A 144,179-nucleotide genomic window follows, 5' to 3' on the forward strand; every position below is an offset into this window, starting at 1 on the left:
GAGACAAAAGGATCTCTGAGTTTGAGACCAGCCTGGTCTATAGAATGAGTTTCAGGATAGCAGGGGCTACACAGAGAAATCCTTTCTTGACAAAACAAAACAAAAATAAAAGCAGGCTGAGTAAGCCACTAAGGGCAAGCCAGCGTCTGCTTCAGTTCCTGCCTCCAAGTTCTTGGCTGACCTGACTTCCTTCAGTGATGGAGAGTGATGTGGAAATGTAAGCTGAAATTGACTTGATTCTCCCATGTTGCTTTTGGCCATAGTGTATCATAGTTACAGAAAGCAAACAAAGACAAGAGAGCTATCCATTCCATCTGATATAGTTACAGTGCCACAGCCTGATAAGACAGTGCAAGCGAGGGACTATATTAAATTCCACTATAGTGAGATAAATCCCATGTGATTACTATCAAGATCAACAAGGTCTAGGAAGAACAGCAGGTGACAACTCCACAGGGTTAATGATGAGAATAGAGAGATAGTTTAAAAAATAACAATCATCAGGGCCCCCCACATTAAGAGAATAGAGGATAAACTTTATCTCACCAGGCGCTGAAGAAGCTTTTGATAGAAGTTAAGTCCATTCCATTCACTTAGAAAACACAAGCTAATGAATTGCTCTTATCTTGATCGAAAGTATTTACCAGCAAATGGATGGCACATCTTACTTATCAGAGGAACACTTGTTCTGATTTCTCCCTCTGTCTCAGCTCAGCCCTATGAAGGTGCCCACTCTGTATAACCCAGGACTGTGGTGCTAAGGATTTGTCTTAGTCAGGGTTTCTATTTCTGCACAAACATCATGACCAAGAAACAAGTTGGGAAGGAATGGGTTTATTCAGTTTATACTTCCATGTTGCTGTTGATCACCAAAGGAAGTCAGGACTGGAACTCAAACAGGTCAAGAAACAGGAGCAGATGCAGAGACCATGGAGGGATATTTCTTATTGGCTTGCTTCCCCTGGGTTGCTCAGCCAGCTTTCTTAAAGAACCCAAGACTACAAGCCCAGAGATGGTACCACCCTCAATGGGTTCTACCTCCTTGATCATTAATTGAGAAAATGCCCCACAGGTGGGTCTCATGGAGGCATTTCTCCAACTGATGCTTCTTTTTCTGTGATAACTCCATGATGTGTCAAGTTGACACACAAAATCAGCCAGTACAACTGATGCCTTGTTAACTTGATACACAAACACATCACTATTAAGCCTCAACCCTTACTTTCTTATTCATCGCCAAGATCTAAATAACTTTAAAATCCTAAAGATCACCATTTTTACATATTAAAAGTTCAATTCCTTTAAAATATCTACTATCTTTTAAAATTCAAAGTCTTTTAAAAATTCAAAGTCTCTTAACTGTGGGATCCACTAAAATACTTTCTTCCTTTAAGAGGGAAAAAATATCAGGACACAGTCACAATCAAAAGCAAAACTCAAACTCCAATGGTCCAATGTCTGGGATCCAACTCATGATTTTCCAGGCTCCTCCAAGGACTGTCTTCTAGATTCCAGCTGCCTGTACTCCACTGCTTCTGCTGTTCTTGGTGGTCATCTCATGGCACTGGCATCTCCAAAACACTACTGTCTTCAGCTGTAACTAGGCTTCACCAATAGCCTCTCATAGGCTCTTTTCGGTAGGCCATCTTTTGATAAACACTTCTGCTAACCATTCAAACAAGCTTCTGACACCATTTTTAACTGTGTGAGATTCTATATTAAATCTAGAATCTCCACTCAGAGGGCTCATGTCAATAAACTTGTATCTCCCAGCCTGCAGACTAGGTGAGCCATTCAATTCTGGATTGTAGTTCATTCCAGATATAGTCAAGTTGACAACCAGGAATAGCCACTACAGGACTCTAAACAATGGGCAAAGAAAAAGAAACGCACAAGCCATGGCCAATATGGTACTACTTACATGATCATTCTCTTTCTAATAAAAATGCAAGAGTGTGAACTGATGACAGAGAACTGGGCAGCTAAGTTCAGTTACTAAGCAAAATCATCCACCCACGAAAAGTAATGGCGGTTCCTTAAGTAGTAACACCCAAACAGAAAATGTAGCATGAAAAAAAATTCCATTCACAGCGTAACTAATGCCAAGAAAAATCTCTAGATTCGTTGTATTCAACCCGCCTAATGCTCCGACCCTTTAAGGGTCATTCAACCCCTCATTCAAACCCCTTAGGGGGTTGCAACCTACAGGTTGAGAACCATGCTGTTCCATATCATGTTTGTCTATTGAAAGAGCAAGCATTGACTTGACTTAAGAAGCCTGCCTTTGACCACGGCAGGCCAAGCCAATGTGCCATTCAGAGTACCCCATGGGTTTACACAAGCTAAATGACTTTCTACTGGGCCATGCAGGGCACTTGCTCCTTCTGTCTGTGGTTATATATCTCTGTGGCTTTGGATTCCTAGAAAGTCTGTGCTTGAAAGTGGGAAAGCTGGAGAGGGATACAGCTAAGGATGACAGGAGGTTGCAGGCTGGGATGGTTCTGCTGTGTCACTTCATTTGGAACTGAGCCACCTGGTGGCCCCAAGGAGAAGGAAGGTGGGAGTCATTGTCCTGTGTCCAGGAGGAAGGGCATGGCTGGAAGCTCTGACCTCTTTTCCTTAGAGGTGATTGTGATGCATGTGTGCTCCCAGGAAGCTCTGACCTCTTGTCTCAGAGGTCATTGTGATGCATGTGTGCTCCCATACCAACAAAATAAATAAATGAATAAAAGTGTAATAAAAATTAATTTTTAAAGACACAAGGAAAAATCCATTCATAGTGTATTCTCTGTTCTTAGCCATGCTGAGAGTCCTTCCAGAGTCAGGAAATCTCTTTGGAGTCTTTGGTTTAGGGGCCACAGCCCTCTGAGGCTGGTCCAATATAAGGAGTCACTATTGAGCAGAATGTGAGTCATTATATAGCACAGTGTGACTCAGACAGAGGTTTCCACAGCTGAACCCTTCTCTTAAGTATTGAGTGGTCTATCAGGAGGCAAATTCAAATGTGTATGAACTGCACAAACAAAGCCCCGCCCGTTCTTGTTAAACCTCGTTGCTGTAGCAGACATGATGGATCCATGAGAATGCTGGGATATTTCACAGATCATGGGCAGAGTGAATGGTTCAGATGATGTAATGTCGGGGATGGGGTAAGCTGTTTGCATGTAGAAGAGGCCAGGTGCTAGGCACAGCAGTGAAAATTGGAGCAAGTCTTTTGACCCTTTTAACTATGTCCACAAAGAGTTTCAATGGTTTTGTTTTATCCACTCAGTAGCTGTGGTGACCTTAACTGAGTAGAGGGATTGAAGACATTATCTTATATCACAATCATAGACGCACGGTATAAACTGTAACAGGTGCAGACTGGTAACATGCATAACCAAGCTTCTGTGAAACAAAGGGGACTCCTCGGGGACAGGATTAAATAGTCCCAAACAAACACAGCTGGCCGACAGCTCTAGCAAGCCCATGTCTCCCAGGAGGTATCTTCTACTTTATAAAGTGAAATCCTTTTGTGAGACAAAATGATGTCTTTGGAACCATGCAGGAGACAGAGATGTAACAGTGACTCCTATCAGGAACTTGAAAGACAACAAGTCTGGGGATGTGCACTAGAAATGAAAATACAGTTGCCAACACAGACGAAAACGTGACTATCCAAACCAGGACTCCAGGCACAATAAGAAACGCATAATAGGAACCATTGACTCTTCTGGATCTGGAATTAAAGTGGTGCTTACTGACTAGCCCAGAAATCTCCAACAGATGTAATAGCTGTGAGGTACACCTGGCCTTGAAGTTTCCAAGCCTGAGGGACTGTGGCAGACACAAGCATCCAGTGTATACTAGTTCCCTCAGGTCCCCACAGGAGCATCCACCATGAGCCATTTAAAACTTAACCTACTATCGTGAGCAATAAACTCCAGATTCAATATGGCAAGGGCAAGTAATAGGCTTGCCAGTATAATGAGGTCTGATATGCACAGACACACGTTGTACAGGCTGACACTGTTTGTATGTCAACTTGACACAAGCTGGAGTTATCATAGAGAAAGGAGTTTCAGGTGAGGAAATGCTTCCATGAGATCCAGCTGTGAGGCATTTTCTCAATTAGTGATCAATTGAGTGGTGGGTGGTGCCATCCCTGGGCTGGTAGTCTTGGGTTCTATAAGAGAGCAGGCTGAGCAAGCCAGGGGAAGCAAGCCAGTAAGAAACATCCCTCCATGGTCTCTGTATCCACTCCTACTTCCTGACCTGCTTGAGTTCCAGTCCTGGCTTCCTTTGGTGATGCAAAGCAAGATGGAAGTATAAGCTGAATAAAACCTTTCCTTCCCAACTTGCTTCTTGGTCATGATGTTTGTGCAGGAATAGGAACCCTGACTAAGACACATGTGTATGTCAAGGCACAGTGAAACTTAAAAGATAACCCTGAAAACATAACAATGCAAGACTGTGAAAAATGCTAGGGAGGGCGTGATGGTTTGTATATGCTTGGCCCAGGGAGTGACACTATTAGAAGGTAGGGCCTTGTTGGAGTAGGTGTGTAACTGTGGCAGTGGGCTTAAGACCCTTACTATAGCTACCTGGAAGTTAGTATTCTACTAGCATACTTCAGATGAAGATGTAGAACTATCAGCTTCTCCTGCCTGCTTGGATGATGCCATGCTCCTGCGTTGATGATATAAGACTGAACCTCTGAACCTGTAAGCCAGCCCCAATTAGATGTTGTTTTTATAAGAGTTGCCTTGGTCATGGTGTCTGTTCACAGCAGTAAAACCCTAACTAAGACAGAGGGCTAGGAGAGTTGCCCAAACATACATTTTAAAGAAATGGTACATCTCATTAATAAAATTAAGAGTGCATGCTATGCTAAGAACAGAGCTTGGTATATCTAAAGAAAAACTCACTGAATGGAATGATAACCTGGAGAAATCCTCATGGAGCCCCTAAACAGGAGAACATGAGACACATAACCGAGAAGTTTAAGAATGGCTTAAGGAAAAAAGGTTTATCATCAGCTAATTGGGGTTCTGATACTAGAGAGAGTGGGTGACATCTAAATCCTCAGATGTGCCAATTGATAAAACTGGTGACCTCTGTTTGTCTCAGACTGCATAACTCTAAGCAAATATTGGCTGTGTCAGATAATATCTTCACAAACTCATTTCTAAGATTAAAACTGTGTGACCAGGTCAAAAGTAACACCCTCTTTGAAAGTAAAGATGGAATGGAGCCACTGTAAAGTCTTTCTCATTTCACAGGAGGCAACATTATGGAATCTGAGACTTGATTAAGTATGCATTCATTAAACATCAATTTTTAAATATTAAAAACAAATCTGTGGGGAGCCAGTGAGATGGCTCAGCAGGTAAAGGCACTTGCCATTGAGCTCGATGACTGGAGTTCAAATCCCCAGAACCCACGTAGTGGAGGGAGACAAGAGCTTTCCTGGTGCCTGACTTGTATACAATGACACATGCAAACTCACATCAGGGCGGTGGTGACGCATGCCTTTAATCTCAGCACTCCCGTGTCAAAGGCAGGCAGATCTTTATGAGTTTGAGGTCAGCATGGTCTACAGGAAGAGAGTTCCAGGACAGTCACGGCTCTGTGGAGGAATCCTGTCTCAAAAAATCAAACACAACCCACGTCGATACTCAATAAACAGATCAGTGAAAAAAAAATAGTGTCAAATAAAAATGTTGACCCAGCAGAAAGTGTTGTAACAAAAACCAACCATATAACATTAGGAAGTAAAACCAACTTCATCAATCATGAGAACAAAAGCAAATGGATTAGACAAACATTGCCACTAGTAAGGCTGCAATTCTATTAGGATTGTCTAGTGGGATCATATCTGTAAGTTACACCCTTAAACACATATGTGCTTTAAAGATACAGTAATAACACCGAGTCTATAGGACTAAGAGGAGCACTGTGTGTCACAGTGCTGTCATCCATTTCTCAAATGGTGGGCCACCGCAAAAATGCTTCACAAATTTCCAAAGATTGACACTGATATTAGTTATTTGAACAGAGTGTAATTTATCCAAGAATCAATTAGTTGGGAAATGTAACAGCTGAGGGATTGAACAATACATTTCTAAACAATCTGTCAGTCAAAACGTCAAAGCAAAAGCCACGGAATGTTCTGGTGAGAGAAAAACAGCTCAGAGCAGAGCTAGGGAGGCACTGAGAGGGGAGTCAAAGTATTGATGTGTTCCTTTATTTATTTTCATTTCAGAAGTGGCACAGTTGGGAGGTATGGCCTTGTTGGAGTAGGTGTGGCCTTGTGATGTGGGCTTTAATTAATAACTTTGTCCTAGCTGACTGGGAGTCAGTCTTCTCCTAGCATCCATCATATAAAGATATAGAACTCTCAGGCCCTCCTACACCATGCCTGCCTGGATGCTGCCATGTTCTCACCTTGGTGATAATGGACTCTTAACCTTTGAGCCTGTAAACCAGCCCCAATGAAATGTTATCCTTTATAAGACTTGCCTTGGTCATGGTGTCTGTTCATGGGAGCAAAACCCTAACTAAGACACATATACACAGTCAAAAATATTTATATGTATAAAATAAAAACAAATACAGAGGTTTTAAAGATCAAGGGTAATTTTAAACCAATGAGATTGAAAAGAAGTCTGAAGGAAAGACCCTGTAGGAGAGAAAAAAGTGGAAACAGATGACTTCAATCAAATTTAAACAAATAAAAATGTATAGGCAAGGATGATTTCTCCAAAGTACATAGCTTGCCACAGATTTTAAAAAGTGAAAGAAGCAATAACTACTCCCGTAAGCGTGGCAGCCCTGAGTCCGCAGTTAAAAATCCAACTTGCCAGTCATCTCTACCTCTGGTAAGACAGAAGCTCCATTCCCAGGTCACTGGGCTGAAGAGCAGGAACAAATGAACCTCAGCCTCTGTTGTAATCCTGAGGTCCAGGGAAAGGGGCATGTTGCCGCCAACAGACACGGATTTTCTCCCTCCAACAGTCCTCTCCTCAAGGTGTCTGGGCACGGCTGAACCCTCAGACAAAGTCTTTCAGATCCAACTGTGGCAAGATAAAGAGACACCAACATTGGTGGCAGCATCTGGGTCAACCATAAGTTAAACCTAGCCCTTCGTAGGTAGGACCCAGAGCCAACTCAAGCTGACTCTGTGAGGCATGAGGCTCATCTGTGTGCACCCCAGCTGCATACATCTTGGGATGGCTCCTACCCCAGGAAGCCGATATGGACCCAAAGTGTGAAGACAAAGCAACCTCCTCACCTCTCGTCTCCAGCCCTCTTGCTCGTTGGCTGAGATGCAGTAGTTCTAGGCTTTCTAATAGCTTTGCGGGCAAACAGCACACAGAAGCAGGGTGAAATGTCTGACTTCTCATGATGAATGGGTAAGTCCATTAAAGGAACTCCTGTAAATGCCTAACAGAGTGAAGGGAAATATGGGCACTAAAGGGATAGAGTCCTTGTGGAGAACAAAGATGGTAATTTTGGGGAAAGAACAAAGTGGAAGCCCAGGAAGAAAAAGACTGCGTCTCAGATTCAAACAGAAAGTAATAACATGGGCTTTGAAGCCGATTAGAGACTTAAGGAGATAGGGCAGTGGCAGTGAAGGCAGAGCTCCTGGCTAAGCAAAGAAAAACAAAGCAAAAACAAAACAAGAAGCCAGAACAGTGTACCCGAAACACAGGTGTGAGGAGATGTGTTTTCTGTGGTTGAGGCTGCAGGAGGAGGGAGGAGAGGAGCCTGGAGCGGATGCCATGGTGCTCCCTCCACTTGATGAATGGGAAAGTCATCCACAGACACAGGAAGCTCAGTGTGTCCCGGTGATGACAGTCCTTTACCCATCAATTTGGATGATGATGAAAAAGGAGGAGGAGGAGGAAGAGAAAGAGGAGGAAAAGGAGGAAGAAGAGGAGAAGGAGAAGATAAGAGAAGAGGAGAAGGAGGAGGAGGAGGGAATAGGAAGCAAGGACTAAAAAAGCAGACACTAGAGATGGAGGGTCTGTCACGTGGCTCTGAACCACAGTGTAACTGATCGTTCATTAGGAACAAAGCTTGCGAGGGAGGAGCCACAGGATCACCTTCTCAGGACTCAACCCAGACGACCAGAGAGACCTTCCATTGGGTGCCCAGGAAAACTTCCAGTCAAAGTGTCATGAGTCATACACTATGGAATAATTCAGAGTGTGGCTAGGACACACAGCGAGCACACACATTTCAGATGCTCTCTGCTAAAGAGAGCAATGGGATTAATTACTCCACGCTGTGTTCATAAATCCCATGGCCTTCTGTATGGCCATAGAACAGAGGACAGTAACTTGTCCACTTGTAATGAAGACTTTTGAGAGCGTACAGCAAGAAGGATCTGACAACAAGAGAAGGGTGAGCTGGGGGAAGCTGCAGTGCACACGACCAGGAAGAAGTACAGCCGAGGAAGCAAGGCCAGAGGCAGGTCAGAGCCATGAATGCACTGAAGACTGCATGTCTCACTCCCCTGTCTCAAATACTTAAAAGACAATGGCTTGAAGCAAAGCTAGCACAAATGATCTATGGTGGGACTTAAGACACCCAGGAAAATAAGGAGCATAGAACAGGCAGCACAGACAGCAGAGCACACCCTGTGTAAGGTGTTCATGCTACAGGGAGTCTGCCTCATTAACTTGAGGTGTAACCCAGTAAATATATAGTTTAACTATATACAGTTTAAATATATATAGCATAACTATATATAACTACAACTATATATACCGTTAAAAAAATAGGAGATCAGATGAAATAGGAAGCTGTGGGAAAAGAAAACAGGTTCAGTGCATAAAGGGCCCACCATGCAAGCACGAGGACCTGCATTCAGTCCCCAGAACCCACATAAACAACTTGACACAGCAGTACACACCTGTGATCCTAGCGCTGGGGAAGGAGAGACAAGAGGATCCTTGGGGCTTGCTGGCTTGAAAATAGGGTGAAGAATAGTTAAAGGAGGCACCTGATGTTGACCTCTGGCTTCCACAAGTAAGTATAAACACACACACACACACACACACACACACACACACACACACACACACACACCACTCACTCAAAAATAAAAATTCAAGTTAAATTCAATGCAAGCTGAAGCAGGTAGATTCACCCAGCTGTGTGGATGGCACCCAGACTCTGAAAGCTCTGGTATCTTCCATCCGTCCTCCTTGGAGGGATCACTAGGGTAACATCCATTCTACTACAAGAACCAAAGAGACTGGAGAACATGGCAGAACAACTGTTCAGCAGCCCCTGAAAGAAGCACAGATGCACTAGTGAGCAAGAGAGACACACCCTGGAGCACGGGCTTCTCCCTGGACACAGCTTCTAGACCTTTTCAAACCTGGCCCCATCAAAGAGGCAGAACCAGTACCACTTAAAGTCAGGGTGTGGGGGTTTTCAGCCCACAGCACAAGGGAGCAAGGAACTTATCGGGGCAGGGGCCCCAGAGCTCTGCACAGTTTCTAGAGGTCAGAGGGAAGGGTGGGAAAATGTGCTTGCTATAATTATGCTGTGATAAACACCATAATTATAGCAAGGTGTGGAGGAAGGGGCTTATTTCAGCTAATAGTAGATCACAGTTCCTTACCCAGGGAAGCTAGGGTAGGAATCGAAGGTAGAAACGTGGAGTCAGTAACGGAAATGAAGCCTGTGGAGGAATGCTCTTCATTGGCTTGCTCTCCAATGGCTTGCTCAGTTTGATTTTTTTAATGCCTTCTAGGACCACCTTCCCAGGATGCGATACCCACAGGACATGAGGCTCTCTCACATCAATCATTAATTAAGACACGCGCCACAGACTTTCCTACAGGGCAATCTGACGGAGGCATTTTTGTCCGTTGAGGTTCCTCTTCCTCAGGTTTGTCTAAGTTTATGTCAGGTTGACAAGAACGATCACAGAAAGAAAGCTAAGATACTGAGGAGTCCAAAGCAAAGAAGAAAGATCTCACAGAACGTGAGACAATGGAGAGGGTTACAGAGAGAAGTACAGAAAAGTATAACATATCCCAAGATAAGAAGGAGATTAAAAGAGTCAATCGCGATTTTGTGTGCTGGAAAGAGTAACAATAAAAATATCAATTATGGAAACAACAAAAGCTACAAGATTCTTAGGAAGAAATTAAGCAGAAGCATTGAAAGCCTGATGAATAAAATGTGTAAATCTTCATTTGAAGACACTAAGAAAGCGTTATAAAGGATGTGATCTCTCCACACACCAGCAGACAGGGTTGCTGTTATAAACACCGCCCCTTCTCCCAACTAATACAAGGGGTCAGACTCAGTCCAGCCAACGAGGAGGGACTTTTTAAGGGTATGTAGATTAGTCTCAGTCTAGCCAATGACGAGGAACCTCTTTAGAGAGTATGCAGATTAGACTCATCCTAGCCAATGAGGAGAGACTTCTTTAGGAACTATGTAGATCAGACTCGGTCCATCCAATGAGGAGGGACTTATTTAGGAAATGCTTAGATTTGGATTGAATTTTGTGTAGAACAGAAAAGGTTCAAAACCACAAGGGGAAGTTCCTCATTGAGGATTTTCTTTGAAAATTAACTTCAGGTGGCAAGATGACTCAGCGGTTAATGCATTTGCCACACAAACGTGAGAACCAGAGTTTAGATCACTCAGAATGTATATGAACACTGGGTGGGCATGCAGTCTTCTTGTAATTCCAGCCTAGGAACACAGAGATGCGGGGAGGAGCTGGGGAGAGTGGTCCTCAGAGCACACTGGCTAGCAAGATTAGCCATACGAGTGAGCTCCAGCTTGAGAGACCTTGACACAACGAAGAAGGTGAAATAGTGCTCAGGAATGATTCCTTATATCAGCCTCGGCCCTCCACGTGCAGATGCTTACCCACGCCGGCAAAAAGATACATATGCACGCCTTCACACCCAGGAATGGAAAAGGGGAAAACGAGGAACTACGGGTGCTGTTGGCACGCGGAGACTGCATAAAGCATAGATACACAGGAAAATCCCTGACATTAGAGTGATAATCTGGGCTGGAGAGATTTGCTCCGTGGGTAAGAGCACATACTGCTCTTGCTGAGGACCTGACTTTACCTGTAATTCTAGCTCAAGGGGATCTGATGCCCTCTCCTGGCCTGAGGGCACCCACATGAATGTGCGTAACCATCCAGACAGATACAATAAAGACAAGAAATCAAAATCTTTTGTTTTTGAAAGATTTTTTTTTATTTCATGTATGTGGGTGTTTTGCCTGCATGTGTACGTGTGCATTGTGTATGTGTGAAGAGGCCAGAAAGAAGGTGTCATATCCTTTGGGGCTGGTGTTATAGATGTTGTGAGCTGATATGTGGGTGCTGGGCATAGAACCCAGGTCCTTGGCAAGAACAGCAAGTGCTCTTAACCACTGCACCATCTCTTCAACCTCCAACCTTCATCTTTTAAAAATGGCATATATAAAAGATATTCTATTTTTTTCTTTTTCCCCCATTCTTTGCTTGTTTGCTTGGTTTGTTTTGCTTTTCTTGAGATGCAGTGTGTTTCTGTGATGATTGCGCTAGTCTCAAATGCATTAGCTCAAGCAATCCTCCTGCCTCAATGACTAAGCCTATGGGTCTACAGACATGTACCTCTGTACACATGCAGCAGACCCGGAACCTTGGAGATGATATCAACAGGGCATATAATTGATACTTGAATTTGAATTTGAATCCAAAACACAGAGCAATGATGTTAAAAAAAAATCTCAGTAAAAACATCATTACTGTCAAAAAACTAAAACAGGATTTTGAATGTACATAGGAAAAAGCACCCAAACTCATTAACAGAGAGAGATGATAGGTCTGAAGATACTGCCCCAGAGGACGTGACACAGTGGGACCCAAGTCCTCAACCCCTGACACCTAGAGCACCTGGGAAATGTGTGCCCCACAGTCCCGGAATCTCACCCCTACCTTTGTAAACAACCTTTAGACAGTAAGAAGAAATGCACGTAACGTTGGACTTCTCTGTTCAAATTAGTTTGACATAAGGAAACCCTGGAAAACAGCAGAAATCCATCACGAGGAAAATGGATAAACAAATTGCAGTATATTCACATAACAGCACGCCGTGTGGAGCAGACAGATGAACTGGGGTTTTGTGCGGAGACACACATAACTCTCAATGCTGGGAGGGTACGCCGGCTTCGGGAAGATTCATACATTTTAATTTCATGTAGACAGTTTTATAAATAGAGAAATAAAATGCCGCGCACAGGAAGGCAGCAGGCATGAGAACATATGATGGGTGCAAGGGCTCAGATAAGCTGTGATTTCTGAAGGAGTCGCCATGCAGGGGATGTGACCCAGGTTCAGCGGTGGGCACGTGGTGCAGCGCGGCGCCACGCCTTCGCAGGGCACTTCGTGTTCTGACTGAGTCATGGACCCTGTTAAATCCCATTATCTGTGTCTTCACTGCTTTGTGGTATGCCCAGCCTGACACTGCCCATGATCTACCAAGCTGGGGACTCATCACTCTTTAGCCTCTTCTGGCCCTGGGCCTCTGTGTACTTCCGGCATGTTCACGGAGAAGCCCCTTCCTTCACATCCCAGCCATGCCTTCTATCTGTTTACTAGTCAGGCAAGGGCCCTCCCTCCTTCCCTCCAGCCCTCCCTCTTTTCTTCTGTCTATCCCTTCCTCCTCTTTGCTCCTTTATTCTTTCTACCCCTCCTCCCTCTCTCCCTTCCCTCCCACTTCCTCCCCTTCCCCCTCCTCCCTCTCTTTCCCTCCCTCTCATGTTCCCTCCTTGTTCCCCTCCCCCTCTCATTCTTTCTTCCCCTACTTTTCCATCTTCCTTAACACTCCTGCCTGCCAGGCCCGGGCACAGAAGGGACAGAGGTCACATTGGGAAGCAGATGTCTTCGTGAAGCCTCATCCATCCCAACATAAGGAAAGACATTGCTATTCAATGTGTTGCTATCAAGAGATAAGTCTTACCATGAATAAAAACAGGAGTCTGATGGCATACGATGACAGCTATAAACAAGGCCAGCCTTGAGCTAGGGACCCACAGGAGGTGAGGGAAAAGTGGAATGACTATCCCTACTTGTGGGATTCTGCATCAGCATCTTCCAGAGGTGGAGGAGGGAGTGCAGGAAAGGATAACAGGCAGGATCTAGATCACACTAGGAGCCAGGAACCCTTGGGCTGTGAGCAGAAGTGACGGTATCATACATAGAGAAGACTGTTAGAGGTGAGGCTGGGTGTGTGTGGACACTGGGTGTGAGTGGACACCAAGTGTGGGTGGACTCTTGGTGTAAGCAGACACAGGGTGTGAGTGGACACCGAGTGTAGGTAGATACCAAGTGTGAGTGGACACTGGGTATGAGTGGACACCAGGTGTGGGTGAGTACCAAGTGTGAGTAGACACTGGGTATGTTGTAAGAACTTTCAGAAAAGGCCTGGAAATGGAAGTCTAAAGGACACTCTTGGGAGTGTGGCATCAAACTCTAATATTTGGCAGACCCCTGAGTACCTGGTAGGACAAGAATCAGTGACAGTCCACAGGAAGACTCTAGCTGTCAAGAAGAACCCCTCTTAGCTCTGTGTCTGTTGCACAAAACTTCTGAGTCAAATAGCCTCCGCCTTCAGGAGTGCAGCTGTGTGCGCTTGTCAAAGATCGGCTTGCTTACGGTTGGCATTCCCTCACAAGAGGAGGGGTGAGAAGGGTCACTGGATGCTCACTTGAGTATCTAATCCCTCCCTTAGTTATTTTTATACCATTCTTCTCTAACTGTGCACGGTGCCTTCCATAGGGAGGGGCTAGGACATATAGACTGAGGAAGACAGGGGAAAGGGGGCTCCATCTATGTTGCTAAGGGGAAGCCTCCATTTCTGTTGGGTGAAGGCTTTCCAATGTGTCCATTTTAAGTTCACTCCAAGCTCTGTCGGTAACCTCTAACCCATGCTTGGCAAGTCAGCTTGGTTACCTCACTGGTTCCCTAGGGGAGGCTTTTAGTTTGTCCTTGAGTTATCAGAGTGAGAGGGGTGGATATCACTTGACTCCCCTCAGGAAGAACATTCTTGTAACTTCATCCCAGGGCTCATGTCCCTGGGCAGTGCCCTTTTTCAACAAATCCTTAGAGTTCAGGGACTTCAAACTAGGTCCTTCAGGACATTTCCATCCAGTGAGTTCACGTGTTTGGGTGGTGGTTCTATGGAATGTTGGCCAATGAGCCCTGTGCACCTCAGAAAACCGAATGAGACTCACTTTGAAAAGGACTCGATACCAGAGGTGGCTGTGTGGGTAACTCCTGGAGATCCTTCCCCTATGCAGGACTGAAGCCTAGCAAACATCTGTCTGCAGCCATAATGGACACCCTGTCCCAAGCTGCCAGCAGACTTGCCCCAACCATGGAATCGTTGCACAAGATAATGGCTCTCCCTTGCCCCCAAATACTGGAGTATTTAGCTATACAGCTTGACATGACTATAGCTGACACTGGGCATGGAGGCTGGTACATGGTCTGTTGTTCAACCGGAGTATCTGTCGCCTTTGTTGCAGAAGGGCAGTGACATTTTCTGACAGTTGACGGACATCCTTGGAGAAGGTTGATCCCCTCTAGACTCAAGCCACAGGTGGCAATGGGCAGACACTATCAACCATTCCTCTGTAGTGAGCTCTGCAGTCAGGCAAGAGAAGTCAGCTGCCTGCATGATCATTCCATCCTCGGGGCCATACGGCGAAGCCTAGGAGGACAAAGTGAGATACCTCAGCTTATAGAATCAGGACTTTAGATGCCCTTTTTTGGCTCTATCCTGGCTGTGTCTCTTATCCCTTCCTCTGTTATTTGCAGTGTTTCTTCTCTGAGACATGCCTGTTCTTGATGTCTCTGGTTCTGAGCACTCACTACCAGCATGGGCTTTGGGTGGAGGAGGGGAAAGGGTTTATCCCTTTTACATATGGAGCCTGAACGAGGCTCCCACCCGAATAGAATGATGTGCACAGTGCCCCAGTGAGATGAAGCACCATTTCTCCACTCTGCCTGCTAAGAAGGCCTGGATTTCCATATGTAAGTAGATAAACACAGTAGGGGGAGGCAGACAGGCAAAGTCTGAAAGAATCTACCAATCATTAACTTCTCCACACTCTGATAGAATCACAGTAGACTAAGTCAAATCTCCACTTTGGTACCCCATCACAAAGCCTGTCTGAGCTTATACCATGGTAATTCTGGCTGCACCAGAAGCTGTCTGATATTCCCCTAAGGAAAAGGATTTCATCTAGGAGCCTGAGCTATATGACAGGGGGTAGGGGCCCACATGCCCTGCCTGAGCAAAATGTCGGTACGTTCTGTGGTATATACTAGCACATGTCGGTAGTGGGTTGTATCTCTGCACTTGAGCCATTACGTAGGAGATTCAGTTCCCAGAGTGGGGGTCCTAGAGGCTGGTCAACTGATGAAGCTTCCCCATATGCACCCAACACTGCAAGCATCCAGCATTTCACAACACTGTAGGAGGAATCAGCCTGGCAGGAGAGGATCAATAGATGCTATCTTTCAAAAGAATGTGGAGTAGGCACAAATGTGGGGATTAAGGATACAGCGTGGAAGCAGGCAGCCGTGAGCTCAAATATGGTAGGACAGAAAGAACAGTCAGGCCAAGTGACCATCTCTGTTCAGTGATACTGGACAGAGGGCCATACACCAACAGCCATGAAAGTGAGCCTCATGTCAGCATAGATGAATTAGGGAGTTGTCTCCATCTGATGGCACACCTGTGAGGCATTTTCTTAGAAGTTAATTGATGGAGAAGGGGGTGTGGTGAGCACACTGTGAGTGGTGTTATTTCTAGGCAGGGCGGGCTTGGGCTGCATAAGAGAGGTAGCTAAACAGGCCAAGGGGCGCAAGCAAGTAAACAGTACTTCTCTATGGCCTCTGTTTCTGTTCCTGCCTCTAGATTCTTTCCCTGACTTCCAGCAGTGATAGCCTGTGACCTGAATGAATAAGCTGAAATAAACTCTTAAAGGAACACTGTTCACTGACTTGCTCCCAGGCTCATATTCAGCTATCTTTCTTATAGAGCCAAGTCCCACCTGCCTAGGGAATGTACTGCCCATAGTGGGCATTGCCCTTCCACATAAACTGTTAAACAAGACAACCTCTCACAAATATGGCCATAGTGCTATCTGGTAGGGGAAATTCTTCTACCAAGGCCCCCTCTTTCTTAGTATATCAAGGCAACAGACAAGAGCCATCACGAAGACCATCATCCAGGGCTTGGAGCCATTCCATTAGATGCCATCATATGGGTTTAGGATCTCATAGTATGGAGAGGTCACTTCCCTTGGAACACCTAGTTGAGGATACCCAAAACCTAAACCTAAGCAGTAACCCTGTCGGTGGCCTTTTCTAGTACAATGGAAGCCAGCCCAGGATGAGAGAAGCTTAAGATATTTTTGAAGAAGTCTAATACTGTTTATCCATAAACAGAGAGGTTCCCAGAGAAACCTTGGACCCTAGCCTGGGGCATGGTGCATCTAGCCGTGTATGCTGATGCATGGAAGCCAGAGTTGGGAGAAGTTGTATTTCAGCCTTCCTAGTGAGATACTCATCTTTGGACTCAGGGTCTTCAGGAACCTCAGGTTTGTAGGCTGTTCATCAGAAAACAGAATGTTTTTCTTTCAGAAAAAAATAAAATAGTTGGACAATATCTAAACAAATATTCTTCAGAATATTACTGATAAAAGCTTTGGGCAGAAGATCTTGGGTAAGCCCTCAACAAAGTGGTTCTGAGAAGAGCTGCTGCTAAGGAATTGTCTAAACACCCATTGGCTGGAATCTATTACATCTTTAGGGATCTGTGGTTTAGGAGTCAGGGCCTGGTTTAGCTGGCTGCTCCTGCCTCAAATTCTTTCACTTCAAAGGCAAAGCCTTGATTTGAGTCTTATCTGAAGGCTGGCCCAGGGGAGGGCCTGGCAGATTCCACTCTTCCAGTGCTGGTTTTCGTTCCTCACTGGCTACTATCCAGTATCCTCCTCTCCAGTCAGTCCCCACACACTTTCTCTAGCTCCGAGTGAGAGGGGGGAAGGGAGAACAAGCACATCTGTCTGTAACCTCATCTTGGAAGGTCACTTGGGCCAAGTCCTGTTTTGAGAGGCAAGCTGGGGGTGGTGGTGCTATCTTTACTTAGGAAGGGCACCACACAGGTGAACTCCAAGAGGCAAGTACCATCCACAGGGACCACTTCAGATGCATCACTTCCAGTTAATTCCCAGGTCTCAAGGAATAACACACACACACACACACACACACACACACACACACACCACATATACCCACATATACACTAAAATACGATAAAGTATGCCCCCTACTTCACAGCAGGGTCTATCTGTGTAGCCCTGGCTATCCTGGATCTTGCTCTGTAGACCAGGTTGGACTTGGACTCACAGAGATCCACCTGCCTCTGCCTCTTCCTCTCTAGTGCTGGGATTAAAGGCCTGCGCCACCACTGCCTGGCTAATAAGTCATGTTTGTTCTTTACTAAGGCCACTTAATACATGCAGCCTCAGCTCTTGGCGAAGAGCTTGTTTTTAAAGGTGAGAGCAAAATGCCCTGAGCTGCTTTGTCTGTCAGTCACTTAGCTCACCTGTGAGAAGATGCGGTAGGTCTTTGGTCCTCAGAGGCCACACCTATAATGTTTTTGTTCTTATTTTGACAGGGTCTCAAATCTCCTCCAAGCTCATCTCATGCTAGCCTTGAATGCACTCCATAGTAAAGACTGGCTTGAAATGTATAGTTTTCCTCTTGCCTCAGATTGCCTAAGTGGTGGGATTTATTTATTTATTTATTTATTTATTTATTTATTTATTTATTAATTTATTTATAGCAATGGGATTTTTAAATGCATGCCATTGTTTTCTGCTTCTCTCCATTGTCTGGAAGGGCATCTTAGTGGATGTTTCCACCAGTGGCTCCGTAGAGGTTTTTCCATGATGTCACTGCTCTGTCTTTCTGAGTGCACATGCACTGTTTTCTGCCTTGGTGCAACCTCCCATCCCCAATGAGGCCAGCATTGCCCTCCTTTGTAACTAACTCCCTTACCCCATGACCTCTCCTGGTCTTGAAGGTCCAATGTGCCATCTCAACTCATGGCTTGTTCTTCCTGTCGCTGTTACTATTCTCATTGCTTACAGCTATGTGTCTCCTGAGCTCCTTGGGGGAGCCAGGGTCATGTTCCCTGGGCTCCAGTACCTCCCGGAATGCCTTCACAGTCTGGCTTCAGAGGTCGTTTGCTGGTCTGGGTGGAGGTTCAGATGAGATGAGATCACGCATGACGTCACCTAGAGTCCAGGATGGTGCTGTGATGGATCGATCCATCCTGGAAGGGCAAGCGGCTGTGTGTGTGGTGGGAACAGTGACAGCTCCCTGGCCCTGGGGCGTCTGAACTCTGAGGCAACTGTCCTTCCTGAGAGAGCCCAGATCTTAGCAGCTAATCATGAGGAGGTGCCTAAGGCTCGGAACTGAGTAGCATATGGAGATGAGAGGTGTAGGCAGTTCTAGAAGATCCTCACTGGCAGGCCTGACATAGCATTGAAGGTATTGAATAAGGCGGGGTCCAGTGCGGAGTCTTGGCAGTGAACACTCTTGTCAATTTTCCAGAAGAGAGAGGGCAGATATTCCTGCAGAGCTGGAGTGGGGTTTGGAAACATCAGCCTCCATGCTGGCTTAGTCGGAGGACAAAAAGGAGTTAGGCTTAAGGACTAGTTAAAAGTCCTGTCAGAAGAGACAACAGTCAGGAATTAGGAGAGCACTGTGTTTAGCATGGGGGAGGTCTCACCATGCTGTTAGCAGACCTTGTCAGAATAGACGACATTATGACTGCCTGCTCAGGATGAATGGAGTGGCCAACCCCCTAGCCACTTTCCCAGTTGACTTTCAAGGGACTTTATCTAGAGCTGTTGGTGAAGTGACTATCTCTGAGTGGGCTGCCAGGTGATAAGGCAGCTTCAAAGAGGACATTCTGGGGATGTGATGAGGGACACTGGGACATTTTGTTGAATATGATGAATGGTCATTTGGTACAACTAGGGGGTAATTCAAGAGGTTTTACCCCAGTGCTGGAAAGCCCTGAGGGCAGAGCCCTTCCTGCACCAGATCTCACTTGTCTTGTCGCCATGTGAAGGCATGTGAGGCCCTCAGAAGAGGTTGAGCAATGGCTTCCCAGGGATCTGTCCTTTCTAGACTCCTGGACTTCCCAGAGAAGAGAAAGGATATTTTACAATCATTCTCTAGGAAGGAGCCTGTTTGAAAAAAAAGGGGGTTTGAATACAAATGCTCCCCCCCCCAGGCTTACTGGGAGTGGCACTATTAGGAGGTGTGGACTTGGAGTAATTGTGTCTTTACTGGAGGAAGTACATCACTAGGGAGTGGGCTTTGATGTCTCAGAAGCTCAAGTCAGGCCTAGTGATTCAGTCTTTCTGCTGCCTGCAGATCCAGATGTAGAACTCTCAGCTTCTTCTCCAGTACCATGTCTGCCTGCCTACAAGCCGCCATGCTTCTTGTCATGATGAGTCTAACAGACTAAACACCTGAACCTATAAGACAGCCCCAATTAAATCTTTTCCTTCACATTAGAGTTGCTGTGGCCATAGTGTCTCTTCACAGCAATAGAAATCCTGAGATAGAGCCTTAAGTATGCTGCATACTTAATTTCCAGACTTTTCCCTCAGATGAAGGAAGGGCAGAAAGGAGGAGTCTCCTCTTCACCCTCCTTGGATTTTATCCCCATGGTTGCAGTCTGCTACCATGCTGTTTGAAGTCAGTCATATGGACTTCTTGCTTTGAAGGTGCTATGACCCTGACATTGTACTTGTGCTCTCATTGTGTAGACACAAACTGCCAAAGGCAAGAGGGCCATGTCTAGAAGCTGTGGGTGGGAAGGAGCTGCAGAGAGATACTAGGGAACATCTGGAGGCAATGGTGGGAGATGGCTGGGAAGCACTCTTCAAGTTGTTCTGTTCCTTGTCCCGGACACACTGGGATCCATCTCGGGCTGTAGGAAGGGGGCCAAACCTCATCCTTCTTGTGTGCCTTGCCTGCTTTCCATCTGTGTGACCACAGGGTCTGTAGGTGTCACTTGTGAGCACTGGTGCTCCGCATATGTCAGCCATTTCTCAGAAAGAAGTTACCAGAGATCGGATCAGGCCTCCCATCTGTCCTCCAAGAGGACCTTAGAAGAACCCAGAACCTGGGCTTGAGATGGGGTTTCCTTGGACCACCTCCCTTCTATAGGGTGGCAGTTGGTGTCTGTGGGACACTACATCTTTTACCTCCAGTCCCTTCAAACCCAGAGCTTAGAGAAGGTATCTATCTAGCCAGTGCTCTCCGAAGATCAGTGGGAACAGACTCTGAAGCACAGATGTGTTGGGAACACCCACATCTGCATGCCCTCCAGCTGCAGACAGAGTAGGGGCAAAGGGATCTTATTAAGGGAGAAATGTATTTTATGGCTCTGACTGTGACTTGTAGCTGAAGGTGATGACCATGGAAGCACCAATAGTGTCACCAGGCTCTCCAGGTCTGAACCTCACAGTTGCATTTCAGAGGGACTTGGTTGAAACCCTTCCCCCACTCACCCGGCTGCTGGCTGCTGCTTTTCAGACTCCATTGGAGTCCTGAGCTCATCAGGAAATTAATGAATTCTGTATTTTTTCCTTGCACTAAGGCCCTTTGAAGTCTTATTTTTCTGTAAATGTGAAAACCAAACCAAAGTAAGAGTCTTTTGATAAGAGAAGAATGCTGACATTGGACAACCAGTGAACCACTGAGATATAATCTCTAGAGTAAGTTACTATATACACAGGCACTCTTTGGAGCATTTACCATCATTAGAAGAAGTGTCCTAAATGCTGGTCAGGACAGGAAGGATTTTGACAAGGTATCACTGAGCTCAAAAAGTTAAGATGCTGAAAGGTTTATTTAGGAAGATTTACTTGGGAAAAACCGTGGAAAATGTAAAACTGCATATGTGTGTGTGTTTATAAAGGCCCAATGTGCACATGTCTTTTTATATCTGTAAAAGATATATATATATATGTATATATATGTATATACATATATATATACATATATATATATATACATGTGTGTAAGAACAGACAGACAGGTAACATGTGTGTATGAACGAACGAACAGGTAACGTTTGTGTGTGGGACACGAACACCCACTCATGTGCTCATACTCTCTCTCTCTCTCTCTCTCTCTCTCTCTCTCTCTCTCTCCCTCTCTCTCTCCCTCTCTCTCTGTGAAAGCATGCATGCACTGGTGAGAACAGGGGCTATGGAATATGAACTAGATGGACAAGTAGCATGTGTGTATGCCTGTGTGGGGGTGCACACATACACACACATGTACACACATACTATGTGAGAACATGTATGTACTGGGGAGAGAACAGGGGATATGGAGTATGAACCAGACTGTGTGATGTTAAGAAGCAGTAAGTGAAATGGAGGAAGGCCAGCCAGAGCAGAAAGAAAACAGATAGATGCATTAAGAAATACAATGCAATCCCTTTCTACACATTTGCGGAAGAATGTATCTGAGTGTGTGGTGTGCATAATAAATTCCCTTTTACATAAAAAATAGTGAGCAGGTTTTGAGAGAAGGTTCAATGGTTAAGAACACCAGTTGCTTTTCTGGAGGACTCGTGTTCAAGTCCCAGAACCCACACAGTAATGTACAACTGTCTGTAACTCTAGTCCCAAGGTTCTGATGACAACATCTTGCCTCCATGAGCACCAGGCATGCTGTGCACAGTCATAGATGCAGACATAACACCCATACAAGTACAAAAGTAATAAACCAATTCAAGAGAAAATGAGTCCATTGAGAGGATGGTGTCCATCAAAGGGAGCCACGGGTAGCACTGTAATGCTACAGAGGAAGTTACTGTCTCAGTTGACAGAAGACCATCACTGTTACAAGGGCTGGACTCAGGCAGCCTGGACACATTACCTCCGGGTGACACTGAGCACACAGCACAGCCTGTACCAGGTCTGGCTTCCATAGACTGGGACTCTGTGGAGATGGTCCTCGGAGCTGAAAGCCAGGGAGTGTGTTCTGTCTAATTGTTCACAGCCCCTACTTGGCCACCTCATCCTGGAAGTGTCACCCTGCAGTCAGTTCCCACTGCATGCAGCAGTGGCGGCCTTCCCCTCTCCCCTAGAGTTGGCTGCAGCTCCCATTCGGTGGTCTGCATTTTCTTCTCCCCCACAAAGCTATCCAGCTTAGTGACTCTTTCCACCTGCTAGTCCACCAACACAGAGCCATACCCGACAGAGGCAGTGGAACCTACCAAAAGGTGTACAAAGATGGCGATGAGAATGGATATCCCTAAGCCTGTTAAGGAGCAGACTTTAAACCACATCAAATGGACAAGATCCTAGATGAAACCTCAGAGCCAAAACTACAAAGCTATGCTAGCTGCTCTGAGGCCCAGGGAACATCGTGGGAGTGGGGTTGGATAGACTGTGAAAGATGTAAGATAGAGTGGGTTGTAGTGAGACTTGTGCACACATGTGGGTTCATAAGAATGTACACACACACACACACACACACACACACGACATGAGATGGTAAGTTGAGCTAGCTGGGAGAAAAGTGTCAGAAGGTATGGGAGAGAGAATCAGACTGTCATGGGGATGGAACCATCATATTACAATGTTTACAAGTAAGAAACTCTTAAAAACAAAATCCTAATTTTAAAAACCTAAGAAGATTTTACATGTCATAAAAATCTATAGAGCCCCAGGCTCAGCATGCAGAGAGGACCTAAGTGTAAGAATCAGGACTGAAGATACCCCAGTAGTGTCAATCTAACCCCACAAGTAGTGTCAACCCCAAGTCATGTTAACCTAACCCCACTTCAGCATCAGGGCTCCCAGGCCTCCTGCTAAGGACTGATGAGCAGCAGCCTTTCGATGGTAAACAAGCAGGAAGCAACTCCCAAGGGTGACAACGGTGTTACTTTTCTGGCGGCTGCAGCCAAACAGACCTGCCAAGGAACAAGTTAAGTGAGTGAGGACTTATTTTAACTCGTGCTTTGATGGTAGGAAAAGTCCTGGCAATAGGAGTACGGGGTGATTGGTCACATTACATCTGCAGTCAGAAAGCACATTGGTGTATGTCGGTGCTCAAATTGCTTTATATATATATATAATATATAATATATAATGTATAATGTATGATGTATAATATACAATGTATAATATATAATATATAATATATAATATATAATATATAATATATAATGTATAATGTATAATGTATAATGTATAATGTATAATATATAATATATAATAGATCATAGATCATAGATCATAGATCATAGATCATAGATAATATACTATATAATATATAATGTATAATATATAATGTATAATGTATAATATAATATATAATATATAATATATAATATATAATATATAATATATAATATATAATATATAATATATAATATATAATATATAATATATAATATATAATATATAATATATAATATATAATATATAATATATAATATATAATATATAATATATAATATATAATATATAATATATAATATATAATATATAATATATATTAATATATAGTATGTATAACATGTAATTATAGTATATATGTAACATATAGCATATATTATCATCTATATAATATATATTTTATATATTATATATTTATTAAACAAACCAACAAACAAAAAAATTCTTAGCCAGGGTCCCCAGTCCTTTGGAAAACGCCATTCCATCTTCTGTTCTCAGTTAAACTTCTCTGAAAATGTTCGCACTGATACTCTGAGAGGAATGTCTTCTAGGTCACTCCAAATTCACCCAAGCAGATGAGCCATCACAGGTGGACAGGCTGGATGGGACCTCCGGAGAAGATGAATGTCACAGCAGGGAGCCTGATGGCTCCCCTCCTGTCACAATGTGTGCACTCATATGTACAGGTATCTATACACATGTCCCACGTGTGATGTGTATACTCATTGCCTGCTGTCATGTATGTGTAGGCAGACATGTACATGTGCATGTGTTACATAACACACGGGTGGCTATGACAGGTGCCGCATGCATGGCGTGCATGTGTGCGTGTACTGTGAAATGTGTGCCGGCTCCCTCGTGCACGAGTACAGTATGGATAGGTGGTGGTGGTTCCACATCTGCTGCACGGCTCTTCTCTTGACAGTTCTCTTGAGGGATGCTGAGAAATTCTGACTTGAAGAAAGCCATTTTATGTTCAGAATTAATGCCCCTGCATGGAAATGCTAAGGAGACAGAGCGCATGCTGTGCCTCATGGGCCTGGGGGAGAGCCTGTCAGAACTTTCCTCTCAGCAGTCAAGAAGGCCAGATTCTTCCTCTGAGTACATCCATTGGCAGCAGGCCCAGAGGACGGGTCCTCAGGCCTTCCCACCTGTCCCTTCTGCCCACATGCCCAGCCTCTATGGTTGGCAACATCCTTAAATAAATAGCAGATGAACTGATTTGATTATCAGACTGATTTTATTCTCTGCTCTAATGAAGAGCCCCTATTATGCAAATGCATGTGATTGTGACAGCAACTATTTTAATTACAAATTCATTCCCCAAGCCCAAAATAAACTTTTGCCATGCCAGGGGTGGGGTGGGGTGGGGGTGGGCTGCCATAACAGAAGGAAGATAGAGAGACTCATTTTGGATAGAATGCATCCCAAGGGGGAGGGAAGAATAATTAAGCTCCTTAGAATTAACCTGGAGCCTTTCATATTTATCTTTTCTGACTCATTATTGAAAGTTGGAGGGACAATTTGACCATATTCCTATTTGGTGTATATACATTTATTTATACAATATATACCATATATATATATGGGTGTATATAAATGTGGGTATATATATATATGGGTGTATATATAAATGTGGATATATATATGTGGGTGTATATAAATGTGGGTATATATATGTGGGTGTATATAAATGTGGGTATATATATGGGTGTATATATAAATGTGGAGATATATATATATATATATATATATATATATATATATAAAAGCAAAACCCTACAGCCCCAATGTCAGTAGAGGACCATGAGCTTCCAAATTTTGGGGAGAGGGCAAGACCACTGTGGAGATGATGTGACAGCCTTGCCTTCTCATAGCTGGAATGTGGGGTTGGCAGGCTCTATCACTATTGGGGTGTAGTCTTCTCAGGAGCTAGGAGGATGAGCCACATCTTGTTTACCTGTGAGGGGGGAGGAAGACACAGTTGAATCAGCATTTTTTTTTAAGTCTCCTTTAGAAGACCAGCAACAAGATTGAGCTAGAGGCCCTTCAGGGATGCTGTTCAGTGGTCTCACGCCATGCGGGCTGGGAAGCAGAGCGAGCAAGGAGGATTGGTCTCAACGCCAAGTTGTTCTGCAATGGCTGGGTCTCTTTCCATTCTTGCCCTTAGAGCAATGTGATCTTGGACTTGACTCTTGGTGGCCTGAGATTGGCCTTTTCGTTTCCTGGTAATTTTACCCTGATTGTTTTGAGCACAGTGAGGTCTCATACGCAGGCTCTAAAGTCAGAAGAAAGACTAGTCTTAAGAGTCCTCGCATTGTCCCCTCCTACCTGCAGTGACTCTTGTCATCTACAGACTCCAGCTGGCTACCTGCTTTTTCAGAACACACTATTAGGTAAGCTTACCATTCCCAGTGCCACCACTGGGCCCTTGATGCAGTTAAGACTTACAGTATAAGTGGTTACTGTGTGAATGAGACACCCAGCCTAGAAATAGAGGAGGAGCATGGCAGGCTCACCCACCTCCCTAGAGTCATGCTGGGCGCAGAGGCTCATGGGACCCATCCCTCTTTTCTGTACTCTGTGAGCAACTCACAAGTTGAGCAGCAAGATTTGTCCTTCTCCTCCCCCCCTTCCATCCCTTCCAAGTTATCCGCTGTTCCCAGTGAGTCCCACACCCGCCTCATTCTATTCCATTGTCTTTGTGCGGAGTTACCTCATTATGGATTCACTGTGACTTTTTAATGCTTTTATCAGCATATATTAATTAGCATGGTAGTGAGTCTCATTATGACATGTTCATACATGTGTATAATGTATGTTGATCGTATTCTCCCTTGTCACCCACCTTGTCTCCCTCCCACTCAACCCATTTCTCCTCTCAACCAGTCCCCCTTAAACTTTTGCCTTTCTTTTAGTCACCCAATGTGTTTCACCAGGGTTTCTTACAGGACCAGGAGTGAGGAGTTATTTTCAGGTGTGTAGGCACCTTAGCTGTGGTACAGCTATTGGTGAAACTACATGTTTAAAACATGGGTGAGTGCGGTCAAGATACACTGGATATACATCTGAGTCTAGCCCCTCTGTGCTGTGACTGTGGTGATCTCTGCTACACTGTTCTGCCTTTGGGCACCTGTGGCTTACAGCTAATCCTGCCAGGCTGAGTTCTCCTGGTGGAGAATATACATTTTTGGTTTTGTTTCATTAGGTAGGGACAGTTCTTCAGAACAGATAAGACAGAGATAATTTGTTTCATGTTTCTTTTTCTCTTGTTTTGACAAGGAAGAGTAGCTAGATGGACCCACCCACAGTGTTTGGGTAGTTTCCTCCACAGTCTATGGAGGATGTCGGTAGAGATGAGGCCAGGGCTCCAGTTGGGAAATGTTCCTGGTGAGGTTCTCTGCCCCTCTTGTTGTCTCAGAAGAAGATGCCATGGGAAGTGAGCATCCAAAGATGACTATAACTCTTTGAGGCTCCAGGGTAGAGGTTCTCAACCTGTGAGTCGTGACCCCTTTGCATTTCAATAGGTATATTACCATTCATAATTGTAGCAACATTATAGTTATGAAGAAGCAATGAAATAAGTTTATGGTTGGGAATCACCACTACATGAGGAACTGTATTAAATGGTTGCAGCATTAGGAAGGTTAAGAACTACTGGCCTAGAAACACTCACTGCAACCTCAGCTACCTCTCCACTGATCTGACTTTCTGTCCATGCTAGGCAGTTGAGGTTTCTATTGGTCCCTTATCTACATCACTGGAATACCCCTGACTTGTAACCGCACACACACCTACAGCCATTCCTTCACTGAGCTTGCTAATACCTAAGAGGTCGTTGTGATACTCAGACTTGGCATATCTTAGGCTGTAGGACAATTTCCTTGCAAGTTGGGACAAGGAAAGCTGTCACACCACAAGCCAATTCAGGAGATACCCACACAACATCGACTGGAGGGACCAGAGAAGAATCTATCCATAGACATCCAGCATGGGGTAGGCATGAAACTGAAACTGGACACTTCCTAGGCCAGCTTTCCCTGGCCCATATCTGGACTGAATTGGTACTTTACCTGCTAGCCCATGGGAACTATGAAACACAGTACAGCGAATGAGTGCACAGCTGTAGGGTATTATCAGAGCTTTATACAAAGCTCAGTGATGTTGACACAGGCCAGAACTGGGCAGCACACTAGAATAGGCTTCCTCTGCTCCAGAATTCCATATTCTATTGATAGCATCATTAGTGCATGTGGTCAGCGCTATGCTGCAAGCCTCCTCAATGCTCCAAAGTGTCCCTTTCTCCCTGACAGAAGCGGTTTCATTACCATCCCTAAAGGTGCATGCCCAGCTCTAAAGCAGCTGTTGCATCCTCAGAGTCCCCCCCCCCCCCCGTCCAATTTCTTGCTTCCATCCAGGTCCGGTTTGCTGCGGCGTAAACTCTCCCTCACACATTTATGCCTCTGAAGTGATGATCGGATGATGATTCATTTTGCAAAATTTCCCAAAAGATAATTACTCAATTTTCATCCATTTAGACTTCATAGCTTTCACACACTTCAATATTTTCTGGCTAACATTTTCTTTCTGTGATTGGACAGAGGAGGAAAGGGTCAAATACGTGTCTTCGAGCATTTCCCCAGGACTCACGAAAATCTATATACCATTGAGTCTGTGAATAAAGAGACACATCTGAAATTACACACCTAAAGCCCAGAGGAGTCAGAGCCAGTACTCCTGACCACAGGTGGAGATAGTCCAGTGTGTGTTTGAAGATCACAGCTGCCGACAGTGACGCACGATAGCCTTCTTATCTTCATCATCATTATTTTGGACAGTAGTCATTGGTCATTTCCTATGAGGCAGGCTCTCTACAAGAGTAGATAGATCAGACGATTGATTTTTTTTTAAATCCCCATAACAATTTGGCACAGTTCTGTAAATACACGCTTTATAGACTTCCTGAAACTGCCTGGCTAGGTGCTGGCCTCGCACGGATTTATTACTTGCCACTGACCCGATGGTGTGTAATGGGAAACCACTCGCTGCCCACCCGCCATTCGGCTGGCTCGGTGCGGGGCCCACCTGTGCCCATGGCGAGCCGGAAAACTGCCATTTGTCCTCAACTTCAAACAGTCCCCAGACATATCGATCTCGGGACCAAATGTCAAATACCCCACTTTCCACAACAAATGTCTCTCTTGGAAGTTCTGTGTAAATTGAATTTTTATAAATCAAATTGCAGCTGTGGAGCCAGGAAGGAGAAGTGCTGTTTATGGGAAGCTTGCTGTGTCCCCTTCACAGGCAAGGAAAGCTGTGCCCTGGGAAAGCCTCTCCACTAGCTGCTCTGCAAGCTTCGAAACACATTTTTATACTTATGACTTCAAGGTGTGGTCATGTGCATGTATGCGTGTGTATGTCTGTGTGTGTGTTGTGTATACATGTTGATGCATGTGTGTGCATCAATGTGTGTGCGTGCCTGTGTGTATATGGATGGATGTGTATGTGAATGCCTGTGTGTGTAATTGAGTATGTGTGTTAATGCCTGTGTGTCTATGAGTGTATGAGTGCCTGTGTGTGCACATATGTGAATGTGATTGTGTGAGCCTTTGTGTGTATGAGTGCGTGTATATGTATTTGTGTATGGGCATGCCTCTGTGTGTGTGAATGTCTGCGTGTGTATGAGTGAGTGTCTGTGTACATGTGTGTGTGTATGCGTGAACCTGTGTGTGTGAGTGCCTGTGTACATACATGTGTATGTGTGAGCCTGTGTATGTATACCTCTGCGTACATGTGTATGTATGTGTATATGTGAACCTGTGTGTGAATGCCTCTGTGTGTGTATGTGTGTGAACCTGTGTGTATATGAGCATGTGTGTGTGTGAGCATGTGTGTGTGAGCCTGTATGTGTGTGAACCTGTGTGTGTGAGTCTGTGTGTGTATGTGTGTGAACCTGTGTGTGTGTGAGCGTGTGTGTGTGTGTGAGCGTGTGTGTGTGTGTGTGCGTGTAGGCAGAGGTCAGTGTCAGGTATCTCTCATCATTGCTGTCTACAGTGTCTTCTGAGCTTCAGGAATCCCTGTCCTCGCCTCCCCAAGGCTAGCCTCATAGATAGCTATGGCTGGCTCTCTCACATGGGTGCTGGGGATCAAACTTAGGTCCTCATGCTTTCATGCCGCCATCTTACTGCCTGAGCCATCTGCCCAGCCCTACTGTATTCTTCTCCTATGATACGCCCAGAGACACTTGGTATCTCAAATGGATGGAAGTCGCCGGTGGGCTCCACCAACTAATTGCTCAGTCAATCAAGAAAATACTTGGAAACTCTTCCATCTTCTTGAGCTACACACCAGTCTGGAATCTCTGACAAGGGCACCACAACCCGGAAACTTGGGTGATCTCAATTCGTCTTCAATCCTCTTTGGTCTGACACCCGTCAAGCTCATTTCCACATATATTCCTCACATTTCTGCTGGTGAAAATTAGCAAAATCTCATAGTTTTTTTTTTTTTTAATACTGTATACTGTGCTCTCTCCTCCCTCCTCTCTCCTCTCTCTTCTCTCCTCTCAGGCCAAACTTGAAACACATCCCACTGTAGGGTGGAGCCACATATCCTCCTATAGGCAGTGGGGCGAGGAGGGGCGAGGAGGCCTAGTTTGGTGAGATTGACATTCTATTGCAAGCCAGGTGTCGCAGGGGAGCGAATTGCCACGTTGTCAAACAAGGCCAGGTTGGCTGAACTCCTCAGAGTGACTTCTGCCAGTAGGGGATCTGCAGAGAGAACTAGAGGTTTAGGGGCTAAAGAGATGATTCCGTGGATAAGTGCACGTGGAAGACCCAGGTTCAACTCCCAGCACCCGCACTGGGAAGCACAAAACTGCCTGCAACTCCAGTTCCAGTGAGGGGCTCATCAGCTTCCTTCGGGCCTCTGTGGGAAACTGAACAAATATCATGTGTGTATTTCCACATGAACACACATTAAGTACATGAACATAAAAATAAATTGACTCTAAGGGGAAGTTTTCAACATTGCTTCCAGATGATCCCTTGTTCAAGTCTCAACACTCAGCATTTTCTCAGTGAGCTTTCCCTCCCAGAAGACAGGCGGACTCACTAAATCATGCTGGCAACTGAAACCTGGGCAGATGCACCTTGGTACTGCCTGTTGAGATCCTTCTGCTATCAAAGGAAAGAGCATGATATTGAGGTAGCTCTGGGATCCTCTTGAGCCTTGAACATTGCTGGAACTGAACTTCAATAGTCTCAAATTCGGGAGTCCCCTACCCCAGCCCATGGTGCCATGGTGGTTGGAAGGGTGAAAGCCAGCTTCCTGATGCTACACCGTCGTGCTCAGGAGACACAGCCATCTGGTCCCTTGCTGCATTCGATGACTGCCCCCTACCCTCCAGTTACACACAGCCCCAAGACTGAAGAGGAGCTGCTAGGAGCAGGGCATGATCCTCAAGAATGGAGCAAGTCCCCATTGTGACCGCGGCTGATGACACAATGCTTCCTTCTAGCTTTGGCTCCATCTGCCAGCCTGGCTCCTGGGAGTCTGTGTGTAGACCTTGTTTGGATGTCAGCAGGAAGAGAACAGTAGACAACAGAAGCACAAGAGGGTGATTTGCTCAGAACCCAGAACTTACTTTCTGAAGAGAAGAAAGCCAAGAGCTCGGAGAATTGGGACCATTTACAAGCTGAAAGGTAAGAGTGCAAGGCGGGGTCTCCAGGCCCCTTATGAAAAGGATCCTGAGAAAGCCACAGGGAAAGGGGGCTTCTGGTCTCACTTCTCAATAAATGTACTTTCACCTCTGATGCTCTGGGGGACAGATGGCATCCAAGTTGGAGCTAAATTGAGGTTCTCAGTCTTTTTGCTTAAGAGAGGTTTGCGGTGATTTGAATAAAAATGGCCCCCATAGGCATATAGGGGTTATTAGGAGGTGTGGCCTTGCTGGAGTAAATGTTGCTTTGTTGGAGGAAGTGTATCTCTGCAGGATTGAGATCTCAGAAGCTCAAGCTGAGTCAAGACGTGCCGTGTGTGACAGTTTCTCTTCCAGCACCATGTCTACCTGGATGCCGCTGTGCTTCCTGCTAGGACGACAATGGACTGAACTCTGAACTGTAAGCCAGCCCCAGTTCAATGCTCTCTTTTATGAGTTGCGGTGGTCATGGAGTCTCCTCCCAGTGATGCAACCCTACATGTCAGGTCTCCTCTGCCCACTGTTCACAGCCTGCTTGTTACCATGCTCAGCGCTGCAACTTAGGACCACCCCTTTCTCAGTGGCCATGAGGGAGCCTCACCTTCATCCTTGTCTCTTTCCTCCACATCTGCACTGATGTCCTCTGCATGTGCAGTTAGACTGATGAGAACTGCGGAGAAACAGGACATCCTTGTGCACAAATACAAACATACTGGAACATGAATGGAGTTGTGCTCTAGATCTGATTAGACTTCTCCCATGTTAGGCAAAGCCTAACATATTTACTTTTTCTTCATTGCTCTGTAGCTCATAAGCTTCTGACAACCAAGCAGAAAGTCAGGTGCCACCTGCCGAAGTTGCTTTATCTAAGTCCTAGCCACAGACTCCCTGATGCCTAAAGCCCCAATACTACCATAGACCTAAATTCATTAGGTCTGCATCCAAGAGTTAGGGGAGCTGATTCCTCCTGCTTTTGTTAGACTAAGGAGTCGTTTCCATGCCATAAAGTTTACCGTATAAAGAACACATGCACTCACATGCATTCACTACTCCATAGCCTAATTCCAGGAGATTTTCATCAGTCCATAAAAACCCCCGCCTCATTAGCAGTCGCTCTCCATTCCAGCAGGCCCGGAAAGCCACTGACCTACTTTCTCTATGGATTTGCCAGTATTCCTTTCCTTTAAAAATGGTGTTTATTAACTTATTGGCCAGTAGATGAGAAAAGTTCAATCAATTATACGTCTCAGTCCATAAAACATGACCCACTGCCTGCCTGCCCTCTCCTTCCTTCTATAACTCCTTTCCTTCCTCCCTCTCTCCGTTCTTTTTATCTTCCTTCCATTTTTCCTCCTTTCCTCTTCCTTCCATCCTTTTCCCCTTCCTTCCTGCTTTCCTTTCCCCCACCTACCTTCCTTCCTTCTTTTCTTCCCTCCCTCTCTCCCCCTCTTTCTTTCTCCCTTCTTTTCAAGACCAGCAGCTTCTTTTCTGTCCCCTGCCAGGATGCCCCAGCTAATTGATGTTAGCCATGATAACTGGTTACACAGGCCCCACTGTGTGGCTTGGTCTGTGAACATGAGTGTGCTCTTCACCCTCTTCTTGGTGCCACAGCTTGGAATTCTGAGCACAGGCAGGGCTTTGGTTTAGGAGTTGAAACACCACTTCCCACCAAATGGACACACAGCCTTGAAGAGCTGGCCTTGGCAACTTCTAGGACAGGGGATGCTTTAGAGCCCAGAATTTCTCTTCAGAGCTAATGGTGGAAACAGCTAAAGGTACTCGAGTTTGGAGAAGCTTCCTTAGAAAATAACCCAGAGATCAATACAGACTTGAAGCACCAGGCATTGGGAAACATCAGACATTTAAATCAGTGAGTCGGCAGTATCACTGTACAAATCTTATCGACCAACTGTGGAGGACAGCAGGCAAGGGATACATTTAACCTGAATCTTGTATCAGGAGACTATCTATGTTCCTGTCTTCCTGTGTCTGAATTTACCTCAAACGTAACAAGCTGCCACGGGCAGAAGGTTCTCTTTATAAAATGAGAAATTGGGAAATCTGAATATCACACTGTTTCAGGTCTCATGGTCAGTGGTTGTAGACAATAAATACTAAGAGTTGTTGGCACAAAATTAGAATCATGCAGACACAGTACAACATACTGTAGAGAAGCAATATGGTACCCACGAGATGGTTCTATCCTGACAGAGCAAAAACAAAAACAAGAAAACATTTCTAGGAATTGCACAGGACATGTGAAATACCTAAGTCATACCATGGCAATGCAGTTGGCAAAATCCAGGTATCCACAGATCCCAGCACCTGGACATGCTGTGTGTGTGTGTGTGTGTGTGTGTGTGTGTGTGTGTAATAGTCAAACAAACATAGAAACAAGATTCCTTGGGAAAAAGCTAGAAATCTAGGCCCAGGGAAATACAGGGACAAACATCTTAGAGTGAGTCTCCAGCAAAATCTATGAGAGGAAGAATAAAGTTGCGAGACAAAGAAATTAAGGGAAGCAAGAGTCCAGACAGACAGACCAGTCCCCAGGCACAGCTGCTCCTTTGGTCTTTTGCACAGGGGGGGGGGGGACAACCATAGAGGTTGCTAGAAGCACTTAAGAAAGCTCAGAAAATGCAGACACCTGCAGTGTATTTGATGATCATAAAAACCTACGGTTGAAGTCTCTGAATGGGGCGCGGACATTATGAATTAATCCACAAGGGGCTCTATTCAAAGAAAGAATTTATGTTTCTGAATTGTGTCCTTTAAGACGAAATCATGTTCTCCTTAAGATTTGGCTTCAAAAATAACCACACAGGATGGGGGGGGGGGCGCGAGGCACAGCAAAACCTCAGGCTTGAAAAACAACAACAACAACAACAAAAACCCCACTAGGCTTGGCTGCTGATTTGTCTTGTGAGCCCTGAGAGAGCACAGGGAGTCCATGATCTGATTCTCCTATTTTCGAATATGTTTGGACTTTCCACTCATAACACTAAAAGCAAAAGCACATTTCTTAGGAAGACCTTGCTCTCCACACACCCCGCCTCTTCCCTGTTGTGGGAAGTGGGCTGTCGCATAACTTCTCAGGTCCTCTGTCTTTCCATTTGTGAAGGAGCGATACAGCTGATAATCATTTTGGGGAGCATTTAATTCAGTATATAAATCATGAGTTGCAGAGACATCTGTTACTCTAAGATATCTAGCTCAGGGTGTAGGACTTCCACAGAGAACTTCATGAAATGCTCTCAGCCAGTTAAGCAGTCTATAGCTGTAAACAGAAGGGTCCCCACAGCCTGTCCCCACACGCAAGGGAACTTCAGGGGACAAAGCAAGGATGAAGATGGCTATGGAGACACCCACCACTCCCTGGCTCTTAAAATATTTCCACCTTCTCTTCTTTATGGAAAGGAGTGGGCGGGGGCGGGGGAGGCATTTGTAAACAAAACATCCCCAACGACAACCAAACTGCCGGCCTCTGTGTCTGGACATCTGTGTCTGGACATCTGTGTAGTTATCATCCTAGTGAGTCTTATTTCTATGTAGCGTCAGTAACTTCGCTTGCTTTCTATTGCTAAAATAACCACCGCGGCACAAAGCAACTTGGATTAGAAAAGCTTTGATTTCATCTTGCAGTTTACAGTCCATCCTGAAAGGAGCTCAAGGCAGGAATGTGGAGGCAGGAACTGAAGCCGCACCCAGCTGTGGGGGAGTGCTCTGTACTGACCCGCTACCATAGCTCGCTTACCTTGTTTTCTAATAGCACCCACGATTAGTTACTCATAGCTGGCATCTGTCACGATGATGTGCCCTCACACATGCTTGCCTACGGGTCAGTGTGATAGAAATGTTTTCTCAGTCAGGGTTACCTCTACCCACAAGACGCTAGTTTGTGTTGAGTCGGCAACCAAGTAATTCCTACAGTTTCTTTTGCAGACAGCTTGCCCATTCAGCTTGTCTGTCCTTGAATGGCCTTCCACAGGCTGCACCAGCATTTCTACTTTATTTTCTCACAGGGAAACCCAAAGGACTCTGCAGAAGCATCGTACATGCTTACCGAGACATTTCTACCATCAGGCTTTCGTCTTCTGCAAGAGTTTTCTTTTTACCTCTCTACATCCTTAGTCTGGTGTCTTTTCTGAAAGAGAATCTAATTTAGGACACACCCGCTCTATCACTTTTACCTTGACATCTGTGCTTTCTAAGATTCAATTGAAGAAAAAAAAAGCCTGAATATCACGTAGTCACACTGTATATCACACACACACAATATTTAACAAAGAGTCTGCTTGGTGTTTACTTCTGAACTTCATCCAGGGAAAAGTTTCCAATGTATTCCTTTAAAATGTTGTCCTTTATTCTTGAAAATTTTCAGGATGGTACACAGCAGATCATGATCTCAACTAGCCACTATTTAGCCTCTTCATCTGTCCTCATACCTCCTCCCCCCATAATGGGCTGGGCCCTACTACATCAGTTAACAGTAAAGACAGTGTCCCCTACAGACATGCCCATGGGACTGTATGATCTGGGCAATAACTCAATCGAAAGTCCCTTTTCATGTGACTCTAGGCTGACTTAGATTGACATTTAATGATAACTAGAACACATACTTATGTGCTATGCTGAAGTGTCTCTCCTTCACATGTATCCAAGTTATTTTACTTAACTGTAAACTATTATGTACTGTGATTATAAATTATTACTGTTGTTTTTATTATTGTGTTTTTAGATTTTGAGAGTTTAATACAAAGCATTTTAAAGTCTATATCTATCTATCTACATCTATCTATCTATCTATCTATCTATCTATCTATCTATCTATCTATCATCATACTCTTCCAGGCCTCGCCCCTTCCTTTCCATCCAACTTTGTTATTTCTCTCTCCCAAAAGAAGCACATAAAAACATGAAGGCAATTTGTATTTTCCAACTGTTCCCAAGCATGAGGCCTGCCCTGGAGTGTAATTGCTGCTCCCTGTCCCTTCATAGAAGGAAACTGACTTTCTCCAGCAGTTGTCCGTTGCAAATAGCTCCTTGGATAGGGGTGGGATGTTGTGCGCCCACCTCTGCTTCTCCGCGCCAGGATTCTTTCTGGCTTGAACTTGGGCAGACCTTGTGCACGCTGTCACAGTCCCCGTGAGTTCCTATGTGCACAGCCTTGTGCCGGGAAGACTCTGATTCTGTGGAGCCTCCCACCACCTCAGACTCGCATAATATTTCCACCTTCTCTTCTGAGTCACTCCCTGGGCTTTAAGGGGAGGGATGGGTGTTTTCGGCCTGAGAGCTCCAAAATCTCTTACTCCCCACACATTGTTCAAGTGTGGGTCTTTGAGTTTAACTCCTATTTACTGTAGGAAGCTTCTCTGGTAAGGTTTGAGCAGAGTCTGATCTATTGTTACAGTGGGATGCCATTAGGGGCTGCTTTATCACTACGTTCCTTCAGCACAATAATAGTGTTATGTTTTTCCGCTAGGCATAGGATCTTCCTAGTCTCAAATTCTTGGCCACTTCAGTAGTGCTTGTTATGAGTTACATCTCAAGGAGCGGGCCTTCAATCCCCTAAAAGCAGTTGCTTACGCTCATAAAACGTGTGCTAGGATTGCACCAGTTTTCTTGTGGGCAGGTCAGTGTTGGAGCTCTCAGAGTTCATAGCTGACTACTGCTTTCTCCTCAGGTAGCCTGTGTCGCACCTTTCAGCACTGTCAACACTGGCCATAAGGGGTGACGCTTCCATGTAGGGTGAAGTTTCAACTGGAGCACCGGCTTGACTTATTATTATTATTATTAATTATCTAGGTGCAAATCTTTAGGGTTTTTTTCCTATTAAGATTCATGTCCCCTCTCACAAGTTACTCATAAATGCATTCTCTGCTTGTGGCTTGTCTTCTTCACTCCGTCGTCAGGATTTTCTGGGGAACAAATATGTTTCATTGTTATGAGGTCCACCTGCTTAACAAACAGCCTTACATGCTAAACTGTTGTGTCTTGTGATAAGATATCTAAACGAATACAAATTTTCTCCATGTTGCTTATAATATGTTCCTCCTCACAGACTTTTAATTTATTCTTTTGAACAGTTGTTTTGTCTATTCTTTGTCATTTGAATTTACATAAACTTGGGAGCAGAGGTTCTTAACTTTTCTCATTCCCTTTAATACAGTTTCTTGTGTGGCTAACTCCAACCATAAAAGTGTTTTGTGGCTACTTCATAAATGTAATTTTGCTAATGTTATGAATTATAATGTAAATATCTATCATACAAAACCCAAGATGGTCGTGACCCACAAGTTGAGAACCCCTGCTTTAGAGTCATTGTGTTCTCTCTCTCTTCTCTCTCTCTCTCTCTCTCTCTCTCTCTCTCTCTCTCTCTCTCTCTCTCTGTGTGTGTGTGTGTGTGTGTGTGTTGCCAGGGTTTAAACCCAGTGCTTTACACACATCAATACATGATATGTACTCTGTCACCAATAAATATCTCTAGACTTTCATTTTCTTGCTTTATAAAAGAGTCTCAATTTTGATAAGTACTCTATTGAACCTATAAGTTAAGGAAGGGATAAGTCATGTCTTAGCTCTGCACTGTAGGCTTTGCTACGCTGCATACAAACCCAGGCTAATGGATCAGCACATCTTCCCCAAGAGGAGAGGAAACAATGGAAGGAGCTTGAGCAGGAAGGAGCCTGGGCTTCCCTCAAAGGCTGGTAATCAGGATTCATCTGATTAGTTCAATACCTTACAGCAGCTATTTCCAGTCCTCTGGTTCCCAGACTGGGATGCTTACGACAGAAGATTCAAGTTTCCTGGGGTGAAAGAGAAGACTGTAGCTGAGGATCCCGTGCAGACTTGCCTGCGAGTGGGGCATGCTGGGTAAGCTGTTTGCCCTGTGATTGGCCGGGAGGGTCAATCGCTCTACAGTTGATGAGACCCTATTAGTCAGGGCATCAAGAACAGAGAAGAGAAAGAGCCAACAGAAAATTGAAGACGGTGACTGTTTCCGACAATGAACGTGGGATAGCTTCATTTGCTAAGGCGCTTCTAGATCTCTCTCTCGATGTAGCCTAACCTGGTTCATTTGCTCTTAAAAATTCATTCTGTTTGGTACGTTTAGTTTCTCGTTGCCATGGGAAAACTGATAAGTCATTTAAAAGTGGTAGGGGCTTTTTGCTTGGTTTTGTCCTTTGGTTTACGTTCAGGGAGATAATTTCACCATGGGAGGCAGAAGCAGGCAGATTTCTGAGTTCAAGACCAGCCTGGTCTACAGAGTGAGTTCCAGAACAGCTAGGGCTACACAGAGAAACCCTGTCTTGGAAAAAATAAAAAAAGAGAGAAAAAGAAAAATTGCTGTTGTTCATAGTTAGGAAATGTCAAGGCCATGCTAGTGACCCACTTCCTCCAGCAGAGCTACACATCTTAAACGTTCCACAACCTTCCCAAACAGCCCACCAGCTGAGGACCAAATGTAAACACATAAACCTACGTGGGACATTTCTCATTCAGAGCCCACAGGTACAATTTGAGATGGCGCTTGTAAAAGTCCAGCGTTCAACCTTTTATGGCAAGTGCGTAAAATTAAAATAATTGTAACCTCTGTGATTTATTTTAGCTTCGCAGCTGCCAACTTGCTGAGGGTAATTATTAGTCGGCGCAGCTTCTGTTTTTAATTCAGTTGGTATTTTTTTTCCTTTCTGTACACAGTGTGTTTGTAATGTCTGTCTAATAACCTGGATTACTGGCCCTGTTTTCTGCTGTCTTATCCGTGTCTCTTCCTGATTTCTGATAGGATGAGGCTCCCACGGGATTATGGGCACTGGTTTTAGGGGATTGGCTGTGGGCATCACAGTGCTTTAGCAGCCAGCTCCCCTACAGCAGGCAGTTAAGCCTTCTAGTATCAGTATAATTTTTTTTATGTTTGATTTTAAGCTTTATTAGGAAATATATAAACTGTAGCAGAATCCTCCCAACAAATATTCTGCTTCTAAGGAAGTTAAAGTCTCAAATACTGTGTGTGCTACATTGGGGACATGGACACTGCAAACTACACACACACACACACACACACACACACACACGGACTGGATGGTGAGTAGCTGTCAAGAAGACTGACACATTTGAAGTTTCTGATTATGTACTCTTAGGATTTGCTGCTCAGGTTGACATCAAGAAGTATTTCCAGACCTAGCCACCTTCTGATTAGTGAGGCTGGCGAACTCCCCCGTTCTGCACAGTTCTAGCCAGTTTAAACATTTCCACCGAGTTTAATTTTGTATTTTTGCTTTGATAGCTTTTATTTCTCATTAGTTCTCATTATGTAGATTGAAATCTTCTAATAAAACAAGGCAGGACCTGAAAAAATGAAAAAAGACCATTATGTTTCAGTGTTCTTCTTTATAAATCAGTGACGTGCATCTATCAATTTGATAGCATCAGGGAAAATATACAGAAAACAGGTTTGATTGTGTTTTAATTTCTGGTTGTGAGATTACAAGTCAGGAGGCATTTAAAAACTATTCTCTGGTTTTGATATATACTTCCTCAACATTACATATTTCTAGACATATTGATGTGAGGATACTGGTGATGATGGTGATGGCGGAGATGGTGACGGTGATGGTGATGATGGTGATGGTTATAATGATGGTGATGATGGTGATGGTGGAGATGGTGATGGTGATGGTAATGATGGTGATGGTTATAATGATGGTGATGATGATGTTGATGGTTTTGGTGATGATGACTCATGATGACAGAAATTGAATTCAGGGTCTTACTCATGTGAAGCAAGCGATCTTCGGTTGAACATACCCAGCTTCTTTTCTAATTTTTTGTTTAAATTTTGAAATAAAATTTCTGTAAGTTGTCCAGGCTCACATTGAATTTGTGCTGTGTCCCAGGCAGGAACCCTGGTTCAGTCATTTGAATGGATGGGATTGTCAGGGCTCTGCTCAACTGTGATTATCTTTGAGTACTACTTTTGGGGAGTAATAATAATAGCCAATATTATCAATGGTATGAAAATCTCTGGTCTTACTGCAGTGGCTGAAAGAGAAGCAAAGATTTACAGAGTGCTGGTTGGTGGGGATGTGAGTCTCACAAATAGAGTTGGGGAGAGGACATGGTATCCAAATGAATTCCTTTAGGTATTTAATTAACTCTCCCAATACAGACACCTGGGTATCCAGTAATTACATACTAGGGAAAACATTCAGCAGGAGTGTGTGCTGATGTGCTCTTAAGCCATGTACAAGAGATTTGTGGCATCCTTCTTCAGAACAGTCCTACACAGCTGATGGATCATTGGTCCATCAAGTAAGGGATATAAAGTAAGCATAGCAGATCTTTACAGTAGAATTCTATTCAGGAAGAGTAGTCCATGCTAAACACTCAATTGCAGAGGGATTCTCAGAAGCACGGGGCTAAAGAGAATGATCCTGATATACACTGGAGCAAAACGGGGGGGGGGGGGGGTTATGGTCACTGCAGTAGCTGGAATCAGGGGGAAGACGGGTTATGCAGTGTTGAAATGTTGTCTCTGGGCTTGAGCTGGTATCTGAGAGCTTGGATGTCACATGGTTATGGGCATCATGGGGCTCTGCACATCACAAGGTAATGAGAGTTACAAGGCCATTGTCATCACAAGACTGTTGTCTTCCATCACATAGCACTGTGTGCCCCAAGGCCATAGCCAATAAAAGGGCATGTGTATCATAAGCCCATGGGAATCACATTTGTACTTATTTCTAGACATATCATGTTTAGTTTTGAAAGATGTCTCTTTTCCTATATGGTAGGACTTTTATGTGGATAAAAACTGGGTGTAACCACACGAAGATACTCATGGCAGTCATAAACTTAGAAAGTTCATTTTGGGTAATGAAATTTTAAACGCAGCTCCCAAGTCACACACTTACCCGAGAAATTCACTTTTAATTTGTGATATCCGACACATCTTTGCCATTTCTGAAAATGTGGAGCCAAGACCAACAACAAAACGAAAAGCAGAGCTAGGGAGGTATCTTGGTTGGTGAGGTGCTTGCTGAACTTGCATGATGAGTTTGATCCACGGCACTGCATAACCTGGTTGTGGTGGTGCACACCTGCAATCCCAGTGCTAAGGAGGTGGAGAAAGGGAGATCAGGAGTTTAAGGCCACTCTTGGTTATATAAAATTTGAGGTCAGCCTTAGATACACAACAGAAAAAAAATGCTTTAGAAATACTTAAGTGACTGATGGGCTGGGGGTGGTAGAAATATGGCCTTTTTATTCCAAACTGTGTTTCTACTCCTCAGATTTCCTCTCTGCCTTCAAGTCCCACTAAGCGAGGAACAAGATTTCTACCTTGATGAAAACCTGTCAGACACAGTCACACTCCTCATCTTATACCAGGCCACAGCCAGGAACAAAAAAATCCCAAAATAACGTAAGCAGAGATCAGCACCCTTTTGTTTCCCAGTGTTATTATCTAACTTGCTTTTTATGTAAAATGAAACAAGGTGGACCACCAAACAGGCTAGCGGAGGAAAGAAGCCCTGAAGTAAACAGACTCGCTGTTTCCTCAGCTAGGAGCCTGCCTTGCTGAAGGAGGGAAATGTCCCCAAGTCAACCATGTGTGATGTCCTCTGGGAACAAAGATGCTATCTTTGATAACTGTGCAGGAGAGGATGGCAGCTCTGTGTGGCTTTGGTTCCTCCCATGGATATTCCAGAAAAGCCCTGACAAAAAGGTGTGGGTAAACTGCGGATTGTGTCTGCTGAGGCAGGGATTGAGTGCAAGTCTTGGGAAAGGCATTTGGAAGCAATGCGAATGCTAATAGATGGGGTGGTGCCTGGGGTGCACCTGATCACCCCCAACAGAGTTCCATCTCTGTTGTAGATGATACCCACAAGGATGGCTGAGTCCAGGAGGAGGACGGCTCTGTGTCTCCAACCAAGCCCCTGATCGTTGCTGTCATTTGAGGCTGGGGCCTTGGGAGGTAGCTTTGCTGGGAAAGCATGAGAACCATGGTTTGGATCTCTGTGATACACATAAAGGTGGATGCAGTGTGGTGGGCGTGGTAGTGTATGCCTGTAATCTCATTCTTACAGCAAGATGGGGAGCAAAGACAAGAGACTTTCTGGAAGCTCATGGCCACCCAGCCTAGACGAGAGACCCAGTCGTAAGTGGAAAGAGGGGACAAGATCTGAGAGAGTTTTCTGACATCCACATACATGCATACATGCTATGGTATATATCTGCTCTCTCTCTCTCTCTATCTCTCCCTCTCCTCTCTCCCTCCCTCTCTCTCTCTCTCTCTCTCTCTCTCTCTCTCTCTCTCTCTCTCTCTCTCTCACACACACACACACACACACACACATTTAAGATTAAAAATGAGAGAGAATTAAAAACTGTCAAAGAAATAGAATTGCAGGGTGTCCATTCAAATGGTAAGGACACAGTCACTAGATCTTTGTGTCAGTGTAGAGAACAGGACAGTCGGGCTGTTCGTCTACTGTGTACAGTGAGAAGCCAATCAAGTTATGGAAAGGGGGACTGAGGATGTATCCCACCAGGTGGACTGTTTGCTATTAATATGCATGGAAGCTTTGACCCACATGAACCAGGCATAGTGGTGCACACCTGTAATCCCAGCAGGGGGATCAAAAGTTCAGGATCATCCCGGGATACACAGGGAATGGCTGTTGACCCAGGAATCCTGACCCCAAGGAAACAGGACTTCTCACACTACAACATTAGCAGGAATAATTCCCCCTTCTCCCCCATAGGATCTCAGAAACATTCACCACTGACATTCCCCTCAGAGATCCCTCCTCCTCCACAAGGTCTCAAGAAGACCATCATTGGTGCCCTGTTTAGAGTGCCCCTGACACTGAAGAGCGTCATGCTCCCTTTCAGTGTCGATGCAATGAGCATGTGATCAGCCACCTTGACTGTGATCTCTCGGTGCATGTTTGTGAGGGGTTATCAAGATTAGGTTCACTCCCATGGGAGTAACCCTGTTGGATGTAGGTGACATCATTCCATGAACTAGAGTCCCAGACGAAGTAAAAAGAAGACAGACAGTCGAACACCCACATTCATTGCTCTCTGCTTCCTGGGTGAGGATGCCATATGCCCAACTGACTCATGCTCTGGATCCCAAGACATCTTTGCCATGATGGATTTTAAGCCCTGAATCTCTAAACCAAAATACTCACCCTTTCCTAAGTTGCTTTTGTTTTTTTATGTATGTATGCATATATTTATTTATTTATTTATTTAACATGCAGATCACTGACCCCCTCCAAGTCTACCCCCTTCACCCAATGCCTGCCCCCTTCCCTTCTCCTCTGGGAGGGTGGAAGTTCCCCATGGGCATCCCCCCACATCGCGTCTCTGCAGGGCTAGGCACATCCTCTCCCACTGAGGCCAGATCAGGTCAGGGGAATGGACTCCACAGACAGGCTAGAGCTTTAGGGATAGCCTCTGCTCCAGTTGTTGGCGAACCCACAAGAAGACTGAACTATACATCTGCTACATATGTGCCAGGGGCCTCAGCCCATGTGTGTGATCTTTGGTTGATGGCTCTGTCTCTGAGAGCCCCCAAAGAGGGCTAGTTGACTCTGTTGGTCTTCCTGTGGAGTTCCTAACCCCTGTGAGACCCTTAATTCTTCCCACAATTCTTGTATAAGAGTTCATGAGTTCTGTTCAATGTTAGGCCATGAGTCTCTTCATCTGTTTAGGTCAGTTATGCTAGGCTTCTGTCTGGTGGTCCAGGGTGGGAACAGGCCTCCCAGGAGGCAGGCAGAGCTGTGGGCTGGGCTGTGGAGTACAAATCCATGATTTCGGGTCCCTAAGTTGCTTTTGTTGGGTATCTTGTTTGAACAAGGAGAATAGTAACTGATAAAGCTCTACGGTGCATGGAATAACCAAAACCAGTCTAAGGCTAGACAGAGACCACCAGGCCTGGTAGGAAGAACTGGGAAGGGCAAGTCCTCATCTGTATGTCTACATGACCCACCTGTGTTCTGTCTGTCTACTCACCATTGCATTCTCTGGATGAGGCCACAGGCAGCCTGGCCTCTGCCCTTATTTCCTGTACTCTATCTCTGCCGTCACTCATCTGCACAGTGGGGCTGGGACTTGTCGAGTGATCTCCCTGTAGCCCAACCGAAAAGAGGAAGTGTTAGATAACCAAGAGGCAATTAAGTTTGAGACAACTTCATTGATTTGAGCTTTAAACTTTTGATTCACCTACATCTCAATTTGAATTCCTTCCTGTAAATCCTACCAATTTCAAGGCACAAAGCAATGAACAGAGAACTTCAGGAGACGGAGCTGGAAATGACAGCAAATGCCGGCAAAAGCAACCTGCATGCACAGTGTCCAGAACAGGAGCCTGCATTCAGTGTCCAGAAGAGCAGCCTGCAAGCACACTGGGAAGAAAGCAGTCTGCACGCACAGTGTCCAGTTTTTCTCCACAGCGGTCAGACGTCATTAAGCATGCGCTTATGAACCTAGCTTAATATTGATCAACAGTGGGGTTAAGGGGGGAATGTCGAACCTTGAGGGAGTGAGAACTGTAAGGTGGACTGAATGATTTTCTTCCTGGTGGATCATTAGAGCGATCTCCGTCATCATGCGATTTTCCAGACAGTTGGATCAATGATGTCAACTCTGACCCCAGGGTCTGAGTGATGACTCAGGTTCGGGAGTTCTGGATTAATGGACAGACGAGACAGTCACGTCCTCCCTAATGGATAGTATAGAAGCACCCAACGTGACCCACAGGAAATTACTCACTAGACCATTCCTGAAGACAAAAGCAATCGGCTGCCTTCTCCGCCTGGGATCTCACTTATTTTAACTGCCACTGCACATCAAAAATGTATTTTCTGCGGCGAAAGGCAGCGTGCTGAGGTCATCTGAGCCGCTTCTCTGTCTGAGGTGTTGGCAGTGATGGAGAATTCCACCGAGCTATAGAGATGTCTGTGTATCATAAAATACTATGAAAGAAGCCCAGACAGCCAGCATCTTCTCCTCCCTTACAGGCATGCTCTAATCTGGAGACATGGAGTCTCGGTGGATCCTCACCTCAGTATCTCACACACATATCCACAAGCCTACTGAACAGATGATAAAATGTCTCCCATCATGAAAACCTCATTCTCCGAGACCCTTTGTGTCTTATTTTTGGTGTGTCCTGCACCCATCCACCCGCCCACCCACTTGTCTTCCACCTTGGAAATGTCCTTCCTTTTTCAACATAGTAGACTTCAGTCCAAGCCCTGCTCCCTGAAAACAAAGCCCCCAGTGTGATGGTAGGCACGTGTCAGCCATGCCTTGCCACAGCAGTTTGCTAGCCCCAGCTGTAAACCCAGAGGTGTTCTGAGGCAGCTTATGATTCTCCCACAAGCTTGAATCTGGGTGTGTGGTGCCAGCCTCTGCTACTTGAGTTAAGTTCCTAACAGACAGCTCTCTCCATCTGAGATGGGCGCTTCCTGCCTGCCAGCCTCCCAGATGCACATTTGCTCTTTCCTAATCTAGCTGGGGCCTCCCACTATGCAAACCCATCAGCCAGGGGTAGTTGGGTAAAAGTGTGCAGCCTGTCACTCAAATGGCCAGACAAATACCCACAGTCCATTCTTCCGGATACTTGGGGTGTGCCTTTGCCCCTTTTGCAGTGAACAGAGAGAGCTGAGTGGAGGGATAAGAGAAGCTCAGCTGAGAAGAGCCTTGCGTGTCTTGCTTGTTCTTGGGTAAACTTGGCTCTAATGTAGTCAATACAGAGTTCAAAGGTCAACTATCACACAGGAGGTTTCCTTGACTCTCCTGCTATTTTCTGTGCCATCTCTGATAGAGGATAGGATGCTGTGGGTGTTGCCTCCTCTTGGACTAAGGAGATTCTCCTGGCCCAACACTGGCTTGGGTTGAGGTTCTTAACTTGTTTATGCCAAGCTGATCTCAACTTTGGAGTTGTAAGGATACTGACTAGCCGAACTGTGATTCTGCCCTTTCCTGAAGGACAGATTCTGTCCCCATCCTTGGCTAAACTGCGTAGAACCTTGTAGACTCAGTCTTGGAAGGAAACCTGTTGAGTCAATGCATTAGGAGCCTGACACCCTAGTCGTATCTGATTATCTTAAGCTAACCACCCATCCTCTACCAGCTCCAAGGAGTGCCTTATGCTGGCCTGCAATCATTAGTGGCCCCAAAGTGTTGGTTTAGAATCAGTAATTTCTGTTCTCTTGAGACCCTCACCTTTGTAAATCTCCTCCTCAAACCAACTTCTGCTCTACCTTTCCCATTGCAGTAATCCCTGTGCTATCTCCCACATTGGCCTGGGCACTCTTCTTGGCTGTGCTTAGACAAGTCAGTGGACACCTTTTCCCTTAACTAAGTGTCCATAGCAGTAAGAACCTTGAGTTTGGTGCTTGGCAATGACAACATAAAGAAGAGACCCGGAACAATTTTCACTGTGCCCAAATTCACTAAGGAATGGCTCTGATCTGTCTGAGGTCCCAGCCTGGGAATCTACCCTATACCAGGCCTTTAATCTCACCATGACCTCCACCTTGGATAGTGACAGTTGGTGAACTTGATTTCTTCACCATCATAGTAACACACACACACACACACACACACACACACACACACACACACACACACACACAGAGAGAGAGAGAGAGAGAGAGAGAGAGAGAGAGAGAGAGAGAGAGACTGGGTTGACCCCAAATTTATGCTACTTCTTAGTTCTAACCCAGAGCTCCCCAAATCATAATTTATTTGGAAACAGGTACCTTGCAGATACAATGAGCTAAGATGAGGTTATAAGTGTATGGGCCAGGTACTGAACTCATACAGCTTTTGTCCTCAGCTGCCTTTTTTTCCCAGTCCTATTTGAAGCAGGTGCTCAGGCGAACCACCATGAGTAAGAGAAGGAAAATCAGGATGATATGCCCGAAAGTCGGGAATACCAAAGATCTTCAGCACCCACTAGAAACTGGGAGACAGGCACAGCATCCATTTCTACCTCTGCCCCCAAGCCTTGGGGGAACCAACTCTCCTGTTTCCTGTTACCTGGATCTCACACCTCTGATTTCAGGAATTGGGGGGAGGTGATATATTTCTTAATACATTACTTGGATTTGAACCACCTAAACTATGGTGATTAGCAAAGCATTGTATAGCTACCTTAGCAAAGACTACACACACACACATACACACACACACACACACACACACACATACACATACACAGAAAGAGACAGAGAGACAGAGAGAAAGACAGAGATAGACAGAGAGACAGACAACAAATATCGGAAGAGAAATAGAGGGGCACTGAATTCACTAATGTAAGACATACTCTAGGGAGTGATGGGGGTTTGTGTCTTTTTCATTCATTTTCTGTTGCTATGATAAAAGACCATGACCAGAGAAACTTAAAAAGAAAGAGCTTAATTGAGCTTAGGATCCCAGAGGGTTAGAGTCTATGGTGACAGAACAAGCCTACTGACAGACCACTGGAACAGCAGCTGTGAGTTCACAACCTGGTCCACAAGCAGGAGGCAGAAAGAGCATATTGGAATTGGAAAATAGCATGCGATTTTTAAAACCTAAAAGCCATCTCCTAGTAAGACACTTCAAACTCAAAACTAAATGCCCAAATTCTTGAGACTTATGGTGACAGCTCATTCCGTCTAGCACAGAATCTTTGGTCCCCGTATCTGCTCTTTTTCCTAAACTGACAGTTACATTGCTCTTCCCAAAGGTACAGCTTCCCTCTGTCCCTTCACCTGTTGGGGTTTGCAGATCCTTCTCTCATCGGATCCAACCAGGGTGTATTCAGTAGGTCCACTGTGTGCTCAGCCAGGACTAGAGGCTACTGAGTCAAACCTGAGATATTCCTGTGCCTGCTGAGCAGATCTTTCTTGTGATCCCTACTTTTGCCTGGGATGGCCTAGAGTGGTCCTCAATGGGGTTCTCGTTGAGTCCTGTTTCATGGTCATCTCTCCCAGGAGATCATTCATATTACAGCAGCCCTGTGTCATGTGATCTCCCCCCCTCCACTGTCCATGATGGAGGGAGATAAAGAGACAGATTCAGCTAATGTCCAGTGGCTTGACCAGAGTTTCCCCTGGAAATCTTGTTTCTTGACTAATGAAGCTTCTGGTCTGAAAAAATATACCTGAGAAAGAGCTGCATATCAGCATGATGGGCAGTTATAGGCGCTCTATGGATATTTGCAGCATTTAATGGAATTGAATTTCCTAAAAGCCGAACATTTCCTCCATCAAATATCCAATATGTCTTGACCATGAGCAATAGATAATTCAGCATCCCATCGCTCAGCATTTGTGGCCAAAGACAGACAGTTTGCTAAGGAACAAAGGCACATTGAGATGGGGATCTCCTGAAAGATGTGCTGAAGCGCCTATCAGATTGGTGCTTTGGGAAGGATCTTGCTTGGTAGCAAATGAAAGAAGCTGGGATGCAGCCATCCTCACATAGTGCTTATGGGGGAACTTTGACTTGCTTATGAGATTGCACTGGGGTTTTTCATTCTCCTTGAAAGATCATTGTTTCTCAGAAGTAGACATCATCCTGCCTTATAGCACAAACTCTTGAGTTTGAGGTAGGATTGGGATCAAGATGCTGGCCTGGGTTCTACTGAGTATGCTTCCCACTTGGAAGAGAACATGTTGAGACACTAAGAACCCCTGTTGCACACAGATTTCTCGGACAGCAGTGCTGGAGTTGAACTGGGTGTCAACTTCCTGAACATATTACCACATTCAGCCTTGGTGTTTTAAGATTTATTTATTAGGTATGTGTTTGTATTACGGTAGGTATATGTTTGTATTATTGTAGTTATGTTTATATGTGTAATGAGTGCAGAGGCCAAAAGAAGGAACTACATCCCCTGGAACTGGAGTTACATGAGGTTGTGAGGCACCCAGTGTGAGTGCTGGAAGCCAAACTTAGGTCTCCTGGAACAGCACCACGTGTTCTGAAACACTAAGCTATCTTTCTAACCCAGCCTTGTGTTTTAAAGTCAAGTTGAAAAATGCCCTGTGGGTCTCGGTGGTTTCAGATGCATTGAGTGTTGGGTATGTGCCCCATAACGTGGGCCTGTCACATGAAATGCATGATACCCGTGAAACTTTAATTTTGAAGCTGCAGTAAGTAAATATTTAGGGTCAGGATGCTGTGGATTCTGCAGTTTGGCCTCCAATCCTGCCTACCCCAGGAGGTAGGATACTGCCTACCCCAAGAAGTAGGATATTGCAGCAGTTGGAGCTTGGCTGCTGGCTCTCAACAGTAGCTGCACAGTTTCTGAGTCACGTTCAAATGATTGGATGAAACTAGCAGTAGCAGCTCTATACATGTGAGTCTCTCTGGCCCACCCAGGGTAACGCTGAGGGGTCGTTTCACAGACCTTCCCAGAGCCCTGCTTTCAGGTATCCATCCAGTGGCTTCCTTGTCTTTCTTTCCTTCCATCTAAATAACTGTCCATCCATCAATAACAGAACTGACCTCAGGGCTCGACACCCCTGTAGGTGTTGAGCACAATGCAACTCACATATGATGAGTTACTTCTGTGCCACGTGAAAGGTTTGTGACAGTATTACCAACGATGATGAGGGAAGGTGACAGAAAGTGAAGTCCAGGCATGGCAAGATTAAAGACAGACATCGAGGTTGACATATGAGAGAAGCCAGTTGGCAGAAAAGACTAGAAGCCGATTCTCACCTCCATGCTACAAACAGAGCATGCTCAGGAGAAGCCCTTAAAATGGAAATGTGGTAGGGGCAGGTGCTATGAAAAATGGCCTATAAAGTGTTATGTGTCCTTTGGCCCAGATTTTCTGTGCAGATGTCTTTCCCAGTGCTAGCCCACACCCACTCTCAGGAGTACATTTTTTTTCCTTAATAAACTGTCTCTGCTTTCACTCCCTGGGACACATGTCCCTGGGACAATTCTTTGTTCTAGGACAAAAGAACCCAGAAACTTCAGAGGATGTCGATCTGCATTTGTGACAATTGTCCTGGCCAGACGCATTTATAGGTTGACAAACTACTCTTTGCTGTCTCCTTTCTTTTCAATACATTGGAAGTGTCTATTGCCCAGTCTACTGGATAGATGTATGCCAAGCCTGGAGTACCAGGATATGTGACACTGGAGAGGACATGGGGCATACTGTGTTGTGAGGAAAATGGGGCACAGGGTGCTGGAGCTGGGCAGGATGTAGGCTTCCAGAAGAAAAGAACCCTACCAAGCAGATTATTCTCAGAAGTGGACTGTGGGCCTGCATTCTTGGCCAGCTCTTTGCTGGTCCCAGCTTGCTTTCCTTGAGTCGTCTCAAGAGCATCCCTTGTTACGCCACAAAGAGCTAAAGGAGGCACACCCGCTCTGCTTCCCAACCTGAGACGAGTTTTTATAGCTATGGTTTTCAAAGTTTCTGCCTCTTCCCCATTTCACTTTCTATCGAATTGAGAAACTAAGAAAGGAGATGCATTTTGTTGTAAATCTATAAGAAAGCCAAGCCGGAGAAAGTAAGGGATCTGCACAAGGGCCAGCTTGCAGGTCAGCCGGAGGAAGACATGAATATGATCCTTGGTCACGGAATAAAGTTTCTCTCCCTCTTAGGCGAAGACTAAGCTGTGGCCTGTGTGACAGCTGAGTATACTCCCAGTATCCTCCACGGTGACCCCAAGCTTAATGCACAAATCCCATTTAATGTGCAGCCAGTGTCTGCTACAGAGAATGGCTTCCCACCCGTCACCCAGCCCCAGGTGGCTACAGACTGGACAATGGACAGTGCATTTGGAGCTCTTGGTGAAAGGACTCATTGAATTACAGGGCTTTATTCTCCTAATGTATTGGAGACATAAATTGTCCTTATCTCCAGCCATTCTCCACGAGATTAAAAAGGAAATCTGCATTTCTTTGAGGGATGAAGAATAAGAGGCCAGAGGTTGGGCTTTGACACAATGGGGAACAGAGACAACAAAGAAATCCAGACCAGAGTGCATTGCTCATCCCTGTCCATCACTGTGCTGCTGTCCAGCTCTATGGAGTGAAGATGTGAAGAAAAGGGGGCTTTGGACCACCAGCTCCTGCTACCCTCTGGGCCTGTGGATTTATAGTGCTAGGTAATTGAGTCTAGCTAAAAGAAGCATCATGGGGCAGATGGGGCAGTCTCGGGGAGGATTCCACCCCATTACTGCCTGCACCACCTGGCGAGCCTGGATCAGAGAATGTCAGCTCCCTGCACCTCCCCTAAATATGTGCTTTCTCACAAAAGAGCATCAAGCCATCTGTGGCCATTTACATGGAAATTCATTGTAATTAAAATGAGATAGAGAGCCAAGGATGTATGTTAGTTCTTAGAGCACTTGCCTAGGCACACATGACATACTGGGTTCAATTCTCAGTAATGCATAAACTAGGCATGGTGGTGTATGTACACTTGTGTACGGACAGACAAGACATCAGATGGCATTAATAGGGCTTTAGATCATTCTTGGCTACATGAGGAATGCGATGTTAGCATGAGTTCCCTGTGAGCCTATCTCAAAGAAAAAAAAACCACAAGTAGGAAAGAGAGAGAGAGAGAGAGAGAGAGAGAGAGAGAGAGAGAGAGAGAGAGAGAGAGAGAGAATCCCCCACTCTCACCAGTTATTTGAAGTATTCAGTAGCCACAAAGGTCTAATGGAAATTCCAGGCTGAGATGAAACCTGAAATTCAGTCCTTTGAGGGTATGAGGACTGTTTTGAGCAGATCAGTGTAAGAGCGGAGAATCCAGCTTTTACAAGGGACACAATAGTGGCAGCAGCCTTCCCCCTCTGACAGACACCCCACTGAAACAATGTCTGTGAGTTTTTAATCCAACAGACATCCCAGGGTCAGGATTTCACACCTGAAAACCCAGAACGGAATTAATGCTGAAGTGGGTATTGGCTACTGGCAACAGGCAACCCCTGCTCAATATCCTTTTCCCTGCTTCTAGCCTAGGAGTCAGAGAGTCTGATTGTAGGCTCCTGCTGTGAACCTCCCTCAGCCTCAAAAGGTATAAGAGGTTCTCTTTTCCTCTGTGGGGACTCTGATCTCTTCAGAGACTCCAGTGTGTTGTCTCTGGGGCTAGCACCCAAATGCTCCTCAGAGCCCTGGGCACGGCGCTCTGTTATTCCTCTCCCTGCCCGTCCATGCTGTTACTAACTCTTCTAATAAACTCCTTACTCCCAGTAATCAGTCTCACTGTCCTCTTGAGTCTGCCCAGCCACCAACCAATCCCCTCTTCCTGTCTAAAATTGAGCAGTCAACTTGAACTACTTCCTACCAGGTGGAGTCTCTGGTGACAAAGTTAGCTTTCTGTGAGTGAAATTCCTGCCTACAAAGGGACTCTGTATCCATAGGGTGGCCCCCTCTATGCCCCAGGAGGCAAGGCTGATTTGTTCATCTCCGAGAAGGCACCCACATCAATCACAGAGCCAGCCTCACTTTGTCTGCCTACTGGTTCCATCCCCATCATTTTCCTGCTTCTGTCCCTCTCTCTATTTCAACAGGAAGAGGCACTACAGCCTGAGCTCTGAGCATGTCTTATAGATGCACAGACCTGTCTTTAAGGTACATAGGCTAGTAAACCAGCTCGTTCTTCATTAACCTATATTTAAGGAATTCATCCCAACAGGAAGTTGCCGATCACTGAGGGATTTATTGTGTTCTGTGTCGCATGATTATGGAGACAACTTATGGAAAAGGTCCAGGCTCAGAGCTATAGAGAAGGCAAAGGATGCTGCAGTTGGGTGGTGTGACAAAGGGGCTATAGAAAGCCTGGGGAGAATGTGCTGACCATAATGCTTGAATGCTTCAAGACCTGGCCAAAGGGCTTTTGTTGTATTGTATACACAGAAACACAGTCAGAAAGGCTGGGGTGTGGGAAGATGGGGCGTAGGAGTGCTGTAGAGCATCATGGGTCAAGATGCTTTCCCAAGAGGACCCAATTTTCAGGAGGGTGCTGTGTTGGGGTAGCTGAATGTGGCCAAGACTTCAGCTTCTGGAGGAGCAGAGTCTCCAGTACTGGTGGCCAGGCCTTATTATCTTATTTGAACAAGGGAGGCCATCCTTCTTGAGGCACACAGTGGGACTCTGGAATGAATATGGCCTTGTCCTGGAGAAATGAGGATGGACTATAATTCTCATCTAGGTCTGGTGAAAAGGTGGCTTCTTTTCAGTGAGCTGATTTTCAGAACACAAGAGGGGAAAGGGGGTAGTTTGATCTTTACCGTGAGTTCAGTGAGATAGATGAAGAAGACCCAACATGGGGTCTAGAACCATCACATGATGCACAGGAGCCTACAAAGAACATAGGTGGCTTTATGATTTCATTGAAAATCCAAGCAAGGACAAAGAAGTGGTGATGCATGATTTACTGAGTCCTGAAATTAAAAGCACAAACACACATACACGCAACAGTCAGTTCAACCTTCCCAAACTTGCCTTCCCCTGGTAGTCATAGTTAGCTCACTGCTCTTTCTTCACTGCTCAACTGTTTCAAGGACCAGGATGGGGACTTTTGGACAGGAAGTCTTCCTAGACAGCTGTCCCCTTTCCTTTAATCAGAACCACTACTTGATTTGCCCTTAGACCATCTCCTGTCTGGCTCAAACAAGTGTCTTAATAAAAGCTTTGTCTGTGCCTGTTTGGATCTTCTTTTATCTATGCTGTCCTTGGGCCCCCAAAACAGCACCAGCAATAGAATTTACACAAATCATATAGGATGATGGGTGTTGGAATATACCCATTACGGCACATGCTTCCATGGTTGGTGCCTACAGACAATGACAATAATCTCTCTCTTTTATGCTTATGATGGAAGAACAACAGGCCAGTCTCCTGCTCAGAGTAGATGCCCAGTGAGAGAGTTAAACAGTTTTCTGAGCTCACCAACTGCAAACAGTGACAGAGCTGCCTCCTTCTGTGGGATGGTTTCTGAAACCCTGTTCCAGCTCTGATTCAGTAGCAGATCAGTTCCTCACACTCAGGTCTCCTCTCCTCTCCTCTCCTCTCCTCTCCTCTCCTCTCCTCTCCTCTCCTCTCCTCTCCTCTCCTCTCCTCTCCTCCCCTCCCCTCCCCTCCCCTCCACTCCCCTCCCCTCCCCTCCTCTCCTCTCCTCTCCTCTCCCTTCTCTTCCTTCTCTCCCTTCTCTCCCTTCTCTCCCTTCTCTCCTCTCTCCCTCTCTCCCTCTCTCCTCCTCTCCTCTCCTCTTCTCCTCCTCTCCCCCTCTCCCTCCCTTCCCCTCCCCCTCTCTCCATCTAGATCCATCCCTCTGCTTGCCAAGGCCAGTTACCAACCTCTGTTAGTTTGTCCAGCCCCCTCCCCTGACCAGTCTGAGCAGGGCAAACTCTTATCCCCTGGCCAGAGGCAGTGGAGTCAAGTGCATGTACTAGGCTTCTGTGACCCTGTGAGTCCCACACAACACAGAGGATATGCTGAAGAGACACTGAGAGACCTCAACATATTTCCACCTGCCCCCAACCGTGTCCCCAAAGATGACTCAAGCATGCATAGAATTGCAGCACTGACCAAAGTTATAGTGTTACTTGTCCCACCACATCCTTAATCATTCTCCCAAATTAGTCCATTCTGGTTGCCACAACAAAACGTGATCAACTGCAGCATCTGAGACACAATGATTTGAGTGCTAATGGCTGGTGGTACAAGATCAAATTGCTGGCAGGCTAATTGCTAGAGTATAGTGAGCACTGTTTCCTGTTTCAAAGATACCTCCTCACTGTGCTCTGGCATTGTGAAAGGGTTAGACAGATTCCTGGGCCTTCTTTATCAAGGCATAAATTGCACTCATGTAGGGTCCATCTTTGGGACTCAATTTTCTCCACTCTCAGACTATTTTCCATTGGCAGTGAGATACCAACTGTCAAACATTAGAGGAACTCTATCTTTCATACCATCCCCCACATTGGTTTGTTTCTTTACCTCAATGCCTTTTCCCTCCCTTCTTCTGAACACAATATCCCATTCCACGATCTCAATCTCCCTCCCCATCTCCAACCCCTGCCCTGCACATGCATGAACCTGGGTTTAATTTGTACCAGCTCTAGTCTCTCCCTATTCATATACAATCTGTCCCAACTCCACAATCCATTTTCATGCTGATTCCTTTGACAGCTCATAATGTGTCTCCATAGGCCCATGGGAGTCTTTGATACCCCGCTCGGTTCACATCTCTGGACTATGGCTTTCCTGCCATCTTATTTGAGAATTGCATGTATGAGGGGGTCTTTCAGCCACCCATCTTTGTGTCCATGCTTCTACATATTGGACAGGAACCATGCAGACATCAGCAGCTTCTAGAGGGATTCACCTGGGGGGATTAGTCAGGACACCTTCCTGGATTTGGGCCTGACTACATCTAGCATCTCTTCAACCAGTCTGAGAGGAGCTCTCAGGAAGTGGGCAGCATCCTGACAGGTCTCTCTTCCTAGGACTCAGACTTCCCAGCCATATCTGGGTATGCTCTGGGCTGCCTACTGTTGGGATAAGTGAGTAAGTAGGGTGTGGTGGAGCATGGGTGGAAGACTGCTAGGTCATATTTTGGTCCTGTGATGAGCAATGCTGTGGAGGTACTCATCTTGGTGGCACGGCGCTGGCTTTGCTTTTTCCCTCAGGGATCCCACACCAGGTTTCCTGACTGCAGCCATGGAGTATTCCCTACCCCAGGAACTGCCCTTCAGTCTTATCTGTACAGAGTCAATACCCACCCTCTCTACAGAGTGGCACAAGTTTCAGCCCCTGCAAAGGGCTGGTGTGAATGTCTGGGAGCACCTGTTCTCTGGGGCTTCCGGATGCTGTGTTGTAGGCAGATGCCAGACAGTTGTGATCCATTTCTAGCTCGCTCATTGTTACTCTAATTTCATCTCAGAAAATGACTGATGGAGAGCGAGAAGCAGAGCAGAGACTAATTCCCAGCTCATTCTTCAAAACAGAAGCAACCGACTGAGCAAGGATAGTAAATGCTTTCTCTTCCAAGGTTGCTGTCACATCAGGAAAGCCTGACAGTGGCCACTCTTGGGATCTTGACTAGCAGGTGACTGTGAACATGGAGCCAGGGATGGTGTGAATGGAATGAGCCAGCTTTGCAAAATGCAGGGAAGGTAATGGAGAACCTATTATATACCAAGGTGACCTCAAACCGATCTCCTTTGAAGTATAGCAAGGACCTTGCCCAGTCTGCTTGCTGGGTTGACATTGATATAGTTCTACTGGCCAGAGCTAGGAGCAAGAAGCACTCTTGGGAGGGATTGTTAGCCCTGCTGGGCTCGGCAGAATAAAAGAAGCTTGTTGTAGGGCACATGACTGTAAATGTTATGGGGATGGGTAAGCCAACAATGCAGGCTGGGTAGAGGAGGGAGTGAAGGAAAGACCTTTGCCCACATTCTCCTCAGCCTTGGCACCATCCTCTGCAATTGAAACTATCTCTAGCTAACTGCACTGCTGCTCCTTTTGAATTTGATAGACTTTGGCTCACATAGGATGTAACGTTTTCTGTCTGCGCTTGACATGATGTTTGGAGAATTCATTTCTGTGGTTTTGCATGCTGATAATCTATCTTTTTATAAATCATTATGGAATATTCCACTGTGTTCTTATATCACAGTTAGCTGAAGCACACTCTAATCTTGATAGTCACTGCTGCTGTCTCCAGTTTGGGACTGCCATCTATATGGCCATGTGATTATTCCACAGACATCTGGGTGAATCCATGCATGTTTTTTTGTTGAGTTCACATCTAAGAGTGAACTTGCTGGATTCTGCCTTCTGTGTGTCTGTGTCTTTCCTAAATGCCTTCCAACAGTTTTCCAAACTAGCTGTAAAATATCACTCTCCTGCCAGTAGAATTTGAGTGTTCCAATCACTCCATATCCCTGCCAACACTTGATGTTGTCAAATCTTAATCTTCATCCTTCTGGGAGACATGTACTGGTTACATGGGGGGTTTACACTGTTGTATAGATTTTTGATGTTTAGGACATCTATGGGGAAAATGCCTATTCGTATTTCCTGTCATGGATTTTTATGTTCTCATTGCGTTGGAAGCTTTTGTTATTTGTGTATGATAAATATGTCCTCCCAGTCAATGCTTCGTGAAGGTCCCTGGAGTCTTGATGAGCTCAAGTCTGAATGCAAATATCGATGTAGTGTTCTGTGTGGTGAGTACAGCTACAGGCCTGAAAGACACTCTGGCCCGTGAGACATTCTCCTCAATTGTCTTTCATATTGAGATTTATGTCTCTGGAAATGAACTTGGCATGTGATGTGGAAATGACAAGATTTATCTTTGTCCATCAGCAGTTCCAATTGACTCAGTCACTTACCAAGAAGATGTCGTTTCCTGATGCCTGGGACACCGTGGCCATCAGTCATTCACCTGCGTGTGGTCTCCATCGTCTCTACTCACAGTGTCCTTGTGTGTCCTTGTCTCAAAACACCCTCTTAACCACAGTACCTTTGCAGTTTATCTTGGCTTCTGGTAAAGCAGCCTCCCAGACCGCACTCTCATTTGGCCTTCACCCTTTGCAGAGTTATAGAAATCTCAGAATTAGTTTCTGTGTTTTAAAACTATTTTGTATTTTTCTTGTGATTGCATTAATTCTATGACTCTATTTGGAAAAAACTGATATTTGACTATTATGTCCTTTAATATTTTTTTGGGGGGGGGGAGGTCTTTTGTTCAAAGTCTCCAAATAGTATTTGGTAGTTTTCTATGAAGAGTGTTTGGATATTTTTCTGTTCATAGGAATTCAGATGTCTTATCAATAATAGTTAATGGTGTCCTTTACATTGTTATGATTTTAAAGTTGTTTGTAGCATATAGAACCAACATTGAGCTTTGTGCTTGATCCTGTCTCCAGTGACTTTGTTAATTAGCTATCCTGATTCATTTGTAGACAACCTAGCATGTTCTAAATGCATACAATGATGCCAAGGAACAGCATTTTTATTGTTCTTGCTCAACCTTGCAGCTGCAATTTCTTTTTCGTGCCTTATTGCACTGTTTAGAACTCTCTGGGTAGAAATGTGGCTAATTCTGATTTGTCTGGTTCCCAGAATTGAGTAAAAGTACTGTGTTGTTCTGTCTCCAACAGAAGCATTCACTGTGGCCATGACATAGCTCTTCTTATCAAAAGGAGGGAGCTTTATTTTGTATCAAATAAGATAAATGTTTTTTAGTGACAATGAAGTCTTGGATTTTTCAAATGTATCAGATATTTCTCTTGAGATAGTCATTTGACTCCTCCCCAGAAAAGCTGCCCAAAAATTGCATGCTGGATGCTTTCAAGTCTATTTTGCCTCATTTGTGATGAGTTCACATAACTCTGTGATCAAGGGCAGGATTTTCCTTATCACTGGTAACTTAATATCCCTCCATTTTCTACCTTTTAGTATTGACCTTCTTGTATCGCTGACACTATGCTTACAAGCAGTAAATAGCTGTATTTTCTTTTGACATAAAAATCTTTGTATTTTAATCAGTGTATTTTGTACATGTCCATAAAATATAAACAGGGTTTTAAAGTATTTATTTTATGTATGCGTATATGTATATATCTGGGGGGAGGACATGGAGAGTCTTGAATGGGAGCACAGTGACCATAGAGGCCAGAAGAAGATGTTGAATCATTTGAAACTGGAATAACAAGCAGTTGTGCACCACTCATTGTGGATGCATAGAATGGAACCCAATTCCTCCAGAAGAGCAGTTGACGTTGAGCTGACTCACCAGTCCCTGAACTATGTTATTTTTAAATTTGAATCCACTGTTGATATTTCTGTTACCTTAAAGTGATCTGTGATTCTATTTTCCTCTTTTTCTCTCTCTATATATATATTCCAGCTTTTTTTTTCTTTATGTTATCTGAATGGGTGTTTTTCTTGCAAATATAGCTGCATCATTCCTGATGCCCACAAAGGCCAGAAGGCATCAGATACCCTGTATCTGTAGTAACAGATGAATGTGAGCCACTCTGTGGGTGCTAGGACTCAAAACTTGGTTCTCTATAAGAGCAGCTAATGATTTCAACAACTGAGTCATTTCTCCAGACCTATTCTAATATTTTTATAATTCATATCCACTTCAAAACTTCTATGTCGGCATCCTTTTGTTACACAGTTAATAGTTCACACTATTACATGTATTCTTGAGTGTTTGACAATTAGAATATTTATTTATTCATTGGCCTATTTTGTTATTTGACCAATTCATATCTCTCTGTGCATATATATTCACATTATATTCTGATTTCTCTCCTCTCTTTATCTCCTTTCCATCCTTGTCCATATTGATCCTACATATTATTCTCTTTTCAGATTCACAACTGTTGTCTTTGTCTTTGTGAGCCTTTTAGTTTAAATAGGATCATCTGCATGAACACTGGATTGGGACTGTTTATCTACAGAAGACTGTCAGGGTGAATAGTGAACACACAGCTGAAGAGAATGACTGTACTGTTCTACAGCTCTTCTCTTTCCCAGATCTTACATTTTCTCCTCTCCTGCACAGTTCCCTGAGACTTAGAGACTATGTCATAAATGTCTTATCTAAGGCTAAGCACTCATTTGTCACTCATTTTTAGCATCTTGTGAAGTCACAGGTTTCTGCATTTGTTGACATTCACTGTGAATAGAGACTTCTCTGATTAAGGATGAGAGGAGCATTGGTCTATAACTGTAAACATAAACATATTTCAAGATACTTTGATTCCATATCAATTCAGCTAAACAACAATATGACCAGATTCTCCCCAGGGCCTATGATTTCCATTGGTAAAGCTTTTGTTTTTTTAACCTGGCTTATGGTACCAGGTATGACTTCCCTACTATTGAGTAGGTCTTAGAGCCAATGGCAGAGCAATTGGTTACCCATACAACACTAATGCCACTATTGCACAAGTGACCACTGTTGGCCTGGCAGGTTGACTTTGTAGTTTGTAGGGTTCACAGCTAAGTAAAGACTACTGATGCTTTTAATCTACCAGCATCCTGCACAGCCCCTTCCAAGACTATGAAGGCAAGCTAACAGGAAGAAAACTTCCAGCTCAGTTCCAGCTTGATTTCTCTGTGGATATGGGACTTTCAATTTTCAGGGCTTTAACTATGCCATCCACTGCCTTTGTTACTTTGCCTCTGATAAGAAATCAGCCACTAACATTACAGTGGTTTCCCCTGGGCCTGAGAACTGCTTTGTTCTTGCTTTTCTCAGGATTGTCTTCCATTTTCAACCATTTGATTAAGTGCACCTCTGCATGAGTCTGATTAATTGTATCCCACTTGGAATTTGAGTTGAACTTTTTCAATGTGTGCATTCATCTGCTTTACAGCACTTGGAAATTTTCAGGTGTTATATCTGTGATATTTCTTTGCCCCTTGTTTTCTCATTGCCCCATTGGGAACTACTCTTGCACTCAGGCTGGTGAGTTCCATAGCTCTGCAGGTGTCTGAGATTCTATTCTGTTTTTCTGATTCATGTTTTTATTTACTTTACATTCTTCAACTTGCTGATTGCAATAGGTCCTATTTAAATAGTTGATTGCTTCTATATTATATCTTCTGTTGCTTAGACCCAAGTATCTTTGAGGAGGTGGAAAGTGTACAAGAGTAGAAGTACAAGGAAATGGTTCTTCAGACACATCAGCAAGTTACGAGTGTCAAAGTGATTGTGACAAGATGCACAAGACCTGTGTAAGCTCCAAGCAGACAAAATCCCAACGTGAAAAGACACTCTATCCTTGAGATTGTTGTTGTGATTCTTGTTACCTTTAATGTGGTTATTTAATGACTTCTCTGGGTTAGTCTCGTAAAGCCTCCATCATTTGCCATGTGATATCCTGGCTGCATCTTCTCTCAAAGCCCAATGATTCCTTACTGAATGTTGAAAACTTCAACAGCTAGACCAATACATCTCCTGGTCTTAGAAGCTTTGAATTTGGGGAGGCATGTCCTCAATCAAAATGACAACTGACAACTACTCTGCCTACCTGACTTCTGCTTTTTAAGGTCCTCCAAGTCACAATATATCAAAGTTCCTCAGAGACACCGTGGTTATCTTCTTCTTCTAATTCCCTTTCAACTCTCTAAATTGGATTATTGTTTATAACTAACAAACAATGCTATGGGCAGCTAAAGCCTTAAAGTATTTATCTGTGACTGTTTTCAACAGATGATCTTTGATGAGGGAAGGGGGTACAGTGAGCTTCAAGATAGTCTAGTAAGAGGATGACCTACAGGAAACCATTCGACATGTCAAACACTGATGGATCTGTGAGATAGTTTTCAAACAAGCCCTGACTCTGTTCTTCACTCTGATACTGGGGTAGGGGGTGGTGGTATGTTATTCATTTTAAAGGCTACTCAGAGTTGAAGAGCAAAGCAAGCTACTCCACAGACAGGAGTTGCTTTATTTATGTTTGCTCATCTACTTTCCTGGAACAGATATTCCTCAAGGTCCTTTGAGTCCTTAATTAAGTGTCACAGTTGAACAATGTATTGATGTCTATTAGTTTTCGTCATTGATTTTTTATGAATAGGTGAACTTTAGGAAGATTAGGATGTGTTCTTATTGACCTTATTCCATTGATTGATCTGAAGCTGCATTTTCTTCCTACCTATAGAGTTCTTACCGCCGTATTGTCATTGTAAGTTTAGCCCCCCTTTCCTAAACACATTCAGTACGTGTAAATGACTCCTTTCTCTCCCAGTCTTGGTCTCTTGTGGGACCTGTTTCTAATGTTGGTTTGTTCTCTTGGCCTTTGCTCCTTTGCTTTTATAAGTATGGGCTTTGAATCAGGTAGGCCTGATTGATTTTCCTTGAATGTCAGACATCGTGTATGGAAATTGTGTGAATAATTTGGTGGCACTATCTTATTTCCAGGACTGCTTGCCACATTGTCTGGCAGGCTCTCATGCCAGGGCTATTTCCAAACTGTGAATCCATTGATGTGAAGCTTGGCTTCAATGTTTGCAAATCCTTCTTTCATGTTGGCTTGCTCTAACTCTTGTATTGCCTCCCAGACATTCCAAATAAAAAGTTTTGGAGTGTATTCTAGAACCTTTCTTTCAGAGAAATAATGAAACATTCACTTTTCCTGACCACACAGAGGGCCCAAAGCTCTGTTCAGTTTCTGGTACCCTTTCTGTTACATAAAACATTCAGGAAAGACAAGATTAGTTAATACCAGGCTAGAGTGGCTGAGAATCTCTGAAGCCTCCATGAATTGCCAGCCTCTGAGTGAGGAGAAAATAAGTTTGGGGGTTTTGGGGGAGGCTAGTGGTTGCTTGTCTGTGAGTTCTCTTCCCTAAGAACCTCCTCCTTCTTCTTTATCCCATATTTGTAAATGTCTCATAGACAAGTCTTTTTTTCTCTGAGATTGTTTTTCTGTCCAGTTAGAAGAGCAGATTTTCACATCAAAATCCACTTAAGCTTGTAAAATTATATAAAGGGTCATCTAGATTCTTTAATCCTCTCATGGCCCAAATGCAAACGTCTTGTAGAACAATTTTGCACTGTAATGAGCCAGTAATGTGCATGCCTTCTTATGCACTATGCAAGCTGGTGACTGTTATCTTTGGTCTGTTGCTCAGGGCATAGTACTGATTTTTCTTTTCATTTGGTCCAAGCTTGCAGAGTAAGGGGCCACTCTGATGATGTCTGAAAATTGCTGGGAGTTTATGGTATGTGAAATACTTTTACAAACATGACATTGTGAGTCTCACATTAATTCCCCAAAGCTACTGGCCATGTCAACAAGGAAATGACACTCTTCCTCCTAAAGCCTTTTGGTCACTTTGTCAGCGAGGGAATTAGACTTCAATGAAGTTAAATCACTGGTATGAGATGAAAGCAGTGCTGGGAATAGAATCTACAGTCTGTCCATTTTGCCACATGCCATCTCAGTATAAGCTGTCTTCTAAGGACATGCCTATGCTGTCTGAAGCAAGGTCTTTGGCACCAAGCATGACTCTTTGCCAAGGTTGGAAAATAGCATTGTTATTTTCATGACACAGAGCCACTATCGCTTTCAAAAATTGGAATTTATCTATGGGATAACAGAATTTTTCAGGCACTTCTTTCCCCTTATCTTGGAATGTTCACAAGGCAAAGAAGGTCAGCAGCTGCTTCCAGTGCTTGTGTGATGCTTCTGTTGGTAAGGGATAATGCCAGGCGGCTGCAGGCAGCTCTCATCAGATGACATAGAAACATCTGTTCCCATAACCACCCTCCCCACAGACACATTTCAGGGAACCAGCATCTCCTCTAGCAATGTAAGTGCAGACCCACTTTGGTAGCCTCAGTTGGAATTTGGGTATTTTCTGAATTCCTTAAACACTGGAGTCAAGAGCTACCAGTGACCTGTGATCAGGAAGTAGTGCCATAGATTCTATAGTTGTGGTGCCTTTCTAAGCCAAGTGTGATTTTTCCAAACTGTTTGGGCTGATGGAGTAACAGGCAAATGCCTCTGGGCTAATGTCAGGGCTGGGCTCTGAATGTGTCCTTCTGTCTAGTGCTGAGGCAGTGAGAATAGGACTCAAGGGAGTCAGAAATGAAGAGATGTTCTAAATTCTCTGGAAAAGTGTTTTATATATACAATTGCTGGATGGGGGTGGCTGGTGTGTCTGCCACTCAGGTGCAGATGAGCATTTACTGTGGAGCTGTCTCAAGACCTCATGAGAGTTCTTATGATCCTGACCTCTGAACATGGTGCCACAGGGTCCCAATGTCTGTGCTGACCTTTGCTGCATCTAGCACCAAGTCTTACTCCCTCATCCTCCATGGTCTTTCTCCTTGTCATCCTGGCCTTGACATTGCAGATGACAAGATATGACAGCTGGAGTCCTCTGCAACCACTGATAAGACACCAAGAGTGAGTCAAAGTTTCCTGCCCACTTGTATTGGTCATCTGTCTGTGACTATGACAAAATATCCAGGATTAATTTAGGAGAAGCAGAATCCAGTTTGGCCTGTGGCTTGGAGATAACCAACCCAGATATTTTGGATCTCCTGTTCCTGGGCTGTGGTAAAGCAGAGTATCAAGGTTGACAGCCTATGGAGAGGTACAGATAAGAACCTCATAATCTGCATGGAGCAGAGAAAGGAATGTGGAGTCTTGTCAGAGGAAGTACATAAGTGGAGGCAGGCTCCTGGAGTAGATAACGTCATTCCACTTCCAATTTACTCTCTCTGCTTTTCTCGAGTAAGTTTGGGATGTGATCTCTCAGCTCCCTTCTCTGTTTGCCTATTGCCATGCTTCCTCCTCCTATGATAGACTCTTCCCCTCTAGAACTGTGAGTTAAAATTCACTTTCTTCCAGAAATTGTTTTTGGTCATGGTGCTTATCAAAGGGAACAGGAGGTACCTAAGGCGTTTAGAAATCTGAGAACTTCCACATCTTTCTTCAGCAAGCTGGAGGCCCAGGACTATGTGCTTGGGGTGGCTGCTGCTCTTGACACATATTCTCATAGCTCTGCCACTTCCAACATCTTGGAGATGTCACTGTAATTGGTACTTTCACAGTGACACTCAATGGGACTCTTGCAATGACTACAGTATTGCTACACTTTATTGGCTTCAGTGGCTCTCTGAGACTACAGAAGAAGAATCCACAACTCCTTGCTGTTGTGCTTATGTCTCCAAAGCTAGCACCACATAGAAAACCCTGACAAAATTCTGCTACCAGCTAATGATGGACCCTGGCTGCTTTGCAACAGCATTCTTAGAACCTGTTGTTTATTGTTCTCTAGGAGCAGAAAAGTCCTGAGGCCTTTTTATTTTAAGGATTGAAAGCTTAGCTGTTTGGAGTTCTAGCTTGGATGCCAACTTTCCTTTTGTTCCAGTGCAGACCAACAAGTTTCTCTTAATCTCCTTAACAATTACAACCTATCTTTCAGACCCTGCCTTGACCATAACATCAAATTTCCTGGTGCTCTTTTTCTCTCTCAACTATATATTTTGTTGTTTTTTTTTTCACATTTGCTTGTTTTCATTGTGAATCTATATAAACCCCACAAATTAATACTCCACAGACTCAGTGTTATGCCAACCAAACTAGTCCTTTATTTTAAAATTCTGCCTCACATAATTTCTCAGGGCAAAAACAGAAAACAAATTCTTTGCCAAAATATTACATTAATGGCCTCTACCCCATCTAAAGGGGCCTTGTCTTCTCTGAAGATTCTTGGGCTGGGACTTTATTATCTGCATTACTTTCATCAGTTCTGTCTTCCAGGCTCCTAGTAGGATGGCCTTCTAATCTCTGCTTACAGCATTCCACCTTTTATTGTAGTCCAAAGTTTCAAAGCCTTCCACATACTTTCCATGCCCAACTTAGGATTCTCACAGCTGCACCCCACTTCTGGTACCAATTTCTATACTGGCTACTTTTTGTTGCTGTGATCAAATATCATGTCCTATGGCAACTTAAAGATGGAATAATTTATCTGGGATGATGGTTGGAGAGTCCATAATGGTAGAGGAGGTACAGCAGCATGTAATTAAGAAGGAGACTGAGAGATCACATCTCAACCATACATAGAAACCACAGAGAGTGAACTAGAATTGGAATGAGACTATAAACTCCTGAAGCCCACCCACACTAACATACCTCTTTCAGCATGGATTGACACTCCAAAGGTTCCATAACCTTCCTGAACAGTGCCAGCAACTGGGTATTAAGTGTTCAAATATACAAGTCTCTGTGGGATGTGTCTCATTCAAGCCACCATATTACATCAGGAAAAAAAAAACATTGCTTTCAGAATTGTGGATTAATGAATGAAGTAGTCCTGTCACTATCTGTTCAGTGAGGTTGGCTCCAAGAATAGGGAACACATTTCTTTTATTCAGCGCATTCAACAAAAATGTGTAATTCAAGGAAAAAAAGTGTTAAATAGCCAAACTGCAAGCACACAAACTCTTTCCAGAATGTACTTAATGGCAACTATTAAACCTACAAATGAGAACACTGATTTATCCTTTCTCCACAGAGCAGTTCTGGGTTCTGGCAGGCTTGGGCTGCAGTCAGTAGTAGCTGGAGATACACAGACTCTGACCTACATTTCTTTGCTGGTTTGGGTGATTAAGATCACAAATGAAATCACTGTTAATTGACTCTATAAATTTTACATATGAAAAGAAGCACTTTTTTAATGAGTGCAACTTCATAATTTAGCTGTGTTTTTAATAGTGGCTTTGCAATTAAAACACAAACAAATACACGATTGTTTCTCAGCTGTACCTCATGAAGTAAAAGAATCTGGTCTGGGCTCTATTTGTGTTGGTGGGTAGCTCACCGGACAAGCCACATGGTGCTGGTGCTTGCAGAACCTCTCAGCTCAGCTGGACATGATCCTGAGTCCTGGAAGATTTCAGCCCTACCCCTGAGCTGTGGCCCTTTTTCTATCACACGGATCTGTAACCCATCTTTCAGGAGACAAATGACTTGCTAAGCCCCAAATCCTCACCTGAAACCTGTGACAAGATCACCAAATACTTCTGTCTACTTCCAAGTCTCTCCTGGATGTCAAAATGTTGACTTCGTCCCTGCTAAAATGTAGCTCCAGAAAAAAATCACATCTTTTCAAATTTTGTGCAATTCCTGTCATTTAGAGCATATGTTCGTGCATAATGATGTTCCTAAGTGAAGTGACATTTCAGAGTAATGAGGCTTCACTGACAACGTGTGAGAGATGTGACAAGCTTTCTGTAACATGGAAAAGGAGCCTAGACAACCCAAAATCCACCACAAGAGCCACCCAGCTGTGTTTGTGGCTTGGCCTTTCAACATGCAAGGGATGCAGTAGAATAGAGGCAGAGCATGTTTGGAATTAGTATGTAGCCTAACACATGCCTGTCCTCAGCAATTTCCACTGGCTTGGATGATGAAGAAGACCATGATGGATAAGCCCATGGGACTGCAGAGAAGTGGGTGCTTAGAATATTGTGGCCATAGGATGAAGCCAGATCCTCTCTGGTGCTGAGTTGGGTTGCACAGAGCCTCCACTAGCCAATGCTAGCTAGTTTTGTTCCCTCAGTCATTTCTCACTCTCCACATATTGGCCATCTTTTCCAAGAAGGCAATAGCAATCACCTCCCAGGAATGAAATTAGTAACAACAGAAGAGACTCCAAGTGGCTAACTGTGAGAGAACTGCTGTGTCACAAAGATAATCTACAAGGCAGAAGTATTCAGAGGTGGGACTTTAAAACATCAATTAGACCATGAGGGTTCTGTCCTGGTGGGGAGATTAAAACCATCATCTCAGGAGTGGATTGCCTATAAAAGGAAAACTCTGCACCCTCTGTCTCCTTATCTCTCCTCTTCCCGGACTGAACTGGTCTGCTCTTAAACTTCTATTGTGTGAGAATATTTTCTGGGGTGATGAACACAACTGTACTCATACAGACCAAAGTAATGATGACGTCAAAGTCCAATTTGATGAATAAATGAGTTCACTGAGGTTACTTTTAGGGGTGTGTATAAGGGGTCACCTCCAGGATTATGAATTACTTGAAGGTCGCTGTATCAAGGAAAATCCCACCTCAGCCTGAGTGACAATGTATGAAAGTTGTATCCATAGAGATAATCCTCTGTATGATTACAGGCAGCTGGGCGAGTCCAAGAATCTTTTCTCCTCCCTAGACTTTACTGCTTGATATGATTAGGAAGACATATGGCCAGGGCACCTGGTCAGTTTCAGGGACTTCCTGGGAGTTGGGAGTTGCTCCCCTGTGGCAAGTGAGGTGGATACATGCTGATGGAGACTTCCTGTATCTTAATGAGCTTCTCCTTAGAGCTTCCTGAATCTTAATAAGCCTCTCTCCAGGCTGGAAAGTTTTTAACCCAGAGGAAAATGCTCTTTAACACATTCCAGAATGGGATGTCTCAATGTGGAGGATCTTTTCAGACGCCATGTTTTTGACCTAGTTCTGGTTCTAGCCCCATCAAACCCCAGAACTGTTCGGAACAGATCTGTATTATACAGCCTCAGGCATTCTGACATGGCAACACAGAATGAACCAAGAATACCAGCTCTTGTTTTAAAATGTGTTCATATGTTTAGCCAAATTGAAGGATCTTTATGGAGCGGACATGGGAAACAGGCCTTGCCTCGTCACCTCCATGGAGGAGAGATGCTTCTATCCTTGGATATGCTAGCACCAAAGGAGTTGGGCACAGGCCCATCTCAGACAGCACAGGGTTTGGCTGCAATGCTGGTCCTCTGTCACACCTTGGTTCTTCCTGACCAGCTCATGGCTGATGACACTACCCCTTGAGAGAATAAGAAAGCACAACTTGCTTGCCCCATTCTATCCTATCTCTGATATCTGAATAACTGAGTCTTGCCAGGGCAATGGAGCTATATAAACAAGAGCATTTCTGGCTCAGCCTCAACAGCATTAGATACCAGAGACTCTCTCTCTGCTGAACACCCAAATAGCTGCCTTTAAGGATTGGAAGGTTACCACACTCAGACCATGAAGGGGAACATCTGAGACTCCATTAGCTTATTACTCTGTCAGGTCCTGCATGTGACCCCTTGCAGACAAAATTTGTCTTAGCAAGGCCCTGGGGCGAGTGAGGTGGATGCATTCTGATGGAGAAGACAGGCAAAGGCAGAGATATAAAATTGTAAGGCAGAGGCAAATGCATTGGAGTTCAGAGGGAGCTGCAGTGGAGAACACTGGGGTGGGAACTGAACGGGGTGACTTTGGGCTTATTCTTCACTGATCCCAAAGGAAGCCTGAAGGTTCTTTTGTCTAACACTCATTTGTTTAATTCTTGCCTCCTCTGAAAGCCTCCAAAAGCTACATTAATAATAGGTGATATTTATTTAGTACTCTGGGATGGCTCTGGGCTCAGAGGTTGACACAAATTATCTCATTTTATTCTAAGCCCATCTTGAGGAAGGTTTGTGTTTCTTTCTTTCTTTTTTTTTTTTTTCCTACATGATAAAGAAACAAGAAGCTAGGCTCACTCACAAAAGCAAGAAGGAACTTCATGGTTAGCAGGTAGGGTACTTAGTGTAACCCATGCCTTTGGCCTTTTGCTGGAGCTCACCCATTTTCCTCTTGCTCCAAAGACGGGGTTCTGGTTTGCTTTATCACCATGGAGTGTCTCTAGCTGAAAGTGCCAGCACCTGTCGACTTTGCATTCAGTGAACAAAGGAAGAAAGAAAGGAATGGCCCAGATGACCCGATTCCCCATCTGTCAGAGCGATTGTTACTATAACAGGAACCCAGAGCTCATCAGGACAGGATTCAGTCCCATCACAAGCCATGGTGAGGCATGATGACAGACACCCCACTTCTCCCTGCATGGGGGAGGTACAAGGGGTGCCCTTGAGCTTCAGGCATTGGATCTGACATCTTCATCTGGGGTAAGCCTTGGGGAGAAGTCTCTTGGTGATCCTTGACAAGTGCCACAGGGACAGAGGTCAGAATGTTTTGTAGCATAAAGGACAGGATGACTCAGTTAAAGCTTGAGATGGTACCTTCCATCCTGATGCTTAGGAAATAAAAGGGCTTAGACGTGATAGCCATTAAGTGCTCACCATGTCTTAGGCAATTTAATCTCTACTACACTCTGTGAAACATACAATATAAAACAGACAGACAGAGCCCACCAGATTTACAGAGTCCCTGGGTCCCTTTGTTAGGTGCAAAGATGGTCAGAATGTCTGGGCTGCAGGGGCAGAAGGCACCTGGGCTTGGAGCAGAGGATGGTGTCGTAATCAGGCTCGGAGTCTTCATGGGTTCTAATGACCGGATGTCAGCTTCACATAAGTACATGCACTGTTCACCTCAGCTCAGTGTGACCCAGCTCCCAAACCCTGGAGCATCCAGAAAAGTGAACATGTACCCAGGGAACCCTGACAAATGCAGGAGCATACCCAGAAGACATGATGCTCAAAGGATTCCCTGGACCTGCAGTCATAGAGACAAACCTATCCGAGAGACTCCGTGATGATTAACCCAGTACAGAGCTAACCCATACAATGCTCTTCTTTTAAAAGCCAAATGCTGGTCTGCTCTGTGGTACGGGGTCTGTTTTTAAGGTGCCATCTCCCTGCTGTCGGTATGTATCTCTGCTTAATGTGCATTGTGCGTGGCGTGTCTTACCATCTATGCAATACCCTTGCAGCAAGCCCAGGAAGACTTGGGAAGGTTTGAGGCCTGTGATAGCTAGGTTTTTGTCAATTTGTCTCAAACTAAGGTCATCTAGAAGGAGGGAAACTTGACTGAGAAAACGCCTCCATTTTTGAACCTGTCTGTGGGATTTCCTTGATTAATGATTAATGCGAGAAGGTCCAGCCCATTGTGGGTAGTGCTGTCTCTGGGCAGGTAGTCCTGGGTTGCGTAAGAAGTAGCCTGAGAAAGCCATATGGAACAAATCAATAAACAGCACTCCTCAGAGGATTCTGCTTCAGTTCGTGTCTCTGGGTTCTTGCCTTGAGTTCCTGCCCGACTTCTCTTTACGATGGGCTGTCATGAGAAATAAACTCTTCTTCAAGTTGATCTTAATCAGCATTTTCAAAACATCAACAGAATGCAAATTAGTACAGGACCTTACTACCACATGTACAGCAAACAGTTTTCTCATGTACAGAGGGAGGGCTCAGTCACCTTGGATAGTGACACGGACTCTTCCAGGTCATTGCTTCTACTTAGTGTCTGTGGCATCAGCGCCTTTGTCCTTGGTGTCCAGTTTTCTATTGCCTTAGTCAGGGTTTCTATTCCTGCACAAACATCATGACCAAGAAGCAAGTTGGGGATGAAAGGGTTTATTCAGCTTACACTTCCACATTGCTGTTCATCACTAAAGGAAGTCAGGACTGGAACTCAAACAGCTCAGGAAGCAGGAGCTGATGCAGAGGCCATAGAGGGATGTTCCTTACTGGCTTGCTTCCCCTGGCTTGGTCAGCTGGCTCTCTTATAGAACCCAAGAATACCAGCCCAGAGATGGTACCACCCACAAGGCGCCCTCCCACCTTGATCACTAATTGAGAAAATGCCCCACAGCGGGATCTCATGGAGGGACTTCCCCAACTGAAGCTCCTTTCTCTGTGATAACACCAGCCTGTGTCAAGTTGACACATAATACCAGTCAGTACACCTACCTACCTTAGTCAACTCCAGGCAAAGCGACAGGCTTCCTCTGTGTCTGCTCACAGGGGAAGCAGAGGCTTCTGAGGATAGCAGGGAAGGGAGTATGCAGAGGGATTTATGCTGGCCTTTCCCCCAGGAGCCCCGGCTAGCACAAACCCCACCATTCCAGCTTTTATGTACTCATTACAGTGGTTTGGGAAACATTTCAAAATTAGACAGGCATTAGCTTAGCTTATAAAATTAAAAATAAACGGTAACAGCTTTAATGGTGTTGTATTAAATGCCAGGCCTAATAATACCTCACATTACTTTAATATTTTATGGCTTTAAACACACTTTTAAATAACTTTTCATCTTGTATGGTTTTTCAGTACAACCCCATCTGGCGAGAGCAGGAGTTGCTGGCCCGTCTCGCACGTGGGGTGACTGGCAGACAGCAATGAAGGCTGATGTTCTGGTTGCTAGCTATGGCCCTCATGTGGTTCAAGGACAGGTTTGAGGTCTGATGGAGAAGCCGGAGCCACTTAGGTGGGATCATTTTTCCCACTATGCATCCCTCAGAACACCTCTGACTCCAGGTCACATCTCTCAGGAAGCCAGGGAATTCAGGGCCTCACTCACTGCCTTTCCCACTGAATATAGAGGACAGACTCCCCAGTGACAGCTCAAAACCCTTCATTCTTGGAGTATGGCTAAGGCCATTTGAGGACAGGCTTTTGAACTTCCCATCTTGCTACCTACTCTGCCCCTGGTTCTTTCTGGTGGAGTATCTTGGGGCAGTGAAAGGACATCATACAGAGTCACTGTGTAGCCAGCTGTGGTGAGTGTTCACTGGTGGCCACTGTCTTCTTCCTTGAATCTCCCTCTAATTACTTTTTTATAACCTTTCCTTAAATTACATTGTATTTGTTTGTTTGACGCGCGCATGCGTGTGTGTGTGTGTGTGTGTGTGTGTGTGTGTGTGTGTGTGTAGGTCAGAGGACAGCTCTCCTTGTACCGTTGAGTCCCAGGTTTTGAACTCGGGTTGTTAGGCTCAGGAACAAGTACCTTTACATTCTGCTAGAGTCCTCATCCATGGTGTGTAGGCACAGCCAACTCCATAAACTCTGCATCCAAGTCTTCATGGGCTGAGCTCTTCAGAAAGGTGCAGTATTCTGTGCCTAGCATTGTCTCCTTTCCAGATTCCCTTGGTTCAGGACAGAGTTTTATCTAATGTATAGTACAATACCAGGGATGGAGATTCCCTCCCTTTCTGATACGTAGGCTCAGTCACGTGGCAGATTGGCTATGGCTTTTCAACACTAGGATAAGCTGATGGTACCTAGACAAGCAAGCACCAACAGCCAGCTAGGGAAGACAGGAGCCAGTGTCTCCTGCTTGTCAGTTACTCTGATGAGATCTAAGTGCACCCCATACTGAAAATGAGCTACAATGGTCTATTTCTTACTCCAAGAAAACAGAAGGAAGGGCAAAGATCTGACTCCACATTTTCTCTTTCTTCCCTGACTGATGATCCCATCAGAGGCTAACCCCTGAGACGTCAAGTATCTATTCCCCAGGCGCGTTGCCCTGGGTACAGTGGCTTCACTCTGGTTCTTCTCAGTTCGTGATGATTTAGAAAAGGACAGAATTGGATCTTGTCAGCTCCTTGAGCCATGGAAGACTCTCTTTCTCCAGTCCAGCCCTCCAGGGTTGTGTCCTATAGTCTGGTTGAAAATGTCAGACACAGCTGCTCACAGCTTCTGCACTGCCTTCCTAGAAACTTCATTGAAATAAGTTGTGCAGTGAGGTGTTTTATCTTCTGGATGTGTCATGAGAAGATCATATTTCTTTCTACATGCATGATTCGGGGAAAACAAAAATTTACAATCTCATTAATAAAATCCTGAGCTGGTCCTAAAGCAAAGTCTTGTGAGTTGTTGGGCAAGGCTGTGTGTGTCTTTATAACATTTACCCAACTATCAAAGCCTTCTGGACAGCTGATTATAGGGGAGTGTCTACTGTAGAGAAAACTTACTCCCTATATCCAGAAAAGAGAAGGTTCATTAGAAGAGTTGCTCTCTGAGATGACTGTGTTGACTGTTTCAGTGGCAAGGACAAGATTTATAGGAGGGAATGAAATCAAGGACACACCCTGAGCCAATTCTTTTGGCCTTGGCCTCCCTTGATTTGCGCCATTTACTTTCTGGCACCTGGGCCTTGGCACCACAGGATTCATGTCCTGTGGCACCCGGATGGGTTATGCCACCAGCACTCCCAGAAGTTGGTGTGCTTGCACTTTCCTATAATTTAGACCAGCAGTTCTCAATTTTCCTAATGCTGAGACCCAAGCATAAAATCATTTCATTGCTACTTATAAGTGCAATTTTGCTACTGTTATGAATTGTAATGTAAATGCCTGGTATGCAGGATATCTGATATGTGACCCCCGGGGAATGATAGTTTGACCCTCTTTAAGTATTGCAACCCACAGATTGAGAACAGAGAAGTAGAAAGTTACAACAGGGACCCTTGGTTGTCAAATGGACAGGATTTTAAATTCTCATGGAAATAGATCTCTGGATGTGCCTGTGGCAGAAACTTAAGGTTGAGTTGATCAGAGTCCAAGAGCCCATCCTATAAGTGGGAAGTGCTGTGCTATTGGCTAGGATGCCCGACTCCAGAAAATGGAGGAGGAAACAACTGAACACCAGCGTTCATCTCTCTTGATGTTTCCTGAACATGCACTCAGTGTAGCAAGCTGCCTCACGTTCCTGCTGCCATGTCCTGCCATGACATCGCCTTTTCAAAGTATGGATCATGCCTTTGCACTGTGAGATTCTGTTAGCTACTTTGTCATGCATAGCAAAAGAGAAGCAACTAATAGCACAGTTCACAGGAGCTGGGCAGGGAGAAAGGACTGCAGAGTGAGGGGGTTGGGGGAGGGAGGAAAATATGTGTAGATAGATGATTAATAGATGATAGATAGATGGATGATAGATAGATAGATAGATAGATAGACAGACAGATAGATAGAGGAGTTCTGCTACCAGCCCTGGCTCTGCTGTGACCTAAATTCTCATTTGTGTAGGCTCAAAAAACCACAGGCAACCCTTACATCATACAGATGCTGCACAGGAGGATACAGATCTGCTCCTCCGTGCTCCTTAGCTGACCTGCCTCTACTATACTCACAGCTGCCCCCACATGGCAAAGGGCAGAGGACTCATTTTCATTCTTCCAGACCACTGGCCTGTGCACCTGTGAACTAATCCTAGGGACTCTTTCCAGGGGGAATTTTTTTTTATATTATTTCCTGTAAATTTACTTCTTCCAGGACATGCATGCTTTCTCTAGACCTTATAACTTCCATATGTAAACTTCTGATCCCCAGTTGCCTAGCCTTATAATTTCGGACTGAGCAGGTTGAAAAGAGTCCTCGAGATTCTTAGGGGAAATAGTCTACCAATTATGCTGCTGGGGCTAAAGATTACAATTTTATAAATATGCTTAGTCATTTCAGTATAATAACATACTACAGAATAATAGATTTTAGAGCATAAAAATAAAACAGACTAATATGATTTGTTTATATTGGGGATAAGTGATTCTGAATGGGGTTTGCAGAATATCTCTGTAATTATCTGAGCAGGGAAGCAATGTTTTAATCCATATAAGAACATAGATTTTAGTTTGTTACGAATGCTTAGCAAGTACTGACTGCTGTATAATCCTTCTCACCCTCTAATCAATATGGCATTTACAACAGACAGATAAAAGTATTATTCTAAAATGAATAAAGGCAGGGGAATGATCTTACCAAAGCATTGTTGAGTCTTAGTCAATCACATTGAGGGTTAACCTCTAAACTAACACCAAGAAGCCTTCAACATCCTATCTCCTGGTAGCAGAAGAAATGTGTGTCCTAAAGCTGTGTACTTATGAAGAATCTTGTCAGATCTGGGTGCCTGTCTTTTAGTTCCTCTCATATTTGATTTTCCTATTTCTCCCCTGGGATATAGTCTTTATCCCATTTTTAAATACACTTTCTCTCAAGGCAATGTCATGTCTACAAAACCAAAACAAAATCATGTGATGGTTTTTACAGTTTTTACTTACTCACTTTACATCCTGCTTATTGTAACACCCTCCTCTTCCCCTCCCCACACCCTTCCCCCAGCCCTCATCCACATCTTAAAGCTAACCACAAAGGTCTATTTCCTTATTTGGCAACCTCGTTCTCCAGAGGCTGAGGCTGACTACCAAGGTCATTAGCAAAGTATCGAAGTCCAGCAATCAAAAGCTCCCCTTTGACTACCCTCATTAACCTGCCCAATCAAAATTAAACACCTCATTCTAACACAGTGTTTCCTCTTTTACCTTTATAAACCGCCATTTGCCTATGGGCCCTATCTGTCTCCTTTGCCTCTCACCTCTAGGACAAATAGCCCTGTCCCCTCTCCCTTGTTCCCTCCCCTTCTTCCTCATCCTCTACCTCTGGTCTTTGACTCATTCCCTGCCCTTTGTATCTCTGCAACAAATACATCTCCTTTGTGCTGAGAACTTGGTCTTGGGGTGTCTTGAGATGAATTCGAGGTGATGATTTACTTATTCTAGAAGTTGTATCACTTGTATTGCAGAAAAACAGTCGTTTTAGTCTGCAAGTTTCTAATGTCCACATTCTACCCATTTACCTCTGCTTGTTTACCCTGTGCATTCTTCTTCTCCCCAAGCGCCGGTCTAGTTACTATTTCTTAATCAGACTTCTTGTTTCCTTACTATGGTTTTACAGATTGGTCCTTTCAAATTTTGGATATACATCTCTGTCAGTTTTTCCTTGGATGAGCATTTTCTTCCAGCCCACTACTTGCCTTAAGGCATCCTTTCATAGACTAAGGGTTTTGAATTTTAGGAGCGTCATGTATATATCTTTGTAATGGTCCATTCTGGTTGTCGACTTGAGTGCATCATGAAACACCTGGGAGATGAGTATTGTCTGGCTGTGTCTGGGTGGGCATCTCCAGGGAGGTTGGACAGAAGGGGTAAGATTGGCCCTGAATGTCCTGAATGTGGGTACCAAGGTACCAGCTGTCTTCATCAGCTAGAGACTGTCTCCTGCAAGAATCCTCCTCTATCCTCTCTTCCCCTCCTCCTCCTCCTCCTCCTTGTCCTCCTCCTCTTCTTTCTCTTCTCTTTCTCCTCCCTGGTCTCCAGGATGTAAGCTTCTCTGATTCCTCACACCCTCCCTGACGCACTGGAATGAAACTGTTAGGCAGAATAGACCTTTCCTATCTCAAGCTTCTCAGGGTATTTGCTGCCTGTGATGGGAAGCTGACCGACATGCTTTTAGCTAGGGGTTCTTTCTGTTGCACATAAGCCTCCTCACCAAAGCCATTATCGCGTGCAACTTTTATAAGGGTATTTTGTCTCTTCTGTGTTGTTAGGTATTTTTCTTCATTCCGCACGCAGGTTTTCATTTTTCTTTTAGCTCTATTGCTTCTATTGAGCTGCTGTTTGCCAAAGGTTTAAGGCCTGTGTCCAGGCTTATGTTTTTAAAATATGGAAGCCAATTGTTGCAGCAGAATTTCTTGAAAAGATATTTTTTTTTATATCAAATTGCCTTTGTCCTTTTGTCAGAGATTGATGGGCTGCTCTTGTGTTGACTCTCCCCCCCTGCTTCATCGATCTGTGTCCATGCTTTGGTCAACACAACCCTTTCTTGATTACTGTGGCTTTAAAGTCTTGAGGCCAGGCAACATGAACTCCAGCTTTCTCCCTCTTCTTCAGTGTCCCAGTGTCTCAGTTTCTCTCAACTTTTCACATGACTTTATCATCAGTTTATCAGCGTCCACAGAATACATTTCTAGGGTCTTGATTTTGATTGAGTTAGTGCTATAGGTGACCTGCAAGAAAAATCAGCATCTAAACCACATCAATTTTTTTGACCCATGAGCACAAGCTGTCTCTCTTGTTCAGCTCTTTTAATGCCCATCATATAAGCATACTCGTTTGTAATTAGATACATATCTAACTACTATACTTCATGTATCCATACCATTGCTTTAAAGTCTCACATGACAACTGTCTGCTGTTAGCACACAGAAGAGCAACTGTCTTTTGCCTGTTATTCTTCTACCCGGTGCATTTACTATAGTTGTCTATTATTTTTAAGAGTGATTTGGTTTGGGAGAGTAGATTTTTTTCTCAAGTGCAATTTCAGGGGTCTGCTTTGGCTTTTAAAGGCTTTTTATATAGCTCCCATGCAGGGGAAACTTAAGGGTTCTTTGGGAAATCAGTTGGATGGTGTTTTGCTGGGGCAAACATGTGAAGGAATGTTTCATTAAAGAGGACACAGGTGTGAAAGACTAAGGCGGACATGTGAAGGAAGGTTTCACTGAAGCAGACACAGAAGAGAGGATGTTCTACTAAAGTAAGCACATGAAAGGGACATGTGATGAAGAATTCTTTGCTAATGACATGCATGTATTGGTCCCCTTACATTACATAGTTGAGCTGTATTTGTCGACTCCATGAAGAGAAACAAACCAAAAACAAAACAAAAACCTTCTGGTAGTATGCTGCAGTTTGTTGCTGTTTTCAAGGACTCAGGCTGATTGGATGCACTTGGTGGTGCAAGACCGGTGCTGAGGCAAGACACATGGAGGACAGGTGAGGTTTGGAGGGCATAAATAGGACTCCACGGAGCTTAGCTTGCTGGTACAGCTAGCTGTGCAATGCTTGTGGGTCTCAAGCCTTTACTGATCTTCACTTCCCTGAAAGACTCAGAGCTGAGAATTTCTGTTGTTCCTGTTGGTCCCTCCTGCTGACTTGAGCCCAGGCTGAGGCTTGGCTATCTCTGCTAGGTCATGTTACCACTGGTGCTGAGGGACTCTACTGACCTGGACTGCTGGTGTATCCATGAAGCGCTTGTGAGTGGATCAAGCTGCTGCTGCCGACCTGTGGACTGAACTGCTGATTTCCAGACAGCACAGACCAGAGCTGCTCCAAAGAACCTTTCTAAACAGGTCCACTTCCCCCATATCCTTTCTTTCCCACTACCTCTGGTGGGTGGTGGGCTAACAGGGAGGGTAAAGTGTTTAAGAACCATCATTAAAAATAGGATTTTAAAAAATTAAAGTTACACTTTTATGTTCCTTTGGTATGATTGTGTGTGTGTGTGTGTGTGTGTGTGTGTGTGTGTGTGTGTGTGTGTAAATACACCTGAGTGCAGATGCCTTTAGAGACCAGAAGAGCGCTTTGGGTCCCCTAGAGTAACAGGCAGTTGTGAGCCACTTGATGTGGATGCTGGGAATCAAATTCTAGTCTTCTGTGAGGTCAGTCAGTGATGTTGACCACTGTGCCATCTTTCCAACTGATTATTACTGAGGAATTCTTGTGAGATACTTTCCTCTATGGCTGTCCTCTTTGCTCTGTCTTCTGCCTTGGTGTGACTGAAAGTCTGACCTCAGAAAATGCATTCCAAGCTCCTCCTCTCTGTCTGACTAATTAATTGGCGCCAGGTTTCAATGAAGTGGTTGGTAGAGGGAACCAATGAAATGAAATCATCTTGGTTTGGTTTTTGTTTTGTTCTGTTGTTGTGGTCAGGTTAATGGATTAACAAGTGACTTATTATTTAATTCATTTAGTGTAGACATGCACTTAAACACATTCAGTGATCTTTCTCTGCTGGTATAAATTTTGGTAGTTTGTGTCTTTCAAAATTTGATTTGTCTTAGCTAAAATACCAATTTTATGGACATATCCTTATTTTATGTATTTTTTCACACAGTATATTTTGGTGATTTCCCCTTCCCCAGTTCCTCCAAGACCTTTTCAATCCTTCTACCCACCCAACTTCAACTTGTCTTCCCACCCCCAACCTCTCCCTCACTCTCTCAAAAACTAAAAATTAAAACAAACAAAATCTCTGGCACATCAATCCCACTCTTTGGCAGACCCCCAAGCCCAGGAAGAGTTGTCCAACACAAAATGAACTCAACGGTTTTGTTTTGTTTGTGTTTGTTTTGTAGGCTTCTTGCTTCATTTTGTTTTGTTTGGGTACTTGATTCAGACTTGTTTATGCTCTTTCACTTTCATCTTTTTATAAGTCACTGGATATCTTCCTGTTTGTGTGGTGGCTCTGAGCCCAACAGCAATGACCCCTATTTAATTTATGACACTGATACTTTTATCTTCTTTCTTGAGTTTTTAAAATAGAAGTTTGTCAGCATTACAATATCTTTCAAAGGATCAACTTGAGTTTTGATTTTCCCCATTATTTTCCTAGCTCAGTTTTAGTAATTTCTGTTCTATTTGTCCTGATTCATTTTCATCTTGACTTACACCCCCCTTTTTCCCCTGGGCCCTGACTAGGGGAGTCTCCATTATTTATTTTGCATCTCTTCTAATTCTGCGATATGAATTTACTTCCATTGATTTATTTTTAATCACTAATTTTATTACCTTCTGCAACTTTTCATATCTTATCATGTGTATTTAGGTCAGGAATCTTTTACATTTTCCCTATAATTCCATCTTCAATTTCAGCATCCTTTAGAAGTTCAGTGTGTGCATTTGTCTACAGCTGCCTTTCTAGTACTTTCAATGTTCTAAGAATAAAATTGATTTGCCATTTGTGTGTGTATGTAAATGTATAATGTATATGTATAGTATATACATAATATATGCACATATAAATATATATGTAAATATACATATAGATATACATATAGATATTTGTGTGTGTGTATGTGTGAAGGTGTATGTGCATATAAGGGTAAATGTTGCCTGTATACCTGTGTGTGCACACATGCAGGGCTCAAGATCAGTAATAGGTGTTTTCCTTTCATTTCTCACCTTGTGTTTTGAGACAAGGTCTCTCACTGAATCTGGAGCTCACCAACTGAGAAGGACTGGCTGGCCAGTGAGCCCCAGTGACCTCCTGTCTCTACCTCTTCAGTTCTAGGATGGCAGAGGTAAGTTGCCACACCAGTTGTATTTGAGATCCAAACATAAGCATCTAACTTGGGTCCTCATGCTAACATTGTGGTTACTTCGCTAAGGGAGCCATTTCCCCTCTCCATTTTGTCATTTAATTGGCAGAGATGCCCCCATGTGTTCTCATGCAGCCTCTATTGGCAAATGTGTTCTTGAACTTGAGAGGACTGTGTTCTGCTGCTAGATAGAGTGTTCTGTAAATGTCAATGAGATGTGGCTGATGGATGGCACTGCTCAAGTCAGTTGTCCCTGTAGTGATTTTCTGCCTGCTTGATCTATCCGTTGCTGACAGAGGGGCGTTGAAGTCTTCCAGCATGATAGAAGTTTTGCCCCTTGCTTCTTTTCTGTGTTGCCTGGAGTGTTTTGACACTCCACTGGGTATATATACTTTTAAAATTGCTGTGTCTTCTCGGAGAATTGACTCCTTTATCATTATGTAGTACCTTCCCCAGCCTGGTAACTGTTCTTGTTTAGGAGTTGGCTTTGTCAGTATTTGTACAGCTGCTCCAGCCTTCCTTTAATTAGCAGCAATGTGTCTTCACTTTTAACAGAGTCTTTATATGTTAATTAGGGTCTTTGTAGGAAAACATGTACTTGAGTCTTGTTTTAATCGACTTTGATAATCTCTGTGTTTTAATTCCGCATATTTAGACCATTCACATTTAAAGTGATATTTTATATAAATGTATTAATAGATACGATGTGTGTCGCTGATTTCTTTCTTTTTTGGTAAGAAAGGAGGAGGAGAGGGAGAGAGAGAAAGGAGAGAGAGAGAGAGAGAGAGAGAGAGAGAGAGAGAGAGAGAGAGAGAGAGAGAGAGAGAGAGAGAGAGAGTTGTATGTACTTGCTAGCATAGGTGTGCATTGAATGTGTGGGTAAAGCTGTGTCAAAGTCAGAGGATTCTGGGTGTTCTTTCTATCACTCCCTGCTGTATTCCCTTAAGACATGGTCTCTCACTAAACATAGAAGTAGGCTGTAGGCCACCAAGTCCCTTTGTCTCTTCACTGCACAACACTGGGGTTAGAGGCATACAGTCACACCTGGCTTTTTAATGGAAGATGGGGTATATTCTAGGATCCAAATTCAGGTCCTAAGCATGCAACAGTGCCTTTACCCACTGAGCCTTTGATTCCTCAGCCCCCACATTTATGTTTTAATTGTTTTTGTTCCTGTTTCTTTTTAAATGTTTTTTTTTGTTGTTGTGTTGTTGTTTGTGCTCACATATGAGTGAGAATGATGGTGTTTGGTTTTTTTTTTTTTTTTTTTTCACTTTACAGAAGTTCTTTTGTTTCATCCATTTTTATATAATTGGCTAATTTGCTTTTATTTTATAGCTGAATACTATTCCATTGCATTTTCTTTTTAAGGATAATTTCACTGAAAATACAATATGGATGTTCATTTTCTTTGTCTAGGTCCCATTGTGAAGAGAAGTCTGCTGAATTCATGTACTCTCAGGAAGGGAAGGGACTTCCTCTGAGCTTATCTTTTTATTCAGGCTTGCTAGTTCTGAATATAAGATGAGTGTTATATGCCCAGGTCTAATTAATTTCTCTTGTTGATGCTACTTTCTGTTTAATAAGCTTCCCAGATCTGCAGTTTAGAAGTTCAACAATCACTGTGGTTGTCTTCTCCTTACTCTGTTTTTCTTTCTAGTACATACAGGTGACATTCTGCCATGCTGTTAGTGTTGGTGCCTCCCTCAGGGTCTAAGATGCCAAGTCTTTGGGGGTGATTTCTTATGAGGTGAGTGTTGATAAGGTCTTAAAGGTGGGACTCTGAGGAACTGGTTTGATGAGCTCAGAAGGGTCCAAGTGGAGAGAGGAGAGGGAGAGAGAGAGGGAGAGAGGGAGAAAGGGAGAGAGGGAGAGAGGGAGAGAGGGAGAGAGGGAGAGAGGGAGAGAGGGAGAGAGGGAGAGAGGGAGGGAAGGAGGAAGGGAGGAAGGGAGACAGGGAGACAGGGAAAGAGAGGGAGAGAGGGAAAGAGAGGGAGAGAGGGAGAGAGAAGGAGACAGGTAGACAGGGAGACAGGGAGACAAGGAGACAGGGAGACAGAGAGAGAGAGGGAGAGAGGGAGAGAGGGACAGAGGGACAGAGGGAGAGATTCATGTTTCTGCTTGTGAGAAAAAAGCATCTATGGATACCCTCAACTGACAGAGCCCACTGACACTTTGATCTTGGCTTGCAATTCTCCAGAAATAGTCTGCTATCCAGGGAAAACATTTCACAGACAGCTGCATATACCCAGTCTGCTTTAAAGCCTGGCATGTGGCCCTTAGATACCCCCTTATTTGTCTGCTTGCACTCTGCCTCTCTGCTCAGCAGGTCTCGATCACCCTGTCCCTAAGCTCAGACTGGCCAGTAGCTCATCAGTTGTGATCTTACTTTGAGTTGGCAATCTTTAATTTCTGTCATTTCCCTTTGATTCTTGAAGCTTCCAACTGTCTGATCATTCTTTCCTGCTTGCTTTCAGTGATTCTCTTTATCTGTTGAAGTCTTTGGTGCTGGGAGCCTCCCATTCTAGCTCTCTATACTGCAATGCTGATTATAACTTCTAAAAAGTCCAAAAGACTCCCTTGCTCTTTCTGAGTGTAAAAAGCTGTTGGCATAGGCGATTGACACCTGTAGCCTAACAGCAGGGGATTAAGTAATGCGGCCTTTGTTTTATCCCAGCAGGAACTGCAGGACTCTAACTTTCAGCCCAGTTAGTTACAAGCACAGAAAAAGGGACATTTTGAAAAGTGATTATATCATTTATTACTCCTTTTTTAAAAAGTTTCCTATGAAAGCTATCTAAGGGGAAAAGTGGAAATATCCTAAGGGGAGGGAGTTTCTCTCTTTTCTTTTTGTTCTCAGTGCTTATACATTTTTCAAAATACATAAAGACATGTTAAAGTTTATTACAAGTTCACACAAAAAATCAAATCATAAACTGAAATAGGTAAAAGTTTACAACAGAGAATGTTTATATACATTTCTATTAGGATAATTATCTGGCTAAACCTCCATCACCTGCCACAGCTCCACAGGCTCATAGAAGGTTGAAATCTGTAAGTAAGTTATTAGTGAAGTTTTATATAGATAAACCCAGTCAATATTCTATCTTCTGTCCTAGCACCTATAATAAATCATTAGTTCCCTTTTTATGACCATTGGCTAGTTGTTTTATAACCTCTTGGAATGTGTTCTGAGTAGGAGAAAATCTGGTTAGTGTCTAAGAGCAATTAATTGGTAACATGTGGGAGACTGACAGAGTTCTTATTGCAGTTTTTAGTTCTTATTGACTATCAGAAAAGGACCTAATATCAGTCCCACTATAAAAGAGCTTAATAATCACTGGTATAATTTTAGGAATTCTTATAGGATCATCATTAAGACTTAAGAAGTCATCTATTGTGTGCGCCCAGAGGCAGTCTGGGAGCTCACAGCACAGCTCGTTCCAGCTTAGGCTTTAGTCCTGAGGCCTCTGGCGGTAGCCCTCGGACCTCTCCGCTTCTGGATCCAGATCGGCCTGAGCAGCAGCACCACATCTCCAGGTTCTGAAAGAGGTAGGTGGGGCTTCTGGGTGGCCAGCGGGAGAGGTCGGGGTGTGCTCCGGTGAATCCAGCGGGCCCCAGCAGGAGCCTTCAGGCACCTGCTTTAGGATCTGAACAGCCTGGGCCACAGCACTCAGTCTCCAGGAAGTGCGGGGGAACTGGTGTGCACCCAGAGGCAGTCTGGGAGCTCACAGCACAGCTCCTTCCCTGTGGCACAGAGCTTAGGCTTCAGTCCTGAGGCCTCTGGCGGTAGCCCTCGGACCTCTACACTTCCGGATCCAGATCAGCCTGAGCGGCAATACCACATCTCCAAGTCCTGAAAGAGGCAAGTGGGACTTCCAGGCGGCCAGCAGGGAGAAGTCGGTGTGCTCCAGTGAATCCAGCGGGCCCCAGCAGGAGCCTTCAGGAGTCTGCTTTGGGGTCTGAACAGCCTGGACAACAACACCCTGTCTCCAGGCAGTGCAGGAGGTAAGCTGTACACTAGAGGCCACCTGGGAAGGGGCAGCTTGCACTGGTAAGTCCAGCATTGACAACACCAACTAACACCAGTGAGAACTAGATGGCAAAAGGCAGACGCAGGAACATCACTAACAGAAATCAAGGCAATATGGCAACATCTGAACCCAATTCTCCTTTACCAGCATGTCCTGGATACCTCATCACACCAGTAAAACAAGATTTGGATTTAAAATCACTGGTCATGATGCTGGTACAGGAACACATGAAGGACATACTTAAAGAAATTCAGGAGAAAATGGATCAAAAGTTAGAAGCCCTTGCAAGGGAAACACAAAAATCATTGAAAGAAATCCAGGAGACTACAAAAGCCAATAATGAGGAAACACAAAAAACACTTAAAGAAATACAGGAGAACTTTGGTCAACAGGCTGCGGTCATGAAAGAGGAAACACAAAAATCTCTTAAAGAATTACAGGAAAGCACAAACAAGCAAGTGAAGGAGCTAAGCAAAACAATCCAGGATCTAAAATCAGAAGTAGAAACAACTAAGAAAACTCAAAGGGAGACAACTTTGGAGATAGAAAGCCTTGGGAAGAAATCAGTGGACATAGATGCAAATATCAACAACAGAATACAAGAGATAGAAGAAAGAATCTCAGACGCTGAAGATACCATAGAAACCATGGACTCAACAGTTAAAGAAAATGCAAAAAGCAAAAAGCTTGTAACCCAAAATATCCAGGAAATCCAGGACACAATGAGAAGACCAAACCTAAGGATTATAGGCATAGATGAGAGTGAAGATTTACAGCTTAAAGGGCCAGCAAATATCTTCAATAAAATTATGGAAGAAAACTTCCCTAACCTAAAGAGAGAGATGCCTATGAATATACAAGAAGCCTACAGAACTCTAAACAGACTGGACCAGAACAGAAATACTTCCCGTCACATAATAATCAAAACACCGAATGTACTAAACAAAGAAAGAATATTAAAGGCAGTAAGAGAAAAAGGCCAAGTAACATATAAAGGAAGACCTATCAGAATCATAGCAGACTTTTCACCTGAGACTATGAAGGCTAGAAGATCCTGGGCTGGTCTCATGCAGACTCTAAGAGAACACAAATGCCAGCCAAAACTACTATATCCAGCAAAACATCTCAAGATGGAGAAACTAAGATATTCCATGACAAAACCAAGTTTACCCAATATCTACCCACAAACCCAGCCCTACAAAGGATAATAGGAGGAAAACACCAATACAGGGAGGGAAACTTCACCCTGGAAAAAGCAAGATAGTAACCTTTCATCAAACCCAAAAGAAGTTAACCAATCAAATTTAAAAAATAACGTCAAAAATGACAGGAAGTAACAATCACTATTCCTTAATATCTCTTAACATCAATGGACTCAATGCCCCAATAAAAAGACATAGACTAACTGACTGGATACGTAAACAGGACCCTACATTTTGCTGCTTACAGGAAAAACACCTAAGAGTCAAAGACAAACACTACCTTAGAGTAAAAGGCTGGAAGACAATTTTACAAGCAAATGGTCTCAGGAAACAAGCTGGAGTAGCCATTTTAATATCAGATAAAATCGACTTTCAACCCAAAGTCATCAAAAGAGACCCTGAGGGACACTTCTTGCTGTTCAAAGGAAAAATACAACAAGAAGAACTCTCAATCCTGAACATCTATGCTCCAAATGCAAGGGCACCCTCATTCGTAAAAGAAACTTTATTAAAGCTCAAAGCACACATTGTACCTAACACAATAATTGTGGGTGACTTCAACACTGCACTTTCCTCAATGGACTGATCAGGAAAACAGAAACTAAACAGGGACATAATGAAATTAATTGAAGCTTTGGACCAATTAGATTTAACAGATATATATAGAACATTCTATCCTAAAGCAAAAGAATATACCTTTTTCTCAGCACCTCATGGTACCATCTCCAAAATCAACCATATAATTGGTCACAAGACAGACCTCAACAAATATAAGATGGAACTAATCCCATGCCTCCTATCAGAGGAGTAAAAGTGGTCTTCAATAGCAACAAAAACAACAGAAAACCCACATACACGTGGAAATTGAACAATATTCTACTCAATGATACCTTGGTCAAGGAAGAAATAAAGAAATTAAAGACTTTTTAGAACACAATGAAAATGAAGACACAGCATACCCAAATCTATGGGACTCAATGAAAGCAGTGCTAAGAGGAAAACTCATAGCCCTGAGTGCCTCCAAAAAGAAAATGGAGAGAGCATACATTACCAGCTTAATGACACACCTGAAAGCCCTGGAACAAAAAGAAGCTATTTCACCCAGGAGGAGTAGAAGGCAGGAAATCATCAAACTCAGGGCTGAAATCAATCAAGTAGAAACAAAGAGAACCATACAAAGAATCAACAAAACCAGGAGCTGGTTCTTTGAGATAATCAACAAGATAGATAAACCCTTAGCCAGACTGACCAAAGGGCACAGAGAAAATATTCAAATTAACAAACTTAGAAATGAAAAGGGAGATATAACAACAGAAATTGAGGAAATCCAAAAAATCATCAGATCCTAGTACAAGAGCCTGTACTAAACACAACTGGAGAACCTGGAGGAAATGGACAATTTCCTTGACAGATACCAAATACCAAAATTAAATCCGGACCAAATAGATCATCTAAACAGTCCCATAATGCCTAAAGAAATTGAAGGAGTCATAGAAAGTCTTCCAACCAAAAAAAGCACAGAACCAGATAGTTTCAGTGCAGAATTCTATCAGACCTTCAAAGAAGAGTTAACACCAATACTCTTCAAATTATTCCACAAAATAGAAACAGAAGGAACACTACCCAATTCCTTCTATGAAGCCACAATTACGCTAATACCAAAACCACACAAAGATCCAACAAATAAAGAGAACTTCAGACCAATTTCCCTTATGAATATCGATGCAAAAATACTCAATAAAATTCTTGCCAACCGAATCCAAGAACACACCAAAACGATCATCCACCATGATCAAGTAGGCTTTATCCCGGGAATGCAGGGTTGGTTCAATATACGGAAATCCATCAATGCAATCCACTACATAAACAAACTCAAAGAAAAAAAAAACCACATGGTCCTTTCATTGGATGCTGAAAAAGCATTTGACAAAATTCAGCATCCTTTCATGCTTAAAGTCTTGGAAAGAACAGGAATTCAAGGCCCATACCTAAACATAGTAAAAGCAATATACAGCAAACCGGTAGCCAGCATCAAACTAAATGGAGAGAAACTTGAAGCAATCCCACTAAAATCAGGGACTAGACAGGGCTGCCCCCTTTCTCCTTATCTTTTCAATATTGTACTTGAGGTACTAGCTCAGGCAATTCGACAACATAAGGAGGTCAAAGGGATACAAATTGGAAAGGAAGAAGTCAAACTATCATTATTCGCAGATGACATGATAGTCTACCTAAGTGACCCAAAAAACTCCACCAGAGAACTCCTACAGCTGATAAACAACTTCAGCAAAGTGGCAGGTTATAAAATCAACTCAAGCAAATCAGTGGCCTTCCTATACTCAAAGGATAAGCAGGCTGAGAAAGAAATTAGGGAAATGACCCCCTTCACAATAGCCACAAAATAGTATAAAGTATCTTGGGGTGACTCTTACCAAACATGTGAAAGATCTGTATGACAAGAACTTCAAGACTCTGAAGAAGGAAATGGAAGAAGACCTCAAAAAATGGGAAAACCTCCCATGCTCATGGATCAGTAGAATCAATATAGTTATAATGGCCATTTTGCCAAAAGCAATATACAGATTCAATGCAATACCCATCAAAATCCCAACTCAATTCTTCACAGAGTTATAAAGAGCAATTATCAAATTCATCTGGAACAACAAAAAACCCAGGATAGCTAAAACTATTCTCAGCAACAAAAGAAATTCTGGGGGAATCAGTATCCCTGACCTCAAGCAATACTACAGAGCAATAGTGTTAAAAACTGCATGGTATTGGTACAGTGACAGGCAGGAGGATCAATGGAACAGGATTGAAGATCCAGAAATGAGCCCACACACCTATGGCCACCTATGGCCACTTGATCCTCGACAAAGAGGCTGAAAACATCCAATGGAAAAAAGATAGCCTTTTTAACAAATGGTGCTGGTTCAACTGGAGGTCAGCATGCAGAAGAATGCGAATTGATCCATCCTTGTCTCCTTGTACTAAGCTCAAATCCAAATGGATCAAGGACCTCCACATAAAGCCAGACACTCTGAAGTTAATAGAAAAGAAACTGGGGAAGACCCTTGAGGACATCGGTACAGGGAGAAAGTTTCTGAACAGAACACCAATAGCGTATGCTCTAAGAGCAAGAATTGACAAATGGGACCTCATAAAATTACAAAGTTTCTGTAAGGCAAAGGACACCATCAAGAGGACAAATCGGCAACCAACAAATTGGGAAAAGATCTTCACCAATCCTACATCAGATAGAGGGCTAATATCCAATATATATAAAGAACTCAAGAAGTTAGACTCCAGAAAACCAAACAACCCTATTAAAAATGGGGTACAGAGTTAAACAAAGAATTCTCACCTGAAGAACATCGGATGGCAGAGAAACATCTTAAAAAATGCTCAACTTCATTGGTCACTAGGGAAATGCAAATCAAAACAACCCTGAGATTTTACCTTACACCAGTCAGAATGGCTAAGATTAAAAATTCCGGAGATAGCAGGTGTTGGAGAAGGTGTGGAGAAAGAGGAACACTCCTCCACTGCTGGTGGGGTTGCAAATTGGTACAACCACTCTGGAAATCAGTCTGGCGGTTCCTCCGAAAACTGGGCACCTCACTTCCAGAAGATCCTGCTATACCACTCCTGAGCATATACCCAGAGGATTCCCCAGCATGTAATAAGGATACATGCTCTACTATGTTCATAGCAGCCCTATTTATAATTGCCAGATGCTGGAAAGAACCCAGCAACAGAAGAGTGGATGCAAAAAATGTGGTATATCTACACAATGGAGTACTATTCAGCCATTAGAAACAATGAATTCATGAAATTCTTAGGCAAATGGATGGAGCTAGAGAACATCATACTAAGTGAGGTAACCCAGACTCAAAAGGTGAATCATGGTATGCACTCACTAATAAGTGGATATTAACCTAGAAACCTGGATTACCCAAAACATAATCTACACATCAAATGCGGTACAAGAAGAAAGGAAGAGTGGCCCCTTGTTCTGGAAAGACTCATTGAAGCAGTATTCAGCAAAACCAGAATGGGGAAGTGGGAAGGGGTGGATGGGAGGACAGGGGGAGAGAAGGGGGCTTACGGGACTTTTTGGGAGTGGGGGGGCTAGGAAAGGGGAAATCATTTGAAATGTAAATAAAAAATATACCGAATAAAAAAATTAAAAAAAATGCTCAACTTCATTAGTCATTAGGGAAATGCAAATCAACCCTGAGATTTCACCTTACACCAGTCAGAATGGCTAAGATTAAAAATTCAGGAGACAGCAGGTGTTGGAGAGAGTGTGGAGAAAGAGGAACACTCCTCCACTGCTGGTGGGGTTGCAAATTGGCACAACCACTCTGGAAATCAGTCTAGTGGTTCCTCCGAAAACTGGGCACCTCACTTCCAGAAGATCCTGCTATACCACTCCTGGGCATATACCCAAAGATTCCCCAGCATGTAATAAGGATACATGCTCTACTATGTTCATAGCAGCCCTATTTATAATTGCCAGATGCTGGAAAGAACCCAGGTATCCCTCAACAGAAGAGTGGATGCAAAAAATGTGGTATATCTACACAATGGAGTACTATGCAGCCATTAGAAACAATGAATTCATGAAATTCTTAGGCAAATGGATGGAGCTAGAGAACATCATACTAAGTGAGGTAACCCAGACTCAAAAGGTGAATCATGGTATGCACTCACTAATAAGTGGATATTAACCTAGAAATCTGGAATACCCAAAACATAATCTACACATCAAATGAGGTACAAGAAGAAAGGAAGAGTGGCCCCTTGTTCTGGAAAGACTCAGTGAAGCAGTATTCAGCAAAACCAGAACGGGGAAGTGGGAACTGGTGGGTGGGAGGACAGGGGGAGAGAAGGGGGCTTACGGGACTTTTTGGGAGTGGGGGGGCTAGAAAAGGGGAAATCATTTGAAATGTAAATAAAAATATATCAAATAAAAATTTTTAAACAAAAAAAAGAAGTCATCTATTTGTCTATATAGCATCACTACAAGACAGTACATCTTTGAAGTTCTGCAGAGATCTTCTCAAAAGGGGTGGGCTAATACCTAGAGATTGTTATATATGTTTAATAATAACAGGAAGGCATATCAATAGCAGGAATCTTTCCTAAAATGACTTTTCTTGGCCCTTGCCTATGAGAGCAAATCTGTCTTGGATTACATTATAAACTGAAGCAGACCGTCTCAGGAAGATCATGTGCTAGTTGTTAGCTTGTTCTGTCATAGCTTCTGACACTTTGGGTTAGTGTACATATTTAAGTCCCCAGCTTGGTGGGTGGGTAGTACCTGTACTCTGACTTTAGTTTAATTATTGGTTTGTCTCCAGACTGTTTTCATATAAGGCAGGGACATTGGACATCTCTGTGTCAACTGGTGGGAACAATTGTCCCTACTAGCAACTCCTATGTGGAGCAGAGGGGATGAGGAATCCAAGTGGAGACCCTAGTCAGAGTCCATTCTCCTCTGGGATTCAGTCAAAGGTATCATGCAGCTTTGAGTTAAGAGCTTCCAAATGCTTCAGTGTTTCTCTGTCCTCAGTGAACATGTTCCTCCCCACCAGCCCCATTTCTCAGACTCTCTTATCCATTTGCTCTCTAATTTTTCAGATGCATTTCTAAGCCATCTTCTCATTAACATATGGGAAGGGTAAGGCCTTCTCCAAGTGAAACTTGCTCTCTCAGGCCAAAGGAGACCACTCAGGGGATCACAGTAGACCACATGTGGAATCCTCAGGAAACCAAGTGCAGACTGGTAGGAGATCATGTCAGGGATAGCCAGAATGAGTATTCAAAGACTACCACATAGGTTATACATAGGAGGGGTCTTCAAGTAACTACACAGTAATCCACAGGCTACCATGCAATAGCCCCCAGGGAAGCCAGTGGCAAGTTAAGCAAAGCTAAACAGGCCTCATTCAGTGGTTGTACCTCTCTGTAGCTTCAATCTAATGGCCACTTTCCTGGGATCTTTAGATGAATAATTCATGATCCAATTACTCAGAGTTCTCTCCCCTTATCTCCATCACAAACCTTCTCTCTCTATCTCTTTAGGATGCCTTAATGTTAGAAAATCTCCCCATGTAAAATCCTGTTGGGAAAGCTCTGGTCCTAGTTTCAGGGAGAGGATTTGTCTCCTCTTCATTTTCCTCCATTAAGTCAAATATGACTCTGCAATCCAGGCACCGGGTAGGAGTCTTATATCACTGACCTACCTCCTGGTTCTCTGACAATTCCTCTCACCAACCTTTAGCCCGATGGAGCATGGCAGAGATCAGTTATGCTCAGGGAGGAGTGGACAGTGACTTTCACAGGAAGAGTTTATACTGGGCTTTAATGACAAAAGGGATCCTAGTCTAGGCGGAGCCTCAAGTACCTCTTTAGACTAATGCTCAAAGTCAGTTCTGAGTCAGCACACAGGTGAGCTTCTCCCAAGCATATCTTGCCAACATCAGACCAATACCTCTCTGTCCTCCCACATTCCTTGCCGTGTTCCCCTACAGTGTAAACATTTAGCAAATGTTTGCTGAGTGAAAGAATAGAAATTATATCTTGGAATTTTTAGAAGTGTTGTCTTGGGGATGATACTGAACAGATAGAGTAATTAAACCCAGATGCCAAGAAGATCTTTAAATGTCTCCAGGGATGACATTCCCATCATTTATTTGGTGAAAACTGCTCTCTGCTCCATCTTGAAGCCAGCTCTTTCCTGGCACTGGAGACACGATCTAAGCAGCATTTAATTCCAGGACGCTCTTCCCACTTTTTGTTCCTGATCCAATTTGACTTTAGGCCAATCCTGATTGGCCCAACGTGCTACAAACCTGTTTCCTCTCCAGACAGCACTGCAGGCAGCAGTGAATTCTCATCCTCATGAGCCACAGTTAGGACAGAGAGGGACCTCACAGCACCTGTGTGAGTGAGCATGCAGCAGGCCCTGGTTCTTCAGGGCAGAGAGAAGGAGCTGAGATCCCGCCTGGGGTGATGCATTGAGAGGAGACTGGTGCTGGTATAGAGGGAGAGGAAAGAGGGGGCTAACTTGAAACAAGAGTGGAGGATGGGGCCCTGCCTTGCCAATTCGGTATGGAGTCAAGGATGCAGAGAGGGCACAGGAAGGAGAGGAAGGAAGGAAGGAAGGAAGGAAGGAAGGAAGGAAGGAAGGAAGGAAGGAAGGAAGGAAGGAAGGAAGGAAGGAAGGAAGGAAGGAAGGAAGGGCTATGAGGTCATCTGCATACTACAGTGTTGATGAGGGCTCCATAGAGACGCTGGGGTCCTCCAGTGGGATCCTGATATTTGAGTTTGGAACTATCAGACTAAGATGAAAAGGCAGCTAAATGTGCTCTTTCTAGAGGCCAGTGGTTGAGGGAGAACTTAGGATCTTTGTACCACAGGAAGCCCAGAAGGGAGTCCCAAAGCACCATGGGCTGTGAGCCCAGCCAAGAAAGATCTAGAACTAGGGAAAGATGGGAGCATGGGATATGCTGGAAACCTGAGGATCTGTTGTTAAAATGTAAGGCAATCAACTACACTGAATGTTATTTAGAAAGATGTACACACACACACACACCCACACACACAAACATGCACTTAAAGACAAGGACTCTTGTCCATACTGGCAGGAATGTTTCTAGTGCTCTTGGAAAAGAGCAGGATCAGAGAGTCAAAAGCAGAAACAAGACTAAAGTGAGTTTAAGCAAAGGAGAGAGACACAGACGGAGACAGACAGCATTCTATGCTGGGGAAGTAAGGCTGTAACTAGAGAGGAGATAAACTTTAGGGTGAGTTGTATCAGTATGTAGTTTTTAAGATGGTGTATCAATCTACAAGATGCTGGAGGAAATTTGGGTTCAGTGGACACTGACAATGATCATTAGGTTCTTATTCCCCAGCACAAGGAAACCGGACATGGGTACGAGGCACATGAATAGTAACAGATAGCCCAGAAAGAACACAGTTACAAGGGAGGGCCTTTGCTGGAACAGGAAGGGAGGTTGGAAGTTCCAAGGTTTTCATCTGTTTATAAGATGGGGGACTTCTGTGGGTCATTTGCGTAACATGGGCTTTTTCAGCATACTCTGGCTGTTAACATGTTCACATGCAGGGTTGCTGGGATAGTATTTCATATTCTTCTTCTTTGCCAACAGGATGTGTGTGTGTGTGTTGTACATAGTATTACTCAGTGAGTTTTGCATGAGGCCTTTGGGACCTTATTCTCTAATGTCATCCAATGGCTCCCATATGGACTTAGAAGCAACAGAACCCTCACTGTGAGCAGAAGGGACCTGTCTCTACCACTATATCTCTACATACTTTCTTTGCTAGGGCTTCTATTGCTGTGATGAGACACCATGACCACGATGACTCTTATAAGGGACAATATTTAATTGGGGCAGCTTACAGTTTCAGAAGTTTAGTTCATTGTTGTCATGGTGATAAGCATGACAACATGCAGGCAGGCATGGGGCAAGAGGAGCTGAGAGTTCTACATCTTGATCCACAGGCAGCAGAAGTGAGCCACACTGGGTGTAACTTGAGCATAGGAGACCTCAAAGCACACCAGCACAGTGACACACTTCCCCCAGAGCCACACTTACTCCCAACAAGATCACACCTTTTAATAGTGCCACTACCTATGGGCCAACCATTCAAACCCTTACGTCTATGAGGGCCACTTATTCAAACCACCATACTAACCATGTCCACATAACCTTCCTGTTCTGTCAGGGCAGGTGTTACTCTAGATCTGGCATTGTGTTGCTCTCTGCTGGGGAACCTTCTCCTAGAGAGGTAGGTCCTGCACTTCTTCAAGTCCTTCACTTGAGTGTTCCATTGTCAATTTCTCTATCAGTTTGCATAGTGTTCGAGGCTCTGCAGCTCTCCCCACTACACTTCCCTACCCTAGTATTTTCCCCCATCCAACCCTCTGGATATCACACAATGTATATTCATGATTTTGAATCTGGCTGTATTAGCATGCAAACATTCAGACAAGGTTTTTGTTTTCCTTTTTTTGTTTTTGTTTTTGTTTTTTGTTCATGTTTTTTTTTTTTCCACCGAGACAGGGTTTCTCTATATAGCCCTGGCTGTCCTGGAACTTACTCTGTAGACTAGGCTGGCCTTGAACTCAGAAATCCACCTGCCTCTGCCTCCCAAGTGCTAGGTTTCCTTTCCTTTTTTTTTTTTTAACCTATGTGGGTTGCTTCATTCTCTCTGTTCCAAACATGGAAGCTATGCTATAACTTTTGCTTTAATATATATGTAATATATACACACAACTATCTGCAATAATTTCAATGACCACAAGATATACCCTACTCAATTTCTTCTTTCTCTAAGTCAGAGTTGAATTTAGATTTTAAATGTGGCATAACTCCATTTCTCCAGAATATTAGGGTAGAGACTACTCTGCAGCGATAAGGTGTAGTGTTTCACAGTAACTAATAGCGACACAGGCCAATACCTGCATCTATAACTTTATTGTTTTGCCTACTTGATCTGTCAAAGATAGAGAGTAACTGTTCAGGTCTGGCAGGCCCTTAACGCATTCTCTCTTTATTTCAATCTGCCTTTTCTTTCTCTGGTTTGGGTCTCCATTATTTGGTCCATGAAGGCTCTCAGCTGTCATTTCCATGCATTGGAATGAACACTTTGTCAATAAGTCACTGTCTGCTTTGTCCTGTTTAATGTTTCTTCACTTTGATATTACACTGCCCTGAGTGTGGATTACCTCTTGAGCTCTCCCTGAGTTTTGCGGATTGCACATCTGTCCAGCACTTCACTTTTAATCTTCCCAGACCTCTTTGCTTTGGCCATGTGTCTGTTAGTATACAGACTGACTCAGGTTTGTTCCAGCTTAAAGGTCTCTAGTGATGAACTTAATCCCTTCAGATGTTCTGCCAAAGCCTTTCATTTGGTCCAATTCCTTGGGCTCTTTTTATTCTAATTGTCTTCATTTTATCCTTGTAGTCCCTTCCTTTTGTGAATTAGGACAGTGAGAATCTCTGCGGTCCTGATTCAGTTGGTTATTCTCAGTGTGACTTCCAAGTGCTACATACACAGAGGTAACATAAATAACATACATACAAGCACACAGATACACGTGCACACATACATACAGATGCACAAGTATAGAATTGCATTTACATACATAGATAACACACATGTATACATGTAAACATACAGACACACACACACTGTGTACACATAGAAATTCTCCGAAGCCACACTTCCCAGTCATCTGTTCACCTTTGTAAAACAAAAACAAAAACAACAAATACATGCACACCCCACATACACGTCTATTCTCATTCTCAATTCCTTCTTGAATTAAACCCCCAGATTTTCAGGTTCTACTATATACATTACAATTTAACAATGTTTATTAGCTTCAAACCCTGCTCATTACATAGATTCTAGTGTAAGAATTATTGATGGCACATGGCCATGAGTCACAACCACAGCAAACATTAACTGTGTATTTGAATAACTTTGGGTCGGAGTTATCATCCCCTCCCATGGTCCTTCTGTCTATTCTCATTGACTCTGTTTCCTTGACTCTGTAGTTGATTAGCATGTCAAGTTGTTTGTCTAGACAGCATGACATGCTATAACTTCTTTTTGAGACATAGTATTTCTGAGTACCCCTGAGATTGTAACCTGGAACCCTGAATCCTCCTGCCTCAGTTCTCAAGTGTTGAGATTGCTTTTGGCAAGGCTGCTGTGTTTTCAAAGCTTTAGCACATCTGAGATAGCATTTTTTTTTAAAGATAAGTTTTAGAAAAAACAAGAATAAGCATGGAAAATCTTTATACTTACTGTCTTAGGATTTCTATTGCTGTGATAAAACACCTTAACAAAAAGAAAGTTGGGGAGGAAAGGGTTTATTTGGCTTACGCTTCCATATTGCTGTTTATCATTGAAGGAAGGCAGGACAGGCACTCAAATGGGGCAGGATCCTAGAGGCAGGAGCTGATGCAGAAGCCATGGAAGAACACAGCTTGCTTTCCGTGGTTTACTCAGCCTGCTGACTTATAGAACCCAGTACTACCAACCCAAAGGTGGGACCACTCACTGTGGGTTGGATCTTCCCACACTGAGCTCTAATTGAGAAAATATTTTACAACTGGATCTCATGGAAGCATTTCCCCAATTGAGGGTCTTTCTTCTCTGATGAGTCTAGTGTATGTCATGTTGGCACATAATCCCAGCTAGTACACATACCTTCCTCTCCCAGGATGCTGTGGACAACACCATACCATTGCGTACCAGTAGAGACTGTAAAGTGACAGAGCAGCTTTTGCTCAGGGTACCAGATACCGACACCCAGGACTAGGTGACAGCCTCATAGAGGATGCTAAGAAAATTCCTGGTGTGTGGATGACTAAAATCTCTCATTGCTTCCTATTTACAATGCGTTCTTACCCTCCTTGCCTCAGTTGATAATGATGCCAAGCTTAGGGAGGTGATAGGGTATCTAGGTCCTAGAGCAGGTATGGATCCAGGCTCAAGCCATCTTGTATTGTCTTGCAAATGCTGCTCCTGGGGTGGTTTTGGCCCAGCTCCCTCTTTCCATTTCAAGGTCACCTTCTTATCAGTTTTTAATCTTCAGGGAGATGTACCCTAATGTGTGATCAAGATATACAAAAAGGGTAGGGGGAGGGCAATAGGAATGACCTTCTAGGTCCCAGTGCACCTCTCCCTAGGGGATATGCAGCCTTACTACAGTCACACTGTGATTGAAAATGACCCTCTGGTTGCTTCACATGGTCGCTATGATCCCACTAAAACACAAGGGGCTCCAGGCTGGCTCAACTAGTGCAGCCAGATCATAAACTCAGCTTTCCATTAGAAATTGGATGAAAAGTGAAAAAGGGAAGAATGGAAAGGGAATGTCTCAGAAGAGCATCTTGCCCACCTGCAGGAACTAAGGACTTATCTCCATGGGGACAAGTCAGAATAACATTAACAATGATACTTTTTATCCTGTAAAAAAAAGAAATATGTGTATCTGTGATTAGCAAAACCATTAGGAACAAACCTGATGACTTTGTGATAGAATCCAAAATCCAAAGGAGTGAGGAAACATAATCCACAGAGCCCAAAGCAATGGCTGGATACAAACCTTTTTCTTTGCTTCCATGAGAATGACACACGATCCCTAGCCTGGTGCTGAGCATGCTGTGGTAAAAGAAGGAAACACCCCTATGAATGAGGGTCAATTACTTCCTGTTCTGGTGCTGTGAGAAAATACCATGCCCAAATCAACTGAATGAAGGCTTTATTTCAGATTAGGGTTCCTGAAGGATAGAATCTGTGATGGCAGAGAAGGCACGGCATGGTGGCAGACGCAGGAAGCTGCCCACATTTTCATCCACAGAATGAATGAAGAAAGAAAGAACAGGATGTGGAGCAAGGTTATAAACCCTCAAAGCCTAGCCTCCGTGATAAACTTCCTCCAGCAAGGCACCCACTCCCTACAGGTTTTATAACCTCCCCAAACAGCACCATCAACTGAGACTCAGGTTCAAGTACGTGAACCTGTGGGGGAAGGTTCTCCTTCAAACCAGAGGAGATGTTAACTTAGGAATCTAGTCAAATCCAAGAGATCCTTCCAACAACATACTAGGAAAATTCTACAGAGATGGGTAAGTGCCAGTGTTCACTTACTAGACCAGTGTCTCTTGATATGATCTGTGGAGACAAAATCAGGCTGGATTGGAGGAATCTCAGCATGACTGAAGCCGAAACATGTTGGTCTCAAGCAATCAGACTTTTTATACATGTATCATAACAGAATACAATGTCAGTTGCTACAAAATAATGACAACTGAAAGCTAGACAGGTATACAAGATCAATGTCTAATACTAATTGTTTAGCCAAGTTTCTTCTACATGCATTGCTTGACTTGTAAGGAACACAGAGAAATACAGGTAGTCTGAATGTTTCACTGCCTCAGTGAGTGTCTCAGTTTCTCTGGAACTGAAAGGTACACAGTAGCTCAGGAACCATGAATTCAAACCTCAGAAACCCATGACAGGTGTCTCTCAAGGCCAACCCCATGAGTCCCTGCAACCACATGGACTCATAGTTCCTCATTACTGTCACCAAATATTCAACAAGAGGAAACTTAAAGAGGGCCACATTTTGGCACAAAATTAGAGAGTACAAGCCATTATGTAGGGAGGGAGGGGAATAGAGAATTCAGGGAAGCTCCTGAGCCATTATGATTGACATATAAAGAAACCACTGTGCACAAAGACCTGGAACCCCTCCCTATCAGGGTTACAAGTGTGCTACAGAGCATGCTCACAGTTTAAAGGTACAGTCCATCATGGCAGGGAAGGTACAGTAGAGCATGAGGCAGCTGGTCCCATTGCATCTTCTGCCAGGGAGCAGAGTGAAGGCTGATATTCTTTTTATTCAGCCTGGGGCCCCAGGCCATGGCACCATGCTGTCCACCTTCAGGGTAGCTCTTCTTTGCTCACTTTGTGGAAATGCCTTTATGACAAACCCAGAGGTGCGTTTCTATGGTGATCCTAAATTCATCGGAGTTAACAATGAGGATGAACCATCAAGGCTACCTAGCATCATGGCTTTGGCTTCACAGAACTGCCAGGGCCATGATACCAGACAAAGTGTCAGTGGCCAGGAGAGGAGGTCCCTGGATCTGCTGTTCAACAGAAGAAATGCAATCACACTGGAATGTGGAGACCTTACACATACTTAGAATAGACCCCATAAAGAAATGTTCAGTGCCTGACATGCTCAGTGTATTAATTAATTAAATTATTCCACATTATGCATATAATATCACATTGTACTCACAAATGTAGTCAATTGTTAGTTGGCAAAATTTCAAATGTCTCATACCAGAAAGTGACAGGTAAATGAAATATGGATATGTTAGCTGGCTTTATGTGATCATTCCACATTGTATATAAATATAATAGCACAATATATGCCATCCATTTATATATAATTATAATTTGCCAACTAAAAATATCATTAATTTAAAATAAAATGCACAAAGGGAATGAGAAGCTATCAAAACCTAGAAGAATTACAACAAAATAAATCACACACTATGTGAAAATTAGACGTTCAAAGTCACACTTTCACATTCTGATGCACTAGTGCTTTGAATTGAACATGCATGAGCCAAAATATAAACATCAGGATGTTATAAGATACTGTTACATACAAGCGTGAAAAGGAGATTTTGAGACTTGGGAGGTAGGGTAGGGTCACAGGAGCTTCAGAAATCAAAGGGAAAGAGAAAGAAGAGACTATACCCAGACAAGGAGCAAGAACTTTTCAGAACTTATGAATGCTAATGATTTCCACAAAGCTTGCCCAGCCTCAAGCAAGGTTGAGTAACTGCAAAGCAATGTCCAGATACAAAATAGCAACAAAGACCAATGAAAGACCTCAAAGACACAAGAAACATACGGAAGAGAGACATTATCTGTAAAGGAGATGAGTGACAGGCTCTTCTGTTGGGTACTGGCAGCCACGGTACCAGGAGACACTGGTCATATATTGAGAGAGAACTATTGCTACCAATGTTCCTTAGGAGTAGAGATGCATATTTTCACACAGATACATTCACACACACACACACACACACACACACACACACACACACACACATGAACAAGTTAGCATTCTATCTATGTAGATGGGCTAGGGTTATCCAGAAGAACAACTCAAAGGGAAATGCATAAATAAGACCAGAAGAGAACAGCAAGGAATTGGCTCCCCTGATTCTATAGACTGAATCCTACAGCAAGCATCTACAAGGGGCCCTTGAATACCATAGCCATGCTGTGTCCCTGAAGGCTCAACACTAGACAAACTCTACCCCTAGCATATCTCCCTGCATGAAGTAGAGGACATAAGAGCCTAAAATAAATAAATAAATAAATAAATAAATAAATAAATAAATAAATAAAAATAAAATTAATTAATTAATTAATTAATTAATTAAATCACTTGGGGCCTAAAGTCAGAGATCCTGGAGTTATCCAGATATCCAGGAACAGGAGAAGGCTTTATGGCTCCAGAAGACAGAACAAGGATTTGCCATCCCCAATCTTTGCATTTCATCTGGGATGCAGCCATTGAATGACATCCATCTCCAGCAGGAAGGGTTTTACACACCTTGTTCACTGACTAATCCACCAGTCTGCTCTTGAAGCACCCTCACAGACATACCTGGAGTCCTACCATTCTAGTTAAGTCCTAGTCTGTTTGAGCTCTCATGTCAGAAAGGGGGATTGGCCTTTTGTCCAATGAAGTAATCAACACATCATTGAAATAGGCAGTGCTCTGGAAGATACCCAGAACCAGCCACCATTCTACTGAGAGTTATTCTTCAATTTTAAGAAGGGTGGTTCCCAAAGGGACACCAAGGTCCAAAGAGGACCTGTGGGACCAGGCGCTGGGTGGTGGAGAGCTTGCCTGGCACTTAGATCTTATATACTCACAGACACAAGGTGCAGACATGCAATGTGCCCTCTTTTCAACAAACTGGCAACTGTATTCTCTGGAGTCGAAACAGAAGGTGAAGCTCAGAGCTTAAAAATCCCCAAAATAGCTTCAATGTGTGGCGTAGGAGGAGAGATCATTGCAGCTGAAGTCTTTGTACATAGTGTTTAAGAAGCAGTTAGAGATATTGATTACCTTGAAATTTTGAGGAGTTCAAATTCAGTTCAATGCTTGTGGGATATCCACAAAGATATAAATAGAACATAAAGTTTCATATATATAAAAAGATGGGATGTGGTTCAGGTCTGATGTAGGCTGATGGTATTATCATGGATATCAAGATGGCCATGTGGCAAGATACTGACCATGAAGAACAGGCATCAGGAATCAGGCATCAGAATACTATGTCCCAGAAAAAGGAAGCTGGTGGAAAGTCTTGGTATTGTTTTGACTTTGCATCTATGTATATTTTGCAGCTAATATACAGGAAGGGGTTCCCATCAGAAGAAAGGGACCTGGATCAGTTGAGAAGACAAAGATTAAGGTTTGAGGGCCCTGATATCTGGAGACTTTACAGGTCCACATTCAAAGATGGACAGTCTTCTATATATGCCAGGGTCACAAGAGTTTTGGTGTTAAATGCTATGTCCTGGTGTTAGATGGCTTTTCCTGAGGAGACAAGAACAGATATCTGTTTATAGCAGATTGGGCACCAAGGATATACCAAAGAAATGATTTTATCCAAGTCCAGCTTGAAGAATAATGAGTTTATTGGGCTTTCTTATAGGAATATGGAGGAGGAGGTACTTACAGGGTATGGTAATTCAAAAACAACTGTACCATTGAAAAGTCTCACCCCTGCCCAGGTGTTGACCTCAGGAAACAGCATCATGGAGTCCTGCCTTCATACAATCTATACTCTATAGTCTCTTTCAAGACCACCTGGAGCTGAGGGACAGAGGAGAACAATGGTTGTAATCCCCAGGGAATAGTCTTGGGACTCAAGTCCCCCCCCCCCCCATCCTTCTACCAGGGACTGTAAATAGCTCCCTTACAGTTTCCAAAGACCTAGCAATTATTGCATTGTTCTGCTTATTTTGTTGCCATGACTACAGGGTCAGGCACATTCCATAGGTCTCTGTAGCACCCTTTGCTCCATAACAGTGAGGTCATGCCAGGAGGAAATGATTTCTTCCAGACACCAGAATAGATGTGTCGCATGTCCAAACCAGGACTAGGGGGGAGGTGAGCTGACCTCTCTTGACCCACAGAGCTGGGGCAGCTTAAGTTCTGACCAGTCATTAGGAAGCATCTTCTCTCAACAACTAAGACACTAGTAGAATCCCCAAAGGGACAAATTGCCAGTGGAAGGGGAATGCTAAGCAAATTGCCGTAGAATGCTTGCAGATGGTCTGCAAATGAAAAGTGCTTGTCTGCAAGCAAATATGTTCTTTGAAGACCAGGCTGCAATCTGCTTTAAGTCACCTCACATTGTATAAGGTAGTGGCTTCAGGCTGGGTCTCTCATGTGAGACTCCATTATGTACTCAGATTTGACTTCATTGTGAGTGTGAGAACAGGGGCTAGATGACTTCATATCTTGTTGTCACACAGACATCATCACCTTCCCAGCATCACCCATGGGGTAAGAGCCCCAGCATAGGCCCTAGAGTATTGTGGATCTCAGAGTGATACTTTGGGGCCATTGGAAACTAATAGAATTCTGTAGTCAGAAGTTGCTGAAACCCAGAGAGTAATTTTCTTCCTCCCTCCCCTACGTGTGTGTGTGTGTGTGTGTGTGTGTGTGTACATGACTGCCACATTGTGTGCAAATGCTCACAAAATTCAGGAGAAAGCACTAGATCCCCTGGAGCTAGAGTGTGAACTAGACTTGTGTCTACAGCAAGAACAATAAGTTAAATACTGAGCCAGCTCTACAACCCTGATTCTCCCCCTTTTGAATGGGGTAATCCACTACTAATAACACCCACTGCTGGGCTCATTGCATTGCTGCCCAGCGTTCATCCTCCTATGATGCAGGTAACTTGCTCCTTGACTTAGACCAAATAAATGTAATTTTCCACTACCCATTTAAACCTAGCACTTTGAGGTCAGAGGCAGGAGGATCTCTGTAAGTTCAAAGACAGCCTAGTCAGAGAGTGAGTCCTGAGCCAGCAGTAACACATAAGTCTCAAAAAAAAAGTGGTTTTCCTCAAGATGAAATATATTCAGAACCTTACCCTAAGTTTTGGATTTCTGTAATGGTGTATAAAATTTCATGTCCAATGAGATTTAGGATGTTGAACTAAGGTGGTAACTGAACGAAACTTTAGGGACCCTGAAACTGGGTGAAGGTACTTTACTTGTGAAACAAAGGCAAATTCAGAGGGCAGAAGGCAGAATGCCCTCCACAAACAACACTCACCAAATGTCCACGTCTATTCTTGGTTTTCTTGAGCTCCCTGCATTCCATAAACATGTTATGTGCATAGAAAAGAGGTATAGTAATAAGTATGTTTTATAAGCCATTGAGTTTGTTGTAATTTATTGCAGAGACAAGAGAAAATTAATACAAATGGAAATTTATTGAAGAAAAATTAACAACTGGAATTAAGGGCTCAATATATGAGCTTACTGCTGCTAATTCATTCCCAATAAAGGACACAGTAGAGATATTGAGACTGAAGTTCAGATACCGATACCAGGAGGGGTGAAAGAGACAGAAGGAGAGAGAGAGAGAGAGAGAGAGAGAGAGAGAGAGAGAGAGAGAGAGAGAGAGAATAAAAGGCTAGAGAGGAACTTAGCAAAAGTTCTTATAATGAAATTGATAAATTGGGTAGTATGAATACCTTTTAGAAAAATATGAATTACCAATTACCTCAAGATGAAATCATTAGAGAATTTGAAACAGTAATTTAAAGTCTCTCTACAGAGATACCTCAAGGTCCACTCTTTCTTCAAAAGTATTTGAACCATTCTGAGCAGAAAATAATTCATTTTTGTCTCCATCTCTTCCATATGATGTGCAAAGAATCTTCATGGAGTTACTGTGATCTTGTTATCCAACTTCCAGAACAGACACACAATGTTAAGTCGAAATCACAGTGATAAGTCAAATGTGAACCTACCCAAACAATTGGTGTGCTCAATCCCAGAACATTTTTATTTCTTTGTGAGTGTTCAGGTGCATATGGAGGCCAGAGGCAATGTCAGGTGTCTCCCTCAACAGGTGTTACTGTCCATTCTATCATTAAATTTTACAATTAGTTAACTGTTGTGTCTATCAATATAATGAAATTAAGTCACTTTAGCTCCCCCATTCCTCTCTGATTCCACTTTCTCTCTTTTCAACAAGTCACCCCCCCCCATTTGCTTGTCTTTGTGTGAGCGTGACCCACTATGTTTAAGAAGTTTCTGGCCAGAGTCTGGCTGGCTGAACGTCTGTGCGAGATACTTGAACAATGTTTTCTTGGCTACACTGCTGAAGAAAATGGCATTCACTTCACCAAGAGCTGTTGTTACTAGTTTCTTAAGGAAGAGTGGGTTTCAGAGGTCCCACCCCTACCCATGATGACATGCTGAGGCACCCTGTCCTGTCCTGGTCTTGTGTAGACAAGGACAGCTGAAATTTGCTTGTAAGTTCTATAGCTGTGTCTTGTTCAGAAGACATCTCTTTGATTCCTGTCTCCTCATTCTCTGGCTCTTATGTTTTGAAATAGGGCTTCTCATGGAACCTGGAGCCCAATGATTCCAGTGAGCAGGCTGACTTGCTGGCTAGAGAGTCCCAGGTATCCTCCTGTCTCTGCATCCCTAGCACTGGGATTATAGGCATGCCCACTTGCTTCAATGGGTCTTTGGAATCCAAAACTCACATGTCTTAGCTAGGGTTTCTATTGCTGTAAATTAATACCATGACAACACAGACACATATAGAGAGAAACATTGGGTCTGACTTACAGTTCCAGAGGTCTAGTCCATTGTGATCATGGCAGGAAGCATGACAGCATGCAGGCAGACATGGTGCTGGAGAGGTAGCTGAGATTTCTACATCTTGACACACAGGCAACAGGAAAAGAATGTGACATACCAACCAGGCTTGAGCATCTGAGACTGCAAAGCCCACCTCCAGCGGCACTCACTTCCTTCAACAATGCCACATCTATACCAATAGGGCCACACCCTCCTAAAACTGTCATTCCCTGTGGGCCTATGGCGGCCATTTGTATTCAAACCACCATATCACACCTATATGACATCCAGTACTGTTGGAACCATCTTCCCAGCTATCAACCCAGGTACATGTAAAACATCTAACTCTGTCACAAACAGGGTACTTCCTATAGCGCCAAGTTGTCAGAGCAAAAGCATCAAGTCAACTCAGCATGTCTACCGATGAGAGCTGGGAAATGAGAACCACACATGATTAGAAAGCATGAAAACAACTGACCTCAGAAAAATCCCTATCTACTCACAACCTCAGAAGTCTCTGTGCACATAAAGATCAGGGAGTGCTAAGACATGGTGCAAAATGATGAGATGTTGGAAGCACTGTGTCCCAAACTATGGTGAGGTAAACAGGCATAAGTCCTCCACAGGAAGCAAGTGGATGAAGGCTAGAGATGATGTAGAAAGACTGAGCTGGGCTGGTAACTGCTTTCAGATAGAAGTGTTACTTATACAGATGGCGCCAGAAGTCACAGGAAAAGTGTACTGATGGGGTATTAGCATAAACCAGATTTGCATATCTATATGATAACATTTAGGAAAACTTAGCTAGAATCATACCAATTTCCATGGAAAACCTCAGAGAATCAGTTATTCTGTAGGGTGTATGAGGCTTGCTGAAGAAGTTACTTTCCCTAGAGATAAAGCTTCCTTCTTGGTTGCTTGGCTGCTCTCAGCCTGTATTTGGTACCTACCATGCTCCACATCAGACTACCATGTTGGTCCTCTGTGCCCTGAGGATGCCTAATGAGGGTAATGTGGAGTATAAACCTAAGAATCTCTGATTTGTTGTTTCAGAATGGACTATTGTCTTAAAATCCTAACATCTGATGTGCTACTCCATAGACTGTTGGAATATTTGAAAATAGACATAGTTTCTTTCTGGAGGTATTTGATGTGATGTGTGCTCATGGTATCTTGGATTATGATCATAATTCCATAATCTAGGCCAATGCTGGGTCAATTAGATTTTTTTTTTTTTTTAAAAATAGCCTGTTCTTTATGTCACATCACATTCAAGCTTCTGTACCAAGATAATAGAGTGTATAAAAGCACAATTAATTATGAAACAGTCCAAAGGCACCAAAATTAGAACAGAAATTATTTAAGCAGGAAGCAAGGAACAATTATAAGATGAAAAGCTGGACCATGAAAGTCATTTGGCAGAAAGAGGTACTTACCACCAAGCCTCATAACTTGAGTTTAAATCACTGAAACCACATGGCAGAGGAAGAGAACCAAGTCCCATAAGCTGTCCAGTAGCCTCTATGTAAATGCCATGGCACACATACTCTGTATACACAAAATAAAATTTAAAATGTAACTTAAAGAGAAAAGTCAATAATATCAAAGGCATTAACATTTAGAACTTCTCCAGATCCAATGGCCACACTGCAAAATGGTCTTTGGAATTAACTGCAAAATGGTCTTTGGAATGGCTGGTACTCGCAGGTTGGCTATGATGTCACATCAGATAGCCAGGGTCTAAGCTATAAAGAAACTCTTCTCAATATGTCAAAGAAAATTCAGCACAAATGCTCTGAAGACACTCAAAGAAATCTGTTCATAAATAGAAAAGCCAATGAAAACCAGAAATGAACAATGAATAGCTGGGGGGATATATGTCACAATTAGCTACCAGGAAACAGAGCCCCAGAGCTACACTAGGAAGCCTCTCGACGGTCTCCAAGGCGATGGACACTGGAGTCGGATGATGCTAACCCTGGCCAGGCTGTTGAGCAATGGGGACATTATACATAGTCGGCTGGAGTATAAATTGATACAAGGACTTTGGAAGGCATTTGTCACTCCCTGGTAAGTGAGAATGTGCATGTCCTGTGACCCAGCAATTCCACCCTTCATCTCATGTGTCATTTATACGCAGTTGAAGAGATGAATGCGGCCATGGACATAATGAGCTTGCATCTGTGCATGTCAATGAGGTCTAGACACCGAGAATGCAATGCCACTGACTAAAGCTCACCATGGAAGAACAATTATAACCATGAAGATAATACATAGGGCTTTTTGAGAATTCCCATCTATGCAAGGTATCCCATGTATATTTGTAGCCTTATGAAATGTACACTGTCATTTGTTACTATCTATAAAGGAGAATACTGAGGGACATGGTCACAGGATAGGTCTTTCCTCATAGATACCAAGATGGTAAGTGGAAATGTGAACATTTTTATTCAGGTTCCAGGGATATTTCTAGAGAACATGAGCTTCTTCCTGAGCAACAAGATGTGTGAGAATTCCTTCCCAAGCATCTAGAACAGTAGTTCTCTATGTTTTTAATACATCTCTTCCTGTTGTGGTGAATCCCAACCATAAAATTATTTAGTACTGTATTAATACAGTGCAAACATAACTGTAATTTCACTACTACTGTGAATCACAATGCAAATATCTGATATGCAGGGTATCTGTCATGTAAGCCCCAAAGGGGTCATAATTCCACAGAGAACCACTGTTCTGGAATCATTGGGAACATATGCCTGTGGTGAATCTAGTCTCCATAAGGGAAAGGAAATACCATGTTGCAACAGTGGGGATAACAAGTCTTCTTTCCAGCTTCTGGGGAGAAGCAGGCTTTTCCCTGCCTAGTTATCAGTTTCCTAGTTTGGCTTCATGAAGGTGAGACTATTCTATCCTATGGGGATCCCATAGAAAGTCTAGGTTAATGGCCAGAGCAGAGGTAGCACAGGGCCATTTATGGTATAAGAATAAAGGCCTTACCAACATTCCTTGGAGCCAGGATGTTAACTTTGTGACATGTATGACACCAGCACACTCCAAACCCCATGTGTGAGTGATGAGATGGCAAATGTGAGGGTCACTTTGACAAACTGCTTGAGTGTATATATAAATGGTAAGAGATGAGTAAGTTGAGCTTTTAAGGGTCAGACCTAATCAATGGATGCATCCTCATTCACAGCTTTACAATTAATAGTACTATTGGGGGCAGTGACAGGGAAGAGGATGGTTCCTGGAAGAATGTTCTCGATGGGGGTTGAGCTGTCTTGCCTTGGCTAAGCCTGTCAACCTCTGCTCCTACTTCCTGGCTTTCCACTCTGTTCTGTTCATCCACGAAGGACTCACTTCTGAAATCATGAGCCAAAGCAAACCATTCCTTGTTTTAAGTAGTTTATTCTAGGACATTTGTTACAGCATTGCAAAAGTAACAAAGAGTGGTTGGGAGCGACATGTCTGGAGCTAATCAAGAACAAGCTGTTGAGGCCATAACTCCTGGACATCTTAGTCATTACTTCTTATTAGAATCAAGGAGAGCCTCCATTTTTTTCTATAAGAGAAAACTGCATCTAATATTATCTAGAGAGAACTTAGAGTATAAAGGAAAGAAGGGTCAAGTACATGGGACTAGAGAAAAGGTCTCCATAACTGGAGGAAGAGTCCTGTAGAGGTGAAAGGTTACCCAGTCATTTCTGAATCTGGGTATCTCCTTTAAAAAAGGTAGTCACAATGTCAGAGCTGTTGTGGCTTGAGAATATTGGTAGCATTTATGTAAACCCAACCAGAAACTACTCCTTATCAAGGAGACACTCTAGTTTGTCTGTCATATATTTAATGCAATCAGCAGCTTTCTACAGCTCCACTCAATGGTTCCTGTTGTGTGTTTCCAGGACATGTTTGTTGGGTGGCTTGTGACTGGTCAGGGCCTGCAAAGAGATAACATGTTGAATGACACATTTAACTGCTCTGGCTCTCTTTGTTCACTTTTTGCTATTCCTACAATGATGTGCTTCACAAAGTTTACACCAGATGCTGTATTCCTGTGTTGTCTAAAAATAGCCCTGCTTTGAAACTGGTGATGTTGATCGTCTTAGTCCACGCTGGCTCAAATTCAAGGCAGGCTCCACGTCACAGTATGAAAGTGATTCCAGAGACGAAGAAAAGTTGAGGTGATCTTCTAGTTGTATTCGTGACCCAGATACTCTAGACACATCCCTCCTGAAATCCTTTGGGTAAGCAGTACAGAGTATGATCAGGCTGGGCCTTGCCCGCCTGCCCTCCTTTCTCCTCAAGGCACAGCCATTCTGTACCTGAGTGGCCCAGGGGATTCTTAGCAGCAGGACAGAATCTAAATTTCCAATATTTCCACATTTCAGAGCTGAATGCAGTGTGATCCCTTCGTCTGTGAGGTCCATGGAGGTTGCTTTGAAAGAAATGGGATTTTATGCAACCACTGTGAAGGAGAGATCATTATATGTAGCTGGCAAGCACACTGTTCATTTGCATCAATGTCCTTGGATCTCCCCATGGGTATCTAAGATGTACAGGAGAAGCCCATTTGGACACACTGCTCACTGAGCTGTGCAGGACATACCTGGGATAGGTCTACAGATCCACTTCTGTCTGTATTCAGTGGAACTGTCTGTAAGGCCCTCTCATAAGAAGGCTAAGCCCTTAAGCCCTTACTAGGTTCAGGTCAATGTCTGGCAGATCAGCATTGTGCCAGAAAAGGTGTTTTTATCTTTGTTTTGTTCTCTTCCTCTACTTCCTCCTCCTCCTCCTCTTTACATGTGTCTCTGTATATGATGTGCATATCAATACATGGCTGTATATGTAGGGGTGCACAATTTTGCATGTGTGTGTGTGTGTGTGTGTGCATGTGGAGGCCTGAGGTTGATATATCAGGAATCTTCTTTGCTTTCGCTCATTTATTCAGGCAGGTTCTCTCAAGTGAACCTAGAGCTCACTGACACAGACTAGTATTGCTAGCCAGCTTGCTCCATGGATTCCCCTGCCTCCACCTTCCAAGTACTGGAATGGCAGATGTGACTCCATGCCCACTCAGCATTTACATGAGTTTTAAGGATCCTAACAATGGTTCTCACACTTTCAAAGCAAGGACTTTAGATATGGAGTCACCTCTGTAGTCAGACGTTTTACTTGCAAAGGGGAATGTTACTATTAACAGAGTAAAGCAGGCAGGTGGGCTTGGTAGCTCACCCATCCAGGTAGCACAACTGGCCAGTGAAGTCCAAGAACCTTCCAGTCTCTATTCCCTGGCACTTGAGTTTCAGACATGTATTACTGTACTCTGTTTACACAGTTCTAGGGATCCCAGGTCACATCTGTGTGCTGTGTAGCAGGCAATATACCAGCTGAACCATTTCCCCAGTCCATTTTCCCATTTTCTATTTCAGTATCTCTTCTTCAACCATTAAAAAGAAAGTTCACAGTTACCTACATGTTGGGTAAATGATCAAAAAATATTCTCAGATAAACCCCGTAAGATTTCTATCATCATTAGATGCTAAAAAGGTTAAATCAAATAATTCTTTAAAAACTTGTTTAGTCCAATTAATAAAATTTAAAAATTGGGTAAGTTATATAGTGTCTTCTCTCATTTTTATAGAGGCTGTGTATGTATTGTTGAACTGAACACTGATGTAGTAATTTGTGCTTGTTGATAATTTTATTTTTCATCAAGTGGCTATGGCTGACCTGGAACTTTCTATGCTGATCAAGTTAGATTCTAACTTATAGAGATATATGTTCCTCTTCCTCCTGCATGATGGGATTAAAAGCGTGACCTACTATGTTCCACCTATAACAAATTTTTAAATGGAAACTTCATGTCATCAAAAGTTTGGGAAAAACATTTACTAAGTTGAGACACCTTGAATATTAGAATTTACAATGATGGTTTTGTGATTTCCAGTGACAAAATTTGAGTTTTGACATAACACCAATCAAAGTTTCACAAATGTTTTTACATATACATAAAACTGAAGCCACCTATATACATCAATCAAGATATGTTTTGTGAGAGAGTTAACTTTAGATATGAAACATATCCTAAGATTTCAGTAGGTCCCCAAACTCAACTGAATCCCACAGACCAGTATCCTGTATTCCTGCCTTGCAAGCCAGGCCTGAGGCTCCATGATCGCTCTATTTCTAAAATAATTCTCTGTACTTCTGTTAACATTTTGTTCAAAACTCTTCAATCAAATTATTCTACATATTAAGTCCCAAAGTATAATTGAGGATTTAAGGCTTTGGGCAAATTGCAATTATTGTAATATTTATCTGTCTTAAAGCAAGCAAGAAAGGGATCGTGTTAAACTGTAAGACTTTAATGGAGATAATATTTAATTTCAAAAGCCTATAATTCATTTTGAGATATGTCTACTTTTGAGGAGAGAGTTTTGATTAAAGTATTGCTTTCTTACCATTCTATTAAGAAAAGTTTAAAATACACACAAGCTGAAAAAAGTCTGTAGGGGCCAACAAGTAGTCTTAGTACCTTGTGCAACAATAGCAGCTACTGTACTTAGGTTTCCACAGACTCTACCCATAGTGGTTTACACAAATAAATGTAACAAGAGACCATTCAGTGTGAATAGTACTAACTTCTTTGTACATTTGTAATTTTTCACCTAGATTTTTCGTATTGTGGATGGCTCAGTCTTTAGGTTATTCAAGGAGTTTTGGCAAGGGCACTGGCAGATCTGGAAAAGTATAGAGTGTTTGTTCTCAACCTTCCTAATGCTGCGATTAGGTGCTTTAACACGGTTCTTCTTATTGTGATGACCCCAACCATAAAATTAATTTTGTTGCTACTTCATAATCAATTTTGCCACTGTTATGAGTTGTGATTTAAATATCTATGGTTTTTACTGATATTCCTGTGAAAGGGTCATTTGACCCCCAGAAGGGCTGAGACTCACAGGTTGAGAAATGCTGGTATAAACCATTCCTCCTTTTTGCCCAACCTCATCAGGAAGACACTGAAGTACACTGTGGTATTGTAGAACCTGGTGAAGCATAAGTCTAGAGTAACAGGAGATCTTATCTAAAAGATTCTTTTACTCAAAATAAGAGTTTATGCAAATCTGTCTTTTGTTTGTACTATGAGAAACTCTCTAGTCTACACACTACAGTGTAGTGTGTAGTCAGCACACTACAGTTTGTTTATGAGTTTGTTTAACTGTTGAACTGTGGGTGGACACATTTCCAGTTCAAGGCTACATGAGAAGGTTGTCAGAACACTCTTAAAAAAATCTTTTTATAGACCCATGACTTCATTTCTTGGACATATGTTTGTTTTAGAAGAAACTGTCCAAACTGGTGGTAACATTCAAAACTGTTGCCCAACGTGTGTGAGTACCAACTGCTGCATGCCCTCTCACCATCCCATCCTGAGCCCCCCTCGCTTTTAGACTCAAAACATGAGCCTTGTGGCTTGATTTCATTCCTTAAAACTACTATTGGCCAATTTGCTAATCATTTGTAAGTCTTCCTTAAGATATTTGCACGTTCCAAATTAGTTCATTTATACATCAACAAAGAAATCAATAATAATTCCTTCTAGGAACATTCTGGAATCTGTTGGTGGCTTACTCAACAACTATTTGTTTTGCTTTTAATGAGGAGACACCATTTGATGACATGAAAGCATTTTCTTTTTCTTTTTGTGACTGATGGTGGCACACTAAGACCTGGCAGAGCTCCAGGTCATAATTTTGTGCTTTCTTCTTGGATCTTTATATATATATATATATATATATATATATATATATATATATATATATATATATATATATCCTCCATGAGGTAGGGAGGCAAGGGTTATGCTTTCCCATATACACCTTCTTCATCCAACGCTATGTGTTTAAGTGAATAATTCTTCCAATTATGTTATTATGAGAGCTGTTACATGCACCTGCTTGAGTTTATGTATACCACATGGATTTGGAAGCACATGGAGAGTAACAGAAGTCATTGGATCTACTAGAACTCAGAGTAACGAGCTACCATTCAGGCACTAAGAACGGGAACCTGGTCCTCCCAACAAGAGTATTAAATGTTCTTAAAAATGAGCCATCTCTCAGGCTCTTGGGATATTTTTTTAAAACGTTAAACAGTATGCTTTGAGGGCTTTATTCTAGTTATCTCTGATGTCTCTTCACAGAGCCGGGAATCATCCAAGGGAATCTCGATGAGGAGTTTCCTAGATCTGATTGACCTGTGGCTGTATCTGGGAGGGACTGTCTTGATTGATGATTGATGTGGGATGGTCTAGTTCATCATGGTAACATCCCTAGAGAGTTGATTCTGGGATGTTTAAGAAAGTTAGTTAGCCAAACAAGTCAGAGTTCCAACCATTAAGCATCATTTCACCCTAATTCCTCAATCAAGGCCTGTGACCTGGAAGTCTGACTTTCCTTTCCAAGTTGTTTTGGGTGAAAGTGTTTTGTCCAAGTGACAGAGAGGAAACAGAAAGAGGTTTTCTATTGAAGTACAAGGATCAAATTGTATATCTCTGCCTCATAATCACACTGTGCTAATGACCATACATTTAGTAACTTAATAAACTTACTCTTTTTCAAAGATTAATTTCAATGATGCAGATATTTACATTACTTCACAAAGTCCCAAATGAAATTCTCAAATCCTACAAGGATTCTTTATGATATTTTGGTTTATGTACAGGGCAAAAATCAGTTCAGGGAGCATGAGTGTCTTAGCAAATGGATTGAATCTGAAGCAGTTATGTCTCTGTCTATATTCAATCTATCATTAATCATTCATCTATCATCTATATGACTATCTACTATCTATCTGCTATCATCTATCTATCTATCTATCTATCTATCTATCTATCTATCTATCTATCTACCTATCTCTCCTTTTATAATAGATTTTGGGCTAGTCAGACTTCCAATGCATTTTGGGTCTGGATGTCTTATTCAATAAATGTACCCAGTTTATCAAACTTATCAGCATAAAGGTTTTCGAACTATGAATTTATTTCCTTTTACTATCTATGAGGCACCCAGGGATGCACCTTGTTTTGGGGGCAACCATTTTGTGTATTTTCTCTCATTTTTTTCATGAACCATCCAACAATTTATTGATATTTTGGGTCTTCAAAAAAAATCTTGTTTCAGAAAGTTAAGGCAGGAAATTGTAAGCTGGAAAACAGAGTGAATTCAATGCAAACATGAGTAAATTAGTAAGGTCTTGTTTCAAAATAAAGGGAGAAAGAGCAAGGGCTGGAAATTTGGCTTAGTGGGAGAGCTGCCTTCCTAGCATGCAGAGGGGTCCCGAATTCTATCCCAAGAATCACACAAAAAAGCTCATTAACTTCTCTGTTGTTTCTCTTTTCATTATAAAACTGATTCTAATTCTTCATTTTCTGATTTAAATTTATGAGATAGGGTCTCATTAAACTCCCGCCCAGCTCCCTGCCTCTGTCTCCCAAAGTTCTGTGATTCAATGGATATGCCACCATATCGGGCCAGTTCTTATTTTCCTTACCTTTCTTTCTTATGTATTGTGTTAGTTTCATTTCTAGCCTTTAAAGAGAGCTGACTTTCTACCACTACAATTCTGAGACCTCGTACAGCTTTAATTTCCCCCTAAGTAAAGTGTTGCTTTAAAGATATCATGTGGGAGTTTAATTAAAACCCCTGAAAATTTTCTGTATTCGTTTTCATTGTGGCCAATATAATGTTCTCTTAGAATTTTTTTAAATCCGTGGTTACTTAGGTATGTTATTTAATTCCTGTGTTTTCCTGCATGTTATATTGTTTAATTCTTACCTAGTTTCTTTCTAGGTAGAGATGGTATCCCATATTCTTACAGCCACTGTACTGATATGTATTTTTACAGCCTATGTTATGATCTTTTCTGGTATTCACTCAATATCTGCATTTGGTTGAAATGTGGATTTGAAATTGCTGCATGTGACATGAGCATCAGTAATAGTCAGTTTGGTAAAGGTGATGGCTGTGTTTCCCATGCCAATGCCGGATTTCTGTGTCAATCTACACATTTTTTTTCCTTTTTAAATTTCATTTTTCTTCATATTTTAGATTAATTCTTTGAGAACTTCAAACAATGAATTTTGATCATATTCATTCTAGCTCCTCCCAGATCCATTTCCCCCTTTTCTATGCACTCAAATTTGTTTCCTTTTTGTTTTTCTATATAAACCCACCAAACCAACTTGTGCTGTCTATATATTCTTAGACATATGACCTTCCATGGGAGCATCATCTACTACTTACCAGGAGACACACTCTTAAAGATAGCTGACTCTCTCTCCAGCAGTTATCCGTCACAAACTGCTCCTCAGTTGGCGTGGATCTTTGAGCCCACCTTCCTCCTCTGTGCTGAGATTTGGTCTGGCTTGAGCTTGCACAGGTCTTGTGCATATTGTCACACATCTGGAGTTCATGTGTGCACCTGCCCTGCTGTATCCATATGACACTGCTTCCTTATAGTTCACTAACTGTAGAGAAAATATCTTATGTCCCTATGGATGTAGCACCTATCAATAATAAATCTGATGGCCTATGGATTAGGCAGGAATTAAAAGGTGGAACATCTGGGAGGCATAAAGAATTCTGGGATAGAGCCAAGGTGCCACTGTGGCTGACACTTACTCTCTATTATGAGTGCTAGCCCAGGATGGTTTCATTATGGGTTTGAGAGTCTGTGGGTTTGGGCAGATGATGCACTGTTCCTTCCTTATGATAGCACTCAGCAGTGTTGCCGCTCCAACTTCCCTGTGCTTCACCACCTCCCCCTCCTCCTCCTCCTCCTCCATCTTCCTGTGATGCTGGTAATCAAGGTCCTTTACTGCCTCACAGTTGTATCTTTTCCATAATGTCACCTAGCTGTGATCGCACAGCCTGCAGCCTTTGTAGACTGGCTCCTTTCACTAGCAATGTGCACTTCCATTTCCTGTGCCTTTCCACAGCTGACAGCTTGTTCACACAATTGCTAGCTCCCTGTGCTCGGGGCTCCTGCAAAGGGATATTGGATCTTCTGGTACACTGCGCAGGCATATAACCCTTGTTTTACTGATACTGGAAGGCAAGTAGTGAACCACAGGTCAGAGAGCAATCATCCTCAAACCTGTGATCCAAAACCAGGACCTCTCATTCTAGAAGTGCTCCAAGCAGCAGCAGCAGCAGTAGCAGCAGCAGCAGCAACAGCAGCAGCAGCAGGAAAGCTGTTTGAACTCCCTCTCTCAGCCCCTATGGACCCTTTGCAAGCTGCTCTTGCGTTCAGTGTTGTTTGTATGCAGAGTTAGCTTGATGTACTAAACAATGATGTAACTTGTTAGCTTTCAGCAACTATCATCCTTTCTAGCTTAAAATGGACACCAGGCTACAAGCTCTGATCCCCAAGTGCCAAACCTTCTGCCAGTATCATTTATCCCCAGTTAAAGAGTCTCATCCCACTTAGTGACAAGGATTGAAAGAGGGGACTTGGCTCAGACAGCTTGCTTTGAAAGCTCAACTGAGCTTCAAGTGCAAGGTGAAACCCAGAAACTTTAGGCAGGAACTCCCATCATAGATCATCCTAGATGCTTTCTGCGACCCCCAAATCTAGGACACAGGAGATATAGGGAAGGGGGTCATCATGATCTGGGAACAGGTATAAGACAAGAACAACAGGAGGTTGTCCTTGCTTGATCATGAAGGATAGAAGTGACTCTGGGACAAGAAGAGATGGCACCTTCTGGGAGGACCTTGGAGCTGAATCTTGGTAAATGAGAAGAGAGCTTCAAGGTGTTTTTCTCAGATGGGAGTCATCCTATTTCAATGTACCCTGTCAGAGTCATTTTTACTTCCTTGTGTGATCTGGACCAGGAGAAAGGGCCTCTACCCTCTGATTCACCATCACCTGGAACAAACACTGTGATGGAGAGCTAATGGTTATCTCTTCTAGACTTCTCTCTACCAATGAGATCAGCATCACAGTTCTCTTTTGGGGGAGAAGTCTAGAGGATACACATGATGCATTCTGGGTAATACAGTCTCAAATGGGACTGTATCCGAGCTGTCAAAGGCACCTGTGAGTTGAAGTAGAGAATTTGGATTCCAGGTGATGAGTACTTTCCTGTGTTCTCTCTCTCTCTCTCTCTCTCTCTCTCTCTCTCTCTCTCTCTCTCTCTCTCTCTCTCTCTCTCTCTCTCTCTCTCCCTCCCCCTCTCCCTCCATCCCTCCCTCCATTGATTTCCAGGGGCTAATGTTTATCAGGGTGTGCATACCCAACCAATGGACAGATTAATCCTGTATGAGAGCTTTCTAAAAATAGAATTATATCAAGGAAGCACTTATAAAGTGACACCTGTGCACATCAACTCAGTCCTGCCTATACTGCCCATTTGGGAACCTCTTAGGAGCCAGAATGAGTTTGTGCACCCATTATGACCCCTGTTAGGGATTAAAGGTACTATGCTGAGCAAGCTGTCTGGCTTTCTGACAAACTAATTAGCAAACATGTCCCGAGGATCCACGAAGTACCTGGTCCCACAGGCACACAAGTGAACTTAGCAAGTTCCCATTGGAATTTTATTCTGGTGATGGACATTTTCTTTTGCATAGATCTTTGCTAGCTTTCATACTTAAGCATTGAGGTACCTTCATCCTGTATCTGAGAGATGCTATCAAACCGAAAACTTATCCCAGGATAGAAGATATTCAAAATCGATGACATGCTAAGCATTCCAAGCTGTGGTGACTGTGTGCTCATTGGCTTCTGACTGAAGGTCATGGATGAATGGTGCTCCTAGGAGCTTTCAACGTTGTTCCTTTGGCATAACCTGCCAAACTACAGCTCGGGGCTTTCACCTGTCTATCAATCCTGGATTCGCTTGGGATGCTGGGTACTAAAGGACAGTGCAGCAAAGGGTTGTCTGCATTCATGTCCTGGGGGGAAAGGAGAGGCTTCAGGAAAAAGGATTTGGAGGGCTGCAGTCAGTAGAAGCTGAAGAATCAGGCAAATTTTAGAACAACTGGAGGTGTCATATTTCTAAATAAATTAGATTGCACACAAAGCTGGATCTGAATCTCTATAACCAATATCTGTCTGCAGGCTGGGAACTGGCCCACATTTTATCCCAGCCAAATCTTGACATAAAACTACCAGCTAGAACCTGGACCTCAGAGAAAAGGAAATTCCAAGCATTGTCAGCCAGGCTGTGTATACACTTTGCGTCAACAAAGCAACACATTACCGCCATATCAGTGAGCAACAGCTACAGGCCAGGTATCCACATTCTTAGAGGCTTAGAACAGAGCAATGAACTGCAATCTCCAGATCCTGGTCTGCTGGTATTGCCTATGGCAACTCTGAGTAGCCAGGGGGACTATTGATGGGGCTTCCCAAATATATGAGATTCTAGTAGTCACTGTGCATCCCCTTATTCTCCAGGAGACGGGGGGGGGGGGGGGATAATTTTGTGAGAGGAGTCATCCAAGAAGTTAGATGGAAACCCTCAGAGGCAGATGAACAAGAGGAAATGGAAAATTACAGAATCGCATTGGCAAGGAAACAGTGTCTCATACAGTGAGACCTCATGTACTCTTCACTCAGTTTCTCCTAAGGAACATCTTATAAAACAGTGGTGATCTGTGGTCAATGATATAGACAGAATGACAATGGTAATATCCATAGATAGAAGCTCTCCACTACTCAGCAATCTCCTGTGTTGTCCTTTTATAAACCCACCTGCCTCTTTCCTGTCCTTCCACCTTTCTGGAACCCTCATAACCAGCAAACTGCAGTGTCTCTAAATGTCATTTTGAAATTGGTAATAATTCAGATTATCATATTCTAGTTTCATTTCTGTGGCTGTGACACACACACACACACACACAGTTACAGCAAAAAATACTTAGAAGAGGAAGGATTTATTTGCTTTGAATTCCAAGTTTATAGAGCATCATTGTGAGGAAGCTTGGGAAGAAACTTCCAATAGCTGGTCACATCACATCTAAGTCAAAAGCAGAGAGAGATGAATGTACACATGCTTACTTAGTTCTCTGCCTGTCCTCAGCTAGCTTTCTCCATTCATCCAGTTCAGACGGCCTAAGGAATGGTGTTGCCCATTGTGGCTGGGCCTTCTCTTGAAAATTAAGACAGTTTCTCCATAGACATATCCAGAGGTCAACTTGATCTAAATAATTCCTCATGATTTTAGGCTATGTCAAGTTGACAGTTAAAATTGATCAGCACATTTAGTGCATGTATTCTTCTGAAACTGGCTGGAGTTTTTTGTTTTTTGTTTTTTCACAGCATAAGTGTCTGTGAAAAATTTACCAAAGCTGTGTATAACAACAGCTCAATCTTCTTCATCATTGACCAAGGGGCTGCAGTGTGCTGAGATCATGGATCTTTTACCAGTTGCCTATGAAAGGCTTTCATAAACGTGTTCATACATTTATGAATGTCAATCTTAATTTTCCTGGAATAAGTACTCAGGAGTGCAGTTGCTACACTGTGTGGGAGGAAAGGGTGTGGTTCTGATAAAACACTGGGCTTCTCTCTAACAACTGCTCTGTCTGCACAAAACATCTTCCCTGGTGCTTGGAGTTTTCATCAATTATCTTGTCTATTCCCATAAATGTACTATGGCATCCGATAGATGATAAAAGATAGGTAGTTATGTAAATAAATAGATGACAGATGGATAGATATGTGATAGATTATAAATAGATGATAAGGGATAAGGGATAGATAGACAATAGATTTAAATAGATAAATGAGAGAGAAGGAGAGAGAGAAAGAGAGAGAGAGAGAGAGAGAGAGAGAGAGAGAGAGAGAGAGAGAGAGAGAGAGAGAGAGAGAGAGAGAGAATGGAAGACAGGCTGATGGTAGAAAACAAATAGATGATAGGCAATGATTGATAGCTATTACTAAATGATATTTTTTTTTCTGTGATTGGCACTAGGAAGGGTCTAAAGTCATAACCTTTCCCCACTAGCCACTGGAAGTCTCAGAAGCCTGCACCCTTGGGGCTTTCTAAAACAAAGCAAAAGGGGGGTAATGGGAAGAACTAATCCATAAGTGGTTCTGGAGACACCTGCAATTATGGCATCAGAGAAGTGGCAGTGAAAACGCTGATTTCCCTTATTGTAATTAGTATTGATGGTGAGAGTTCCCAATCCTTGGTCTTTTGCTGTTGCTGTTGTTGTTGTTGTTTGTTTGTTTGTTTGTTTGTTTTGTTTTCTGGTATGAAGCATATCACAAACCCCAGAACTTCACTATTAGCTTACACAGCTGTGCAGCTTGCAGAGGATTCGAGGAGATACTCTATTTCTCATCAAGAATTTGGCAGGAAACTGAGAACAGGTCAGGTAAGGAGGTATAAGTTTGGTTCTTTCTTGTCTTGAGGCTTCTATCTGTCCAGGTGTGAGAATGGAGATGAGGGAGGCTGGAGTCTCTACTCACCCCTGCTGTGTAACCACATTTCTGTCACAATCTTGATGGCTAATTCCCTTCTGATTGGTCCTCTCTGCTGTTTCCTCTATGTCTTTGGTGATATTAGGGCATCAGAGAGGACTTGGCAGCCAGTCTGCTCCATGGGAGTGCCTGACATGTTTCCAAACCCTGCTCTGGTTATCCCAGAATGGTAATAGAAATTTTTTCCATTAATAAAAAGAAGAAGGGTAGCTGGGTGGTAGTAGGGGATACCTTTAGCCTATAATCCCAGCACTTGAGAGGAAGAGGCAGGCAGATATCTGTGAGTTCAAGGTCAGGTTGGTTTATCGAGCATACAGAACTGCCAGGGCTACACAGAGAAACCTTATCTTGAAAAACCAAAACCAAACCAAAGCAAGCCAAACCCAACCCAACCCAACCCAAGCCAATCCAACCCAACCCAACCCAACCCAACCCAACCCAAGCCAAGCCAAGCCAAGCCAAGCCAAGCCAAGCCAAGCCAACCCAACCCAACCCAACCCAACCCAACCAAACCAAACCAAACCCAACCCAACCACTGTGTGAAAGCTATTCAGGCTGCTGGGGAGTGGCACACTCATAGCTCACTTGCTCAGCTTTGTAGTTCAGGCCATGCTATGATCCATCTGAAGACCATCAATATGGGCCTTTCCCAATCCTTGAGCTATCTGTCCCTCCATTAGAGACCCCATCCTAGCCTTGCATGCATCCCATTCCATCCCCAGCACAGAACAGTCTTTCTGGAAGCCCGAGAAATTTCAAAACTGTTGTGACAGACTCTGGATCTATGTATCACCAGTCTTCCTTAGATGGCCAAGCCTTGTGGCCGCTTTACAACAGCCTGAGATTTAAGTTTTTTGTAAATGTTTAGTGGTGTTCTTACAAGATCTCTGTATGAGGGTTACATGTGGTTCATGATTGGTTGCTGAAATCAAGGTCTCCTACGGTAATGTGAGTCACATAACTGAGGTGGGGATGCAGCTCAAGAAGCAACACCATTATAGATGCCTTTTCCTCGTGATCCTTCCTGATAGTCTCTAAGAAAAGACATGTTCATAACCTAACCCCTGAGCTTTTTAGTGTGACATTGCTTCTAAAAGGTATTGCTGAACATGGATACCATGATCCACACAAGAACTCCAGGCATGAGAAGGTGGAGGCAGACACTAGGTAGAGATTTCCCATCCTTGGATCACCATAACCATAGAGATAGCTTGGGATGGATTTTCCTCCAGAGCCTCTAAGAAAGTCTGGGAACTAACCCCAGACTTCCCAGTCATGGCTCCCTTTTCTCTCCACTGTCTCCACGCAACCAAGGAACCACAAATGTTACTCTAAACTAGTTTGTTTAAATGGACTTTCTTGGCAGCCCTGGGTAAGCAACATACCACTAAACCCTGAGAATACTTAGCCTATTATAGTTGCTCACTGGTTTCTTTGCAGATGCCCAATTGACAGGATTGGAGTGCTCCAATGAACAGCCTGGCTTTGACTCAGAGTCGACACTCAGTGCTGTGGCCTCTGTATAGAGCGGAGGACAAGGTTCTTACATTAGAATGTTTCCAGGTCCTGTCTTTTGTGGCTGAGGACCAACTCTTCACGTCACCTTTGCACTTTCCTGTCTATGCAATTTCTCACCCACTGTCTCCAGTGATTCCTCTTTGAATCTCGTTTAATGCCTTAGTGAAATCCTGGTCTCGCTGATCCCTTGAGCAGGAGATGATTCTGACAGAGTAAGCACCCTTACACATAATGATGATTCGGATGAAGAAGAAATGAAATCCCATCGCAAGGCGACAGGCAGAAAGCTGCCTCGCAAGGCTCACCATACCCAGAGCATCTGCATCAAAGCCCAGGAAGTAACCAAAGGTAAGAACCAGACCCGTGTGGGTGTCACACATCAAGTCAAGTCGATTCTAGAAGTCAGCCTGCCCATGTTCAAATGGCACACCTGCAGTCACGAGGGTGGTGCCAGGCCACTGCCAGGAGCAAGTGGGAAGTTTCTGGACTCCTAGCCCAGGAGTCAGATGCTGGTGAACTCTGCCAATCTTGAGAGTTCTTGGCTTAAATTAGTACAGAGGACCCGCCTTTGAAAAGTTGCCATTGTCATTTGTGTGGAAAGTGTAAACCCTCAGTGCTTCTCCGTGGGAGACCTTGGTGTTGTTCAGGAGGAAGACGAAACGGCACACATTTTAGAAAATGTGATATTTAAAAGGCAGTTGGTCCTCAGTCAGAAAATTTGACATTTTAAAGCCACCTTCAATTTTTTCCAAAAGAAAAATTTAAAAGGTCTATTTCTGCCTAGAGAGAAAAATATATAAAACAGGGAGTTTTGCCTGAAAAAAAAAGGCTGCATTTTTATTTTCTGTCTTTGTGAAGTTGAGATCCAAGAGAGAAGGTGAGGCTCTGCCAGGGTAGATGGATCTGAGGGGGCGGGGGCAGGAGGTGGGTACCGAGAGTAAGGAAAGTCAGGAAGGTAAGGGGCACATGGCTTCTCCTACCATGGACCCCAGCTGGCCACACATGAACCTGGAGACACCACCTGAAATAAAACACTAAACGATCTCTGTAAACTAGAGTCCCACAGGTAGAAATCTTTGTAGAAGGCTCCAATTAGAAGATGCATCTAGTCTATGGCCATACCACCCTGAACCTTCCGATCTTGTCTGATCTCAGAAACTAAGCAGGGTCAGGCCTAGATATTGCTTAGAAGATGCATTGGGAGTTGTGGCACCGAGCCTGTGGTTTATGCTGCTGTTTTCTATGGCTTTGGCTCTTTCTGCTGTTGCAAAAGCCAGAGGTCCTGGGAGGGAGGAACAAGCCCAGGTTTAAAGAGAATGAGAGGTCAAGGAGGGAGCTTTGTCTCCCAGTGGGGATAGCTATGTCTTCAGACTGGCGTGCGTGAAGGTGGCAAGGGTGAAATAAGCCAAGCCTGAAGAAATCCTCAGAGCATGGCCTTGGCATAGAAAGTTCTAGACAGCATAGCTGTTGAATGCAATTTGTCGCACTGGAGCTTCATGTGGTGCAAGTGTGACTGGAGAGTGCAAAGGTCAGGTGGAGGGTACATGTGTGTGTGTGTGTGTGTGTGTGTGTGTGTGTGTGTGTGTGTGTGTGTGTTGGGCAAAGGAAACTATCCTCAGCTTCACCAAAAATCTTGGATATGGGAGTGAGTAGACATCCCTCAGAGATCATTTCAGTCCCCAGCCTACCTATGATCCTCTAGGGGCTCATCAAATGACAGGTGCTACTCATTTCAAATTGTAGTTCTAATGGAAACTTCATGAAGTCACTCTTCCACAATACTGCTCAAATTCAAGCCCAGAAGAGGCACATCCCCAAACAGTGAGAACTGTGGGCTTCCTGCCAGGAAACTAAGGCAGGTGGTACCTGCATGGTACGGAGGTCAGAATGGAAGAGACCGGGTCTGTTCAGGCTGCATAGCTGTAGACATGGGGTCTGATTAGGGAAGCTTCCAGCCTGAGTTTCACAGTCTGGTGGAAAACCTGTAGTACACTCTTCCCAAGGCACACAGGAGAGCTGCACCTTGAATTTAGGAGGGCGTTTATTTAGACAGATGATGTGGTATTTTTTTTCTACATTAAAAATTAATTTTGTTCTCTAATATTTTTTCTTGAGGATGTTGTTTATTTTATTTTAAAAGATTTTCATTCTTTAAGTGCATTCACACACGTGTGTGTGTGTGCATGTGTGTGTGTGTGCATGCCTGCACGTGCATATGGAAGGCCAGTGGAGGGTACCAGAAGCCCTGGAGATGGAGTTAAAGGCTGTGATGGGAATTGAACTTGGATCTTTTACAGGAATAGAAGACACTATTAACCACTGAGCCATTTTTCCAACCTAAATGATTTGCTTTTAACAGAGGTATGTCATAGGCATGTTTCTACCTAGGTCTGTGGAGGAACAGTAAAAAAAAAAAAAAAAAAAAAAAAAATAACAAGATACTTCCATTCCCATGGCTCTTAGTAGCCAGCCATGTGGGTTCAGTCAGAGACTAACTGCACATGCCTTGTCTGGGACATGCTCAGTTTCTGGAGTGAGTTCTGCTGTGCTCCCTTCTGACTTCCCACTTCCCATCCAAGTCCTTAATGTTCTTTACTTACACCCCTTGATTGTTATCTATCTGTGCTCCCACCACAGTCCCCCTCAGGAGCTTTTAGAAAGGCCTTTCTAGACCTTGCTTCTGTTTTAGTCACTTCTGTGGTCAGCAGCCATTCATAGACTTGAATCACTCACATGAGAAAGTCTCGTGTTAAATATTTGTATTTTTCCCCATCTTCTCTTCCACAGCCCCTGGAACTCCTTTTTCCTGCTTTCTCCACAGTGCCTGGCTTCCACTTGGAGAGTTCTCTCCGCTCTGCCTGCTCTTCTTCCACCTCGCCCTGTTTGATCTGTCCCCATCCCTCCAGGCTCCTAGGGCACATGGTCTCTCCTCAGAACACTTTCCACCCAGGCTGTGCATGTGAACCCAGCTGATCTGGATTTGCAAACTTCACAGTACTTGTTTTACTCTGCCTGGTGCCAGGCTGCCTCACATGCATCACACTGCCCGAAGGTACCCATCTGTCTCCTTGTCTCCCATGCCTCTCACCCATCAAGGACCCGCTAAATGGTCTTCATATCTAGTCAAGGTTTCCCTTCTCCTGCCATGAGATGACAGGCATCTTGACCTTTGTCGTCAACTCTCCCTCTTCTCCTGTGGCCTCTGAAATGAGAGTGTGACATATGCAGGCTATTAATCTCCCTTGTCACCTTTCTAACCACCCAAAGGTCTCACAGGCACTAGCTGCTCATTCAACCCAGCCTGCCCACTGATCTCACAACTCCTGGCTCACAGTTAAGGAAATTGATCAAACACCCAGATTTTTCTACTTTCTACCTCCAAAGAACCTTCAAGTATGAATGACTCAAGAAGCAAAGGCAGGACTTGGCCTCCAGTCAAGTGCTCTATCCATCCCTCATGACTGGTTCTCCTACTGAAATCAAGTCCGTTGCACCGACTAGATCTCACCTTGTGTTGACTCAAACTGTCACCAAGATGAGCAGAACTTTTTCTGCAGCCTGTGTGATCTGACCCAGGCTTGGCAGAGAGGACTTCCTTAATCCACATTTTCAAATGAGCTGGAAATGGGTGGCTGAGACCCCAAACATGGACATAGAAGAGTTGAGCATCTAGACATGAAGAATGGAAGGAAAGGCCCAATGGTCAGAGCTGCTGAGATTTTAATATGTGTGATCTTACATGGAAGCATTGAGTCATCCCAGAAGAACATACATAACATATAGGCGATACAAAAGCAGCTAAAAACATTCAGTATTCAACAGGAAGGTAGGAGGAACCAGAAACAAGAATTGTGGAGAAAAGATGGGGTAAATGTTTGGGAGACACAAGCTCAGCATTCTGAAAAGAGCAGAGGGTCATTTCAGACAGGGACGGTCTCTTCCATGGGATTTACAGAGGAGGTGGGAAAACCTCCGAGGGTAAAATGTGAAGTCCAAGGCCATGCTAAACTCCAGGAAAACAACACCTTGATCTCACAGCACCAAGCTGCAAGGACATGTCCAGCACCAGTGCTCGCAGTGTCCACAAACCCTTATGGCAATAGAACAATAGCACAGGGATGCACACACACCTGCCCTGAACACACACCTCCACACATTATTCTCCAGCTCAGGAGCCTCTGGATGTTGCTCTTGTCATTATGGATAGCTCAGCTTCTAATTAATCTGAAAAGGGGGAAGGAGCTGTTGGAACACTGCATGTGGCGAATCTCTGCATCCTGCCAGCTTCAGCCACACCCCGTATCTGTCTTTTTTCCATGTTTATTGTTCTTTGCTAGAAGTCTTGCCATAGGATAGCAAGCAAAAAACACAAGAGTGTTATCCTTATTTCTTGTTGCATTGTGTGTGTGTGTGTGTGTGTGTGTGTGTGTGTGTGTGTGTGTAAAGTCACACTCTGGGTATGGTGTTTGGAGCCAGAGGTAGCCCCCACATTGCCAGTGGGAACTAGTCTCTGTGTCAGGCCTGAATGCCCATTGCTTCCTGACAGAGAATCTCTTGGAAGAGCAGCCAGAGCCTGAGTTACCCTTATTCCTTTTCTTACTAGGAAGGGATGTGAGGTCTGCCTGTGATGTCATAGAAAGACTGTGCTGTCCTGGAAAGATACCATCCAATTATGGGGCCACCCTCAGTCATGGCTCCCTTCAAAACCAGTTTTGCATAAAGTAAGCCCAGAGGATGACTTCTTGTCCAAAAAAAAAAAAAAAAAAAATGAGTCTTGGCCCCTTTGCTTGGCCTGTGGATAGACCAATGAGTGAAGGTGCTCTAACTAAATTGAGGAGTTATCTTCAAAGTTTGCTTTAGGAAGCTGTATTCCATGTATCTTACCCAGTACGTGGGATACATAATGAAGGGTAGAGAAGACAGAACTAACCACAGCTCCCTCTCTTCTCCTGCAGGTTGATGACAGTGGTGCAGGTGAGGAAGAGTGACACCCACCTTTTTGAGTACCCTGATGTCAGGGTACTTGGGGTGTCTGCCACCTAGGTCTCTTCTAGCAGCCTAGTGATGCTAAGTCTTGTATGCAACACCACCATGTCATGACACTTACTCCCTCTTTTGGGGCAGTGCATAATAATGTCCCCAGGTTGCTACTGGGGACATGGAGGCTAATGAGGTCATATATTCTCTGATCAGACCCTCTGCATCATGTCCAGGTTAAAACTCCAGATAGATCTTAGTAAAATAACTGCTCATCCCATCTGAGGCACTGCCTGTAGGGAAGTACACCATGGTCACCCCATCATCATGATCCTGGGAGCCTGTAGACACATGGAGTTGTAGCGCCTACCCTTCTATCAGTGTATCTGATGAGGTGCTCCATTAAGAATTAATAGAGTCCATCACACTAACAAAACTCTGTGCCCTGTAAATGCCAAGGACAGAGAGATGTGTGCCTGACATGCCGAGAAAGAAAAGCTCACCCTTTCTCTAAGAGTATAGGCACTTGTAGACTATGTAATGAAGTCATCTTTGGAATCAGGCTGGTGGAACCTTGGAGATGGTACACATAGCATGGAACAGAAAACGAGCAGCCTGGATTATGTAGATGGGAGCACTGAGCCCATGTGGAGACTTTACTCAAGCGGCAGTCACTGATTTCCCCCACATCCACATAAAGTCTTTAGGGATGTACACAGGGCTCAACTAAAAGTTTAGAAGCTCAGCCAATAAACCAGAGAGCCACTGCAGGCAGGGTCCCTTGCCCATGACCAACACTTTCAGAATGAGTGTGTCAGCAGGCAACAGTAGGACCAAGACAAGAGGTTCCATCACAATGAGCCACCTTCAGTGAGATCAGCAAGGAGAGGCCATATACAGATGAAGAGCTTGCAGTTACCTGGGCTGGGTGGGAGCTTAGGGAGGTGTGAAGGAAATCTCTCCAGGTACAGGATTTTCAGAAATGAAGGCTCTGAGATGTAGTGGGGAAAGCTGAGAAACACCTGAGGAAAGGAAGGTTGTAGAGTTCCACAGCAGGGCTGGAGGGTAACCTGACCCCCATGAAGCTGGTAGCCTAGAACCCATGCCCATTATAGGCTCCTCTGATAAAGGGTTGCTCTGAAGTGGCAGGATACAGGCAACAAGGGTGGAGGTCAGCTGGAGCATCTCAGCCCTTAGAGGCAGCTTCCTTGGAGAAGGACTGGAGTCATCCTGCTGGGCTGGAATCTCAACTCTTCACTTGTATGTCTTGTTGGGACAGTCTTGTCTCTAGAGAATGTGGAATGATGACAGACTTCCCCTGTTGGTTTATTGAGAATGAAGGGAACAATCTGAAAAGGAGTACTGATGGTCCATGCTGGGTAGAGTCAGCGGGATGCCACCTGTTGATGCCCTTTGTCCCATCTCCAGCAGCTGTGGGCACTGGATTTGGGATGTTAACATTCAAGTGACCCGTGTTGCCAATCTCTCCTTGTTTGTGTTGACACTCAGAACTCTTTATCACCCTGAAGCTCTCCTTGAGGGACGAACTCTTATCTGGTACCACCATTGTTTGAATCTTCTCTCACTGTCTAACACACACACACACACACACACACACACACACACACACACACACACGATGATAAAGTGAAGAGAAGCCTTATTGACAAAAATGGTGATATGGGACACATGTCTTCTGTGCCACTTCATTTTCTGCCTGTTCTGAGCCTCAGTCTTGGTGGCTATTTGGATCTCACCATGCCTTCATCCCTTGTGACATGCATGAAATGCCTATACCCACCATGGCCAGTTTGTGGGTGCAGAAAAGAGAGATCACTGAGTCAGACGTTGGTCCTGAAGCTAAGACACCCATTCAAAGTAGTCCAGACAAGCTGGCCTCAGTCAGACTATGAAATGGCAAGCACCTGTGTCTGGCACTAGACCCTCATGTTGGGCAACTCTCTCCCCTGCTTTCATGACCCCATATCCCACTCCTGTCATTTGGGATTACCTCACTCAATAGTCATGGCTAGCTCCATCTCATTTGAGGAATCTGGGCTGAAAGATTTTGTAACAAAGTAGGTTCAACCGGTGCTATCATTAGGTAGGTCTTGCTTAGGTGACCATATTGTTGAGATTTGAGGGGGTGGTTTCCCTGTTGTTTATAGAAGACATTATCTTACAGCAGGCAGCCTGGTCTTCTGGCTCTTACAATATTCCCATCTACCTCTTCTGCCATGTTCCCTCAGCCTTAAGTGTAGAGGTTGCATTATAGTTGTATCTATTGGGACTGAACACTCCATGACTGCTTGCTCTTTGCGTTTGGACCAGGAATATGGCCTCTGTAATAGTCCCATCTGCTGTTTAAAGGAAGTTTCTCCAATGACAGCCACGGTCTGAACTTCTCTGTGGGTATAAAGATAAACATTTAGAGTGTACTTAGAGGTTGTGAATTTGAGAGGGAGTGAGGGATAGATATCAGAGGAGTTGGAATCATGGAAAGGTTGTAAATATAGTACCAGGGATGAGACTCTGAAAAACATAAATTTCTTAATTTTTTTAACAAAGGAGAGAGTGCTGAAGCAAACATCATCCTGGGGTTGAGGCTATGGCTGCTCTCTGGCCTTGGTTGGGTGATGTACAGGGAGACTGACGATACTTGTCATCCCAAAAGTATAAAGAATTTCTTGCTCCATGGCACAGAGGCAGCTCTAGACATGGCTAACATTTTGGATGCAGGGGATAAAAAGGATGCTCTCACAAAAGGCAACCCACAGCACTGAAGAGAGGTGTTCACCAAGTCCTACTGCAGGGCAGGAGCTCTTAGCACCAACAAACAAAGACATGTGTCCCATGTCACCATTTTTGTCAATAGGGCTTCTCTTCACTTTATCATCGTCATCATGTGTGTGTGTGTGTGTGTGTGTGTGTGTATGTGTGTGTGTTGGGCAGTGAGAGAAGATTCAAACAATGGTGGTACCTAGAGCAGACTAGGCGGAAAATGAGGCCAGCATCTTCTGACAGGAATAGAAAGTTATGTCGGTGACTCTGCCCAGACTCAGTGGGCTTGGGTCATTAAGTTAAGCCCTTGAGAGCAAAGTCTGTGACCATGGGGCCTAGAATAAGGATGTTAATAGATGGGACCAAGAATCTTAAATTCCATTTAAAAGAAATGCCTGAACTATCAAGGATATCAGAAGAAGGCTTCTCCTGGGCTTCTTGTGGCTGGAGATTGCAATGCCATCAACTGAAGCTAATGGCTCGCAGGGGAGGGTCTCACGCCCACTGTGATGTATCCTGATATCCCCCTTTTCCTCTCAACTTAGTGATGAGGCCTGTGTTACATTATACCAGCTCCTTGTAGCTGGTCCTTGTGTCCCCTCAGCTATGTTTGCCATGATTTCCTTGCCTGTGGCCTAGGAGTCAGATCTTCAGGTAGCCCATCGGCCTGGGAGGAGCAAACTGTCTAATAGGCCCTGTCAGAATCTCCAGCATACCTGCAGGAGTGATGACTAAATGCTACAAAGTGTCTGAAGAGACAGCAAGGAAGAATGAATGGGTGTGAAGACATCCACGCACCATGGCTGAGCTTTAAGGCTGGCATCCGGGACCTCTGACACAGGCCATTACACCCAGTCAAGGAGCTCCGTGAAGCTCGAAGACTGACAGACACTGGGAATGAACAATACTTCTAGCTTGCTCTCTCTTTGAAGCAGGAGGCTGAGACCAAGCAGGTGGCAGGGCAGGTGGATCTTTTCTTCAAGACTGTGGAAGTCAACTTCTCAGTGGGGCTCTGCACTTCCTGCATTCGCGGCCTAGAGCTGGTCCCTGTAGATACTGCCAAGGTGTAAACGAGACACAGTAGGAAAGAAGTGAGATGAGAGCAGCTGGAGCCATTGGGGGTGGTGAGTCATGGATAGCAGAGAGACACAACCCTCTCAGGCTGCCTAGCCAATATGGCAATCAGTTTCTTGACCATAGGAGGACTCTTAGTTGAGGTGTGACATTTCATGGGGGCACTACCCATATACCAAGACTTAAAAATTGAGGACCTTTAAGTGAAAGACTGAGATCTATTGTCACATGGGAAATGGTAGATCTGATGGAACTTGTAGACCAGAGTCATACAGGCAGATACATCTGTCAAACCCACCAAGGGCAGCTGGGAAGGTTTGATTATGGTGGAATAAACAATGCCCAGGGTCGACAAATCATATGGGTCTATAAAAAGCTGTAAGAAACTGGTCATTTTGAACAGTATACAGCAGTAAAACACAGAAAAACTCTGTTAGCCACAGTATCTGACCACACCCCCCTCCAGGCAGCTACTGATTTTAGTCTCGTTAAGAGAGATCACCTCTAATCAGATTTTGGGTTCTTGCTTTTGAGCTATAAGATGCTATGGTGCCTCAGTGGGGGTGAGGGGTGCTCCAGAAAAGCCGTACAGTCTGAAAAGGGGGAGGCTACGTGGGAAAGACACCACCAGATAGCTTGCTGGGTCTGGAGTCACAGACTGACAGAGTCCTTGAGCTAGCCCGATGGCTAAGAGAGATGGGAGAGAGGAGGTCTAAGTCTAAACCTCTGGCTTCTAGGAACATGGATGGCACTGCTGGAGTGTCTTTAGCTGGGGAGCTCTTGGGACTTCTGCTTTTTCTCCTAGCGTTCTTGGTGTCCCCGTGACTTTAAAAGTTGCAGGGTCACTAAGATTATGGGATTTCTGAATAGAAGGTTTCTGTGGAATGAGAGCACCCCATCTCTGCTGCCAAACAGAAGAGAGAGGAGCGATAGGTTAATTAATTTTCTCTGAGGTCTCAGCAAGAGTCAATAGCGTACCAGTAAGAAAATTCCTCCCTTGCTGTCACACAAAGGACACACTCTGTCTATTTTGCACTCCAACTACCCTGGTGTGCCCATCACCTACCCTGTCTACCTCTACCTGAACTTACTGGCATAACACTGCAGTTGATGAAGGATCCCAGTGGGTCTCTGAATATCTTCATATGAAGTTGGCTCTCCTTCAGAAATGGCTCCACCCAGAATCGAATTGGAAGCTGCGAGAACTCTCTCACAGAAGGCAACAGGACCTCCTCGAGCTTTGGAAAGAGGCCTCTAGATGGCAGAGAAGGTGTTAGGGAGGGAATCTAGTGGGAGGTGATTTGGGGATTCAGGTGTAGGAAGCCCCTGTATGACGTCATCAGCATTCTTGGCTCTATAGCTTAGATTACTAGAACAGATGTCTGAGCAGGCCCACTGGGACTCAGAGCAGAGCGCTTCTGTCTTCACCGAGGTAGACAGGCTCAGTATCTGTAGACATGGGAAATCATTTTGGCAGGTAGTGAGTAGCCAGGGACATGGGAGCGTCATTGCAGTGAGGATCAATGTGTGGTCTACCTGGTTGTCCAGTTATCCAGGGAGAATGGCATCCATGTATTTACTACTGTGAGAGGAAATGTCCACAGTCATGGTACTTCTAGAAAATGCAGGCCCCTGCCCCCATCAACCCTGTTCAGTAGGTAACCTTGCCTAATGCAACCTGAAGGCCAGTATAGGTGTGTTTGGGAACAACCTCAGTTGGTTATTTAAATTAGCTTGCACTTCTAATGGCCTGGACCAGGGCTTGCCTTCCCTTCCTCAGGAAGCACTCTGGGAACACCCAGGTTTCTGGGATGGATGAAGTATTCCCAATGGACACGTCGAAGTGATGGGCAGCAGCCATAGTCTGTGACTCAAGCCTGGCATAGTTGGATCTTCAATAAGAATCTACTCCTCAAGCTCCAGGGAGACATCTGGATTCAGCAGGAATGGGGCTGAGTGATCTCAAGGTCCTCCCTTTGTGCTGAGTTGAAAAATCATCAGCAAAGAGGCTGATGTCTGGTTCTCGTCCACTCATGTCTGGTCCTCACCCCAGTGGACACAATGATTTGTGCAGTGTGAAAGCGTACAGATAGGTTTGAGGTAAGGACCTAAGGTGGAGGTTCTCGATTATCATGGTGCACCCTGAAGTCATCATGGCCTTTCCAGGAGGAAAGACGGAGGTTTAAGTAAGACAGAAGGCAGCGGGAGGACTGAGAAAGATGCTGCAGCCAGATTGATGGTGGCAGACAAGGCCATGAGCCAAGGACTTTAGATCTAGACACTGGATAAAGCAAGGGCATTGTCCAGCTTCTCCAGAAGGGGATGAACCACGTCAACACTTTGATTTCCACTCCATGAGTCAGATTTCAAACTTCTGACTTCTAAACAGTAGGAAGGCATGATTGTGTGTTAGTGCCCAGCTCACAGTGCCCTGTCACATCAGCCACAGTAAGGAACCTCAGGCTGTCCTGTCTGTCCAGTCCCTCATGTAGTCTCACCTCCTCTCCTTGCTGAGGACCTGAGCACCGATTCTAGTCCTAGCAACACCTCCCACTGCTCTCCTGTCAGAGATTCCATCTTGGTCTTTCCAAGGCTCTGTTCATCTACTTAGTCCCCTGGTCCAAATCCTCAGCGTCCTAGAAGCAAGAACCGCAGAGTCATGGCTGCTTTCTTCTCCTTAGAAGCCTTCGCATGCTCTGAGCCCAGGTTGGAGGCTGGTCTCTTTCTGCAGGCTGTGTGGGCTTGCCTGAGCTTGCTTGTAAGCATCAGCAATGAACCTGATAACTTCACCTTTTTCCTCTCAAGCATTCCATCCACCAGGTCACTGTTAATCTACCTACCATGGCCATAAATAAGCACTACCAGATACATGCCAACAAGTGCCAGGCCTTGTTGAGTTCTTTAGGACTCATGCCAGGAGAGAAGGAGGCACACAGAGTGGGACTGACATTGTATCTGTCACTCATTCACAGAAGAAAGGACCTTGAAAATCCTACTTCGTCATAGACTCTACCAGAGATGATTTAGCTGTTCACAGGAGTCTGGCTACTGGCCCGTGTGCCTGAGCAGAGTACCTGCTGGAGAGCTTGCTCAGATCCTTGGAGTGCTTCTGGAAGGATTATCATTAAGGCCTGAGGAAGTGACAGTCTCCACACAGGACTCTCCTCAGGCGTCAAGTGTGAGAATGTCTACAGACCCTCGGATGGATCCCTTACCTCCCTCATTAGCCGTCAGCTCAATTTGACCACTGTTGGAATGCAGCAGATGGGCTATAAAATATGAAGCAGCTTCCCAGCCTGCATAAACTCCAACCACAAGGCAAATAAAGTCTGATTAATCACCTGGAACAGAAGCCGACACCTCCAGCTTATTGAAAGGGTGATCATTTCTGCGCATGGTAGAGAATCTTACAGAATAGCAAAAATATTCCTTTCTATGGAGGACAGCTCCATGCCGAATGGGAGTAGAGGGAACTTGCCCTCACTGGACCTGTGCCTTGCTAGGACAGCCTGCTCTGTCCCTGTGTCAAGCCAGGGGCTCTTGACCTCCTCCAAGAAAGCATTTGAGGAGTTCTGCAGGGGAGACTAGGTGAAAGGAAGATAGTAACAGGGACTTTAAAGAACCTAACCTTCTTAAGAACAAACCTTAGAAATATGTGTGAGATGAGTGGGTGCCCAGGATCCCAGGAGATCAGAGGGACATAAGGGACTTTTCTGCAGATGGGTGGTCTTCTGTCTGACAGTTCTACCTGCTAGGTAAGGAAGTTCTCATCACATGTGGTGCTACCCAACACTGTGGGCAGAGTCTTGACTTAAAACAACAATGAATATGAGATTCTAATTGAACCCACAGGTCTTTCTTCAATTTGTATAGCCTGGTCAACAGGGACCTCTGTCCTCAAGCCACCTTGGAGATGGTTTTTCTAGTTCTTGGATCTAAGTGTCAAGGGCCACTTTGCCTTTTGGTCCCTGCCTAATGGAACCCCTAAGACTATCTTATATTATTTTCTGTTACCCGCCCCCCCCCCCCCCCCCCACCTGCCAATGCCAAGGCTGCCTCTCCATTCCTCTGTGAAAAGCCCATCCATAAACCCTTACTTCTGCTTTTGGTGTCTATAGGAGTTGCCTATTGCAGCTCATCATGGGTGTGTCTTAGTTGGCATTTCTATTGCTGTGAAGAGACACCATAACCATGAAAACTCTTACAGAGGAAGGTGTTTAATTGGGCTGGCTTACAGGTTCAGAGATTTAGCCCATCATCACTGCAAGGAGCGTGGAGGCATATAGGCAGACCAAAAAGGTAGCTGAGAGTTCTACATCCCAATTAGAAGGCAGCAGAGAGAGTAACACTAAGCTCAGCTTGAAAACACCCCTAGTGGCACACTTCCTCCAGCAAGGCCACACCTACTCAAGGCCACACCTCCTAATTGTGCCACTCCCTGTGGGCCTATGGAGTGGAGGGCATTTTCATGCAAACCACTGCTATAAGTGTGTGGCCTAGAGCAATTAGATACTTTCTCAGAGATTCAGAGACTAGAGGCTCCACACCTCCTTCCTTTCCAAGCTGGAACAGCTTGGAGGGCTCTGAATATCTGAATAACCATTGCTTGTGGTACCCAGGTTCTACCCATCCTCACTCCATCTCATCTTCACTTCCTCTGCATTTCAAGCTCACCTAGTCCAGGGAGATGACACCTCAAGGTATGTAATTATGTCTGTAGGGACATTCAGGTGGTTCTGTGCAGTAAAAACTAATAAAAATCCCAGCCCAGGGCTTCTTTCCTGCCTTAGATCATTTGTGTTCCTAGATGAAAGACATGCACAGCCTTTGTATTTTTAAATAGCCTTAGGCAGCACAATAGCTGGGCAGCTACCTACCCTCCATACAGTTAGGATCTACTATTTTTAATCAATAACCCTGAGTTATCGCTACTTTCTATGTTCCTTCTAGACTGTGCTTGACTCCAATTGGACAGTCCTCTGGGCCATGTTTCCTTGGTCCTTAGCCCATGGTGGCTCTCCTTCTCTGTCCTGTACCATTACCACCACTACCACCACCACCACCACCACCACCACCCCACCACCTCCTCCTCTTCCTCCTTCTTCTTCTTCTTCCTTCTCCTCCTCCTCCTCTTCCTTCTCCTCCTCTTCCCCCTATTCCTCTTCCTCCTCCTCTTCCTTCTCCTCCTCCTCTTCCTCCTCCTCTTCCTCTTCCTCCTTTTCCTTCTCCTCCTCCTTTTCCTCCTCCTCCTCCTCCTCTTCCTCCTCCTTTTCCTCCTCCTCCTCTTCCTCCTCTTCTTCTTTTTCCATGACAGTTTCTTCCTCCTCCTTTTGGTCCTCTCTTTTCAAGTCCATGAAACCTCAATCCCACCTATGTTTCTTCTACCCTGCCATTGGCTGTTAACATCTTTATTTAGCAATCACAATTAACTGAGAACAGGGTTAGTCAGTGTCTTGGGTGTAGACTCTCTTTGTCTTTGGGGTGACTGGTCTTGGGGGCCCCAAATTTGCATTAGAATGCAAGCAGCATTGAGCCAACCCATTAGTTTTGTGTCTTCAGTTCCCACTCAACACCTTCAACCAACCATGGATCAAAATGCTTGAAAATGGCTACGGCCCTTCACGTATCACATCGTTACATTCATGACGGCTGCATCAGAGCCTAACGTGTACAGACTTCCTTGCCATTGTTCTTTCTCGGGTCACCTGCTTAGTTTCTAGGGATCAGGAATTTGGCAGATGAATTTTCTTCAGCCCATAACATGCTCTACAGCTGACCAGCAGTGATACAAGCCTCTCTGTTGGTTCTCTCTATACAGCAACAAAATCGCCAACATACCAACTTGTGGGAGAGGACGCTTACTTGGGGTCACAGTCTCCTTTAGTCTGTGGTCTCTGGGGTCCATTACTTCTGGGCTGGTGCATGATGGGATTGAATGCCACAGCAGTGGTGTGTGAGATGAGGCAAAGCTGTAAATAACATGGGAAGGGACCCCAAACATCACAGCTAAACTCTGTCCTGAGAGTTTGTTTTAAGTGGATCCAGAGGGCCATGATACACATGGACGTAGGATTTTAGAAATCAGATCTCATGTAGAGCATAGCTCTTGCTAAATGTCAAAGAATAAATGTAAACTAACTTGCTACTGTAATAGTCATAGCAGAAGCAGCAGATGTGTGAGTATCTCTGTGTGTGTGGTATGTATGTGTGTGGTTAGTGCATAATGTGTATGTGTCTGTGGTATGCATGTGAGGGAGTGGCATAGGCATGTGGGGGTGCATCATGCATGTGGTGTGTATATGTTGTGTGTATGTATTATATATGATATATATTGTATATACATATATATATGTGTGTGTGTGTGCAGTGTAACCCCCCACCCCCACACACCACATGTATGTGTATGTGTATATGCATGTGCATGTGTATGTGTATGTGTATATGTATATGTGAACTATGTATATACATCATGTTTTGGAGGAGGGCTCTGTGTATGTGCAATGTTTGATATGTATTTGTATCAATGCAGTGAAGGAAACATACTAACAGATGTAATTGTTATAAGAAATTGGCTCACAGTAGGCTGGAGGCTGAGGCATTCCCCATCTGCTACCTGCAGGTTGGAAACAGAAAGTTGCTGGTATCATCAGTTCCAGTGTGAAGTTTGAAATCAAAGGAATCCATTGACATCAACCCCACCCCATGATAAGAAGCCACACTCCAAGTCCTGGAGGTAGGCAGGGCAGAAGGGAGCATGAATTCAATCATCTTCCACCATTTTGTTCTGGCTGGGACCTCGAATAGACCATGTGGTGCTGTCCACACTGAGGAGGGCTCTGCACTGCCTAGCTTGCCTGTCCCAATAACAATCAGCCTCAGATAAAATAGGAAGCAACATTTTTTTGGTCTATTGAGGCTTAGCTGACTATTGCATTAACCCTCACAGTATTTATGCCCATACACAAACTTACACACATAGTGTGTGTGTGTGTGTGTGTGTGTGTGTGTGATGTATAAATGTATATGTCTATGGTGTGTGACTATGTGTGTAGTATGTATCTGGATGTGTCTCTGAGTATCTTTGTATGTAGTACATGTATGTCTGTGCATTTATGTGTGTATACCCATATGCATGGTCACATAAGTAAAAGCCTGCTGTCCTCGATCTCCAATGTCCTCTTTGCCTTCACAGCCTCTGCACATAGTACATACCCTCTGTCCACCCAGTGTCCTGTTATCCCAGCTCAGCACCAACCCCTTTTTTAAAACCACTTCTGGGAAGGCCTCTGGAGCTTGGGTCTCAGACTGGAGTGGCCAGTGACATTAAGGAGACCCATGAAACCAAGTCTTGAGAAAAACCTATGAAATGCTGTACATCCATGTCTACATATCCACATGCCAACATTCCAGAGCATTATTTTTCCTTCCTCCAAGTGCTCTACTCTGCAGACCCATGTGCCATCCAGGTTGTGGTCCAGAGTTCTCATTTCAGAGATGGAAAAGCCATGGCCCAACAGAAGTACTCTTGGGAAGCCATGATGCCCCCCAGACCTGGAATTTGGCTCTAGAATTCTGGAATTCTGTGCCTGCTGCCTCTGAACTCCAGATCTTGTCCACATCCATTGGCCACCTCTGCCCTGTGGCTGAGACAGGGCCCCTTGTGTAGCCATCAGCTGGAAGATGCCTCAGGCAGGCTCAGCAAATCAAACAATTCCTCACACTTTACTGCAGAAAGAATCCAGTGTGAGCTGACTGTCCTTGCCAGCCACTATGCTGTCCTAATAAGGCTGACAGTGGCCTTGGGCCTTCAGGGCCCGTGAGGCAGGGGTAGGCAGATGCAGCCAGTACAGAGCTAAGCACAGCCCGAGCCACTGCAGAATTGGCCTGTATAGGGCACTGCTGAGCCATCCATCTTGCTAATCAGGCCACCCTGGCAGCCTCAAGTTGTCAGGAATGCCTGGCCATGTCCCCAGTCAGATCGGTTGCCATATGCTATTCTGTTCCCTAAAGCATCTTGGATGGAGGATGATGGCAAAGGTTGGACACCAAGCTCAGAGAAGAGGCCCGTTAGAGAGGAGGCTGGGACCTGACTCTGGATTCCAAAAAAAAAAAAGTCCTTAAACTTAGCAATGGAGTATTTCCTGAATTGTGTGGTACCAGGACCCCTGTCTTGCCAGACAAACAAACGTAATGTTCGTTCTGGAGTTTGGAGAAGTGGGCAGTTCCGGGCCTCCTCTGAGGGCATCATAGAGGGCAGGTTAAGAGATTGCCCAGAGACTGGCAGGTACACACCCTCTCCCAAACTGAGGCCCGTTTAGAAATTCAGCCATCAATGTGACTCAGGCCCTGCTTGCCCCAGAGAGGAACAGGGTAAGCAGACTATACATTTTTGTTCTGCAAAGTAAAAGGCTGCATTCTACATTCCGTGATCACACTTCCTTCTGTGATAGAGCTGGGAGGAGTGGGGGTGGGCCCCAACAGCTCTGAGACAGGAGTTCCTTCTGTCATGAACGAGGACACAGAAGAAGCATTTTGCCTTGGACGATGATCAGAGGGTCAGGGAGAGGAGCAGGAAGCATTCACACCTTCAAGAGCAACAATTCTCAACCTGTGGGTCATGGCTTTATTTCTGATGCTCTTAGGAGATAGCACTCAGCAGCAAAATAAGAGTTATGAGGTAGCAATGAAAATAAATGTATGGTAGGGGCTTCCTAAGACCATCGGAAATGTGTATTTCCTGATGGTTGCTACTCACAGGTTAAGAACCCATGTTCTGGAGAAAGCTGACAACCTGGGCCCTTACCTAAAGCTAACTCAGCCAGCAATCACTACACTGCCTGTGGGCTCTCCTACCTTGTTTTTCCTTGTTTGAGAAACAGAGGATGTTTAAACCTCAGAAGACCAGTGGGATGGGCTTGGGTCTCTGCACCTTTGGGAGTTCCAGGTATCCCCATCCTTTCTCCATCCCCCCAATTTAGCAGCAGACACACATAAAACAACAAACTCTATCTGAAAGTTTATGAGCATACACATTATGAGTCGGTTTAACCCCCAGGCACTTTGTGGAGTACTGGATTTCAGTCCAGGACTGTCAAGTTTTCAAATTAGAGATGGTACCTTGGTAAAGCTTGCTTGCTATGTGCATGTTCCTTACCTTTGCAACAGGGTTAGGCAGAGAATGAGCACAGGCTGAGAAGTTCTGGTTTTAGGAGTTGGAGCTGAAGGCTTGTCCTTTTAACACACCAGAATAATAAGCGGACTATTAGGTGGGAAAAGTAGAAACCTTGAGAGGTTATAAGCATACTAACTCTGGTCTGCCCAGAGTTATCATTCTACCCCAGTATTAGACATGACCTCATTTGTCTTCATGACATCATGAGGAACAGAAAATGGAGTGGGGCGTTCCTCTTCTTGAGAGCACCAAACTTGCTCCCAGGGGGTCTCTGTGGGGATCGTGGCATGGTGTCCTCCCATGCAGTGTTAGATCAAGCATAGAACAGAGGTGTCCAGAGTCACGCTGTCCCACCCTCCTGCATCTTAACTATGATAAAACACTTTTCTGTACTTCCATTTACTATGGCATGAAGGACTGAGGAGCAGGAGTGTCCACCATGATGGGATTTGCTGTTGGGGTACTAAGGGCCATCCTTCTTTGGAAACAATCATCTTGGTGTAGATATACAGGGGCACGGGGAAAGTGTGTCAGAACTTGGAGGCAGATACATCAACGGCAGTGTATTGGTCATGCACTCATGCACACATGCAAGCACACACCTACAGACACACACATGTGTAAACACACACACATATACACACACACACAAAGGTCTATCAATAACTAGTCAGGCTGCCCAAGCTTCCTATGGCTGTCTAACAAAACACCATGGTCCATGTGGCTTTAAGTGATGGGAATGCATTGTCTCACTTTTGGAGGTCAAATCCAAGGTGTCAGCAGAACTAGGCTCCCTGCAGGATCCTGGTGAGCCTCCTGCTTCTCCCTGCTTCTAGTACCAGGAGCTCCCTTCATCTTTGAAACTCCCTCCACAAACTCGGGTTCTGCAGCCCTCCACTAGTGACCTCTTCCCTTTCCCCATGTACTTCCTTCTCCCAAGGAAATCAGTCACTAGACTGAGGACTGATCCTAATCCAGTGTGACCTCATTTTAGACACATCTGCACAGATGCTGCATCCAAATAACTCCACCTTCCCAGGTGCAGTGCAATGCTTGAACATGCCATGTTGGTGACCCAGGAATGTCAGAACTGAAGGAAATGACTCCGACAATGACCTCTCATTGGCCCTGGCATGACACAGCTTGTCAATGTCGATGCCTGTCATAGCATCAGAAGCTCAGAAGACCATATGCTCTCCTGATCATAGCCACACTGACTGGGAGACAGAACCGGTCTACTGGAAAAGCTGTGGTCTCAGGCTTTCTCTTATTAAAACAAAAATCTTTATCTAAGTTGCCACACTTAGAGCCAAGGAGGGCAGAGGACAGAAAACCCATCTCTCCTTTCTTGTTCACACCAGGCCTGTCCCCACGAGAGATCAAAGGATGCCAGCCAGGTGGGGTCCCGTCTCCACCCTGAGGGTTACTTTTCTCTCACTTTCTGTCTGTTCTTCCTCAATACCAGGCTTACACAGTTGAGCTCTGTGGGGCTCAAAATGCTGGTATTTGTTGGAGACTCATCTTGCTACTTAACTCCTAAGTATCATGGTGGTACGTTTGCCTGATCCCCATGTCACAAGAAGCTAAGAGGCAGAGACACAGGTCACACCAGTGGTTTCTCAGGGTTAGATGGCTGAGCAGGCTTCCTCCCCGGAGCTGCTGGCTTCTCCAGGCTCCTGCCCTCTCTGCTTTGCCAAGCAGCTTCCACATCATGGCCTTATTAAAATGAGATTATAAAGTGGCCCTGGAGAGGCCAAAGCTACCACGAGCCCTATTGACATTTTCAACACATGCTGTGGGCAGGGTCCAGGCTGTCCTCTCAAACACTGCAGCAATCTGAACATCCCCCCAAAGTCCTATGTCCACATTTAACCTCCACTGTGGCGGAACTGAGAGGGAGGCCTGTGGGAGGTGACCGAGCCACCAGGGCTCTATCCTCTCTAATGGGGTTAGCGCATAATCACAGGGTAGGAGGGAGCAAGTCCCTTGTTATAATTTCACTCTGCTGCTGAGATAAAACACTTTCACTGAAAACAACATAGAGAAAGAGAGGTTTTATTTGGCCCACAAGTCCAGCCATTGTCCGTCTTTGTAGGAAAATCACAGAGGTGAGAGTTTGAGACAGCAGGTCATGTCCACAGTCAAAGGCTGAGAGAAAGGAATGTACCATGGTGTCTGTTTGCTGCTTGGGCACAGTAAGTGTCTCCATCTTATATAGCTCAGGGACTAGACAATGAAATGATGCCACCCACAGTAGGTTGGGCCCTCCCTGTACCCATAAGCAATCAAGACGTTCTCCCACAAGTGTGCCCATCAGATTCAAAGTGACTCAGTTTCAACTATCTTTCCAGGTGATTCTAAGTTGTGACGAGTTGATAATTAAAGCCAAGCATCATGGTCTTCACTGCCCTTCAGCTCCCAACCCCGTGAGGATGCAGCTTCAAGGTGTCCTTGATGAGGAAGAGAGCACCTCTCACCAGACTCAATATCTGTACCTGGGCCTTGGGTCTCTCAGCCTCCCAGACTATGGGAAATAAATGTCTGTGTACAAGTCACCCAGCCTTGGGCATTTTGGTATGAATGGATGAAGAAGAAATAGAGGAAAAGTTAAAGGGCAAACGTTCTTAGCACAAAGTCCCCACATGTACTATGTAGGTTGAGGGCTTGTGCCCACAAACAGTCTAGAAGTACGTGGCACAGTCAGAAGCCAAACACACAGCTCTGAAGATGGATGGACAAACATTGAAGCACACACACCATGGAACTGTGTGCAGTCATGATTGCTCTGGGCCAGCCTGATGCTACTTATGAGACGTGTAAGAGAATTTCACCTATTCTTTTCTCATTCAGGACTCTTGGATCCCAGAGAGGCCATCTTTGAATTAGGCTGAAACCAGGACACCAAAGAAAAGTCATTCCAGGGGCTGCCCCTCTATGCATGTCCACTTCGCCGTTCCTTCTGTCCTGAGGTCTGACCTGCACGAATGCATCATAATCCCACCCTGTCCTCTGCCTTCCAAGTGGTTCCATCCAGGAGGCACAGGAAAGATTGCCAAGGCAGGCCAAAGGAAGGAGCCGGATGTATCCAGTCACCTGCCTGCAGGTGTCACTATGACTGGCTATGCCCCTGAATAACAGCAACAGGGGACAGGCTACCCATCTCCTGTCCTTGTTGGTAGTTGGTAAACTTCCCTGTATTGTCCCTAGTGTGCCCACTGGTTGCCCTCAACCCTGTCATCTCTCTGTAAACACAGGCCATATTAACTATCTTTAATTACCACTGTCACCCTGCCAGGACTCCAACAGATAATGTGCCTGCAGAGTAAATCTCTTATCAGCCACTTACTTAATCATGGTGCTGGGATCTAGAGGGTGAAGGTTTTAGGGCTGTCACATGGAATCATCACATAACCCAAGGGCTGGAGCTAGCCCAGTCTGGCTGCAGAGGTGGGACTGTATCTGTTCTGCCAAAGAAAAGGAGGTAAGGTTCATGGGGAGCAAGATACTCAGGCTGAGGAGCAGCAGTAGCACTGACTGTGACCAGTGCGTCCCCTTCCTGAGGCACAGGTGGCTGAGCCTGTGGGTTTGGCAGAGGGCCTGTGTGAGGTGGCCTCCCTCCTCCCTCAGCTTTTGTGTTAGGAGACTGAGGCAGAGGTCTAGCGTAGAACTCACAAAGTAGCCAGGTGAGCAGGTGCTGGCTCCATCCTACTGAGGCTCTGAACCCCATAACCAGTATCTGAGGACACCCTGCTCCCATCTCCTCCCCAGGACAGCAGGGCCCTGCCGAGTAGCCTTCATGCCTGGCTGCCACTCATCGTGAGAGAAAGGCCTGCCATGGAGATCCTCTCTCCCTTATTACAGTCTTGAAAGCCTTTCCTCTTCTAAGTTCACAGATGATGAAAAATTCATTTAATTCCACCATGGCCGCACATTCATTTCCACTTTGCCTACACCAGCCCGAGGAAAATAATGTGTTCCTTAGCTTCCGGGCATTTATCAATAAAAGCCCTGGTCTCTGCACCTTTGAACTCTGGGAGAATATTAACCATTGCCACCAGGACAGAGCCCTGGCCCGTCTGGATTCAGCAAGGTAATCAAACTCCATCGATCCCATTACTACCGAACTTTAATTAGCGCCCTATCCAAGTCTTCGAGGCCCTGTACAATGTCACATGCAAACGGTGGGCCTCCGTGCTTGCTTTTTAATTTCCACCAATGATCCGATGATTATGAGTGTGTCCACTCTACATATTTACACTGATTGCTTTTTCATTTACTCTCCTTTCCATTACGGAA

The sequence above is a fragment of the Apodemus sylvaticus genome, chromosome 17 (assembly GCF_947179515.1).
Source record: "Apodemus sylvaticus chromosome 17, mApoSyl1.1, whole genome shotgun sequence".
NCBI classification, from domain to species: domain Eukaryota; kingdom Metazoa; phylum Chordata; class Mammalia; order Rodentia; family Muridae; genus Apodemus; species Apodemus sylvaticus.